Source organism: Trachymyrmex cornetzi, unplaced genomic scaffold (genome assembly GCF_001594075.2).
Source record: "Trachymyrmex cornetzi isolate Tcor2-1 unplaced genomic scaffold, Tcor1.1 scaffold204, whole genome shotgun sequence".
NCBI lineage: Eukaryota > Metazoa > Arthropoda > Insecta > Hymenoptera > Formicidae > Trachymyrmex > Trachymyrmex cornetzi.
In genome coordinates, this window is record NW_017296680.1 from 1 (window position 1) to 129095 (window position 129095).

At 37.9% G+C, this 129095-nt stretch overlaps 7 protein-coding genes across 8 annotated transcripts in view; 3 read left to right on the plus strand and 4 right to left on the minus strand.

Annotated features, from left to right (window-relative positions):
• The first annotated feature begins 11395 nt into the window (after window positions 1-11395).
• On the plus strand, window positions 11396-30876 carry LOC108759715 (protein grainyhead). 2 transcript variants are annotated; one of them, XM_018505280.1, is made up of 12 exons: window positions 11396-11412; window positions 12109-12466; window positions 13050-13442; window positions 18505-18761; window positions 21546-21714; window positions 23345-23456; window positions 23917-24011; window positions 24257-24427; window positions 24566-24751; window positions 25855-26310; window positions 28304-28368; window positions 29819-30876. In XM_018505280.1, the coding sequence occupies exons 2-12, from the start codon at window positions 12116-12118 to the stop codon at window positions 30096-30098; spliced, it is 2535 nt and encodes an 844-aa protein (XP_018360782.1). In that variant the 5' UTR covers window positions 11396-11412; window positions 12109-12115; the 3' UTR covers window positions 30099-30876. The 2 variants fall into 2 exon arrangements, with proteins under 2 accessions (XP_018360782.1, XP_018360783.1); XM_018505281.1 differs by lacking the exon at window positions 11396-11412 and having other exon boundaries at window positions 12347-12466; window positions 26089-26310.
• Window positions 30877-42031: 11155 nt separating this feature from the next.
• Window positions 42032-48190, plus strand: LOC108759742 (proclotting enzyme). The gene is made up of 6 exons (XM_018505332.1): window positions 42032-42332; window positions 44505-44815; window positions 46020-46516; window positions 46840-47114; window positions 47343-47488; window positions 47751-48190. The coding sequence occupies exons 1-6, from the start codon at window positions 42167-42169 to the stop codon at window positions 47901-47903; spliced, it is 1548 nt and encodes a 515-aa protein (XP_018360834.1). The 5' UTR covers window positions 42032-42166; the 3' UTR covers window positions 47904-48190.
• A 127-nt stretch (window positions 48191-48317) lies between these two features.
• On the minus strand, window positions 48318-51836 carry gwl (serine/threonine-protein kinase greatwall). The gene is made up of 4 exons (XM_018505330.1): window positions 51704-51836; window positions 51375-51630; window positions 48827-50795; window positions 48318-48426 (listed from the first exon to the last, which is right to left on the minus strand). Exons 2-4 carry the CDS (start codon window positions 51567-51569, stop codon window positions 48380-48382), a joined length of 2211 nt encoding a protein of 736 aa, XP_018360832.1. The 5' UTR covers window positions 51570-51630; window positions 51704-51836; the 3' UTR covers window positions 48318-48379.
• Window positions 51837-52616: 780 nt separating this feature from the next.
• On the plus strand, window positions 52617-55466 carry LOC108759741 (serine/threonine-protein kinase VRK1). The gene is made up of 9 exons (XM_018505331.1): window positions 52617-52689; window positions 52812-52987; window positions 53270-53322; window positions 53402-53471; window positions 53610-53806; window positions 53890-54103; window positions 54219-54883; window positions 54998-55102; window positions 55232-55466. Exons 2-9 carry the CDS (start codon window positions 52831-52833, stop codon window positions 55364-55366), a joined length of 1596 nt encoding a protein of 531 aa, XP_018360833.1. The 5' UTR covers window positions 52617-52689; window positions 52812-52830; the 3' UTR covers window positions 55367-55466.
• Window positions 55467-56035: 569 nt separating this feature from the next.
• Window positions 56036-60179, minus strand: Clbn (Nuclear export mediator factor NEMF homolog Clbn). The gene is given in 9 exon segments (XM_018505329.1): window positions 56036-56359; window positions 56439-56707; window positions 56802-57117; window positions 57202-57732; window positions 57857-58037; window positions 58104-59182; window positions 59256-59458; window positions 59546-59717; window positions 59993-60179. Coding segments are annotated over 9 exon segments (3006 nt in total). The 5' UTR covers window positions 60049-60179; the 3' UTR covers window positions 56036-56160.
• A 713-nt stretch (window positions 60180-60892) lies between these two features.
• RpS16 (ribosomal protein S16) lies at window positions 60893-61968 on the minus strand. The gene is made up of 5 exons (XM_018505292.1): window positions 61881-61968; window positions 61752-61796; window positions 61541-61672; window positions 61181-61295; window positions 60893-61097 (listed from the first exon to the last, which is right to left on the minus strand). The coding sequence occupies exons 1-5, from the start codon at window positions 61887-61889 to the stop codon at window positions 60952-60954; spliced, it is 447 nt and encodes a 148-aa protein (XP_018360794.1). The 5' UTR covers window positions 61890-61968; the 3' UTR covers window positions 60893-60951.
• Window positions 61969-79533: 17565 nt separating this feature from the next.
• LOC108759758 (uncharacterized) overlaps window positions 79534-129095 on the minus strand; it is a 328570-nt gene continuing 279008 nt past the window's right edge. The window contains exons 9-19 of the mRNA XM_018505367.1: window positions 117581-117767; window positions 98147-98398; window positions 92076-92190; window positions 86021-86292; window positions 85580-85852; window positions 83562-85089; window positions 83386-83489; window positions 82873-83253; window positions 82673-82756; window positions 81893-82059; window positions 79534-80757 (exon numbers count right to left, since the gene is read on the minus strand). Of these exons, the coding sequence (XP_018360869.1) occupies window positions 80472-80757; window positions 81893-82059; window positions 82673-82756; window positions 82873-83253; window positions 83386-83489; window positions 83562-85089; window positions 85580-85852; window positions 86021-86292; window positions 92076-92190; window positions 98147-98398; window positions 117581-117767 (3649 nt within the window). The 3' untranslated portion in view covers window positions 79534-80471. The remainder of the gene's footprint in view (window positions 80758-81892; window positions 82060-82672; window positions 82757-82872; window positions 83254-83385; window positions 83490-83561; window positions 85090-85579; window positions 85853-86020; window positions 86293-92075; window positions 92191-98146; window positions 98399-117580; window positions 117768-129095) is intronic.

Sequence of the window (129095 nt, forward strand, 5' to 3'; positions counted from 1 at the left end):
TCTCGTAAAAGAACACGCCATGATAATCTCGCGTTTGGACAATGATATAGCTGGATAAGAAACGTGCCAGGAAAGTGGTCTGAAGAAAGGAACGAGTAACATTTCTACATTAATAAATCAAAACGGATTTCATTGACTTTATAGTAGATGCGACCCTGCTTCTATGAATTGAACGTTTAAAAACCCGCGGACACCTAATGGTATCCTTATGCGGTTACAACAATACGGTTAATTGAACAGAACAGAATATTCTTGGTGCTTAGCTTCGCAGCAGGTCCATTATTCGAATTACGACATGGCCGTCTCTCGGCGTGATCGCGCCGAGTTCCGCATATTTTTCTGAACCTTATGTTGAGCACGACAACGTTATAATTTAGTTATTTAGTACACTCGAAGGATCCCACATTGCCGCTCGTGTCGAAAAAGTTAAATGTTATATTCTAGGGTTAATATCATAAATTCAGTATTTTTAGAGAATTAAACTCGGCTTGAAAGCAAGATACGTGCATATTCGTAATTAAATTAGAAATTAAAAAACTATGAGAAAGAAACTTTCAGGAATAAGATAACTTTAGAAACTCCGTGTGGAGTTTCTAAAGTTATCTTATTCCTGAAAGTTTCTTTCTCATAGTTTTTTAATTTCTAATTTAATTACGAATATGCACGCTTTCAAGCGAGTTTGATTCTCTAAAAATACTGAATTTATGATATTAACCCTAGAATATAACATTTAACTTTTTCGACACGAGCGGCAATGTGGGATCCTTCGAGTGTACTAAATAACTAAATTATAACGTTGTCGTGCTCAACATAAGGTTCAGAAAAATATGCGGAACTCGGCGCGATCACGCCGAGAGACGGCCATGTCGTAATTCGAATAATGGACCTGCTGCGAAGCTAAGCACCAAGAATATTCTGTTCTGTTCAATTAACCGTATTGTTGTAACCGCATAAGGATACCATTAGGTGTCCGCGGGTTTTTAAACGTTCAATTCATAGAAGCAGGGCCGTATCTACTATAAAGTAAATGAAATCCGTTTTGATTTATTAATGTAGAAATGTTACTCGTTCCTTTCTTCAGATCACTTTCCTGGCATGTTTCTTATCCAGCTATATCATTGTCCAAACGCGAGATTATCATGGCGTGTTCTTTTACGAGAACTTGTCACAACTTTCATGAGGCTCAATTCTTAAGAGTGTCAGATCCCGAAGTATACAGAGCCGAGTCTGCAGAGGAGGCGGATTGCTCGCCAAGACTCTTACGGAGTCTGAAGAACTTAAGGTTCGCCACGGGGTTGTAGAATGATGGCGCAAAGCCATCGAGAATCGGCGTACGGTTTCACAGCAAGCCGCCGCCGTAAAAGACGGTCTCCCGGTACTCCGCGAGATCGCCGCCTTAATCTTAACGTCCGCGGGCATAAGCGACATAACCGCGATATCCGCCTTCCAAACGCGGAGAACGGTCGCGGTGCGAAGCCTCGGGAAAAGAGCGAGAAATAAGGGGATACTCGCCGTATACAGGTCTCGCGTCTGATAACACTGATTCAATTAGCGGATGAAGACGCCTCTCGGACGTAAATGACGATGGCAATCAAAATGTGAAAAAAATATCTAATGAGAGACGTAGACACCGCCGAAGGGAAGCGCGAACGGTTGCACTTGTACTCTTTATCTAAATTCATTGGAATCATAAAGACTTGAGCTCTAGATAAGCGTTAATTTAATTTAAACTTGCACAGCGATAACAGCTCTTTTACAGGGTTATTGCAAATCTCTCATCCTAAAATACTATAACTTTTCTCTGATTTCCAGATAAAATTTCATGATTTTTCCTGATGCTTTAAATAATATTTGGAATTTTTTTGTACTTTTTCGTTCTAATTTGGAAACAAAGATTTTGTTGATTGAGCAATTTAATAAAACTATATAAATTATTATTAATGTTGGTGACACTACTTGCATTTAATTGTTAAATCGATAGTATATTCCAAAACTGCGTAGGTGTGATGTTCGCACACTTTTTTCAAGATAAGAATTTTAATTTTTTAAAGAATGTAAAATTCCCTAACTTTAGAGATTGTAAAATTCCCTAACTTTTCCATGATTTTCCTGATTTCCTTGATTTACAGTTTTGTGATAATCCTGTTTTAATAAGTATTAACCCTTATCGTACCATCTACAATTTGGTGCCTCATCCACACTTCAAATCTCTTCGTTTTTCCACCTCTTCAAAATAATTTAAAAAATCTCTAAAAATTCACCAACATACTTTCAAATTTCTAGAATAAATATTGACTCTTATGGAAACTAATAAAATGTAGTATAATTTATAATTACCGAAAGACTCAAAGAAACTTGCACGAACAGGAATCGCTCAGTCACTAGTTACCCATATTAGTACGGTAAGGGTTAATAATATAAATTTCAATGTAAAAATATATAAATGTAAAGATAAAAATAGGAACATTATTATTTATTGTTTCATTTTCGCCAATGACGCTCGACAATACACGACACAAAAAAAAAACAACTTGATTGCGTGCGCTGTAACTTAGCAGGAAGTATCCTTTCAAAATCATAGTAATTGTCACAACGATCGAGTATCCTTTTCGTTCAATTGCGGTCGATTGCTTCATCGCTGGTCATGCGATGTACCAAGAAAAGCGACCGCATTTCGCAATAAACGCACACACGCGAATTCTCACATCCGAGATGTTAATGACAACTGTTGCACGTGAATCCCTTCGATCGTATTATCGAGAATTCTTCGAAACTTTGCGACTGTTGCAACCAAATATGTATCGCTCGTACTGAATGTATACGCAGCGATATATTACTATCTTCAATCCATTTCTTTTTTGCAATTCCATTGGATAACTCGGGAAATGTTTTTGTCCGTTCTTTCCTCCCGACGTGCAACAGCATGTCATTACATCAGAGACCTTGTGGCACAACATATTAAGCAATGAAATTCAAGCGCCAACCCGTCGCAGATTCCATCTCGGTGATGCACATTTTCCGCAGGCGGCGGCGATCACGTTCCGAGTTTGAAAGTGAAACTCCCTCCCGGAGATAACAAATTTCTAATTAATTCATATTAAATTCAGACCCAAGGCCGCGCATGAATAACGTCAATATGATAAATGCTTATCCCGCGGCGAGCAACGCGTGAATGTTTCAGAGCGTCTAAGGGTAAGAGAGCGGCTTCTTAATTGCCGAGATAAGCACAGGTTGTAATTATTTAAAGGTGTGTGTCTGCGTGAGAGATCGTACATTGTGCAAAACGGAGAATAACATGTTACGATCGATACGAAACTGTCTTCGTGAAGTGAAATGAATTTTCGTTCAATCGGAGAAAAGATTGATGTCTGAGGAAGACGAGAGACACGGGGTCGAGTAAATATGGTGTTAGCCACGCTTCCGTATCATATACGCCGTATTACACATAATACGAGCGGTGGTCGTAATACTCGTGCCTCGGACCTTTCTTTACGACCATCTTTTCGTACGTGCGACGGAATGGCGCGGAACATAATGAAGTCTTGCTCACAGAGGCCGGTCTTTAAGGGGCTCAAGAATGAACTCGGCAATGAGCGCCGGCACGCTGCAACTTCTTATTACGTTTCCTGGTTATCGTCACGCCAAGATCTACTTAGGGACGAGGCGGCAGTGGCCTTTACGCTCGTCCGAGAAGGTGCATGCTCGGCCAACCGACTTGTCTCTGGGATTAGACAGATAGCCAACGCGAATACGTTCCGCGAAGATTGTCGTTCTTCGTCGTCTTTTTGTCGTCTTCTCATTAACTTAAGAAACAACGTTATAGAGTCAAGTGTATGAATCAACCGTGTTTTCAAATCAAACTCTGAATTTTTTTTACAGTAAACTGGAAAAATTTCAAAGGTACAACAATTTTTAATGGCTTAAATAAAGTATACCGCAGGAAAGAGATTTCGTGACATCGTAAAAACGTTAAAAGATCCTAATTAACTGCTCGCGAAACAATCTGGACGGCGCAAAACGGCGGAGTTGTGAATTCCTAATTGCGGCAATTAGGAACTAATTAGCTGTTTACCGTCGACATACCGTTCGAAGACCAGTCCGTTCTTTCCTCTCGTCGCACCGTTTTCCATGGCGTATACATGCGTGCACAGATATAATGGAACCTTCCGTTTCCGAGATCGCGGACCTTTACGGTGGTCGGCAATCAGCCGGACGACGAATACGAGCGGGTTGTCGCTACTTCTTATTACACGTTTCGTTTCTCCCGGTTATCGTTACGCGGCGATCTGCTTAAGAGCATAGAGTTGCCACTACGACGAATCCTGGCCACTAGCGCGGTGGCCTCTGACCCACCTGACAAGTCAAGGGGGAGAGGGGCCCGGGTGTCACGTCGTAAAATGAAACGGGTCGACCAGTAGTAGGCCGGAACCAGAAACCAGAACCGCAGGACAGCCTGCACGAGTGCCATGCCCCGTTTTCGCTGCCACGCTGCTTTATGCTCGACACGTACCTTCGCGCGAGCGTGTTCTCGTTTGTTTGAATTTACGATTATAGAAAAACATAATGGCTCCTCGACGGACCGCGATACGCGAATGGCAACGCCCTCGTTTCGCGCTTGCCGCGTGGGATCGCATCTCTACGTTCTCCGGTAGCGCCGCATCTTTCCGCGATCGCGAAAATCGCACGCGAGCGAGTCGCGTGCTGAGATCCGAGGCATGATGAACTGTAAGATTGAAATGAAAAGATCATATACCGGAGCAGAGCATACCAAAGTCATTGGGCACGTTCGTGTATTCGCAGCTGTTACACGGAAAAAAAATGTTGCTGGCTACAGCTAATTCTGATTAGTTGAAATTGCATTAGTTATTATAGCTATGAAATTTGCTAATATTGTACATACAAAGGATTTGTTGCTGTAGCTAATATAAGGACGTGATAGCAAAGTATGCATGTCTGTTGCAGATCAATTTATTTAGCAGCATGAAATTAGTTGTCATAGTTATCGGATATGTCAGTGTAAAAGAAAATTGTCTGGTATACAGAAAACGTTTGCTGCAATGATAAATAGATCGACGTAATAGCAAAATGCTTGTCTGTTACAATGATAATATTTAGGACTCACAGCTAATATACCTCACAGATACGACGTTAGGTATCCATATTACGACTGGAATTTAACTATCATACACGCAAATTTTTGCTGCTGCAACTAATCTTTTTTATCCGTGTAACAAGCTAAAAAATATATGAATTATTGATAGAATCTAGAAAATAAAACTATTTAAAAAATTTAAAAACTACATCAAAGTGAATCTAATAGTTTGTAGATGAACAAAAACTTGCTTTCCAATCAATCTTAATTTTTTACACTGAAATTGAAGGCTTTATTTTTAGGAATTAATTGTTAAGAATTTATAATTGACAGTTTGTGAGAAATTTTTGCTGCCATGAAGTTGATTTCAGATTTTTCATAAAATTACATCGGTTGGACTTTTCAGTTAGCAATTAAATTACGTACTATATATATATATATATATATTCAGCTTGTATACTACACCTTCTTTCTCACGAAATATGATCTCGATAAACGGAAAAGGGAAGCGAATAGTCCGCCAATTACGTGCGCCGCGATGTTACAGTGTCGACAACGCTGCGGTACTATGAAGTCTCGATTACCAGGCAAGAACTGGATCGGTCGATTGAGGTAGCCAGCTTGCGGCGATATTATCTCGTTAACTCGAATTTACGATTAGAAAACGCCGTAGCGCGCCGTCTGTTTTGTATCACCTTACTGGTTTCTGCTTAGAATCATTGGTTCGATGACCGAGGAAATGCTTGTCGCGTTCTCATGGAGAACAGCGCGAAATCCTGGACTTGGCGGGGTCACGAGAAACACTTAAAATCTGACCGTCACTCCGGCTGTCAACGATCTCGATCGTCGTAACGAAAAGTCAAGGAGTCATTAAACGGACGTGTTTCTCGCAGAGGGTTGATTCACTGACTCGAACGAACCAGATCCGAAAACCGGATCACGTAGTGTCTCATTAGCAAAACAGGAAGGCGCGTATGACTTCGAGGACACGCAAAGGTCTGAGAACCGGGGCGAATTCGTAGCCTGTTCCGTAATATCGACGATCGCGGTAAACCAGACGAAAGTCGAGGAGTCGACCTCGGGAAGTAACAAGCCGGTGTCGAGTTTCGCGGGTATGCGATTATTCGGCGACATTTCGCGGTTTACGATGCACGAGCAACCTCGACATCGAATCCCGCAAATCGTTACGCAAGAGCGAAAATTACCACGACTCCGGCGTAAGATTACCATCAACATTTGATAGGATACTCATTGGTACCCTTCGGCACGAAGGCACGAAGGAGCATTCAAGATATTTGCGATAATTCGAACCTGAAGAAACTATCGGGTCGTTGATTTTAAGAGAGACATGAGTCTCCTGCGGAACTCAATGTAGCGCATCGTTTTACATTAGCTTCTGATTAAAATTCCCGACTACATATAACTGTTTTCATAAAATAAATTTTAAAATAAGTATAATTCTATTACACCATTAGACGACGTTGAGATGTTTTATACATTTGAATCTGTTTTCTACGAGATGAGAATTGTAATCTTTCTTAACAATTCCTATTAAAAATATTTAACAAAATTTCGAAAGACAGTATGAAATACGTATTCTCTAAATTCTTTGGAGTGGAACCTCATTCTAAAGAGTGAAAATTAAACCAGTCTTGAAAAAGAATGGTTCAATTTTCAATCTTTAAAAGTGAGATTTCGCTCTTCAAAGTGATAATTCATTCTAAAAGTTTAGAGAGTATTATAAACGGGAATACTTCTACAAAAACACATAGATGAACTCGTGCGATATTAAGATGAGGATCAAAGGACGTTCCATAATTCCTGAAAGCTACCGACAGTAACGTGTTCCAGGAAACGCGCGATAATCCTAGGAAGTAAAGCACTAGGAAAGCCACGCGGCGGTCATCGTGAATAGTGGCAGACCATCATCGTTGGCCACGCCGCACGCATCTAAATTTCCTCTCCACCGTCCATCGCGTACATACATATATGTACATTGACATTGCCGCGACACGGCGGCACGTGCTATAAGCACAGGTGCCGACGTGCGTGCATGCGTGAGCTCGTAAAGGCAGAAAAAGTCGTAGACGCGCGCGAGCGAGCGAGCGGCAGACGCGAGATGGAAAAAAAAGCAAACCGGCAATAATAATCAAAGGAGTGACCCGAGCGAGCAGCCGGTAGAGCGCCACTTTGTCGGACCTGTCTTTCGAGTTTCGTCTCGTGCTACATACGCAGACAGGTCCGTCGCTTATGACGTACGCACACGCGTTCGCAGCGATACTCCCGATTTCCGGTTTAAAAAAATGCCTGATTCCGGTTCCGAAGCTGGGTTTACCGCGAGCCTGATATCCGCAGCCTCGCGGTACCGCAAGCTGCGTCCCGACGCCGTAGATCGCTCGACGAAGACTGCGTATTCGCGTACTTACGTACAAATGGCCATGCATGTCGCGACCCTGCGGTAACCTCGGCGACCTGCGGGTTCACATGTCGGGCCGCCGTTGCTGCCGCCGGGGTGAAAGCCTTGTCGTCGATAGTACTGCACCGTAAGCACATAATTGCCTCTTGCACTCGTACTTGCGCACGGTACGCGCGCGGGTTGCGCGGTCACCGCGTACGATGGACAGCGGAGACGCGAAGTAGTAAAAAAAAAACACGATGGAATGCAGTAGACTGTATAACGCGACGTGCGGTGATAATTTACTCGTTTGCAGCGCGAACAAGTCACAAGAAGCACAAATTTGTGTGTGACGCGTATTCATTCTTCAGAAGGAGACTCTAGAGGTTTGTTCGCGTCACATGCTCCAGCATGCTCCAATGTGCTCCTGTTCTAGCTTTTACTCACTTCAACGAGTACATTAGAGTGAGTAAATGATATAGTAGGAGCATTTTAGAGCATGTGTGTCAGAACATGCGACGCGAACAAACCTTAGATGTATCAGAGTAGCACAAAGTCCTTCATGTTTGCCCTAGTATCACTATATCAAATTCAAGAATTAACTAAGTGCTTACAGGACGATAGATCCAATACTAGACTATCAGATAAAAGATAGCGGTCGAAGTAGATAATAAGAAAATTGTCGGCATTCGGCTCAGATGAAAGGTTTGCGTTACTCTGGTAGATTTAAAGTTCTAAGGAAGTGGGAGACAACACGCTGCAGATACCGGTGTAATTAACAAGATTTTCCCCACACGCATGGAAAAAGAATGCAGTTCTCTGATCTTCTTTGGTCTCCTCTGCTGGTCGCCGAAGACTGGCGTTTCCTGGGAGGTGCAGAGGTGAAACGATAAAAAACGGTATCTTACGCACGTCAACATCGTCGGAATTTTATAAATGCGTTTCTCTCCCTTTTGTCGTGTTTATATTTCACTCAGGATTCTTACAAATATCTCACGTGATTGGTCGATGTCGGTTACTGCGATTTATTCTTTTGCAACAATTATGAGGCAAAAAGCGACGAATCGCTATTATCAAAATTCTTCAAAGTTTCATGTCGATATTTGTAGATTTTTTTTGCTCGTGCCATATTTCTATTTTCCAATTGCCGCACGCAAAAAAAGGACTTACAGTAATATCAGTTCCTGGTTCAAACTTTGCTGTTATTGCTAAAAGTTGGCTATTAAAGATAAAATACATTTGCTGCCGACATCCAACTTCATTAGTTGAGATTAAAAGCGTATTTAATACGAGTAGCCAAGTAAGTGGCAGCTATTATATTCCTCACTATCTTAGTCACGTAACCGAGCATTCCATTCGCAATTATTTCTGGGACGCTGTCAGTTATCATTTTACTCCAGCAGAGAATATTTTTCGCTGCAGCACCTACATTTTAGCAGCTAATAAATTGAGCTTTGACAGTAACATTAGCAACAACATAGCTGTCCCTATTATAAGGACGCATTTTAGCTGCCGCAGCTATATTTTAGCTCCGTTGACTAATATTTTCTCTGCGTGCAGAAAAAAAGAATACTTTGAAATTAAAAAGATAGTCGCTTGGTAGTTCTCTAACTACATCTACATATATTGTATGTAAAACCGCAAGTCATTACACAGCGATATAACAACGCCAATAACAATAACAATAATGGGGAAAAAAAACTTGACGAGGATATATTCTCATAAGTCATAAATTACAAATTGCACAGGTGCACATCAAAGTTAACAATTTTCTGGTTAGAAGTTTTTATAGCCATGATAACATATCTCCAGTTGTTTACCGAGACGTTGTCTTATCAAAAAGTTGTAACACATTGATTTATCACGCTTCTGACCTAATATATGTACTTCGACTTACGAATATCTACTTGAGTATTATATTTTGAACAATGTATCTATCGACATTGTCGATCTTTTCCGCATGAATTAGACGCATGGATAAAAATAAAACTGGTGGCATACGCATAACTCTACGAAATAAATGATCTAAAACAAATATCGAACTTTTTCTTCTTCGTTTTACGTTAAACTTCTCTTGCTTTTTTTCGTATGTTTTTTTCTCGTTTAATCACTAACATTCAGTACTTATTTATTCGACAGCTATGAAGAAACGAAAAAAATACTCCGTTTCGTACATCGTTTAATGTTACTACACGAAAGATAGTGGCAAGGTTTACTCCGAAAAAACTGCGGATTACGGATTCAATACATATTTAATATTTATTCTTGATATGAAATCGGATCAAGAGTGTAAAGAGATCTCAGAAGAATGTCTTCCAAATTTTTCACAAGGTAAGAAAACGTTTTAAATTATGACGATATTTTTTAAATTCAAATACATATAATTGCCTTAAGAGCCAGACACAAGATATTGATGTGTTTAATATTAATTTATTTGATTATTTGACAATAATTAGACAAATGTTTCGATCCATGCTTGGGATCCTTTTCAATGCAATGTAATACAGTCTAATGGGTTGATAACATATGATCCGTTAATCCAGAACGCGAAGTTAATATATGATATTAATGTACGGTATCAGAGCCGAGTACGCAATGTTCCAACAAGAATCATTAAGCTTCCAGATTTAATGATGATCATTGTTGAGCACATTATTAGAGATGATAATCGTTTGCATGTCATCTGATACTTTTTTTTAATTAACAAAAACTTCCGTAAAATCCAAGATATCTGATGATGATGTGTTGATGACAGTTGCACAAAACTACTTACGTTCCCGAGAGCTTAAAACGCCAGGCAGACTCGGTCTGCAATCTGATACCTCGCACCTAGCGATCCCACATTTTCAGGGGTGCCTATCGGGTTCCCAAGGTGTGCGCACGCGAATCCCGTTTCGCATCGCGCGACCTCGGATTAGCATCGCATTATCGGGAAACGCTCTCGCGAGAGGCGTCGCGAATGGAGAGCGCGCGAACGGATCCATTTCACGTAAGCCGAATTCATGAGGCCCAGATTTTGCCGCTATGGCCCCGGGTGATGGCGGCGCATTCTTTTTGCTTGCCAAAAGAACGTGCCCGATCTCGCCACGGCCGGGGTTTACCCGCCGTCTTTTCCCCGGTCTCGGCCACGATCTTCGGGGCCTATCCGCACCTCTTCAGGCACAAGTGTGCCGAGGGCGACCCGAGACGCACCACGCGGGATAGTCGTCGAGAGACTTCTCATCCTCTCGCCGTCACCCTTCGTATTGCGAGACAGACGAGAAAAGGCAGGATAGAGAAACAGGAGAGAAAGTAGACGAGAGATCAGGTATCAAGTGCAAAAAAAGATCATTGTACGGAAGCATCTGACCGTAGGGTAGGAACTACGGTGATGGTGCGAAAGGATGGAGTGAGATGGAAAGAGGAATGTGTACTTTTTTTAGAGGGAAAAGGGTTAAGAGGAGACAGAGAGAGAGAGAGAGAGAGAGAGAGAGAGAGAGAGAGAGAGAGAGAGAGAGAGAAAAAAGGAAAAGGGTTACGAGGAGACAGAGAGAGAGAGAGAGAGAGAGAGAGAGAGAGAGAGAGAAGGAACGTGAGGAAACGATCCTTCGTGATGGAAAAGACGAAGAGACGATAGGAAGAGGGTTAAAGGGTGGAAGGGGGAATGCACCAAAAGCGTTGGCAGTTTATAAGGGTCCCCGGTATTGTGGATACGTATTATCATGCTAAATATAACATGTTAACTACTTCGCATAATACCGCGATCCTCTCGATTCTTCTCCCGTACGGTCGATCGACGAATCGCGCTTCTTCGCGCGCGCGTCGCGCATCGAAAATTTTATTGCCGAATTCGGCAGATGCAGCGTGCGACGCGCAGCGGAAGTGTAGCGCCGGTTTTCCTCGCTGATTTTATCCGTCGACAGGGCACGGAGAAAGGAGAAAGAAAGTACGACCCGTCTCTTGTGTTTCTTTGAAGATGCCAATTCAATTATCATTTCAATGAATACGTAGGATTTAAATAACGTTAGTTGTTCCTAATTATAAAGATAAAAACTACTACAATACTCATATTATATTAATAAAGCGATATCTATTAATAAAATTGATTAATATATTATTAATTTTTTACATTTTTATTGACTGTTTAAGGATCTTATCTTTTTAAGTTAAGTCTCACTGTAAATTCGGTGCATACATACATTAATTTTTTAATAAGATTAAAAAATAATGAAAACATGTATCTCTCTATTTATGTATTGTGACTAGTTTTATATTTAATATTTGAGACTTTGTAGAAGAATGTTTGTCATCATTGAAATTTTGAACAAGTTTCCATTCCGTTAGATATATGTATAAAAAAAATGTAATCTTTCTTCACTCGTCGTAGTATTTGTGAATGCGAAAAATTCAATCTTTTTCATTGAGCGGCCGATGTCAGTCCAAAATGCTCAGATGGTCCAGATGGCGGACCCCATAAAAAAAGCAAACGGAAGCAACGCGAATGGGCCTGTATTGTATCGATCTCGATATACATAGCGCGAATTCGTCACACGTTCTTAGGGCGCGATGCGGATCGATGCCGATGTCGGTGATCGGTAAAAGGAGCTATAACTTAAGGTCAATTTTTCACGGACTGTTGAAGGGGTGTGATGGGCCAGAAGTTGCTGGTGCAAGAGGCGCCTGGCTCCGGTTCCGCCTCGACGAATCGCATGGAAGGCGGCGAAGGTGCCGGAGGAGGGGAGCTACACCACTTCCTCCAGTACAACCAGCAATCTCACAGTCCTAGCCAGAGCCTGCAGGGTGGGCTTCCGCTTCCGCTCAGCCCACAACCCCTGCGACACGACGGTGCCTCGAGCGCCGGCATCGTCGGGGTTAAGAGGGAACCGGAAGATCTCAGCTCGTCACGCGGAGGCCAACAACCCAGCAAACGACACAAACAGACGCAACCCGACAGTCCCACACCACCGGGAATGTACCATCATCATCCGCATCAGTTGCAGGTAAATTGCAGACGATCATTGCCAAGTGCAATCACGAGTTCTCCCTCGCGAGAGTTCGCGATTATTTACGTTTATTCGATTTACTCCGACCTTTCGAAAGTTCGACGCTTTTCATACAACATGTGTTATGTTTGAATATTAATTTAATGATCCATTCCTACAAGAATTCTCAATTCTTCGCGTTACAAAGTTATTCCCATAATCACATGCGGTGAGAATAGAATTTGTAATCAATTCTCAAATAACTTCAAACGTTATGTGATGTATTTGGCGTAAAATTGCTAAAGATTTGCAACTTCTATACGATCCGAAACGTCGTGTCACGTATAGCCTAATACGCAACATTTGCACATCGCAAGATAATATTTGAGAAAATAACATCGCTTCCCGCGCATTTCGAAAATTGCACAATTGCAGCGTATCTCGCGAGTTCCACATCATCGCGCGGTCTTCTTTCCCCATAAAAAAATGTGTAAATGCGACGGTGAAAACGTGGGGAACCGCGATCTCCTCGAGGTGCGCCAATCGCGGCGAATCGTACGAACGTGGAGGAGAGTCAACCGAGCAATTGACGGGTGTACAGGTGCAGCAGTACGGCAGCCCTTACGACCCCTACACGTCGTGCAGTCCGAGGTTGCAGTCGACCGCCTATACGTCTACGTCAGCGACCGGGACGGGAAACGCAACGGCGAATCCGGGTGGCGGCCTCCATCAGGAGGCGACGACAGTCTACGTCGCCGGCGACGCACTGCCGCCGCTCGCCTCGTCGAGCTCCACTTCCTCGCTGTCCACCACGACTGCTTCGTACACGAGGTACGAGGTCGTGCCGAGCTCATATGCTACGACACACGCGATACGCTCGTCGTCGAGTAGCAGCAAAGTCCTGACCGTTGATCTTCCCAGCCCTGACTCTGGCATAGGCGCCGACGCGGTGACGCCCAGACAGGACCATCATCCAACCACAGCTCTTCATCAGGTGAGTCTACGAGCGAGATTAATTTCATTCCTTTTGTCATTCGGTACACTCCTAACCCACGTAGTGCATCCAGCTTTAATTTCTAGAGAGTCTATTTTTAAAATCTTACAGCTTTCCCTCGAGTAAGATTTTTTTTAATTTGTTATTTTATTGTATTGCTTCAAAATATTGATATTGTTTCAACACTATACTATAATGGCTGTGTAAATGCGTTCTATAGAGATTAAAAGCGAGATTCTCTTATACGTCGTTAGCGTGTATTTTCGAGCACAGGTAGGCGTGGATGCATTTACGAGCTATGTCGTTAACGATCGAATCGAATAAAGATCTCTCGTTTTTCTGACGCGATAAAGTCACTAAAGTCGGATGACAGTATAAGTCCAGGGTGAAAATTACCATGATCAAACAAGTATGAGTTGGACAAGAAATTCCACGGAGGAAATTTGTTGACGTCTCATAACATAAGCAGCTGACGTAAAGTTCGGAACACTGAGAATGTAAAGAGCTGAAAAGCTTTCGAAATGGAATAAAACGATCCTCGCGTGTAACATATTGCTCTGCCACGTAATATATTAACACTGCCCAGGCGTAAGATGATGACACGGAGTTAGCCGACAGGGACGATCGTAAATGGCTCACGTCTATATAAATTGCAATCAGCAGGCGACGTAACCAAGAGCAAGCCATGATCGGAGCAGGATCCCGCGGCTGTCTCGTCAGCGAGGATCGAAGTTAACGGGTTGCAGGGGGGATACGTGAAGAAATATTTACTACTCGGAGGTGCTCGCTACTGAATTACGCGGATGGCGTGCCGGCAGCGTCATTAATTGTCCGGGAAAAATGCCCCAGAACGTTTGGCCGAGAGAGAATCGCTGTGCCCCGAGACGCGGAATGACCGTAACTCAATCGAGAGCTGCCGTACGGAGGCAGCGATGGGAAAAGATGGCATCATCTGCTGCAGCCGCTCTCGCGCTATCGTTTTCAATTCGATCAACCACGGTACAAATGACTTCGCCCACGGCGCCATAAGCGATCGCGATGCAATTAATCTCGCGGCGCGATACCGTAAATATCGTTCGTTAACGCTCGGCCGGCTCGTCCCCCGGCTTCAAAAGACACCTTCGGTACATTAATATATGCGGGTATTAACCGTTATCCTATTGCGAGCATATTCGCACGCGGATATCACGGATGTGCGTATCGGTATTGCTGCGTTATGGTATCGTTTTCAATGCGATTTGTCAAGTAAGTGGGCTTTCGCCCACGACGACGCCTCACCCGCGAAAGAGAGCCGTACTCTCTTACGCGATTAATTCCCCGTGTCTCCCGCAATGCAAATCGGGCACGGTATTATACGCGTAAAGCGCTCTAAATACTGACAGATCGAATGCGTATGCACGATCGCCGTTCTCGAAGCGATTTGTCAGGCAAGTTTTTCCATCTTAACGTCGCGTACAGTTATTTACGCCGGCGCGATAAATTCGGAGACGCTAATTCTATACGCTAATATTATATCGCGTATAATATACTAAAGGAGTAATTATAGTATCTTAGATTACGGTAAATCGCAAAACTCAGCCGTATCGAAAAAGCGAACCTGTTCCTCCGGTTCTTAAAACTGAATATCTGCAAAGATTTTTCGTAATAGACATGTTTTGCTAAAGCGACCCTCTTATCAGACCCTCATTTAAAGATCAATAAATAACATCGTAATAGTCGCAAAGTCCATTACGGTAAGATGTGTATTTAATACTAGAACTTTATTACATAATCAGACGGCACATACACACACAGATTTTTCTCAAGGAAATAACATTAATTTCAATAAACTGTAATCGTATCGCGTTTTCACGAAAAAAAGAGGCTTTAGAAGTCTCTCTCTGAACTTATCAGTTTTATGTCAGGCGTATTCGATTCTTTCTATACGAATCTCGTTCAATTAAACGGTAATATAGTTACTTGTATCATTTCGTTTATATCGGCAGTTCTTGACACAGGCAATTCGTCATTCTCATGTACTGTTGCATATCTCGTCCACTTCCGGAAGCATTAATCGTGTCGCGCGCGTTACACGCGAGAGTAAGTCATTAGCATTGCAGTCGACATTACGAATTAGAAAGCACGCGTTCGTTCTGCTCCGCTTGTGACGGCAGACGTTGAAATAAAACCCGAAGCCCCGGGTCGGGCGGATTAGGTATCGGATGTAAGTGCTACTGAAAACCGATCCGCTCGCCTGATCGGCACACGCTTGTGTTATGCACGCAATTAAAACTGTTGATATTCAAAGTGGGTAACGCATTAAATTTTCCCGTCTGCGCGCGCTCGCTTTATCTCGCGACTAATACGCCTTCCACCGACAATTTTCTTAATATTTGAGAAGCGTTGCCGCTCTGAATCGCACCGAGATAACGTAACACGGCCAATTATGACCACACGACGCGAATGATACGTCTATCTAATGAATTCGATGTCTTGCCAGCAAAAAAGGATCTCGTTTAATTAATCGTAAATTTCCGGTACATGCAGAGTGACATCTTGTTTTAGTATGGTCTCAATATCATGCAAATTGCATGTATTATATTTTAACCGGAGCCACGGATTTTTAGCTGGTTGGTACTTGACTTATAAGATTAAGCCTGTTTAGATATTAAATATCTATGCGCACTTTCTCATCCGGGACAGTCTTCGCACTTGCATCAGTCATACACTGCGACTTAGACTTTGCATGAAACGTTGATTTAATTACTGCCGTCTCAATTAAAACAGTTGTGTTTATCTCAACGATGAAACATTATGGCCAGTATTTATAGTTCTTATATTCAAGACCGTCTTAAGTTCTGTCTTGAGGTATCACGAACCAATCAGACGGCCGTATTAGTGTATTAAGATATTACTTAAGACGATCTTGAAATAAAAACCAACTATGAATACCGGCCTATAAGTAGATAAATCATTGGTAAATTGCGCATGTCGTGCATGAAATTTGCTTAATCACACGATATGATAAAATTGTAAAAATGACGATCTATTAAATTCTTGTATGCATGTGTATTATAATAAATTAATTAATTTAACACAGGAAAAATAATTTTATTGAAAGATTTAAAAATTTGCCGAATACAGAAAATAATTTTAGAAAATTTATTTAAGGTTTTCAGCACATTGTCAATTTAATTTAACTTGTGACATTATTGCAGTAGTTTAATTGCGTTAGATAAAGTCCGGAAAAATTTCGGCGCGCAGTTTGAATAACTACAAAAATATGGTATATATGCATGTACATATATAGGATATAAATAATTTACTGGGAATTATTTAGGCAAAAAAGATCTAGCTTTAACCGTCATAGGCCTGAATACGCTTATACTTAGTGTTTAGTTCTTGTCGGTCCGAATAAAAAAATCTTATTACAGAAAATAATGTTGTTGGACCATTAAAATAATTATGTTAAAAAATAAAGAGCAATATTGCAAAAAGTTTTGATATTCTAGCAATCAATTTGAGTTTCTAACAAAATTGTTTTAGTAGTCTAATAAAATTATTTTCTGATGTTTCCAGAAAAATTTTAGATCTGTCAACAAAAAATCGTTTTTTCCGTGAAAAATTCAAATTTTTGTCGCACAATAAAAAATCTAAAGATTTCAACATGTTATATTTTAAGTGTTAATCACGAAAACGTTGAACGTTAATTGAAATTTTCAACTTGAAAAATATATGACATGCGATAAAATTTTTGTTAACGAAACGTCGCGTCTCGAAACTATGCTGGAAGAAAATATGCGACTTTCATGCTTATTGCATCTCATGCATTTAATGCATAAAACATTTGAAAAATTCTAAAACGACGAATAGCTTTGTGTCGATGTGCGGTAGATTCAGTGGTTAGAGAATTTAGCAAGAGAAAGAAGCTGCCGTGATTTTTTTTCGGGATGACAGAGAGTTGAGGTAACGAGCTGCGGTAACCGCGTTGCATTGAAAAATAACTGCAGGCGACGCGCAATCGCATGAAGACGTATGAGGGAATAGGTCGTTTGGCAAGCCGCTTATTAACAGCTACGGTTGGAAGCGGGTGTGCGGATTGTGCGGTTGATTTTACGAGACCACAAAGCTCCTCTATTCTTTCTTCGTTCGTGCTGCCTTCGGCAACGATATACGCGCAGTGCGCAACGGAATGCACAATCGAAAATGCATGAAAAAGCGCATATTAATGATAAATGGGAAAAAACCACTGTTTTTTCGCTGCAATCCATTTGCGTTTTATATATCGAAATTTGTTTACGGCGTTATGTGTAACCAACGACAAAAAAGGGAGACCCAAGATGGACGCATCGGGACAGTCACGTGAAATCGCGTGTTTATGAGCGGTTAATCGTTTATCGGTCCAGCGATCCCTTTAATCGGCGCAGTTTGAAATTTATCGAGGGATACTTGTGAGAGATACGGAAAAATCTAATGAAATGCATTGATATGCAAAATAAGACGCGAACGTGTATAGATATTGAATCGCGATAATGCCGATATACGAAACGAATGACGTCGATAAATAATTACGTTCTTATTAGATTTTTAAATACTAATTACACCGTAATCAGGGAGCATTTAAATTGAATGAGATTTAGTATACTCGTGCATGCGAACGCGTTTTATCTATGCCTACCAGAACATGATCGGAAAAAATTACAACTACCATTATTTTTACACGCTGTATCTCTTCTACATATATCAATGTTACTATACTATATCATTATATCCCATCTGTTTTTTTTTCTTTCACAAGAAATGAAAAATAAATTATTAGTTTTTGTCACGAGAAGGACGATAAAGCATTTGTTATCATTTATTGCTTAAATCATGACTTCAATGTAATTATATTTTTCAATATTTTTATATACATATATATAATTTACGGCAGGATTTTCGAATTAAATAAGATCAAAAAAGAATTAAAAAATTCAGAGTGCTTAAATGGAAGTTACCAATTTAAATTGATTAAATGGATTTCTATGCCTTATATGTTGTCCAATATGGTTCTTATTTTTTATAAATTACATTTTTTTTCTAGTCCTCATTCGACTACACAGAATTATGCCCTGGGGGAACAACAGCCGGAACAGCGGTAGTTCTCGAAAGTGGAGCGGTGATACACCAACCCCTGCAATTACAGCTGCAGCAGAGCCACGCACAAGCGCAGGTGCAACGCAGCAACTTAGTGTCCGCTGGTGCGACAAATCCGAATCCAAATCCAAATCCGCAGAGATCGCGGCCTTGGCATGATTTCGGCAGACAGAACGACGCCGATAAGATCCAGATACCGAAAATGTAAGTAGGCTCTGAAAGCTACAATTTATGAAAAAATCGATGATCGCAATATATACATGTAATTAGCAGTGGTCTTTTCTAGTAATCTATTTAAAAATATTTAATACGATATTTAGCACAAGCATTGATCTCTGGATTATATGAGAAGCATCTTATTTTAATAGCTTCGTTTTGATTAAAACTAGCTGTGCTTATTAGATTAAGAGCAAAGAAAACTTAATAGAATTACTTCTTGACATGATTTGTCCGATTAGGGATTGCACGGTAGTATGGGAAATTATAATAAATATGCGTTATAATAATGACGTGCAAAGGCGAATGCTCAATTTGCTCGATCGAATGGATAGATAAATAAGTAGACGGATATTGAGATTGATATATAGATATTTATCTATCAATTTATCTTATTACATGGAGGGTACGGAAGAGCACCGATAAAAGTTAATAACTTGCGCCGCTCAGGACAAGCAATTGCGAATCCACACGGAAAGATTTTATTGAAGTACTCGTATCTAAAAGTTTAGGTAGATATAGATACTGCAAATAATTTTATTTGACCATCAAAATAATTATAACGTAGGAAACTCGATGATGGGCAGTGCTATAAAAAGTTTTGACATTCTAGTAACCAGTTAAGCATCTTACATAATTTTCAGATCTATATCTAGCTAAACTTTTAAACATTTCAGCAAAACCGTTCTTTCCGTGCACGCAACAAAGAAAGTATCTCGTGATTGCAGATGAACGAACATTTCATTCTTAATACAAATGTTTGCAAGAAAATATTAATAGTCCCAAGAATCAATTAATATATACAAATGAAATATTATATTATATGGCGTTAAAATTAATGATTTAATTAATAAAACTTCTTCTCACGTTATATTATACGCATAATCGGTTCAACTGACAAAGATGGAGTTTGAAATACTTGCATAGTTGTGTAATATTTTCGCTTATACGCTGAGGCTTAATTTAACACGCTTTATTTCCTTTATAACTGAGAATTAATGGCGCCTCTCTAAAAACAGAGTCATAAATGTCATTTCTGTTTCACGGGAAACTAATATCTCCACTAACCGCCCGCCAGAAGAACTTCCTGCGCCTCTCACTCTTTGCGCACCCTTCATTTCCTTCGCGGTTCATCATATCCGCTTGCCAACTCATTTGATCTTCTTCTCCCATATCCATCCTTCCTAGCGATCTTACTACTTCCCGTTTCGCTCCATCCGTCTTTTGTAATTTGTTGCCTTCCATTGTTAAAGCCGACCGCGTACGATCAGCGCTGCTGAATATTTCTTGCTCCGTCTCTCTGAATATACTCACCGACGCGGGATGAACAATGATGTTAAAGTTATTAAGTCGCAGCCAGCTCCGAAGTCGACTCTGAAAGAGTCGGACAAGCGCCTCGGGGTCGCGCCCGGTCCGGGTCTGAAAAATCGCAGAGTTCGCCGACCACTCGCAGCGTGAAATCGAAATGTCAAGAGGGGTAGCCTCTCTCTTTTCGACCGGGTTCTTTTTCGCGAGACAGAAGCGAGAAAGTCAGACGGACAGGAGAGAGAGAGAGAGAGAAAGAGAGACTCTGTCATGCGTAACCCACACAGGGAGTTGTAACAAGGTATACACATCGGGTAGGCGGCTGTGCAACGGTAGCGAGCAGCAAAAGCGCAGAGGAGGGCGTTCACCCGCCACGGTCAGTTATCGCCTCGCTCGCTACGCACGCTGCCCCCTGTCCGTCCCCTCGGTTCCACAATGAAAAAAGAAAGAGAGAAGACCGGAAAGACAAAAGGAAAAAAAAAAAGAGGACGGAAGGACCGCGCCACGAATACGAATGTGTGCGCTTCAAAGACAATAAGGCACTCTCTCGCGGAGGGATACGATATAATATATTCAGAAAGTTCGCCGAGGCAGCGATGGTAGAACCGATGGAGACCGGTATCGATAAATCGAGTTCGAGAAGTGGCAGCTTAACGATTACAGATTTTCCTCGATCGCGGCGGCCGGATCGTTTTGCTCTCGTTTTTCCATCTAGCGTCCACCTTCCTTCAATCGTGCGCGTCGTTTTGTCGTCTCACGTTTTACATCGCGGTCTCTACCCTCAATCTCTCGGGTTATGGGCGTTCATTTTTCATAAGTTATCGGTCGCCCGCCTACCTGCGTGCCTTAGTCGCGGTCGGCGTGGAGATAAGCTCGATTAGAAGTCGCGATTTTCTCTCCCCACCCCTCCGGCAAGGTTGATGCGTGTCTGTCGATGTCGTTCTTTTTCCAATTCGCGCGAACTCTGCGTTACCAGCTTCCCAGGCTCCCGAGGCCCTTCATTATCGTTCTGCCGCTATTAACGATTGGAATATTCATACTCGATTGCGATCGCTTTTTTTTTTGCGCGCGCGATGACGAACGTTCTAATTAGCAAAGATTTTGCGCGGTCTTGTTTGCCTCGCGCACGCATCGGTTGTTTTCCACGCGAAACGGCTTTAGGTATGTTTGTCTTGATGGCGAAGTAGGAATACGTTGGCGGAGAATTAGCCGATAATGACACGATAATCACTCATATTGCATCGCGCATTAATCAGCTAATTGAGCATTCGTTTGCAAGCTCGTAACCGTCTATTAAGTAAACGCGATTCAATCTTGACCGAGTGTGAAACAGCCAGCTGCATAATGACACAGACACTACGGAGATTGCTTCTTAAATGTGTGCTTTTCTTTTTACGTGCGCACATATGTCGGGGAGCTGTGTGTATCCACGCTTCATTTGGGGAATCTTATTTGTCTGCTCTTTAGTTTCTCGAATTACGGATTCAAGTACCACTTGGAGTCACCGATCAGTACGTCCCAGCGCCGCGAGGACGATAGAATAACGTATATCAATAAGGGCCAATTCTACGGAATCACGTTGGAATATGTGTCCGATCCGGACAAGCCGCTCCTCAAGGCAGGGCAGACAGTCAAGGTAAGAGCAAAAAGGATAATTGCACTGTTTGAATAATGACATTTGTATGATGATATATGTAGGTAGATACATAGTTTCGAAGATAGAGATGAATACACTGTTAAATTATACTCAATTTGAATTATTTTTAATCATTTTTACACTGAAATAAAAATGTATTAAATTTTAATAAATATACATATATTATATTTAATACATATATTATATTTGATACATAACATTAAATAAACTTAATTTATTTAATAAAAAAGTGATTGTTAAATTAAATTAATAGTTCTTGTACCAAATAAATTTATCTTTATATTCGATAAATATTTAGTCGGGGCTTAAATAAATGGTTTATTAAAATTTAATACAGCTTTTCAGTGTCGCTACTGCCGCTACTCAATATGTATTAACTTCATTAAAATAATGGAGTTAAACAATTTACTTAAGAAAATAACAGTCTAACTCGGAAAATAAATAATAAAGGACTCTTGTGAGATTTAAAACAATGACAATTAAGGGGCAATGCAATTAAAATTAGAGTAAATGAAAATAAATATATTCAACTCGAGAAAATGTATTAAATTTGATTCAAATTTGGTTTATTATTTACTAAGTTTATACATTAATATGGGTGTTGTTTATCTTGAAACTAATCACAGAAAGGAATTGATTTACATTTTGACACACATAAAGGTTAAAAATATGAAAATGTTACTTTTTAACTCAAGGGATCGGCTTATCGTTGCTCCTTTTATATTTAACAGTGTAGCTACGGTACACTTATCAATGTCAAACGGCAACAATAAGCATTTGCACGGTATCGTTCCGTTCGCGTGACTGGAGCGTTAAAATTCGCGGAGACGATCGGCGCGCGCGGCGCGGCGCGGCGTGTCGAAAGAAGAAGTCAGACGGGATCGTTTGTTCTCGCGACTCTAATTGGCAGCCACGGTGCGCACGCACCGTTAGCAATTTCCATTCCGATAAAGGTGGCGGATTCTTTTTCCGTCGTGTGCGCCGGCGACGAGTTACGGCTTCCTCGTTAATTGCTAATCGAGCGTCGAGAGCGAGGCGTGTGGCGATTCGAACGGTATATCCGCGTCTCTCGCGGCGCGAGCCTCAAGGGAGATCGGTTAAGTAAGTGTAACCGCGTAACGCGAACCTCTTATTCACGGGCCTCTCCTTTCCGATCGTGCGCGCCCATATTTCCTCCGGTACGTCGGAGAGCGCAGTTCTTCGCCCATTCACCCGAATCACGAAAAATCCTTCCTCCAGCTCCGTCTCGGCGCTCTCTCGCCGCTCGCGGCGAAAACGCTCACGCCCGCGTGTGCCCGCTCGAGCGTGCGTCTGTCGCGGTCGATGTACGTCCCCGCGTATATCGCGCCGATCCGGCTGAAATCCGAAAGCCAACTTTGTAGACACACAAGATATTTATTTATACCACTTCACACATATATCAGGTTTATTATAAAATATAGGGATCTTGAAACACACATCGTGAAAAATATTTTACATGCGCGCATGTAAAATTTCTCTCACGATGTGTTATTCCCTTGTCTTATCTTGCCGTTAGGAATAATGTACGTAACTCTCGATTTGTGCTCGATCTGTCATGTGATAATAATTATTTACATGTGCTGCATAGAGCGTAGTAATGTTGATGTTCCGAGAGGAGAAGAGTCCGGAGGATGAAATCAAATCCTGGCAGTTTTGGCACGGGAGGCAACACTCTGTCAAACAACGGATTCTTGACGCTGGTACTTGAAAAACTTGGAAAATACTTTAAATAAAATAATATAGATATCTGTAAATAAATAAATAAGTAGAAGTGATATAAAGTATTGAATAACAGTGATAGTTTTTTTCATAAATTAAAAAACGCAGACGTACCCCAGCCAGAAATGATAATGGAATCGACATCGGATCGACGTCGATTCGATGCTTTCGACGTCGAATCGACGTCGATTCGATGTCGATTCCATCATCATTTCTGACTGGGTACTTTTTTAAGAAATTCTTGATCGATTAAATCTCTAATTATAAATCTCTTGTACTTTACGCAAGCTACATAATCTATAACGGACAACCGGTAAGATTTTATCGCGGACGTATGCCCCGTTATTTTAATATTCTATCTAAAAGTCCCAAGAATAGCACTAGCTATTTCATATTCCCCTGCATGATCCGCGAGTTTCAGAGTCACGTCCGTTGTTACAGACACAAAGAATAGCGTTGGCTTGGTGGGCTGCATAGAGGAAGTCGCGCACAATGCGATTGCCGTTTACTGGAACCCACTCGAATCGTCGGCAAAGGTAAGGAACGCCGGAAATGTCGATTCACGTTACCTTCTTAACGACATGTACATGTCTCTCCGTCCCTCTTTCCCATATATATATATATATATATCGTTTATCGCGATGCAATCTTGCGCTATGCGCAAATATCGTGTCGCTCGCGCATTCGATTGCATGGCCATTTAGCGGAAACGTTAATAAAGCAATTCCCGTGTCGCCGCCGCGCCGCCGCCGCTGCTACCTGTCCGATTTCTGATCTACAGATAAACGTGGCGGTGCAATGTCTCAGTACCGATTTCTCGAGTCAGAAAGGCGTGAAGGGTTTGCCACTGCATATCCAGGTCGACACGTACGAGGAACCACCGCCCCACACGCACACGTATACGCCGCCTTCCCATCGCGGCTACTGTCAAATTAAGGTCTTCTGCGATAAGGTAACTGCTCTTCTGCATTTCCATACGTTTATCTCCCCCTCTTTCCCTCTTCATTTGCGATGTAAATAACGCGCGATCGCTTCCTGGTCGCAATGTGATAGCTGAAATTAAGTTGAAAGATGATGTTGCTTATCGTAGGGAGCTGAGAGAAAGACCCGGGACGAAGAGAGACGCGCGGCTAAGAGGAAGATGACAGCGACTGGCAGAAAAAAGCTCGACGAGCTTTATCACCCCGTTACGGAGCGCAGCGAGTTTTATTCTATGGTCGATCTGCACAAACCGCCTGTGCTGTTCTCTCCACCGGCTGAACACGCCATCGATAAGGTAGTCACATCGTTTTCTTATATGTTACTCAAACATGTAATAGTGTATCATCAATAAGAACTTGCTGTGTTCTCACAGAAACATTGATTGCGAACATGTTTAATTACAATATTAATCCTCCATCGGCAATGTAAAATTTTCACTCTTCGCATTCGCAACCTGTTCTTCGAACTTCAATACAAATTTTTATATCATGTATCAGGTTGTATTAAAATACGACAAATTCTTATATATTTGTGAAAGCTTTAACAACAAGTTTTTATCATAAGAAGTCGAATTGTATTTTACTTATATTTTATTACAGATTTAAATTTGTCTACTAGAATCACAACTAAAAAATCGAATATGTCTTTAAAATCCTACATTGCCGGCGGAGAGTTAATAATTCTATAAAAGAGATTGTCTCTGTTTACAAAAATATAATAAATTATAAATAAGAATAAACTTTTTTAATACGCTACATTAATATGCATAAAACTTGATATAAGACATCTGCGTTATTAATTTGTTTTTTATCAAATATGAGTGTGCTACGTTATCGTAGTATATCAAATACGAGTGTGCTATGCCATCATAGCATGTATCTAAATTAATTAATTGGCGCAAAAATGAACTTAGAAAAATCGTGTGGCATCCACAATCCTCTGCTCTCACCCCCGCCGAAACCCTGCACTAACCGCAACTCTTGCATCGCAAAGTAGTGACGTGGACTTTCTCGAGACAGCCTTTCGAATGTCAATTCAGTTTAACGAACCAGAGTAATAGCCTTTCAATATATACTTTTATGTTTTTAGTTTTATTACAATGAATATATGAGTTGTGTCGTAATTAGTTACTACATTATGACTAACAGCATTGCGTAGCATTATTATTTTTATTATCAAAACAGATGAGTTGTCATATTTATCCTTTGCCGCCATTGACTTTCAATTTGTTCGCAAGTCGTCAATCTCTCTTTAATATTATACATTAAGAAAAGGAATTAACGTCGCTTCAAAGTTACTCCTCGTTTTCTAATGTGAAATTTAAACGGGTCGTCTCGTGAGGAAAAGAAAAAGACGCCGAGTAAAAAATAAACCTTGTTCTTCTCTCTTCCACGACAGTTCTCGACGATGGAGTTGTCGGGCTTCTACGGTGGTGGCGGCGGCGGGGGAGGGGGTGACACCGACACCTCGTCCCTCAGTAATGGTGAAGGTGGAGGATTGAAGGCGGGGGGTAGCAGCCCCTATCCACCGCCATGCGCCCGGCCGAGTCTGCCGGCCCTCAAGTTCCACAACCATTTTCCGCCCGACAATCTCAGTAACCTGCACGACAAGAAGGACTCGTTGCTGATGCAGGTGCAGGAGCTGCAGGGCTCGATGCTGCAAGGGGTGCAGACCGGCCTGGCGGGCACGGTGGTGTCCAGTGTCGGTAATCGGCTGCACCTACAACAGCAGCCGCCGCATCTACGCCCAGCGGACGCCGAGGAACGCGTCATGCTCTACGTACGTCAGGAATCGGAAGACGTCTATACGCCACTGCACGTCACACCACCGACAGCCCAGGGGCTCCTCAATGCTGTAAGAAATATCCTAAAGCTCTTTTCTTTTATATCGCCTACACACATCGACATCTCACAACAAACATTCCCACGCAAATGTTCGCTCGTAGAGAGGAATCTCAGAGACCTTTGCACCCAGAGAAAAGATTGCTTCGATTTAAAGAAATTTCGGTTAAATGAAAAAATTTCCTTGATTTAAACATTATTTTTTTTAATCAAATAAAATTTATTTGGTTTGAAAAAATTATGTTCAAATCAAATAAATTTTATTTGATTTAAAAAAATGTTTAAATTAAAGAAATTTTTTTATTTAACCGAAATTTCTTTAATTCGAAGCAACCTTTTCTCTGGGTGTGCAGACCTGTGACGATTCGCACGATCCGCTTGGGAACGAACTGCATCGTTCTCAGAGATACTTTCGAAAGAAATATAGCGGAAGTTATAGAGAGCAGATACATTAAGACACCCGTTCTGCGTTGTGAACTATTAACGTCCGCAGTATAGAGAAAATTATTGGTCTTTACTATGAATCGTACGATACAGGCGTAACGTCAATCTTAGACAGAGCAGGGGATAAATGTCAGTAATATTTAAAGTGAATACGCATAATCGTGGGGAAATATGCCTTTGCAAATTCTGTATCAACTGAATGTTGATTGTCATTCGGTAGTAAAGTAGGTAAAATAACAAGCCCGCTCGTAGAAATGGAAATGGGAAATGGAAATTCTCACCATTTCCATACCGCGACCGATAAGCATACGGTAGCAGTGATGTGTTTTATGCAAAACATATTGCGCACCGTCGAATATGCGCGACCGTGGGTGTTAATTCATGATTACGCTGTCGTTCATCGGCGAGGCCTGCTCTGGAAACAGAACGAGAAGCGAGACAATAATAATGCAATGTGCTATCGCTACCATCGATCGAGATACGCTTCCCCGATAAACACTTCCAGGCTTAATAAAGTTGCACAGCCGGAATATAACTAATGTCTGTTTCGATTTCAATCGATACCAGTTTAGTTTTGCTAATCCAATTTGCGATTTGATGAGCGCGGAAATTGTACACGCATACATATATACAGTAGCGTGCAAAAGTTTTCGACCAGTGACATTTTGTATTCTAATTTATAAAAAAAGCCTGATAAAATTTTAACCATTATCGCGTATCAGTACAAGATGTGGATAATGAAATCTTGTACCAACATATGATAATGATTAAAATTTTCTCGGGCTTTTTTAAAATAAATTAGAGTATACAAAATGTCACTGGCCGGGAACTTTTGCACGCCACTGTATATGCACATATATTTTACGTGCACATATACAAGCCCCACGAGAGAGTATGTATTACTCATGCATGTAAAAGCATACTGCGCCATTATTAATACTCGTTCGCACTGGTCCATTCGCTAATTAATATTAATGCGCATGCATCACTGTCCACTGTGTGATCCAAGATCCTCATTAATACATTATCGATAATGCAAGACATACGATCATATTTACCCCCTCCTCCTCCGCGGATGTGCGAGACTGTCGGCGGCTTTTAACGATCTACCAGATATGGACGTAAGAGACGCGTTATACCGATCAGAAATAACGGAAGAAAAAAGCGGAAGAAAAAAAAACATCCTTTCTTTCTCTCTTGTTTCAAACGATTTCTCTTCTCTCGTCGCGTTTCTACGCGCCCCGCGAAAGAATGATCTAATTGATCCACGCGTGATCTCCTATCTCGGATACCGCGCTCTGAACCGATTCTAAACTGCCTCCGCGTTCTTGTGACGCGCGATATATATCTCTTCATCATTATGTCTTCCCGTTTCGATCTGTCTTGTCTACTTTTATCTCGCTCTATCCTTCTGTCTTTCTCTCTTGCTGTCATTCTCGCGGTAATATTGCGTCTACCTACGCGCGTCTCGCGACCACTTTCTCGAGTGCGTGCGCGAAACGAAACGACGGTCCGCAAGCCACTATCGAAATTCTAATGTTCTACTTTTTTCTATTTTGCAGATTGAGTCAAAGTACAAAATTGCATCCTCGAGTATTAATAACCTCTATCGCAAAAACACAAAGGGGTAAGTTTAGTAGAGTGTCATCTTTACTTGCATGCACGCCTACGCGATGCATGCCATAACGGTGACATTGCCTGACTCTCTCCGCCTGGTTTGGTAGTCTTTTTCTTTCTCTAATTTCTCTATCTCATTCTCTGTCTCTTTCTCTCTCTTTCTCTCTCTCTCTTTCGCTCTCTCTCTCGCTCTTCCTCTCGCCTATTGATCGTGCCTCTTTCAAATGTCGGATACACGTTTCTCTGCGACATATGTATTTAAATGTATACGCCATTCTCGTGTGTACTCTCTCGTTAAAAATGTCCTCTCTTTGTCGAACACCTTAACGCGAATGTAGTTGCACGCTGACTACATCTCGCTACCGCTACGCACACTCACGCCTGATTAATCCACTAATCCTTTACGCTTCTCGTCTTCTGCCTTCCGTCACAAGCGCACTCATGCACGCCTTGCCTGCCTCGCCTAATGTCGTCATGCGTCTCGTTCAACTGATTATTTTATTCTGCCGGTACTCTTTCCAACATACGTTGGTTACGCACTGCGTATTCCTGCAGGAACTTGTTCCCTCGAACAGATATTCTTCGTTACTCGACGTGTACATCTCACGTCATTCAAGCAAATCCTATCTTACGCTCTCTCTTTCTTTCTCTCAAGCTACGCATAATGCGGTGCGAACTCCACTTTTTTCATCACGAGATCTTGAAGAAGATCCATCGCGAGACAGCATAGACATTTTGCCGTTATGATACTGTGATGATTCGATAACGATGCCATAAATCGTGAACTATATGCAATAATTTCATTTTAATATCGTAAAATTATATTAAACGAAAAAAATTATTATAAAAATATATTAAATAGGCTACGTTTAGCAAAGAAAACTAATCAGTTAGACTCAATTCCACCACTGACAATTAACTTATAATTGAGGTTCAACTTATTATTCACATTGTCTCTTTCCAATTTTAGAATTGAAAAAAGATGAGAAGCAAGTTGAACTTTAAAGAGTTAAGAGTTAACCATGAGTTGTGAAACTGGGCCTTAGTGATTCTTTAATATGATTAGTTCTTGCCTTTAGATCTTTGTTGGATCTAAGTGTAGGAAACAATCATATTAAAGAATTACTAAGCGCCAACTGATTAGTTTTCTCTGCTGAACGTAGCCATAGAAGAAGTAATATTCATCGCAATACGAGAACTTCTCTTATAAAACTTATTGTTGCCAAAAATTTTTTAAGCCATAAAATTTTAACACTTATTAAGAGATTTTGTTAATCATACGCAATGGAAATTGTATGAAACACAATTCGTTCATCAAGTGTCACAATATTGTAGTGGCCGAAGTTACCACGTTGCATGCAAACTCGAACGATTACGTTCTCAGGAACGAGATTCGCCGCTTTCATTCGCGAGTTGCGCCGAAAAGATTTAACTGAGAATTTCACCGTATCCTGTTGCAGAATTACAGCGAAAATTGACGACGACATGGTCCGATATTACGTCGACGAGGACCTGTTTCTGCTGGAGGTGAGCCACTCGCGGATCAATTCTGACCCGGGCAGCGAACGCAACCCGAATAATCCGGGCTCGCCTGGTGACCCTGGCGATCCGAGTGATTCTTCCGCCGGATATGACGTCACTCTCATCGAACTACCTTCATCGCCTCCACATCTACCACACTCACCCCTCGCCAATTCCACACATGCACATGTGCATGTTCACGACAATAGTAACACGTGAACCTGAACGAACAAGAAACGTTTATGTAAATACGCTACGCAAGCTTGACGAGAACTGATCGCTTGGATGAATGAAGGATCAGCAATATCTTGCGTTGAATAATAACAATTATTAAATAATTGTTATTAAATAACAATTATTAAATAAATAGCGAATTTTTTTCGCACCACGTTGAAGATTCTTGTATAGTTTACTTGATGATGTGTCTTTCAAAAATGGCCATCGAGAAAGATCCAAGTAGCAACGTGTTAATTATTTTCCAGCAAGAACAATCAAGAAGAATCAAGAGAGAATACATTTCTGAAGATCACCGAATTTTCAACGTGATAGTTCAAAGAAGAATCGATGCCACGTTATTTTAATCGTATAGTGTAACAGAGATTTAATTGCACATTTCGGGCTGATTTCGTTGTCGATGTTTTAGGGTTATAAAAAATTTTAACAATATAAACTGTAAGCAGTAAGGACATTAACATGTTGAATTTGTTATTGCTTACGTTTTATTGTTTAAGTTTTTATGTGCCATGGTTCTTACTGTTCTCCTCTTGCCGCTCGTATTTAAACAATGAGTTAATGGATACTTAATGAAGATGTCGACAATGAAATCAGCCGAAGATATGCAATTAAAGCTCAACTCTGTAGTATAATATCACAGTCGAAGCCTATATTTAAACGGATACATGTTTTGAACAATTATCGATACAATAATTATTATCGAAACATTTACCAAAAAACTAATAAGCATACGCTAAATATTTTTATGACACTTCAACCCTTTCACATCCAGTAGGGGATATATGTTTTAAAACGTTTAAAAAATCATGCCTCTGGTAGATATTCAATCATTAACATCAAATAAAGCTCATATTAAAAAAGATTGCTTAAACTTTAATTAAAAATATTATAATGAATATTTTATCATATAATTCTTATGATTACTTTATAATGTAAATATAAATGAAATAAGAACTCCGAAAATTGATTCTCGAAACGAGTCACTTTGACTGCGTTCCATTTAACGCTCACAACGCTCGTGAATTATTTAATCCTTGTTATTCATCAAATGTTAAACAAGGACAAATAATGCTCGCGAGTGTTGCGTGGAACGCTCTTTATATTCTTTTATTTATAACTTTTGATTCTCTAATCAATTTTTTATAAAACCGAATAGTGAGAATTTCGCGATTGAACTTAGAATATAAAAATATGGAAAGTTATTTGTGTGTATATACACAGATCTGAAAGTTTTCGGTGACTAATTATGAAAGGTATGTTGCGTTACATTTCGTAAGGATTATTTATTTTAGAAAAAATTAAGTTTAAAGAAATGTACAAAATTTCTTATGTATAATTATATACAAAATTATGCATAATAAATTGTGTATGAGCAATTTTTTTCATATTTCTTCAAATTTGTTTTTTCTAAAACAATCACTGCGAAAATTATTCCTTTAATTATTTTTAATTTTGCACATTACTATTATTATTTCTATTACATTAAAAAGTAATTTTACAAAAGAAAGGAGGATGAACATATTGTACATGTTTATGATTATTTATGTATGTTATACATATTTATACGTATTCAGGTATGAAACATTTTTTTACCAGATAGGAGTAACATTGGAACATTTTAAGTTAAAGTTTTTTTTATTTCAATGATAGAAGAATATATAATGGTGTTATTGGTTATAGCGATATAGAGAGAGAGAGAGAGAGTAGACCGAAAACTTTTGGACCTTATTCTTATCAATATATATTTTGTTGTTTTTTATATTATTTTATAAACTGAATCCATATTTTGCGGCCACGAAAACGATAATACAAATATTGTCAGTACAAATTTTTATTAAATTTGTATATATTTTATCTTTTACGTTTATGTTTGTTATTGAATCCGCCATTTTAGACTGTTACATTATTATACCTTTATTGTATTTAGCAACTTCAACAAAAGTAGCTGAACTAAAAAAATTACTAAACTAAACCTTTTCCTCTTAAAGAAAATTAGATGTGAAAGGGTTAAATATAAATCTTTATCGCTCACAGATGTATGGGCTTCGATTCGACTGGAGCAAGCCGAATGTGCAAGAATGTCGTACGTCGCGGGTACGAAAAGCGTACGTTATACTTTGTTTTGCGTCCCATGAACATTTTATATTGACGATTGTTAGTTTAGAATACCGAAGCGTCACGTTGAACACGCGAACGCCATGTAAATCAATCAAAATTGATTTAAGGATCCCGGTATATGATAAGCATACGTATATTGTAGATGCATATGAGACGCCCACTTGTCTCTGTTAATTTGTATTGTAATTCGCACGCTGACGTTTAGACTCCTAATTTGCCCACACGTTTAAGAAATGCATCGCATTGCGTTGGTCTTAAAGTGAATTATTATTTTCGAAAAACCCGACGAATTCGTATAGATCGTAACGCACGTGCCGTCATTTCTAATTAAACGAATGATTTCGAATGTTTGTGTTAGTCAATGTCAGAAGCGATTGCTTCTTTTTCTACCTTCGTATTTCGATTTCGGTTACATCGATAATCGGAAAATGGACACACAATTTGAAATGCTGTTTATTATAAAATTAGAAAATTTATGTTAAATTTAATATATATCACATATCAATAAGCACACTACGAAATGTACTGTCAATAGGATATTGCTCTCTTTTGTATCGTTTTAAATAATATCGAATCTCTCTGCGCAAGACGTTATAAAACGTACGCGAAACGTAAAAACAAAAAAATTGATCTCTCATCTCACCTCAACGGCATAAAACGCCATAAAAAGCTAATCAACACTTTCTTCTCATCTGGCCCGCTGTCTCGCTAATGAGACTTTTATAGCTTCACATTTACGAGCACCGACGTATTTATGCGCATGCATGAAGACGTCGCGTGATTTCGTAATATCGCTGTCACAAACCGATCATCGCGCGCGAAGAAACATCGGCTTGAAGCGGAAATCTTACCGTGTATATGAAAAAAAAAGTTTAAAAAGAAATCCGGATTGCCTCCTTGTGCCGCATACTCTGCCACGTCATGCTCGAGATAGCATCGAGAAGCCACGACTTTTTCTAAGTCTTAAGACTAATAAGAGTAATATAATCACGCTATATCTGTATCCGTAATGTAATCTCTTTACATGCACGTAAGCATATAAGAACTGAGTCCAGACGTTGGAGGATAAGATGACGATTCAATATCTCGAAACTAAAGTAGTTAGTGTATTGTTTAAGAAAAAAATTAAGTATCATACGTGTTTATATTCTTTTATCTCCGAGGCATAAAATGACAAACTGTCTTTCTAGTAGTCTTGTTTCGAATTTTATCAGCAGAAAAGCTACGGATTTAATAGGATCTGGCACATATAGGGTAGATCGGGGATATTTCTTGCGATAATGTTTACATTTCTGAACTGCACATGTTGATTATTTAAAGTTGTGCTTGTGCTCTCAAGGAGCAATTATGATTGTATAATGTAATTATAAGCACGTCACTGTAAAGAGATATTATTTGCTATCGTAAATTTTCGTATTACTTTAAAGCCCCGATCTACCCTATATATGTTGTCGGTAGAAAATATTAAAATTTATCAATAATATAGATATAACACACTGAATTGAGCTCTCGAGATATTTAATAATAATAGTAAACAATAAATTGATGGGCGATTGAGAGTTAAAAGTAAATGCAGTTATTAAATGCGTATAAACAACAAAAATATATTCTACGAAAGATCTTACATTAATATCGCAAGAAATTTCGCATAAATCAATATTGGACGTTTCGGCTTCATTCGAGCCATCATCAGAGCGATATCAAACAATGGATGTGGACATTATTCGCATCTAAATTAAAATTTGTATCAACAAAATACGATGATAAATTAATGGCAAAAATCAAGCACACTTTAACTTACTTGCTGCACAGTTTGACGTAGATTAGCAACAAAAATAAAACATAATTTGGTTTCTCCTTGATTTTTCCCTATCTGTTGTCAAATCATATCAACAAGTACTGCCGATGATATACTCTATAAAACACAATATTCTTAGAATGTTGTACAAATATTAAAAAGGGTATAAATAATTCATATTAATATTAATATAATTCATATTAATATAATTCATATTAATATAATTAATATTAAAAAGGGTAAATAATTCATATTACATTCTAAGAATATTGTATATTTATAAAGTATGAACTTAATGCGGACATGGCTGATGTTAATTGGCTAGCAATTTTTTATTTGTTGTCAATCAGCATACTGCGGACAGTTTGTTTACTGAGATTGTTATATTATTTTTATCTGGAGACACTGGTAGTGTAAAACTAAGGTATGCGCAGTGACACTGCCATGCCTCCTTTACGCGAACCGGCGAATTGTGTCAGATCGAAGTTATCGGATCTCAATAAGAGCTGAACCGATCAAGTTCTAAATATGCTTAATCGATTGCGACCGCTCAGAATATATAATGAAAGTGTTTTTATTTTTTCTCTACGTGCCCTACAAGTGGAGATATCGCGACACAAAGTTTCGTATTATTTTCATGAAAGTATTTTAAGTTCTCTCACTCGAGATATTGATTCGTAATCTGTGCGAGATAAGAACTCGTGCCAATTATGACGAAGATGATTACGTTTTATTCGAATTGTCATGAGGTCCATGACATCACCGAAACCGGTACCAATAATCCGTGGTTATGTAGTTCGTAAGGTTAATTTGAAGTAACTTTAATGTGCCACCGGTGAAAGCGAAGCCGCTTGCCAACTTATGTCGCGCATTTGATGGCGCGCATATGTCTACATGTGTGATGAGACAATACGAATACCCATTCATTCGCATACACGTACATATACAGAAATAAAACACATATACACGTATCTGTTGTCAATTATATTAGAGCCGTTAGATTAGAGTAGGACAATCACGATCACGACATTTTGCTCGTTTGATGTTAATCATATTATGTACGTCGATACATTCCGATATCAAAGCAAGGATCAAAATACGCTTGTAAAACGCCTTATTATTATTGAGTACTATTTTTTGTTACATTTATTGCAAATAGCATATAGATGGATATTATTAATTTTATGGATTCTATTCAATTACGCGTAAGACACATATATTATTATAATTATATATATTATATTATTATATATTATTATGAAATCTTATTATTATTTTTATACGAACATGAGTGTTTGTACTCACGAGTGAGAATGCAAATGATACAGAAAGAAAGGCAGAAAGCGAGAGAAAGAGCGTGCATGAATGGATAGCTCAGAGTGTCTGCGTAACGGAAACGTCAGAAAATGTAAGAGAGAAAGAGAGATAGATAGAATTTACGAAATCAATCTTTACAAGATAAATGTACGAAACCAAGATCGTTATAGTTAGCTTTAGTCCATGACATTTTTTCGCGTAATTATAACATCCCTTGCCCATCATCCCCGTGTCCTTTGACCGCTGCCGTTGCATCTCGAAATGACGTCAGAAAATATACGACTCGTTACGTGAACAAACGGCTTTCTCATCAAGCCATTTTATTATAATAGTATTATCCCTTTATTATCCTTACGATTATTAATATTATTATCTACGTTATAAAAATCGGGCGGACCAGCGACGTCGCGAGGGAACATCATGCCTGTCGGTGGCAATTGGAAATCGCGTCTCTCTGTCTGTCTTTGCTTCCGCTTTTTTGGAGGCTGTAAACTTATGTACGTGGATTCTTTCGGGATCCCCTTGCGATTTTTTGGACTGTCCCGATATCGTACTTAAACAACGTAAGTGGCGACGTGGAACAAGCCCGCGGGTTTTAGATTTATTGTTAGAAATATATATATATATATATATATACATATATATACATATATATATGTGTGTATATATATATATATATAGAAGAATACATAAAAAAAGAAACCGTTGCGGGTTGACAGAACGGTAAGACCGCCGTAATGAAGTCGAAGTATATGTTGAAGTATAGGATCCGAGAATGCCCAGAGTACGATTGTTTTACTACCGTCGCGTTGTCTTGCCATCGTGAGATTGTGCCAGAGGTGATATTATATTATTACGATGTTTATTGCAACAATAAATATTATATTAGTACGTTTTATAAAAAATTCGTACGCCTCCTTCACTGCCAGATAAATTGTTGTTACCTTTATCGCCGTGCTCATAACCATAATCCTTCATATTATTAAGAGTGCCAATTTAAAAAATCACATTATTATAAATCCAAAATATTTTTACAAAAGTAGAGTATATTAAAATATATAAAAATCGTCGAATCGACAAATGTGTGCCAACATATTTTTTTTAATTCTTATTTTTTACGTATATTGAATAAGATAATTAATTCTTAGTATACACGAAGAGTCATTCCTGCGCATTTCTTTTTTTTCAATACTAGAAGCATCTGGCTAAATAATGGTTTTTATCCTTTTTTTAAATATATAACTTTGCATAAATACTGTTTAAAGTTGTTAAAGTAATCATTTAATAATTTTTGTATATTTGTAAAAGTGATGAAAACTAATCTGAGAAACACGAACGACAACGTCTGTAGTAAAGCATTGGAAAATCATTGTGTGTATTAGAAATTAAGAAAATTAAATAAACGATAATAAGAATGTTGAGATACAGAAACAAAGGAGATACAAAGTTCTTCGAAATGAAGAAATAGTTGAAATATTTATTTTTTATCTTCAAATGACCAAATTAATATTGTTCGTTCTCGCTTTTCGAGGTATTGATATTACATTATCATGTTTCGCTACATACATATTTTTGCATATATATCTTCCACTCCGCGATCAATCATCTCTGTATTTGATGATGTATGATGGTAATTCGTTTCTCCGAACTCCTCATTAGCATAAGTATGATTCAATGCCTCATTTAATTTCATGAAGTTTTGTGATATCTGCGCGAGATAAAAAATCACGACATTAGCATAATAAATCACATACACATATTCTGTATTCATGCGAGCATAAAACGTCTTAAACTTTTGTAAAAAAGAATTATTAAAAAAAAAATTACATATCAAGATATAATCGTATATAAATGAACAAGTGTTTCTAACAGATTAATGAATGTAATACAATCACAGAAAATGATACTAGAGCTATCATTGTTGTGGTCATTGCCGCTATAAAAGTCACAGGTTCTCGCTTTATTTCGTTTCACACAGCGCCGAGGAGATTGCGATGCAGCGCCCGAAGGAAACCTGTTGGCGAGGAATTCAAAAGGAAAAAAAGGGAATTCCGAGCGTGGAAACCCATAAGGAGAGATAAAGAAGATTCCACGTCTTAGAGAAAGAACGAAGGGAGTGCACCATAAAATCAGCGACGCTACGGAGAACGTCAGGTCGCTTTCAGAAAGGTCCGCATGCATTTCACGGCTGACGTACCTTAACGAGCCGTCCTTCCAGTAGACACTTCGATGGAATCGCTTATCCGAAAAAGCCTGACATGACACATCCAGTATGATTAGCACGGAACAAGCATACGACGTTATCCCGCGCCAAATCGACTAACGGAACGTGATCTGAATGATGTGTATTCGACTTCGATGACAGGGGGGATTACATTTAATTTCGATCAATCATGAATCCGATACAATTATGTATGTAAGACTATCATCAAGAAGAAGAAAGCTGATTAATTCCAATAAATACAGACTTGCTCTAGAAATTAAATAATTTCTTAATAATGTGAATTTAATAGATAAATTTTCCGTAATATAAAATATAAAGAATTTAATTTTGTAATTTTTATAATGAGTCTTATATAGAAAAAAATACTATCGTAATTGAATATCTCATTTCTTATAGAAATAGATCCACTAGAACTTATAAAACTAGATCCATTTCTTATAGAAATAGAGCTGCACGGAAAGAATAATTTTACTAAAGTACCTAAAAATTTAGCTATATTATTAATTAATAATTTAAAATCTGAAGCATACAATAATAAGCAATGCTAAAAAAAGTTTTAATATTCTAGTAACCAGCTGAAGGTTCATAATTATTTTGATGGCCCAACAAATTTATTTTTAGATTTGTATCTATCTAAATTTTTAGATACTTCAACAAAATTGTCCTTTCCGTATATTAAAAATAATTGACACGTGTACATTATAAAAATTCATAATTTTCGAAAAGAATTTTAAAACTTTTTTTTCAATTTGTCCATCTTTTGTGAAAATTCTGACAGTTTATTTCTCAAAAGAGAGCAGCTTCAAAGTACTCGTTAAAGTAAGAACCTCTTCATATTTCTCCGAGATATAGAAGCCTGATCGGTTTGCAAATAAAAACTACAGAGGAGAATTAATTGGCGCCTTGATTACGGGATGCAGCTTGCGTATTTCCTCGGACACAAGAAGGATGGAGAGCGTAAGTGGTTACAGCGCGACTTAGTCAGGCGGCTATCATCGTCGGCTAGAAGTCAGCTGGTGTGTATGCAAGCATCTTGGCAATCGTGCAAGAATCCAAGACCTTGTAAGGTCACTGGCCTTGACGTGAATTATAGTTCTTAGACGTAGGATTTGTGTTGTTCTCAGTTTTGCCCGCGTGATAGGAACACATATCGATTGGCTGCCCCAACAGAACAACAAGTCATGATAACGTCAAAATGACATTAAAATAACTCGAAAATGACCTTTAATGATCATTTTAGAGTCATTTTGACATTATTATGATATCATAACAACTTGTTGTTCTATTTGGGTATGTACAGAGTATATATTTTGCGAAATCAATTTATGAATATGCGCGACAAAGAATTTCTAGTACAGTTTTGAAGAGCGCTTCTGCTTCTTCTCTTTTACTAGAAGAATCTTCAGAAAAATAGGATAAAATTTAAATTTCTTATTTTTAAAGTATTTTTTTTTTCCTCGTAGAGTCCACATCTCGGGCATATTATTTCTCGAGACATTTATTTCCCACAGAAAACGATTAATAAAATTCGCTCATCAGCGAATGATATTTCTCAATTCCTTAATACACATGGCACACATACGCTGACATATATTTAGATCTACTCCTTAAATTAACAGGTTTTGCTTGCTATATCAACGTGAATGTCATCGCATAAACACGGTAAATCAATAAACGCAATAAAAAGAATTGAGGCTCCAGAGCGGTATAATGAAATTGAATTGACATACCGTTAATACTTTAAAATGCTATCAAACATTTTGTATAATTTTTACACATTCTATCGGTTTAACCTACAACTGCTAGTTCCGTTCTACATATTCACAATTTTTCTAACAAAAAATATATATAGTTTATATAATTATATCGTCATTATCTAATAGCAACCAACTATAATTTCTAAGTAATAAAAGTAAATTACAATTTCTAATTGTAAGTAATAGGATTCTATGATTCATATATTCTCGTAAGCAATCATGCGTACAACTTTTATGACGTTATGAAAGTAAAACCGTTTTATTGTCTGTTCCGTTATATTACGTCATAACAGAACATACAGAAGAAAATGAAATTTCCTTTTATTATAATATTATCATCCATGACCGGTTCACGAAAGGAAGTATGTCTGTGTGTTTACACATTATATAAATGATGTTTTACATATTAAAACATTTTATTAGATATACTCATTTTAAGGATATTTCTAAATAAAGAAAAATTTAACAAATTCTTGTTACACTTTAAACTATATTTATAATTTCATTTTATTTATCTATCGACATGTCGCACACATATATCTTTTTTTTCTTTTCATAGATATATATCCTTTCTTTCGAATGACGTCGTTAGAACAAACGACTTCGATATCTCTCAGTTAATTACGAGTAACCCCGACCCAACCGGTTTGCACATTTCGGAGGAAGGATTTCACGAACAAGGTCCAGTAATACAGTGGCGTCAGTAAGAAATCTTGAACTCAATTTTATGTACACATGTTAAATATCCGGTATATACATCGCATGACGTTCTCATAATAATAGGTCAACGACTTGAACAAGAACATTGAACTTCAGTAGCAAAAGACTTCTTGTCAGTTTCTCTAGAATCACGTTCTGAGAATTCTATGCCGATAATATCTATACAGTATACAATATTTCAGCAATATTGTAGCAACATTTGCAACGTTCCAGTAATATTGCAGTAACATTGCAACGTTACAGCAATGTTGTTGCGCAAGCAACTTATGTGCTGTATGGGTAAATATAAACGTTACGGAATTTGATAGATACGATTATACAAACGTGTGATAGACACAAAGTGGAGTTATGAGATTCGCGATTCGTCACCCACGATCGCTATTCATCGCTGGACCTAATAATATGCGTATATATTTTCGGCAAGGTCCGGTTTGGCGAGTTAGACACTAACCCGCTGTCTTTATCGATTACCAAGCCCTGTTTCGCGAGCGACAACAAAAAAAGGGGTTTATCTCTTCGAGATGTCGACAGTAAATGGTTATTAACCGTTCAAAGAATGCACGGTCAAAGAACGCACGAACTTAAAATCTCTCTTCCTCCCTCCACCCTTTGGGATGGGGTTCGTCGACCTAGGTATCGCGATTCTGACGTATACTTCAAGGTCCTCCGTTCTTCGCTCTCGTGCGGAAGGTACTGTTTATACCTCTCCGCAAAAGATCTCGTTCCAATGAATCTAGCGAAACAGGCTTGCCTACGATGTACAGATACGATAAAATACTTTGTGCGTTTCATTCGTTTCAGAGATCGTAAGATATTTCATATAAACGGACCAACATCCGTTATTTTCTTCGATTATATTAATCTAATGAATACCTTTTTATTACTTCTTTTATTACTTCACTATGTTAATATGGAATAGACAAGAGTCAAGAATTAAAATAGCTTCAGAATAAAAAAAAGATTATAAAAATCACATAAAGGAGAAAATGATTCTATTCCGCCGTCAGCGGAAGGAAATGTATAAATACGTAGCGTCAGGATAGATCAGAAGGTTCTCAATCAAGCAAGTTCACGGCCGTCTCTTGTATGCAACCTTCTCTTGATAATCTTCAAGGCCAAGATGCAAAGGATCGTGCTCTCTATGCAAATACCATTGCGCGATATTTGAGAACACGAACCAATCAAAAACCAATCGAGCATGATCCGGTCCCATCATACAGCTTATATAATCGAGATAACTTAAATTGTCCCATTCACAGCATGAGCATTATCGTCACCGCGCTTTGTCAGAATCATTCACGAATATTTTCCGAACAACTTTGCTTCGAGCCAAATTGGATAGAAATTAAAATTATATAGTAAAAAATTAATTTGATATAAAGATATATTATAATATAATAGAAAGATTTCCTTTTTTTATGTCATTTAACAAGTATTGCATATTTATAATATTTATTAATTATATAAACATATATAAGTCAAATACTGTAAATGTGTAATATTTATGTGGTATAAAAAGATGGAAATCTTTCAATTTTAAGAGAAAAGAGAAAGACATTTTAAGACAAGAGAAGATTTAGAAATAAAAGAAAAACATGCAAATAACAAAATACAATAGAATTTACTTTTCACATTTCATAATTTCTATTTTAAAATTTTCTCATTATTGTACAGAAGTATAATTAAAATGAAGGGCAGATATAAGTTAAGCATCCCAGTTTCTCTAAATAAATCCTCTGTTCATAATAGAATTAATCCACTTTGCGCACATCGAAGCATAAATACTAAAATGATTATTTTCGCATTACCATAGGGAGACTGCGACAGATTTCTACCGTCTATTCTCTACCCTGCAACCATCAAGATAAAAGAGCAAGAGAAGAAAGATGCGCAGGAACAACACCTCGTGCGTCTTGTATCGAGGAGGAGGGCGAGCCCGTTATAAGCTCGAGCAGCGGCTATTCAGCAGCTTAGGCGGCTTCGTGAAGTACCTGGCAGGTTCGCCGCCGGTGATTCGCGCACGTGGACCTGGAAGTCCCGTGTTCCGCGCACCGTTCGTTGTTTCTTTTCGCGGTGCTTTGAGTTCCTCGCACGAAATACAATTCTGACAGCTCGAAATATGAATAAACGGTCACGTAGACCGTTGCCGTTCGCGATGCTGGTGCTGGTGCTCGTGCAGGTGATCACGACGATCGTACCCGCGGCGACTATCGGACCATTGTCCAGATCACTGAACTTCGACGACGTTCGCCCGGAAGAGGACGACAACGCCGTCGTCGTCGAAGGTCAGTATCTATTACAATTTCAAGAACAATTTTAAACGCACTTCCTGTTTAAATGCCGAGAAACTTTTGGCTCTCATGCTTGTCAGCATCTGTTTGAAATATTTATTACAATGTTTCGACAATTTTAGTTAAGAACTATGTCAAGAATCCCACGGTCATCTTTTAGAAAATAAAATTAAAATTAAGATTAATTTTAAATATTAATATACGATAAGTATTTAACTATCATTGGTTAGTGACAAAGAAGACACCCAGAAAATATTGTTCTCCATTGTTCTCCAATGTTCTATCTAGTTCCCAATAAATTTAATTAAAACTTGTTTTAATGATACGTACAGCAAGCTATATATTTAAATAAAAATTTTAATTGAAGAATTTTCTAGATCTCGATCTCTCTTTTCTTGAAAATTAAAACAACTCGTCTTTTACACAAAGATGTTTCATAATAACGACGCTTCTCTCTCTTTATTTCTGACTTCAAGAGAATTCATTTTGCCTAAATAAACTCATTAAACTATTTCATTTTAGTTGATTTCTAAATTGCGATGATAGTCGGTTGATAGAGAAGATTCTAAAATATTGAATGTAGTAATTTATTGCAATGCACAAATATTTTTAAATATAACATTCAGATAAAAATGCCTTTTTCCTCTAAAACTTATTCCTCTATAAATTATATCATTGATTATTTTGATTAGTCATTAGCCAAGAGAACAACGGCCGTACTGTGTGACTTTTTATTTATTAGTCAATGCCTTAATTTTAATGTTACTGATTTTTGTTTTCATCTTTCGATGATCGAAAAATCTAACAGATACAGTGTATACCGAAAATCAAATAATCATTCGCACATCCCATACACGGCAACCGGAAGTTCTCCCGGCGCAACCTCACCTTCGATGTACATATGTGCGCACCTGTGTGCCTCACGTAGGTCAGCGAACTCGTTGCTAGGTATCCTGATGGAATTCTATTATGATGTTTCGATTAGTCACTCCGCAAAATAAATTTCATGCAGCCGGCAATATTAAAAACATTACTTTTCGCTTTCATACGTAATTTCTATTGATGCAACAAAGAGCAATAATATAAGAAAAGCAAAGTTTTTTAAACAGCATCCGTTTTCTTCTATTTTTATATACAATTTAATCATGCGATCGATCAATAGTCGTATATGATAAGCATATACCGAGTTCTTCTCGAAAATACTCAATAACACAAATAATATATTTCAACATAACAGAATAAGCAAATAGATTCTAAAAATTCTCCTACACTTTTACATTCATTTATATACGGAATTTATATTCGTAACTCAGACAGCACAAAATATTTTTATAAATATTTATTAATATTTATTTTTTTTAAATGTTATATAGATATTTCATGCATATTTTATATACAGTTTTATTCGAAATATTATTAAAATATAGACTAAATATTTTATGTAATATTTATGGTAAATATAAATAAATTTTTGTAATAAGTTTTTTACTTGGATTATAATGTCTTAAGTATTTTCATAACATTTACTATATATTTACAATAAATGTTTATAATCTGTGCAATCTGAGAAAATATTTATACAAAACATTTAAAATAAATCTTAGAAATATTCATAAATATTCTATAAATATTTTATAAATATTGTGTGCTGTCTGAGAATGTAAGTGTTAGTGTAATAAGTTCCAAGCTTTTGCAAAAGACATATCAAAGACTGACGTTTCGATAATTTTAGCAGTTTTTTTCTAGTTCTGCTTAACATCAGAAAAATACATACACGTCATGTATATTAATGTAGCCGGACATTAATGTTTCTACACGCTAAAGCACATTCTTGAGTACGTGCTGAGGTAAACATGCTTGATGCATCCTGATTCTGCGATGGCAAACACGATACTATACAAGCATTTTAACGGATTAAGATAGTGAAGAAACATACTTGAATAAATCTCACTAAAATTTTAAAGATAAACATATGAATAGCGTGAAAGAAGATCATAAATGGACGGTAATGACAGAACATGATAAACAATTGAAAGTAAAAAAGAAATAACTGTACGTTAATTAAAATATTTGAAATATCCCCGAAAAGAAATATACCTTTTTTTCTACCTTACAAAAATATAAACGAGTTATAGATGATTAATTAAGTAAAAATTTGATTTACAGCTGCAATCGATCCAGATCAATTCGAATCAAGGGAGAGTCGGGGTATTCTTTGGAACGGAGCTGCGGCTCGCGAGACTTGCTTAACTTCAAAAGGCGAAGTCGGTCGATGCACGACCTTCAAGGAATGCTATCCGTACTTCAAAATACCCGACCTCGGTGCTTTGGACGGTTGGGTCCTTGGCGTTTATGATACATGCAGCTATATCCGCGAAGATGGAAACCCGAGCTTCGGGATCTGTTGCTCGAATTTGCATCCCTTCGTTACGCCTGATCCCGATAACTGCGACAATCCTACTGCAGACAATCCGCAAGTAAGGCATGGCCAAACGCGTGTCAGCTATTTAAACCATTTGACCCAATTCTGTCTTTAATATTCGCACAGGCATCCCCGTTTTGTTCGTGATAATCACTTTCACTACCGGAAACTCGTAAAAATTATACGTGATCCGAATTAAACCCATTAGATCCCATTAGAAAGTTATATCTTTGCAGCGTCGATTCGGTAATACGATTTCACAAAAGATCGTTTTATGGCCTGCGTTTTATTACTCGGTGTTCACGCATTTCTTCCTTCTGTTGAATGTAATACCATAGTCATTCCTTTCATCTGTCACTGTGGATCTTTCTTTAAAAGATAAACTATATCGTAATTGATGTTATTTATTAATTAAGGAGTCTTCTTCATTAGGAAGACAAAAAATCAATTTTTTAAATTGCATTTTTTAAATCCTACATGTGTATAAAATTAACTCAGTAATTTTTTTTTTGAAAAAAAAAACAAGTTTTTAAAATAATGAACATCTTCTCAGACGTTGCGCAAGACGAAAATTAAACAGCTAACGGAGGGCCGAGTGTACCGTGCTCATTTTCAGAGACCGGTTTCTAATCTATTATACCTATTAGGATTTTTAGCATAAGTGAGGGAAATCGAAATGAAGTAAATTTTGACTCCACGTGAACAATACTTGTTATAAACGCTTGGATTAAAAAATCAATTAAAAATTTTAAAACCGTTTTTTTCCAAAATCATGTTTACAAAATCGCGGGAAAATTCTCCTGAAAAAAACGGCTTAACCGATTGACTCGAAAATTATTACTGATACTTTTTGCGGTTCGTGAACTACTGTTTTTTTTTTTATATCTATCAATTATTTAATCTTCTTTTTTACAAAGTGCTGGAAAAAATACTGAAAATCAAAACATGATTTTCGTTTTCTTGCCATTTATTAAATTTCAATATTTTAAAATGTTGGTTTAGTAATTTCGTGTACAATGTAGAGTACTAATAAAAAATAACAATTGACATATTTTAATTACTAAGATTGCTAGAAATTTCCCGTAATTTTTATATTATTCTTGACGCGAAGAAACTTATAAGACAAATTTAAAACTTCCTATTAAAACAAATAAAAAGTTTCATCTTAAACGGTGTATTCCACTTTTTAAAAACAGTCAATTTTTAGGCCTCTAAATGAGGAAGATCTTTAAACAAAATTAAATTATAAATTATTTTAGGTGGAGGACAATAAGAAGAAAAAAGAAAGCGCGGAAATAGCACGACCTCAAGCTGCGCCTACTTGGCCACCTCAGGTTCCCACACATCCGCCCGATCACACGATACCGCCGCTTCCAACTCATCCACCTTCACCTGGTCTACCGACGTATTCAACTACGCATTCAACTACATATTCAACTACGTTGAAACCAAGTAGCACAAGCTCTAAGAGACCCAGCGTCGCTACTACGTGGCCGACGAAGAGGCCAGAATGGTGGATCACGTCGTCGACGTCCCCGTCGACAACCAAGTCTCCGACCAACGGCGACACTCTTTCGCAACAATCTTGCGGTGCCAAGAATGGCAACCAAGATCAAGAGCGTATTGTTGGAGGGAAAAATGCAGACCCGGGCGAATGGCCGTGGATGGTCGCGCTCCTTAACGCTGGACGACAATTCTGCGGTGGATCGCTCATTGATAACATCCATGTGTTGACGGCGGCGCACTGCGTTGCAAAGTGAGTCCAATTTAGTTATCAATTTATTATATTCCTTAATCAAAACTGAAATGATATATGTCTAATGTCTACAACTATTTCTTTACTGCCTATATTATATATGCAATATATATGCTTTCCTATTTTCTAAATTCTATGGAGTAGGATCTCATTCTAAAGAGCAAAAATTGAATCAGAAACTCCTGAAAAAGAATTGCTCCATTTTCATTTTTTTAAGAATAAGATTCACTCTAAAAGTTTGAGAGAGTACGACTAGTTATAAATAATTAGAAATATGATGAGTTTTGAAATATCTAATAAAAGAAAATATTATATGATTCCAGTATGAACTCTTGGGACGTTGCGAGGTTGATAGCGCGCCTAGGTGACCACAATATTAAAACGAATAACGAGATTCGTCACATCGAGAGACGCGTGAAGAAAGTCGTGAGGCACAGAGGCTTCAACTCCCGTACACTCTACAACGACGTGGCACTTCTTACGCTAAGCGAGCCTGTGGAATTCACCGAACAAATACGACCTATCTGTCTTCCTAGCGGATCGCAATTGTATTCCGGCAAGACGGCGACCGTTATTGGATGGGGTTCTCTGAGAGAGAGTAAGAATATTTTTACACTAAAATGGACTTTGACTCATGCGAGTAGTCGCATCAAAGAAAACATTTTTACTTGACTTCAAATGAAAAAGTGTGTAATTATGTATAATATTCATATACTCTTCCAAATATTCTCGTTTGAGGAATCAATTTAAATAATCATTCGCGAACATCTAAGAACATTTCTTAAGATATATACTGACACATAAGTAATTTATTATATTTAATTAGGTGGGCCGCAACCAGCGATTTTGCAAGAAGTTTCAGTACCAGTATGGCCGAACAGCGAGTGTAAATTGAAATACGGTTCAGCAGCACCAGGTGGTATAGTTGACAGTTTCCTATGCGCTGGTCGAGCCACTAAGGATTCATGTTCGGTTCGTATTTATATATTCATTAATTTTACTTCGTCTTACGTCAAACTTATCCATCAGCCTAAATACGATCAGTTATTCATTAACTAATTAATAATAAAAATTGATTCATTATTTAGGTAAGAAATTGTTTAATTATAAGAAAATTGGAAGTTCAGACAGATCCATTTTTTTCCGGCAAATAAAATATAAATATACATTTATAATATAATCAAATTTTATTAACATATAGTTAAGAACTAATAACATTGCACTTATATTATAGGGCGACAGCGGAGGACCTTTAATGGTGAACGATGGTCGCTGGACGCAAGTCGGTATTGTATCATGGGGTATAGGATGTGGTAAAGGACAATATCCAGGCGTGTACACAAGAGTGACACACTTTTTGCAGTGGATTCATAAAAATTTAAAATAGAAGACATGCATGTATCTACCGCCACGTCCCTTTCGCACCGTCGCTGTTTCTTCGACAAGGATTGTTGAAGAAACGCGGAATCGATCATACTCGCTTCGAAAAATGTGATAAAAACCGTCGAGCCCTAAAGAGCTTCATAGCGATATTTAAAAAATTTTTTTATAGTTAAAAGCAAAAACATATCGCTTCTCTAAGAAAATTTGATACTACGTTAATTTTTTTTTAATTACGCGACATTCCTTTTAAGTTTCACGTCATCGCGCGCTCTATGTACGTTCTCTCATCATTAAATGAAATCATTATCATTCATTTACTGTAGAAGTCAATAAACTCGATGATTACGAGTAGTAACAAAATATGTTATATTTTATATTGCTATACATATACACAAGTATATAAAAAATAAAGTTATACAGTAACGACTTGGACATTATAGGCTTCTGTTTTTGCCACGTCTGCTTGCGATACGCTGAAGACTATGTATCGCAATTACTTACATTTAATTGTTGCATAGTATTCCGTGCTAGAAAATAAAGAAAAAAATTTTTTCTGTTATAACTGCCAATATTAACACGGTGTAATGTCGTTTAAAAAATAATACCGCACACGCGCGCGAGTAACATTGAAAATATAAATTTAATATATATTTTTCTCTTCAATAAAAAACTATAAATGTAATGGCGATGCTACTTTTTCTCATTTTAGCAACAACATGTTGATAAAACTATTTAGACATCTCCAATTTGAATTGTAATAATAGAAGAATGTTTTATGGCACTCTCTCTCTCTCTTCTCTCTCTTGAAATTTTATAAGTCCTATTATTGACAGAAGCGCATGTTTTACATCACTTGAAATTTTACCTCATATATTACACGGTATTATTTTTCAAACGACAATGATATAATATACTGGGGCGACATACTCTGAAAATAGCACGTATCATACTTATCGTCCGGTTGCGGAATGAACGGGGGCACCGCTTTCGACGGTTCGTCCCAAGGAAAGTCGCGGAACAGAGTCATGGTACGCACCTCCTTCGCCATGGGACGAGAAGCTTGGTCCAAGGTGAGCAACGCATCGATAGCACTGGTTGCCGCCGACGACAGAGCTTCCTCATCTTCAGGCCATGGAACGTCGCGCGCAAGAATGTTTGTGAATACCGCTTGCGGCGTTTCGTCGTTAAATGGTGGCAAGCCCGTACAAAACTCGTACAAACAAACACCTAGTGCCCACCAGTCCACGGCTGGTCCATGACCTTGTTTAAGTAATAATTCTGGGGCGAGATAATCGGGTGTGCCGAGTATGCGGTCGTCCGATCTATTGGCACCACCCTGACCGCCCCTTCTAACGGATTTGGGTGTTCTATAAGGTGTGTAACAGTTGCCAGAAGTTGCGGGTGTCTTAATGGGTGAAATACCCTGGGGCGACCGATGACCCTCGGATGTGTTATCCGAATCCGTGTGCGAATCATGAACGGAATGTGGAGGTGGTAAGCGAAATCTCGTCTTGATTAAATTCTTCGCGTCATCCTCTTCCTCATATTTTTGCTGTTTCTCATTTTTGTGATCTCTTTGCCTAGTGGAGGATACTGGCGTACTGAAAGCTACCCTACCCGCCGAGCCAGTATTCTGCTCAGTGTCCTGATTCGGTGTCCTGTTTCCATCGTTTTCCACTAAATCAACAGTAATATCCGCAGCTTTTGTGGAGATAACATTGATTGTTGGACTTGTATAAGGAAATATACAGTCACGATTGTTTCTCTTGGGTGTTTTGACGACATCCAAGTCTATTGCGTCGATTTCGCATGTTAAACCCGTTGAACTTGCGCCGTCTCGCTTCCTTTTTTTTGATCCTCGAATCACGAATGAATTTGTGCAAGTGCTTACAGGACTAGTATGTACAAGAGATCGATGATGCGATTTCTCGGCCTCGATCGTAGATTCGTCCTTCTCTCCCTCTTCCTCCTCTATAGTCTGATCGATATAATTATTTGTTTGTGTAGAGGATGCCTCGCAGGTATGGTAACTGCTAGAGCTATCCACACCATTATCGCGCTTTTCAATGGTTGTTTCGTCCTCTTCTATACTTTGTTCTTCGTGACTTTGCTCGAAGTGCAGATCCTCCGCCGAATGAAAAGGTGTGACGCCAGATATTCGGGAATAATCTCCAGATGCGACAGAGGATATGACCGAAGTCGGTGACATATGCTCTGCGGATTTAAGATTGCAATTCCTTTGTAGAGCGGAGAGTAAATTCATGGCTGGTGTACTTCTGTCACTGAAATTTGATTCGTTGGTAGATTTTTGGCCAGAACCGAAGGACAAGTGGGACGTCAGTGAGAGCAGCTGGCCAGGTGTCCTGGTGCACAAGCTCGGAGTCATGGGGTTCACTAGATCTGATATTTCGAGATCCCTGTGCAAGGATGATATTTTACTGAGCCCAAAGTCCGTAAGCTTGACGTGTCCTTCGCGTGAGAGAAGCATGTTGTCTGGTTTGAGATCTCTGTGCACAATACCGTGCGAGTGAAGATATTCAAGTGCTAGACAAACTTCTGCTGTGTAAAATGCCGCCATAGATTCCTCCATAAAACCGTAAACGCCAAGCAGACTCTTGAGATCACCACCCACCATGTACTCCATGACTAGATACACACTGCTGATGGACTGCAGCGAATAAAAGAGTTGTACACAATACGGACTACGAGTCAGAGCTAATGCATTTCGCTCAATTACCACTTGCGACGCCATATTTTTATTTATCATCTCGTTCTTCTTCATTACTTTAACTGCATATACTTGCTCGGAATTGGTCTTCTTGTACCCTAAAAATACTTTACCAAATGCTCCTCTGCTTATCGGCTTTACTATCTTAAAATCCTGTATATCTGGCACCTAGCAAAAAAAAATTAATATTAAATATTCATTAAAACATGTATTTTTTAATGAAAAAACTTATATAAATAGATGAGTTATATGTTATAATATAAAGTACACTATTTATATTATATCAGAGCAATTTAATCAATTTATCTTATTTTAATAGTCCTTAATCAACATATGGAAATACTTTAATAACAGGACTTAACATTTATTTATTCAATTTCTTTGAAAACAATTTAGTTTTCTCACTAGTATTATTTCTTAAGATTTATATCTAAATGATGTAATATACTATAATAAATTAAAAAAGGACTACACATACTGAGCATAAAATTGTATTTAAAAAGATGTATTTAAAAAAATGACTTTTAGATCTATCAAGAATTATCCAAAATAATTTTACTCTGGAGCATTTTTTATGTTAAAAAATTATATATTCTATTCATTTATATATATATTATATATTATAAAAATATCAGAACGGAGCATCAACTTTTAACGAATCAAACTTCCCGAATAGAGTTTTAAAGCCTTAAAAAATTGTCTAGTTAAAAACATCCGAGCTTCTGCTTTTAAAAAGAAAAAGTTTACCTTTGTAGTGGGGTTAACGATCTTGGAAATGGTATTGAAAATAGAATTGTTGATACATTTCTCAGACTGTTGCGGCGTGCACTCTCCATGACGTTCCTTGTCATTTTCACTGTAGACCGCATCGACGTTTGACTCATTAATACAATTGTTTTCCCCTGATTGTGATTTCGGTGAATCGGGCACAGTTTCTTCCATTTAAGGGAAAAAAGAGAAAAAAAGAGAGGAATCCGAACGACCAAGGAGATAACCTATGTAACTAGGCGCACAAACTTTTGTGTTTTTAATGAACTACTAGCTCATATATCGACTCATAAGAATTGTTTGCATACCACAAGTTGATCAACCATGATCATAGTTTCTCTTTCGCGATATTTCGCATTGAAATCGAGCTTCGAGAACCGGTTAACATATTCCGGAGACTCCGGAGTAAACACCGTTTCACACGTTCACACTTCACACGTCACAAACCCCATAAACACGAAACCTGAGAAATCTGAGAATTGAGAGGGACTATTCTACGTTTTTCGTGAGTTCGTCAAAGGCTGCTTTCCATTTGATGACACGAGTCGACACAAGCGTCGTTCTATCCTTGTTGACATTCAGAGAGTGACAAAGATAGAACGGTAGAACGAATTGTGTCATCAAGTGGAAAGCACCCAAAATCGCCCGTATACTAGCGCCAGTACATCTATTTTCGATTTGGAAACTATTTGTGTCAATAATAGCAAATTTATATATCAATTGTCGATAATGTCAGCGTTCTTCAATTATCTCAGGGCCCTTGGGGCCCTTTTTATGTCTGTTCTACAATAGAGTCGCAAGTCGTAAGCCGTAAGAAATTGGCCAATAATCACAGTCGAATGTGAGAAGAATAATCGACTATGATTGGTCAATTTCTTACTCTTACTTCTTACTCCGTGTATTGTAGACGGGCCTGTAGAACAAGCGGGGTGATCCCGATTGATCACGGCTCGATTGGACACCACCAATCACAGCAACCGGTGCTTAGGAACTTTGTAGTCTCAAGCAGCTGTGAGTTGCTCGTGTCCAATTAAGCCGTGTCCAACTGGGTGCCACCCTCGCGCTGATTGGATTATACTTTTAGATTTAAAAGAATAGTCCTATCTCAGCGAAGAATCACAAAACGGTTGCAAAACTATTAATCTGCTGAATGCTGCCAACGTCTCTTGACTGATTGTAGACCAGGCCTAAGGGCTATACTCCACCTGCCTTCCTTTAATTCAACCATGCCGTTGCCTGTCATCACACGTTTCATAACGGTGTATAACGGCTGCTAGTATTGGCGCGTAATTCCGTAATCGTTTCTCATATTCATTACCTACATCTACTGTTGATTATTTTTGATGATCTATGGACTGTTGATCGATCGTTACTTGACACGTCCAGTTCAACACACAGATTTTGGTTTCTTTAAAGATTTGCGTTTAACGACGTAATGGCAGCGAAAGCAGCGAAGAGAGTACCGAAGAAGAAAGGAGGTTATCAAATGCCTGAACCGATACCGGCTGGAGAGATTCTCAGGGACTTATCAAAAGGACAATGGATCCTTGGCAAGTCAATTGGTGTCGGCGGTTTCGGAGAAGTTTACTCTGGTACGCGAAATTAATCCTGTTATTTTATTGTGTTACATCGCCGTTACATATTATTCTCATTTTGTAAACACAACAGCGAAGTACTAGTTATACAAAAACATGAATGTCCTTTTTTCTTTAAGTCTTATATATACAGTTATAAAAAATATGTAAAGACTTGTGATTTTGTTTTACATAATTAGATCTAAATGTATTTTATTTCTTTTATAAGATACATGTTTTTTTTAATACATTCTTAAGTATTTTATTATTGTACTAATTGATTATATTGATTATTTACAGCCGCACCATATTCTGGAAAGACTCCTAAAGATTATCCTAATGTCATAAAAATTGTGAGATTATTCTCCTTATTTTTACTATTTATTTCCTAGCTTTTATTCTGACTTCACATACTCTGTAAATTCGTTTTAGGAACCGCATGGAAATGGTCCATTATTTGTAGAAATGCACTTTTATATGAGGAACTGTAAGTCAGATGAAAGTAAGTTTAAAAGTAAAATTTATTTTTAATATATTCCATGTGACGAATTACTTTTAAAATTGCAGTTTATATAACAATGGATAATGTTATCTGATTGTACAATATTCGTGAGATAAATATATCATAGTATTTGTTTAGTTGATAGCTGGCTGAAAAAAAAGAAACTTGCAACGCTCGGAATACCTAGATATGTTGCTTCTGGAAGTCATGAATATAAGAATACAAAATATCGATTTTTAGTAATAGATCGATATGGAAAAGACTTGTGGAAAATATTTGAAGAAAATAACAAACAATTTCCAGAACACATAGTATATAAGTTATCTTTGCAAATAGTAAGACAAAATGAATATTAAGTAATTATTAATAACAAGTACCTGTTTTAATATAATTTGTTATATTCTAATAAATTTCCTAGATAGATATATTAGAGTACATTCATCAGAAAAACTATGTACATGCTGATATCAAAGGCGAAAATTTGCTACTGGACTTGAATTCCTACGATCAGGTTTATTTAGTTGACTTTGGTTTAGCCTCTCGTTGTACATCAAGTACTGAATTGAAAGTCGATCCAAAGAAGGCACATAATGGCACTTTACAATACACCAGCAGAGACGCTCATATGGGAGGTAAATATTAGAAAATTGCAGGTTTGATACTTAATGCAATTTATCAGTCTTTGAATATAAATTATAAAAATAATTGTTATACTTTAAATGTTTTATTTTATTTTTTTTTTTTTAGTACCAACGCGTCGTGGTGATATTGAAATTTTGAGTTACAATATGATCCTGTGGTTATGTGGTTCATTACCATGGGAAAAGTTACTCGATCCAGCTACCGTTCAGAAAGAGAAAGAAAAAGCTTTCAACAATATAGACAGTTTCCTAAATAAGTGTTTTCATGGGTCTGTTCCACAGGCTGTTCACAAATTTATAACTTTGCTAGCTAGTATAAAATTTAATGAAATACCATCTTATGAAAAACTGAAAGAAACATTAATAGGTGGTTTAAAGAAATTGAGTCATAAACCAGATGGGAAATTAAAATTGGACAGCATTGGCATGTTAATTCAACAAAATACTTCTAAACGTACTCCACAAAATTTAAAGAAATCTACAAATGGAATTTCCGTTAGAAAGAGTCCCCGTATGAAACAACTGGATAGTTCAAGAAAAAGTACTATAGGTGTCGTAATTGACAAGAAGCGTTGTAATGTAAAGGATATTGCGAAAGCATTAGATGATATGGATTCTGACGGTGAATATGATATTCAAATTCTTAAAAAAGCGAAAAAATCAGAATCAGTTGAAAAAGTAAATACAATAGTGAAAAATAAAGCTTCGTCTCGTAGAAAGAAAGTTTCAATTGAGTCAATCGATGATTCTGAAGAGGATTCTAATATAAAGGTAATTACAAAACTGTCTGAAAAAAGGAGTACTCATTTTTAAAATTTTATTTAAATTTAGAGGCTTCAGATTTATTTTTGTCATTAGAATACTTATTTCTATCATTTTGTGTAGCTGTTACCAAAACCAAGTAATAAACGAGAGAAAAAGCCAGTCACAAGTAAAACAAGACGAAAGGTCAAGTTTTTGAATGATTCAGAAACAGCTTCTGAAACTGAGGTAATAAAATTTAAATATTTAACTCGTATTTTTTTTTCTTCAATTTGTATAAATAAAAATTAGATAAATATTACATAAATGATGAAAATACTATATAAATACATAAGTATATTTTCAATACATCTCCAGATTGTATCAAAAGGAACAAAAGCAAGACCTGTTGCGACTGCTAGGAGTAAAGCAAGTACTAGGTTGCAATCCAATAAAATAATACCTACAACTTATGCTGAAACCGAATCAGACGAAGATATGTTTGATACGTAGTGTTACGAAAAATAAAAGGATAGTAAAGGAAGTACAGTTATGTGTGATATTTGTACTACAAAAAAATATTATGTAACTTGCATTTATACATTATGCACTTTTGTACATGACTCTTACATATTTCATTATTACTAATGCAACATTATTTACTACAACATTATGTTTACTTGTGATTAAAGCAATTCTAATGATAATATTTTTCATCATTATTTCTATTTTTGTATATATGTGAATAGAGTTACCAAAAATGAAAAGTTTCGAATTATAAAACTATTATGATATTGTAAAAATTACTTCATACTTTTTGATGAAGTAAAATGTTAAATGCATTTAATTTAGTAATATTTTTATGTGTTGAAAGTAATAGAATCTTCAGTTCTCTTAATTATATTATTATAAATAATCACAACAATAATGATTTAAAAAATCAATTTGATTTATTGGGCATGTTTTCAAATAATGAAAGAAAAGTTTCAAAATGAATTAATTAAAGAATCATAAAATTAATCTGCCTAAAAAAAATTTTACACATGTATTTACATATATTATACATGTATATTTACTATATCTAAACTTAAGTATTTGGATTTGAATACTTACGGTAATTGTAAATAATAAATTTTATACTTTTCTGTTTTAAAAAATATATAGCTAATGTTTTGTGTTTTAATAATCATTAAATATTGTAATTTAAAAAAAATGTCATTCCTTCACAAATAAGTTTTACACGGTGCAAGTAATTAAAAAAGTAATTCAGGTTATCAATTATATGGATAAAAATCGGCATTTTTTAACTATTTTTTTAATTTTTGAATCTGAGGAGCACTTATTTTTACTTTTCCAGGTATATTCCTGGCTATTGTCTCATCTTTAATTGCCTTTAATAGGTCTTTTTCACGTGAAGAAATTTCTTTGTCTCTGAGAAATACAGCTATAGCTGTTTTAGCAGCTTTGCCCCTCTTACCAATACCAGGTATCAATTTCACTTTGAACCTGGTAAAAATAAATATTGAAATTTATTATAAATGAGAGAGAAAGAGGTAAATTATTGAGCGTTTTAGGAGCTACTTACTTGTAATTTTGTAAGGTATTGTAAGGTGCTACAACAGGAACAGCAAATAATAATTCATCTTCTGAAACAGGCTTTCCTGTTAACTGATCGAGCATATCAACTTCAGGAATTGGACCTGTATCTTCATCGTCAATGTTATCTATTATCGTGTGCATAGATTGTGGTGGAATGTTAGGTTTCGGATTTGTCTTTTTCTTTCCTTGTTGCTTTGGACCTGACGGATCTTTAGACCTATTTTTTCTTTTGTCTTCTTTGGCTGCACCTGCCGACTAAGAAATAATTGGAAAAAATAAAGATATTAAATTAAATAAATAAGTTTAGAGAGCAAATACTTAGTATAAAATTTAAGGCAAAAAATAAAACCTGCAAAACGAGCATTGAAAGCCTTCTATCTTCCTCATCCTGATCTTTATACTTTTCTTTCATTTTTTTAAGCTTTCCTTTTTGTCCTCGTTTTAACGCAGGTTGCTCTCCTTTTTTGTTATCATTTTCATTTTTATCATCTTTTTCAACCTTTTTTGTTGATTCTTTTGGATGTGTTTTTTGTTTTGCTTTTGCATGTTTCTCCATAGTTGGAATTATTATAATAGGCATATCATCTCCTAAATAAACCACATTTTCTTTCGTGTCTTTCTGAGATTGCATTAAAGGCTGATTATTATCAACATGTATTTTTACCCTGTTTGATATAAAATTACGTCATATATATATACATATATTTTATTTGATTTCATTTACAATCAAAAATTTTGTATTAACTCACTTTGGGCCTGATAGATCAATTTTAATTTGTGTATCAGGAAATTGATATTTTGCATCTTCGTATGTATCTTTTTCATCTTCTCCATAAGTATCTTTCTTAACACTATAATCTGTTGTATGAGATTCTGATTTCTCTTGATCCTCCTCTTGAATTGGATGTAATGTATCTTTGTTCTCTAGATTTTGTTCTTGTTTCTCTAGATTTTCATCTAGCATTAAAAATTATTAGCTTTTGAAAATATATATTAACAATTAAAGAATAATTTAATTAAATATTAGATGATTTATTACATAGCTTTCCTCATCTATTGTTTTCACTCTCCTTTCATCTTTATGTCGTTCTATGGAACTGTCCTCCAGACGAAACATAATACCCAATCCCATAATTAATTGACTGTGCGTCAGATAATTTTTTTTTCCACGTATCATGAAGGATCCGGTAGTAAGATATTCACCAGTAGGCGCACTCTTGGATACTTGATCATGATGCACCCACCATGCATTAACTATTACTTTCGAATCCCACGCTATACTATAGTTGTAATATTAAGCATAATTATATACATAATTATAATAATATAATAATAGTTTAAAACAATATATATGTAAATTTAGCAAGTACTATTGTAAAAATAAAAATCAATATAATTATGTACCTGTATGCAACAGCCATTGTACCTGCCTCTGCTAATGATTTTGGCGGTACAGGATTGCCACTGGGATTTTTTATTACGACAGAACTAGCACCAGTTAAATCTGCATGAACGTATAAATCTCCCGCCTTCAGATATCTTTTAACTATGAACTCATTCTGCTGTTGATCTCTTCCTCCGATCACTATGTATGTATTTACGTTAAAATTAATAATTTCGACATATACAAATTATTAAAAGAAAAACATACCTAAGTAATTTTCGGATGTAATAAACCAATAGAATTTTTCAAACCAATATGTCTTCCTTAATTTATTAATGGTATGTATGGTTTGTACTTCTTTCAGTGTTTGCTTTGTCTTCTTTTCGGCCGATTTCAAAGCTTTTCCCTGGGATTCTATCGTTTTTTGCTGCTTCTTTGCAGCTGATTTTTTTTGACTGTAATACTTCTTGGCATTACTGAATGCTGTATGCGCCAAATCTATATCAATCATCATAGGTTTGAGCTTAGATTCCTCATCACTGTCTTCATAAGGATCATGCAACAATAGGGCAACATGATTCGTTTCTAGTTTTAATTGTTTTATAGCAGAAGCAACAGGATCACCTCTGACTTGAGCTTCTTTCAATAAAACTTGAATGTCCGGCCAAGACATTTGATTTGCTAAGGCGCTTTGTATAGCTAGTATAGCGTTGTCCACTAAAACCTGATTTCTTGAAATTAATTCTGCTTTTTGTTTATCTAATTCTTGTGTCTTTTCTAACGTAATCAATCGCTGACTGTGATCTTTTCTTACTCTATCTAATTTTTGCAAAGCTTCTCTTTCCTGTTGCAGAGCTTTCAAATCTATCTTTTGTCCTTCCATCATAGAGAAATATTCATCCACTGCAGCATCAAAAGAATCAAACTCCTTGTAAGGTTGATTATTATATTGCTCAAACAAAAAAGGATGAAATTCAATATTAGCAAATATAAAATCTTCCTTGCCATCTTGAGTCAGTTTCGATTCCTTTTTCTGTATAATATAGCCTTTGGAGACATTTTTCTTTGCGTAATCCATCATGTTATTAGCATCCTCGAGCGCTAAAATTAATTTTGGCATATCTTCAGTGATATGAAAATCTTTACCGATTTTGCAACCAAGGTTAAATCCAGCTTTCAGTAAAACATGATCAATCACAGCTGAACCAAATTCTAACAATGGATTTAATACTTTTTTAAGATTATCGCCCTCGTTAGCCTTTTGAATATGCTCATGAATTACATCCATAGATGGCATAGTTGTGGAATGAGCTCTGTCTAAGGGATATTTCTCTTTCACTGCAAATCTAAATATCATTTGATTTTGTTAGTTTACATGCCAACATATATTTTACATTATAGATACATTTTGTTTGTTACCTAATTTTATCTCCTTCTGTATGAGGTCTTAACACATATAAAATTACCATTTCGTGATCAGTCAAAATTATATTACCACGATCATACACCTCCAAAATTACATGGTAGGCAGCTTCACCACTTCCAAATTGTAACTTTATTATTCGATCAGTACCGACTTGCATAAGACTCTCTAATCTTTTGTTCTTAAGATGTTTACGCATCTGTAAAATTATATAGATTCCAAGGTATTTATTACTATACAATAGCTATTTTATAATTTAATATTATTTTTTAGCAGAGATATTTACCTTCATAGAGAAACCTGAGGGAGCTACATTCTTAGGCCATTCAAAAGCTGTAATATGGATTCTGTTACCAGATTCAAGCAAAAGAACGCATTTTTCCTCACTACGTTGAAGGCGTATAAGATATGTGCGATGATCTATATCGTATATCTGATTGACACGCATGCCAATAAGCCTAAAAGTTTTTACATGATTATAAGATAGCTTGTGAGCATAACAACTTGTGTTAACCTGTTGCATTATGACATTGTATAATTATTTATGTATCAACAATTACTTATCAGTAAAGACTAGCTGCAATTAATTTATGTATTTTTTTTTTTAAATAAAATTATATTACGGCTGTACACTTGTAAAGATAAACTGCATATTTTGAGGAAAATGAAATTTTTGTTATAACCTCAAGATCTTATTATAAAATCAGAAATACGTTTTATCTTTTTCTCTTACCTTTGTAATTCAGTGACTGAACATACAAGATCATAAGTATTAAACCGCGTCTTCATTTTTAGATAGGTTTTATTTTCTCTTTGAAAAATTTATCGAAAAACACAGTGACAATTCGACATACTCTACAGTCAACTCTACAGTTTAGTTTACCCTGTTTCACTGACTGACTGACTAGCTTGCACGGACTTGCACAATATGAAATTGGATACGTTCCTTCCGTTTCTCGCATGATGCGCATAATACATCGTTTATCCTTGTTGCTCACCAAATGTTAAACAAGGACAATGGATGCATCATGCGCGATACGCACCCATATATACGCTATTTGGAAACTTAGGAAGAAAATCTAGGAACACGTATAGAATATGAACAAAAAGTTACATCACATCCGCAAATACAGACATTTATCGAAATTTTTTTGCAAAATTAATCTTATCTATAAATCGTATCCTTATCTATTAAATTTTATTTCAGACATTTCTAAACTGGGTATATACATATATATATAGTGTTATTCATTGAAATTTTTTATAAAAAATCTCATTAAAGATTGAAAATGGAATCGTTCTTTTTGAAAATTGGCTTAATTTTTATTTTTTAAAGTGAGACCCTGCTTTAAATGATTTAAAAAAGAAATAATTATTAAATAAGCTTGAACAAACAAAATACAAGCCAGAAATTAATTTGTTATAAAAACTTGCTACAAAAATTTATTTTTGATTGTTATCCTCAAAAATCCAGCTAATCACATCAAATTTCTACTTATATGTCGAAACTTTGAAAAAAGAAATATTAATTAAAAGCTATTTATTTAATAATAATCCTGCACATAAAATGAAAAAGTATAAAAAGAATTATAGTATAAATATTAAGGAAATGGAAACAAAGAAAGATAAGACATATAGATTTTAAATGTTTTTTTTATATTCAATATGAGTAAGATGTAAACATTGCGAATATTAACGATAAGATTTCTGGTATCGTGCTCTGGCGCCTGGACCACCAAACTTCTTTGGCTCGCACCTCCTTGGATCGGCAACAAGGAGAGTACGGTCGTATTGAATAAGAATATCCTTTACTTCCTTCTTACTGGCTTCATCGACATCTAAGATAACAATTACATTATTAATTATTATAAATTATCTAATAAATCATCAACAATCACATCCATTATTAATTTACACTTACATTTTTGATAGTAGGCAACGAGAGCCTTAGAAATTGCCTGTCGAATAGCATAGATCTGTGCAACGTGACCACCACCACTCACCCTCACCCTGATATCGACTCCGGAGAACTTCTCCTAAAACACAAATGGAAACATTTTTGTTTGATGAAAAACCGTATTCCGCTTGCACTAGTGAGAGCTCAAAGGAAAGACTATTTTCAGAATCTACTGCTAATCATGAACCATCATGTTCGGAATAAGTAGACATCACGGAACGATTTATGAATAGACACGACAAATTCGCATGTCAATTTGCTCCAATGTCTTCTCCATCGGCTTTAGGAATTAGGAGTCAACTATTAATTCCCCACGTTACTCACCTTGCCTAGCAGCAGGATGGGCTCCTGCAATTTGTACTGCAACACGCGGGGTTCCACCAGCTCCAGCGGCCGGCCGTTAACACGGAGGTTTCCACGTCCACGCTTACAATAGGCGACCGCGGTCGCACTTTTCTGCAATGAGAAGATCCGTGTTAAACACGTCGTGCGTCAACCACGCGTAGACCTAACCTCACAATACTCTCTAGCTCACCTTGCGTCCGAAGACCTGCACGGAATGGATCGGCTCTTTTTGTTTCTGAAAAAAAGAGCGCGATTCAATTAATATTTACTTTCGTTCGTGTCCGTCTAATACTGATCATGGAGACGGCATAAAACTCACCTTCTGCATTTTGACGACCGAACAGCACGTCGTAAAACCTGTAGAAAAGGAGAGAAAGGAAGTTACTTTACTCGTGGCGCTCGCAGCACTCGCTTCCGCAAAACAGAAGGACGCCATTGCTGTTATTGGATAGCCAATAGGATTCTATAGCCAATAAGATTCAGGGCGCGAGACTACATTTAAAAAATATTTTTCAAACAATAATTGAGGGGATGGGCGGAATAAAGGCCTAATTATGAAACTTTGATATTAATAAAAATTAAAATAACTTGCTACTTTTTTATTATACACAAATGGGTACACAATATCAAATGAATTTATGTAATGTTTTTAAGAAATTATATGTTACAATACTTTTCTATTACGATCGATATTACATAAAAAAGCTAATTGCCGAAAAAAGGGCCTAATAGTTTGAGTTTGAATAGTTTGAGCATCTTTTCGGGGAGTGTTAGTTTGTGGAAATTATTAAATTAATCAGCTTTGAATGCCTAAAAGGGTCGGACGGAGTGTACAAATTAAAAGGATAAAATTTCTAATCAAATGAAATTTGTTCTTAAACATTGATCCTTTCTCGCTTTACCAAAAACTTCATCAATTCCAAAATCCAACTGAGATCCATCCAAATATTTCCTAAAATGACTTTATTAATAACAAAAATAATAAAACTGCTTGCAATAAAGATAAACTTATCCTAAATTATAGGTTAATTAAAATAGATTACCAAATAAATTACCCCAATTTTAAAGTAATTAAAAAAAATGATCCTCGATATGTTAAATATAAAATTCGTTATTTATATTTTGGCTAAATCGCGCAATCTTGTCCAATCCCTGGGTACTTAAATGTATTGACCTAAAAACGGACACTAATTCTTTAATATTAAAGGAACAGTTCGTAACAATAAAAAGGATATTGAATATTACATTCCTTTTAATAAAAAACGGATACGAAATAAATGCAGTTAGCCAAGTATTTCATAACGCAAGACACATAAAATAGATTAACAGTGACTAAAATGGTCACGGAAATTATTTGCGAATTAATAAAAAAATTGTTACATACATATTCTGCAGATATATGATGATACACAATACATGAAAACAACAATTCAACAAAGAAGAGATGTTAATGATTGCTTACTAATCTTTCCAAAGTAAAACGCATTTTTCTTCTAAGAAATCTTGAAACGAGTCCGACAATTTTCTTTCTATCAACTGCGGGAAAGAAACAATAAAGAAAAAAGCTATAAAAGATTATTGATTCACTTAATTCGTGCGAACATCAAACGGAAAAAATCTCACCGAGAAAGGGAAAATGGTAAAGGATTATAGTTGGATAACGCGAAATAATCGTAGTCGAATACAATGAATCATGATTTTATTTGTTATATAATAATATCTACAATAAAAATACCATATCGTTTGAAAAACAATTTTCGTTACAATTATACAGTAATTTTATATAATAATATAATATATTTAGGTTTTCGTTCCAAATAAGACGTAGCGATGAACATACACCTCGCGCAGTGGGAGTGAGAAAATACATTATTTTTTTGTCGCAAATTCCGCGTTGTGGTTTCGTCACTCAGCGTGTGTTTGTGTGTGTGTGTGTGTATCTCTTGTATTTGTTCTTTTTCTTTCTTTATTTTCCCGAGTGTCGATTTTCCGCGCGAACATCCGAGACGAGCGTGACCCGCGCGTGATCGCACATTTCGCGATTTATTTCTCTTTCTCTTTCTTTTCTCCATTTTAGTCTCACGCTTTTCGATCGTTCGCATTTTCGAAAAAAAGGAGACCTCGCTGTTGGAGTCAATCGCGAGGGCCGCCGTCTCGAGTGTCCCGCTTCCTTTGTGCCTCGCACGCAATTCCTTCTTTCCATCTTTTTGTTTCTCTTTTTCTTTTCCTTCCTTAGCATGTGCGGAGAGTGTGTTGTAAAAAGCGTTGGACTCCTCAGAGAGCGATCCAACTTTTCATCGCGCGCGACCGCGCGGACAGTATCCCCGCTTTAGTCTCTAAATTAGCTACACTTAATAGTTAATAGTACCGTAATGTCATCTCAATACATATATACATATATATATATATATGTTTATATATATGTATATATATCATTGTATTAGTTTATCATAATATAGACAAAATACATATAACAATTATTTAAATGACTCACAATCAATCATCTTGCCATAGCGCGCGTATACGACGAGCATGCGCGCTCGTGCGCGTATACGCGCCCATGTGCACGTACGCGTGTACATATATATTTATGTATATAATAAATATATATATACATATATTTATCGGTGTGTTAATTACATGATATTTTTTACACTCGTCGTACAGAGGGAGGAAAAGGATGGCGCGGAGGCTCGGAGGGAGTGGACCAGGAAGGGGACGGGAAGGGAACAGATCTTTCATACATTTACATTGTCTCTCTGTCGTACTGCTAATTTACAGGGAAATTCTCATCGGTACCTAGTCGATATCTTACAAACGTTTTTTTTTTGTCTATCTTGTACTGTAGTACGTATCCTTGCATCTAGCGAACACGTCTCGTCGTCCTGTGTCCAAGCAGGCATTTTCGCCTTGCCGCTCGTAGCGTTTGCCTTCGATTTTTCTCTTTCCTCTTTAGTTATTTTTTTTACGTATTGCGGTGTGTTTGCGTCTTTTTAAAACGTGACATTTGAAAACCTATACTCGCATGTACGCAGGTCTCTACGCAGTGATATCAAATATCTGAAGAGAAAGAGAGAGATTAATTTTATCATTTTTTTTATAATAGGATCTTGACGAGTTTTGTACAATATGATGGCTGATGAATTGGATTAAAACTGAGCAAATGATGCTCTAGTAAAGATAGTTACTGAACGTGAGAGTAGCTGCTATATAATTTAATAGCAACTGTACTTTTACGTTCAATAATATCTTTATATATATGTATATAAATATCTTTATATATATATATATATTCTGGGAATACATACAGCTAATAATAGGATAAATTGAAACAAAATAGATGAGATTTTATTTGAAATCCTTCGCTTTTCAATCCTATTCATCTGCCGTAAATCATCTTGCTATGTATTTTTAATTTTGATTCAAGGAACTTCTTTTAATTCTTATATTTTGATTGTTACGATACAAAACAAATAGTAAGAGGTTTCCTTCCTCTCTCTTTCCTTGTGTGTGTTCTTAATGCCGTTTTGTAAAAGGCATCACGAATGTGGTCGTATATAATATAAATCGAGAAACGCTCGAAAATGCTGGAATATTCGCGCCTATTTGCCGATGCCTTCATAACTTTTGTGATGCCTTTTTATTCAGTAACGATTGAATTCAGAGTCGCCTTTGTATTTATGTTGGATGATTATCGTTACGCATGTGCATTACATCGTCTATCGTTTGATAAAATTCAGACACTTAAATAACTTTTCGTTTGAAAACTTTTACATCCTTTTGCGATGGTATAGCATATATCTTTGTATAATAAGATACTTTAACAAGTAATATAATGCAGCTTTCAACCGCAACGTCTAAAATTTCGCAATATTAATAAGGAATGTATAGATTTCCTTATTTTTGATTTTCGCTTTGATTATCATTTTCATAATTGGCGACTCTGAAAAAACATTGCTTCTCATGAATGTGATGATTATACCCTCAGAAGAGAAACCAAACTTCTCAAATTGTGCATTTGGTTTTCGATCGAAACTGCAGATTGTCAATAATCTTACGTATCTATCTCGTAATAGTGTGATCTTTAACGAGATTTTAAAAAATCTCCGAAGGATTCGATCGACAACGAAATTCACGAAAAGTCTCTCTCGCGTGCCAGCTCTTTTTCCAATCATAAGCATCAAATTAAACATATCTAAATTCGTCTAAGTTCCTAATTGAGGATACAAAATCCTAAGTCCTGCCGACCAAGGCGATTCGGAAGATTTTTCTTCTCTCTTTCTCTTTTTTCTCCTTTTTAAAATTTTCTATTATTGAGCGGAGAGGTATTGCTATGTGTTTCTCAAGAAGAATCATTTTGATATGTCAGACGTCCGTATCTCGCCCCCCTGATGGAAAAATTTCGCTGAAATCACGTTTTGGAACACTTTTCAGCAAAATTTTAGTTTAATTTTAGCGATTTTTAGTTGAAAAATTTATTTTCAGTAAAATTTTAGAGAAACTTCAGTAAAAATTTCAGAGAAATTTCAGCAAGATTTCAGAGAAATTTAGTTCAGTTTCAGTGAAATTTCAGAACATTTCACTGACATGTTCCGAAACGTAGAATAATTTCAGCGAAATTTTTTCACCAGAACCTCCTTCATTTCCTTCCGTGCTCGTTTCGTTACTCTTTCGTTTTCTCTCGCTCTGCCTTTTTTCACCCGCTCTCGCATTCTCTCGCGCAACACAATTATTAAGCCCTTTTCAGCGTTCTCCACTTGTATCGCTCTTTTCATTTCAAAGGACGACGTGCGTGAAGAGACGCGTAGGAAGGAAAGCAAACGATACAATAATTAAGCGATACTTTAAAAAGTTCTCCTCTCGTTCTGCTGTAGGGCTGGACGTATGCGTTCATAGTTAATAGAGAAAAGGACAAGGAAGTCTTTTACAGTTTTATATACAAAAATTGAAGGATACCGAGCATGATAGCGACACATCGACCTGTACAGACTGCGAGACTTCATTTTTGATATACGTAAAAATATGCGCGGACACCTTTGACAATTATAAATATATACATTCACATTATATGCATATCTTATACGACAGAAGAGTGACAATCAGAAAGTCAAGGGAAAATGACGTCTTTAAGTAAATACCCGTCCAGCCCATCGACAGGATACAATTAATAAATCTCTTCAGATTCAGATCTCGTCCACAAATTTCGAGCGCAAGGAATATATTACAGCTAGCTTTACTATCAATTAATTTTAATCGGCCGATAACACCTCTTTTTAATTCTGGAAAGCGACACAAAGCACATTAAACAGAGATTAATCGTTCTTTCGGTAAAACCAGCTCATAATCCTCTCGAAGTTACTGACGTTTTAACAACGCTAGTTACTTTTCAATATCTCAATCACGTCGAGTCCTGCGATCGCCTCGTTTTTCACGACTAATGGCACGTATTCTCTTATGTATCTTGTATCGTTATTGCGCTTTTTTTGGCGCTAAATGCACGTATTCTCTCTCACACGGTCGCGGTTTTCGTACAGAAATAAGACTCGTAGCCGGGTAGCTACTTCTGGCATTAAATGCGCCGTTAAATAAGCGTGAAAACGCGGACCTTGGCTTTCACCGTTGCTGATGATTCTTAATACTGCTTCCACTTAATGAGCTACTTAAAGATACACGAAGAATCGCGAGACATCGCCGTCGCGGACACACGCGAGCGGGACGTTAATTCTCTAGATGGATCCGTTCTTTATTTTTCGAAGCTTCAACCGTGATTCTTGCATTTCAATACGATACATGTTGATTATTCACCCGTTGATTAATTATCGTTAACAGCACTTGACAGGCGGAAGCGCGCGGATGGAAAATATTCGACACGCTTCCGCCTTGTGAATTCACCTCGAGAGTCTGTCGCTGAATGCAACAATTGTAATTTAATTTTGTTTAGAACAAAAAAATTATATCGTAATAAATAAATGATAATCATATTGAATATTAATAAACAATATTTTATATGAAATGCATTCATTAGATTTAAGATGCAGTTTGAATACGATGCAATATGCATTTTTAATAGGATATTGTTCTGAACAAATTCACGATATATCGTCGTGAAGGAATCGATTTTCCAAACGTTAGTCCTTTGATTTTTCAAATGTTATCCTTTTGATCGTCAAGAATGTTTTCAACGGATTATGAGAGAAACTCTCGAGGGTAATTCTGCGCCATGTGCATGACGAGTATTAGCTCGCAACACAGTCGTTCAATTGATCATTATTAGAAGTGAGAAGGATCGGGGATGTGAGGGTGCTTTTTTTCCCATGTACGAGTACGACACATATAAAATCCATGCTCTTTATACATGTTATTATTGCATACTACACGTTCGCCGCTGCGGGCCACGAAGCGCCTCTCTCTCCTCTCTTCTCGCTTAAAAAGTATTTAAATCTTAAAAAGGGTCGGTGGCTGAGGAGCGAGAAAGTCCGCGAAAGGGCTCTCGGTGAGCCGGGTAAAACGAACGGTGTGTCGAGCAAGCGATGCGAGTAAGTATGAACGAGCCATCTTTCCCTCTTCTATCGCACATTTCAACCCGAGCTTGAAAAATACGTCGTTGCACAATTTGCTATGCAAAGGTGCGAAAAAATTTTGTGATCTAAAAATTCGGGAGCGAACATTTTTCATTTTGCTTTGGAAAATAAGATCGACTCTTTCTTGTCACTCGAATCGCTTGATTCGTGAATGCAGTTTGATTTTCGCCGTCTCTGTATATCTCTCTTTTTTTTCCGCTGTATCTACGATTTTTAACCCGGTTCTCGCTGCCTCTGAGATTTTTGATTAAGTGATTTGATTACTTGATGAATTTGGCACAGTGATTATTGTTGAGCGTCTTCCTCGCCTTCGTCGAGAACGCTCGTGCAGAGAACGATCTTATCGATACGATCGAGGGAGGTAGATCTTCTTCACGATTCATCAATCTAGCCGTGATACTTTAACGTGAGAGCATGATTGTTGAAGCGATATCGACTCGTTCGTGATGTGTGACTCGATACAGTTTGATTTCCCGAAAACACGTCGTTCGATTGTTGAGTAAAAGATCGATGTTTCAAGAAGTAGTAAGAAAGTAGTAAGACGTTGAGTTCTCGTGAGAAAGCGTATCCCTTGATCGTAATTTTTACTTTGGCTTCTTAAGCGCATCGTTATTTATCGCCGAATCATCGCGAGATACGAGGGGAGGTGGATATAAGTACGCAAATTTAAGCATCGAAACCGTGAAAATCATCGTCACAGCTTTGGTCACAGTGGTACGTTGAGACATGTCGCCATATGTCTGGAAGCCACCGCAATAATAACGATAACAATAATTATGGGATGTTACACATTTAACATACAATAAAATTAGATTCGCTGTATTCGCGCTCGCAATTAATTAGCGACAAAGTTATCGAAAGTACTGACGTCGCTTTGTGTTTGAACTTTTGCGATAGATTGGCTCACACCGCTGTAAATCGCCGTCTCACCTCGTCGAATGACGTCGAAAATGCCTCTTTAATAGTGATTTATCAATGTAATCGCGCAAGTTATACATATAAAGCGCATCTTCGTGAATATCAATCAACGCTCGTACAACTGAATCTTCATATTACAGCACCGATTGCACAGGAGATCATTTAGGAAGAAGGTATAGTAATCGTTAACAATACAAGAGCAACACAAACGAGCTAACGTGGATACCAGCGCCGATTTATTAGTTAGGAAAAATTATACAGTATATATAGAAATCTTATACGATTCCACATATCTCCGCAATGCTCATGAAAGAGAGGAGTAACCGCATTGTATATAGAAATTCAAAGCGTAATCACATCTCGAATTGTTTACTGAGAAATTGTGAGACTACATTTGATTTTGGTTTCGCGGCGCATTGCATAATGCACGAAATGCATTACGTGAAATGTATCTACGCTCGTATCCACTGTCGCCCGTGAGACAAAGGTTCACATTATACTCTATCTAGACGAAAAAACATCATTATGACGGAATCTAACGTTCAGGGCCTTCTCTATATATCTGCACCTTATAAATTAATACTTTCCGTAAAGCATTCACACCCGCGATCAGTGGCACAACTCGCCATTTAAAGGACTAACTAACGGAGGATTGTCTGCTTAGGGTCTTTTCCATCCACGTCAATGCATCCATGAGGCGAAATGCTGCACGGCGTTAATCGAAAATTTCAACAGTGCTCGTCGATTACAAATTATTAATTTGCAAATTACCTATAGGAGACGATATTAGCACCTTCAACCGAGCTTTTGGCACGAATTTCTATACGCATTAATTATTATCTCGTTGTCTCTCTGACGGGAACCCAATTACTTGTAAAAATATCTCAGACAACTATCTTTGGACTGAGAGAAATTCTTTTTTTTATCTTATAATTTTTTTTTTTTTTTCTTTAAATTTGAGACTTATATATCGTTTCTCTGTGAACAACGCGATTATCGGAATCTGCAACAATAATCGTACGCCACTGGAGGAACTTAAACACGCGGTTATGCGGCCACTTGTGAATTAGTTCATTATCAATCTATAAACAAGATTGCGAGGTGGTTTCCTCGTGCGTCATGGATGCAAAGCTCCCTCGGCCACGACACTTTTGCTATCTACCGAAACCTACTATTTACATCAATTCCTTGTAGACATAGCTAGCGTTTTACAGTTGAGAGATATACATTAAGTGTAGAATCGCTGGAAAGAAACGCACACGCACTCGATTATCTCGCTCGGCTGTCCCATTCGCACGTAACACTCGCGACTATATCTTTTTTTTCTTTTTGTTGTTGCTCTACCACTTTGCCCCTTATCACAACACCAAACAGTGCCTACTTCGAATGAAAGAGACCCCGTATGGGGGCTGCGCTACGGCAGAAGTATCTCTACTAACAACCGTTGTTAGGATAATAGGTAGTCCTTACTTGTCCCGCTGTCGAATTCGCACACGCATATTATATCCCGGTGACACACCGCCAAATATTCTCACCTTGCTTACATTATTTCCGTGATTAAATTTTCAATGGAAGGATAATGTGCGATCATGTCTTCGACATTGATTTATTTTAAGGCCATTTTCTCTTACACTGTTCAAAGATTTTATAGTTTATTTAAAAATTATTTATATATTCTCCATATAAGAATTAATATATTCTCCAATATTTTCGGTTTTTAATAATTTTCATCAAATTGTTAGTAAAAATTTGTAGTACTTATTTGTACTTACAATGGTTTTATGGATAATATGTTTACTAATTACTATTATTGAGTGTCGCGTTATTAACATCACGGAAATTATCAAAGCTAAATGAGATTGCAGGTGCACCTCCTAGATTGTATGGATTCAGATATTCTTTTTCTTACGATTTTGTAACGAAAATAAGATGGGATAAAAAATCGATTTTTCTGGAATTATTGCCTGGGTTTCTTGTGGAAGATGTGTGTATGGAAGTGGAATTTCAATAACTTTAATATCTCGCCGGTACGTTGCAAAATCATCGGAACAATTTCGTTAACAATCGAGAAATCGTGTTATACAAGATCTGACGGATCTAGGCAGTGGGGAAGGCGAAAAAATCAGTTAGTAAAATCGATCATGTGATTGAAAATTGGATTTGCGGAACCAGGTACGCGTATTGGCTATCGTCAGTTTCTTTTGGCACAATATTAGCATGTTGCTTGGGCTTGATGATAGTTAACAATGAGACTTTGGTAATTATTTGGATTAAGAGACTTTTCACAAATACATTACAAATTACTTACAACTAAGAAATTACGTCTGTTTTTCAAATAATTAGCGACTCGAAAAGAACGTGATAATAATGAGATTAAAACGATATCGTGTTACATATTTAAATTTCGTAAATTGATTAATTAAATTAAAACGCAATCGATATATTTTTACGGAACATTGTAAAATAAATGTACTTCGTAACGAAAACAGTTTGTTTAATTCTATTAGATTCGCTGAATTTGCAACGCACAGAGTACTTCACGGGAATCGAATGGATGGGATTTTGGTATCGCTTGTTTTTTCCTTTTCCATTTTTTCAGTTAAAAATAATCCCTCCCTCTCGTCTCCCATCGAAAAAACACGCTTACACTTACGTAAGCTGATATTGACAAGTTCTCTTCATCCCTCGCCTTTTCTTTCTCGCTCTCGTTTTCACTTCCCCTAATATCGTAGTTAAAAGTCAACGATTAGTTACCAGAACACAAGGCACTTGGCTTACACATCATACATGTCTTTTTTGTTATTAATTTGCTTTTTGGTATAGCTCGGTGTTGAGATAGCTGGCGCAAGACGCGCCGCGGGGGACAACATAGATATTCAAGATATTGAAGAGCAATAATCTCGCGATAGTGTAACGTATTCGCCAAATCGATTCAAACTTTTGAAAGCTGTATGAGAGACAGCAATGAAATCTTTCAAGGACGTATATTATAGTTGAATAAAGCACAGCGTTACGTAGTGCATCTACGAAAAACTGCCTTCCTGCACACTTTCTTATTAAAATATTAATTAAAATACTCTTAAACATTCGTTTATACTACATCAGATAAATGATTTGCTCTCACGAGAAAGAAGCCGGAAAGATTCCAATCTAGAATCTCAGATGGATCGTGTTGTATCTCGCGTTTCGTTATGGATCCGCGGTGCGTCTTCCGACGTACAATGAAAATAGCACTCATCTCACATACGCAATATTCATAGAAGAAAATAGTCATATATATATGTATGTGTGTCGTCGTACATATAATATATATACTATCTATGCAATGCAGTAATAATATATATAATATATATTTACTTTATATATATTCAGTATTTGTCTTAATATATATTCATTTATAAACGACGGTTAGATTATTCAATTACACATCTCAGTATTAAAATCCCTGTCCCTTTCGCTCTTTCTCTCACACACATACACGCGCACATACGGACCAACTCGTGCACGCGCACATTTTCGCTTTCCTATCCCATCAGTAGTAGTAGAGTTTAATGGTACACTTAATGCTCATGCTGTCGTGAGGCAGGATTTTCGGTATTTTTCCTCTTGCACCTTATTTTCTCTTTTTTTCTAACACGGATCGCTGGACAGGCCGATCTGTAACGATCCAATCGGCCGAAAGCTTATATGCGTCTATATACGTTAACATGTATCGTCGATTTACGCACGTTTTTTTTTTTATAGCATTCCTTTTGATTCTCGTTTTTCGTTTCCTCTTTGATTACGTTGTCCATCGACAACAACTATGGCGTAAATCGGTTAGTGGTGCTTCTCGATGCATTTCGCGTGATAATTTCTCGATTTCGTTTTTTTTCCCATTCGCGCGTACTCTTGAAAACTGGATCGCGAGTTATTAAACCGCCATTTCTCTTCTCTCGTTTCTGTTTCTTTTTTGTGACTGTGTATTCGGCTGTGCTCTCTCTCTCTCTCTCTCTCTCTCTCTCTCTGTCTCTCTGTCTTTCCATAATCGTCGCTAATTTGTGTACCGAAGTCCCGCCACTCACGATTCAGAAGAAACCATGGGTTCCCATATTTTTTCTCTTTTTTTTTTAACGAACAACATCGACATTTAACGCAGCAAGTACGGGCCGCTCGGCCTCTCTGACTCTCTGTACACCACACATACTCAGTTTTGTATATATATATAAATATATATTGAGCGTACGTATATGTATGTACGCAGCGATACATACATGCACGTACGCTACCATCTGAGTCAATATGCATGTATGTGTATAATAGTAATATCGCCTCTTCTCCATATATTCAATATATATATATATATATATGTATATATTAAATAAAATGGTATGTATATATGTATGCGCAATGTAATCACTATAGTTTAATGTATATAAGTATCGCTTCAACATAATACTGATGCGCAGACACTCGTTGACCTGGCTAAGCCGTTCGATTTACAGTTAGCTCCTACAATCGGACTTAATTCCGATAATTCGAGTCCGTTTCTCACTTATCTCGCACCTCTTTTTTAACGCTTCGCCAGATTACTCGCGAACGCGGCTTCTATCAGGATAAAGAGGAATCGAAAATTCTACGTCGCGCAATCATTTCAGAATTAATTAGTACCCTTAAATAACTCGCTCTCTTTCGAAAGTGATTTCTTATGTTTCAAATACACTGTTGTTCGTCGATGAAATTAACATTTATCGAAAATCTAACTCACATAAGAGGATTACAAATCGGTAAATCAGATTATTCAGATTAACGAATTGATAGAGAAGTAATCGATTGTACAGATACAGATTCGTGACAATGAAAGTTATTGGGCGGAGAGACATCTTAATATAAATTCTTTGTGCGATTTCATTAAAATTTTGTGCGCTTCTTTATAGGATTACGCAAGAATGAATTTTCGAATTCCTCGCATTCGCAGATAATTTGCCGCGTTGCTTGTACCGTTTCTTCGTCGACGAAGACTAATGTGACGGAGTTGCTTCGTGGGGGTTCTAGAGGCCTCCTTTGAGATTTCCTCTCCTCTTCGTCAACGAATCTATCTATCTATATATCTCGCTTCGTTAAGTGGTATCACTTTTTGATAGGCTCCAGATTAAATTAGGCAACTCGATACCACACCGCACTTGAAATTGACTGAACTGTGCTTAATTATGTAAACAACGCATTGCAGTTTTCCGCCAAGAGCCAATTGCGAGAGCACCTACGGTAGAAAAACTCTTTCAAGTCATGAAAGTTTTGACAAGACGATATTTTACAAACCGCAATATAATTTATTGCAGAAATCAGTTATATCTAACTGTAAGTTAAAAATAACATAAAAAATAACTCTATTGTACGTAGACAATATCAGAATATTATACAAATGCGATTTCATGAAAAAGCATCGCTGATTGAAAGGGAATAATATTGAGAACTCTCGCAACCATCCGCAGAAGACAACCGCAAGACGTCTTGTTATCGAGCTTTTTGAAAGCAGAACTTAGCCGGCCAGCTGTAGTTAGTCCACGCGTAACTATAACACATTTAATAATATATTGTCCATATTGCTTATGGCACCAACTTTTGAGCGATTTTATTACACAGTCCGGATACGAGAGATAATTGTGTGTTGCTTCGTCCGAGCCCGCGTCTTTTTGAGCAAGACAAGAATCTGATTAAGTGATTAGGTTTCCAAGTAGCTAAGATAATGTGGATTCTAAATATATAGATATATTTATAGATAATATCTAGTTGAGCAGAGAGAGATAAGAAAACAACGACAGTATAAACGCGCCGCTTGACTATATTGCTATCGAGCACGTGCTTCTCTTCCATTCTATTAAAATTATTGCGATAATTTATACGAGCAAAGGGAAGTGTGTTGCGTGTACGTGAATATTTTTTATTCTCTGATGACTTTTACTCGTCCCGTATTTTAATTCGCATATAAACTAAGCTATAACAATCTGACCATTAAATTATATATTTGAGTATAATAATAGAAATGAGCCTTAGATATATTTTAGAGGATTTACATGGAGAGTAACATTTACGTATTAATATGATACGGAAAATAGAAAGTCATGAGTTTATGCAATTACGTAATTGTCAGAACTCGTGTTACCTCACGATGTAAATATGCATCCCATTATCTTTTTCAATCGTAATATCTGTTCTCGATATATCAGATCTCGATGTGACACTTGCGTGGCACCTCTACAGCTGACCATGTTCTAGTACATTAAAAACACTATTAACAATACGTTCTGTAGTAAAAGTTAATAGAGAATAGTATAACATCAAATAGAAGAGTATAAAGAATCATGCTGGTGTATAGAGATAGACATTAAAGTAGGTAATAGGTAAGAGGACGATAGATTACGATATTAATAATTATATTAATAATCCGTAATAACTTTTTTCACTTATTAAGAGTAATTTTGCATAAACGTTGATGATCATTTAGTAGACTTTTTTCTCTTTAATACAATATTTTGAGCACATTCCTCAGGTGTATAACCACGCTACACTTTCTTCATCGAGTTGTACCAATATATTCCACAACTTATTAAACTCCACCAGTACTAAATTATTTAACGATTATCAAGAGCTTTGTCAACGTACGAACCATGGCGTGCATTGAACATTCTGTAGGAAATATTGCGCGAAATTTACTTAAAAACAACAGAATAAGTACTACAATAGTCACTATATAATAGTAATTATCTAAATAATTAATAAATTATCGATAATAATGAAATTAACTTAATATATTAAAACATCGCTAACAATTCTGCAACTATATGCTAGGAAACGATGATACGTCTATAAGTATTTGTTGTCGAAAAAAAAGTCTAACTTTCTTTTTGTACATATATATTGCTCGATTATTTAAGTGCTTTTCTTCCCTCCAATTCAATTGTCCCAATTATTTTATGCGTGTATGAATTTGCAATATGATTTACAACTGCGAATGCGGGAATCAGTAAATGTTTTAATCATCAATACAGTATCAAATATTAGTACAGTAATATAATAAAGGGTAGTCGTCTATAATAAAAAATAAGCACGAAATCAATAATCACGATCAATGTCTTTTGTCAGCTTGTTATGGGATTTCGAAAATAAACGTAAATAAATATTTCAACAAATTAAACATGTAATGTCGGCACATATCTAGACATGTTGTGACATCAACTTAAACAGGAGTAATATAATAATAACAGAACGGTAATTTTCGATGTGAATAAACTGCTCATACAATAAAATGTAAAATATGAAACAACAAAACTTTGTTTAATATTTGTCGATGAGTGCAAAATGCTCCATTTGCACAGCCATTAAGTTAAGTGTTAGTTGGTAACTTCAAGTTAATCGTCTAATCACATACACGTACGAGAGCACAAAAAACAAAAATGATATCGTATAGATTTGTCGATGATTAGTTCAGATCCATTCACTCGATGTCATCGCTATTCGATTTATGGCAGTACAATATCGGTACAACTCACTAGTTGATGGCACGGGTCCGCCTATGTACAAATATGTAATACCATATACCACATATCATTTAAATACATCACATAGTTATCATTTTGTTATATATATATTCTTCATATAGATATATCATTTTTTCTGTGACGTGGAGGGACTCGTTTGTACAATTCATGCATTTCTTCGTTACTGTTTCATTGCTTCGTTTCATGCCTTTCCCACATTCTGAGTAAGTAGCCTCCAGTACTGTGTTTTGTATTGCTACTGTTCTAAATCCAGAATATTGTTTGTTTTAACATAAAAAAAATTAGTCGAACTTGTTTTAACATAAAAAAAAATCTGTCAAACTTGTAAAACTCTTAAGTTCTTATTTATAAAATTTATAGTGTACAGACTTGTGAATTCACTTTAGAATTTTGACAAAACAAATTATTTAGTCTGTAAAAAAAACTTATTGCTGCAATTGTTAGATATCTTCTGGATTTGGTCAGCCAATACATATTACCTCTTTGTTTTATTACTACCTATGATCTTTCTCTTGAAGCTCTAAGTCTGATTAAGAGTTAGATTACGTACAATAATAATTATATTAGTAGAAACTTAGTTTCTGTAACAAGTGTATTGTCTTAAATGATATGTCTGCTAATTTTGTTGTATTCGACCTATGCACCGAGCCTACGGTCGGAATTTATAACAATTTTATTCCTTAAATAAACTAACTTTAAGATTCGAAATTCTAGAATCTTATAGTATAGTATATCGATCTCTAATACTACACTTTTGTTCTTGTACTGGAAGCCATTACTCAGCCGTTACAGAATCATTTAGTTTGGATTACAAAGGAGTATTTCCATGGGCTTAAAAATTATTATACAAGCATTTGCAAATATAATATCATGAATATATCGGAAGAATTAAAATGCATATAAAATTTTTTTAATTATTACGAAAATATTTAATAAAATTGTCTTCTCATATTGTACATAATTATTATAGGCCGATAAATTTAGCAAAGATGACAATTTTAAATCTCGAATAATATTATGTGAACATTAAATTAGTGCCCTTGGTGATACCCCCTTATATTAATCTCTTGTCTGTAAATAAATAGATAATGTAGATGTTGTGGCCGGAATATTTGATGTTTAGTTTGCATTACATTTTTGTAAATCGGGGAGGAGATTAATGAGACACACACGTAAAGATAGAATAAACACTAAAGTACAGAGTTTTGAATATCTAATGTCTTAATAGGAAAGATATTTCCCATTTCCGACAATTAGACTTTCATTTACAATCATAGTTTTTGAAATAAATGGAAGATTTAGAGCCGTTTTTATTTATAAAGACTTGGCAGACTTTTTTTAAAGTGTTCTCAGTCACTTGCGTTTACTTGAGAAAAGTTTCAAAAGTTAAAGTATACATTGTGTGTGTGTGCGCGATCATTCAATGGTAAAAGTTAATAAGAAGAAGAATGTTAACAATAACAATGTCCTCAAGATAGAATCAGAGCATCTACGATTGGCAATTCTCTTGAATAACAATTTAGAGTTTCAATATAAATGAAACTTGATATATAAATATATTTTAATCTTTATAAAATTTAGTACACATTTTTATTATATTTATCGTAATAAAATGCACGCTATTTTTGTTCTAAATGTACTGAATGATTATGTGAGGGATGTTCCTATATATATATAAATACATGAACACAACTAAAGATAAACTGTCTGAAATAAAATAGCTAAGCGTGCCTGAAAATCGGAAGACGTAAATTGTGAAATCTTTGTCAGAGTATATTATATTTTTCATAAAGAACAGATAAAAATTGATATCGGCTTTTCAAAGTTTATACGTATTATTTTTATTTCTTTGTTCTTAATTTTATGTTGGTTTAATAAAAAAAATAACATTAATCGGGGGAATTTTAATTCAATGCGTTTAATGCAATGCATCACATCGAGGTATATCAGAGAAAAGTAAACCTTTTTGATTGCTTAAGGCACCTTACATATAGGAACATCATTATAACAACTTTTGAACGGGAAATAAAAATTTATAAAGATTGTGGAAACATGCGACCAGTCATTGTTTTTACAAGAGCCTCGCCACGTAGCCTCTAGTAGGTAGAAAATGAAGCCAAGTATATATATTTTTCTTTATATATATATATATGTATATAGATCCCTCCTAAAACAACCTAAAACCTAGCCTACTTATTTTGCATAGAGTTCATTTTAATTGTACATACAGACACTGATGTTATATATGTACAAACATATACACATCTTATGTACATATAGCTATTTTAATGATCATTGAAGTCGAATATTATTTAATAAACGTACTCTATTCTCTCTGTATTTGTGTGTTAGGTGTGCGTATGTATAATATGTATGTATGAGCGTATGTATAATCATTATTTTACATTCAGTATCGGCGACGCAGGGAACGCCTCTGAAGTGAAACTTGAACAACGTCCTTCCTAGAGAATTATTTGCCTAAGTTAAAACGAGTTCTTTTCAATTACATAAATTTGTGTTTATACATATTTATATTTATATATATTTATATTCATATATCGTATATATTAAAATTTTTATTCAATTGTATACTATTAATCTACTAAGTAACAGAGGTAAAGAAATTAAGGAGTTTCAACAAATCTACGTACGCGTGATATAAGACCCACTTATTTTCATCAAATTTTAATTTAGATATGCTAATGATATTTAAACTAAATGTAACTAGAGTGAACGTGCAACAAGTTGTTACATTACAATCCAGGATCTGTTTACCAACGAAAAAGCAATTTATCTCATTATTTTATCGGTATTTATTCAAATTAAATATATTAATGTTGAATGCATAATTTTTATTCAAATAAAATATTAATGATGTTCCATTATTTCAAGTGATTATAAAATTTGTAAATTAAAGCAAACGAAAGACTTCTTAACGAAATTCTAAATAATACCATCACATGTAAACTGATCCCGGTTGTAATGGGGAAAGAGAAAACAACCTAAAATATTTTTTTTTAAATTGCGGAAGGGCAACAGGTAACAGTAATGTCTTGTGGCACAATCTGGGAACATTTCACGTGCATAATAAATAGGTACACTGAAATCGCATTTAATCGTTAGAGCGCTTATTGTAGGTGCACGTCAATCCTTTTCAGTTTTGTTGATTTAGCACTCATTGTTGCGAACATACGTTTTCGTACATCTACTTATCAAGTTGTGTTTGATTTTTTTAGGCAATGTTAAACGATCGCGTTTACCTTTTTTTTTTTCAACAAAATGCAAAGTCTGTAAATTTGCTTCATCTTTCAATGACACTGACCGTTTTTTTCTTACACTGATGCCGACATCTCGTCTTCCACGCTAAGGAAGATGTTTACGATCGGTACCCTGTCTCCTTGTTGAACAGAGCTCGAATTATGATTGCATAATTAAATACCTTCTATCGCTGCGCCATTAAACCCTACGAGTTCTACAACTCCTCGTACTTAGTTGCCATTTACAATAGGTGTTGTCTTTTTCTTTTTACCTGAACGGCCGATTACGATACATATTCCATATGAGTCTCATAAAACCATTTAGTTCATCTGACTGGATAAACTTACCAGTCACGCTCTCTTGCATAGTTTCGCATATATAGCGGAAGATATTTGCGTTTTTTTTCGAAACTATCTATCTTGGAAGTTTACTCACGCAACCTGCCCCATTGTAAGCAAAGGTCTCGTAAAAAGATATTCCCACAACGTAATGATTGTGCGACGATCGCGATCGTTTAGAGCCTGGTTTATATACCATGCGCGATCATATTACTTTCCTACAGTACCGTTACAGCCTTCGTTAAGGTAGCTTAAGTTTAATTACTTGAATCCTGTCCTATGGGGGCCTCGTAGGATTATGACATAAATGTGCTGTATTTTTGGCGCTGTTGTCGCTGATACTCGCGGGCAGTTGTTGTTGATGATCTTGAGCTTGCGGTGTAGCATTGTCAGGCTGTTGCTGCTGTTGTTGGCTTTGCTGCGATGGCATTGGCTGCTGCAGCTGTTGCGCTTTCGACGGTTGTTGCGTGGATCGCTTAGATTCCTGACCCGTTGAATCGGGTAAGGGTATTGGCCTGTGGGATTTCATGTGTGCGCTTCTGCTTTTTACTTTGTTGAAAACTCTGAAAGAAAAATAATTGGGACATCAAACAAGCTGCCGCTTATATATATATTAGGGAGATTGAACGAAACGTGGACGAAATCTAACATTGCGAAGTCTACACGCATAAACACACTCCCGGTTGTAAGATTGTTATGAGATTCGCGTGTTAATAATTCATAAGAAATAATGCAAATATACGTAGAAATGATTAAAATTTAAGTACACATTCAGAAACATTTCTGCAAGCATTGGATTATGTTTTAATTCAGACACTCATAGTGTACAGTTTAGTAAGTTTACAAATATTTAACACACAACGTAAGAAGTCGGAAATATCGACATAGCAACAGCAGTCTAACAAATCATGCTTGCGTTATGCATTTGATTTTAATTATATATAACATATAGCCGATTTATACATATATTTTATTGGAAAGTGAGACATTGAGAAATACAATTGGGAGAATATAGGCAGCAAATTAAAATATTGATAGAATATAAGAATGTGTGCCAGGCATATTTAACAAAAAATTAAATGATTAATCAAAATCGCCAATGGCAAAAAACGGATTAAAAATGTTCTTAAATATCTTAATTGAATTCAGCAGTAAATCAAACAAAATTAATAACGGAGTATATTATACAATAAATATCGTTGTCATATTTATTTATTAAAAATATTAAGTTTTTTAGTAAATCGTGATGTATATCGTGAATGGCGTTTGTGTATATAGTTTCTAAAAATGTATCAATATGTAGTTTATCATCAAGAAAAAAAATCAGTTTTATCACATAAGTTATATACAGGGTTGATTCTAGTTTTCAAAGTATTCAAAGATGCTGTTTAATTATATTTCTGTTTTCGAAATATGTATTTTGCTGTTGCATTAACTTGCTTAAAATAGTTTTTATTTGTATTGTTACGAATCATTTGACGAAGTATATACACTGTGGTATATGTATGAAATTTTGAAACTATATAACTAGCATCGGTTCACTATATTCATTTTTAGATTATATGCATTCTGTCCCTCTACAAGCAAGGATCTCTATGTGAAATGCGCCAATACTTGCCGCTTACATTGCCGTTAGAGCACGAGCTCCGCCGTCAATTATTGGAAATGGATAATTTAGATTAGAGATTGGAGACTTACTTCCCGCAAATCTTGCAGGGGTAGTGAAGTGGGGTAGGCACGGGTAGTTGTTGCTCAGAACTAGTGTGAGTTTGTGAGTTGGTGTTGACTGTGGCGTGGCTGGTATTGCCGATTTGGGCGGTTTGGGTGCTTCCGGCCATCGTTACTGTTACACTTCCGCTAAAGCTCTGACAACACAAAGAAAACACAAAGCCAAAATAAACAACACAAACAAACGACACGGCGACGACAGATAAGTAACGCAACGGTCACACAACGCACAACATCCTCGATTCTCATAAAATGAAGCGTGAGAAAACGACGGATCAGCAATCAATCTCATGCGACACTTAGGTATCTTCACACGTATCTACGCGTGTAAGATATTTGACACCGAGTACGAAATTGTTAAATAAAGTTGATATCAAATAATATTTTACAAAGATAAAAATTATTCTTTTATATTAAAAAGTATAATAAAAAGAATAATATGTAACAGATATTAAAAAAAATTTTTCGTACTCGGCATATGTGAAGAAATAGGATATGCGGTGAGCAGCAGACATAAAAATAACTTATGTGAATGTATATTTTTCTCTGAATTATTTGTTTTATAATATGCTATTAAAATATGTCACAGCAATGTGTATTGCCTAATTGAGATTTAAATTTATTCTTAAGTTAACTTTAGTTTAACTTTGAATAATTATTATCAGGAGTTAGACATGTGGTTCTCGTGTAATTAATTGTACGAACAATTGTACATGAGATGTTCGTATAATAAGAAGTATTATTACTTACATCTGTACAGTCGTATGCGAATAACCTCAGCTCTCCTTCGCTAGTGGTCAGAGTCGCCGAATTTTCTCTTCCGCTTGATTGTAGCTAAATATACAAAAAAATAAAGAATATGTTTTCATATTCACATTTACGCGTTTATTTAATTTAGTATTAGTATTGCATTGTTAAACTCAAAAGCGACTAAATATATTTAAGCTTACCAGTGTACGATGAAGGATCGATTTGTCTTCACTAAAGTCCATTTCCGACACGGACGCGATGGCGTCGCGTAGCTCTTTGGTATCTTTGCTATCTTTAATTTCGTTCTTGATCTTCGCTTTTCCGTGACAAATACGCAGACTCTTGTACTCGTCAGGACAGAGCCTCTTCCAAAGGTAGTAGAACTGCACGCATTGTTTCGCAGTCTTGGCACCGACGTCCCGCGAAATCGCGGAGAAGTCCTTGTTGTACTTGAGCAGTCCCTGATAGAACGCGTCCATTTCATGTGACGTCCATCTATCGGATTCGTGGCACTCGTAACTGAGCAGAGGATGCTCCATTGGTAGTGTAGGCGTTGGTCGCATCAATTTCACCATCGCTTCCTGAAACATACACGCGTTGAACGTAAATAAGTATCACTATATCAACAACGGCAATTTCGTTCAAAAATAACAAGGATCAAAAAGGTTCAGGCAATTTCGATGTTTATAAAATCTATTCCAAAAATATCTTACATGAATATTCCCTTTGCACATATGCAACAGATGAAGCGCATATTCCTTGTTTCTACCACCACCCGGCACCGCGGCGCAACACGCGAACTGCAGGTACATCTCCACTGCAAGTAATCGGTGCTTGTTATATATTTCGCAATACACTTTTTTAAGATATTCGCGAAAGAAAAACTTACGTTCAGTGTTCGTGAGTACATTGTTTATGCCGGGATCCCATAGAAGATGATCGGCTTCGGGCCCGTCGTTTCCCCTGTCTCCGTCATACTCCACCGGAGGTATCATGGCTTGATATCTCGTGCCGATGTTGATTCTTGGCGGTGGACCGTCGTTTCCTTGAGAATCGTCTGAGCTAAAGTCCGAGTCTCTCTCGTGTTGATGCAATCTCGCGTACAGCCCCGGACCGGGACGAGATGGGTCTAGGATCGGTGGCGGTGTGTAGCTGCTGTCCCAGTGGCGGTCGCAAGCTTTTCGCAAACGCGATGGATAAGAATGTGAACTACTGGTGTACTGGCCGCTATCCATGCGTGGCCTCTTCCGATAGTGTCGCACAGGGCTGCTGGCGGGGAAACTGCCAGGACTGAGAAACACGTCCTCATCTAACATCTCCTGTTTGATCTGATCGATAGGTATCGGTAAATTTCCGGTGACCGTTTTATGTCTCAAGATATTGTTTTTCGTCGTGTGATTATTTTGAATGAAAAATTTGGCCGGGTTAACAATTTGCTGTTGATTAAACTGTCCCACGTTGCACTGCTGCTGATTTGTCGTTTGAACGTTCAGGCCGAGATTCACGGTTACGGGTTCGATTTTTGGTGTCGCTAGGCGGATCTCCTTCTTGAATGTCAGCGCAGGACTGAGAGAACCCGCTTGCACGTACACATTCGCCTTCTGCAGACCCGCTGTCTGTATCAGTTTGACGTCGCCGTTGTTGTCGACGACGATACCAGCTACGCTGCCGTTTCCAAGACCGAAGTCCATCAAATTTTGGCTCGTAATTACTTTGTACGATTGGAACTCGAATCGTCTACGACCGGAGGCGGCAAAGTCCTTCGAGGTCGAGGAAAGTAAAGGATCCTCCGAGTTCGGCATCATCTGATTTTGAAGCGCATTATGCGGCGACACGGGAAAGTTAGTGCCCGTAAAGGCAACCGGTCCCGGCGACGAGACAGAGGACGGTGGCAGCGGCGACGGCGCCGATGTCGCTGACAACGGGCTTGGCAGTGGCGAGTGTGGATTTGGCGAACCGGACCCGTAGAGGTCCGCATCTGCATCGGATTCACCCGGTAACACTTCGTTCAACGCCTCCTCCACGGCTGCAGCGGACGACATCGTGGTGGTGTAAAATGCCGCCGAGAGCGGCGATGACACGTGTCTCACGTTCTCCGGATCTTCCTGAGGACTTAGCAACGGCAGGCTTCCGGTGAGCAAGCCTTCCTGGCTGGCCGGTGGCGTCGGATACGTAAAGCTCGGGCTATCGTGTCGCGTTAAAGGCGACGGTAGGGGCGATTGAGTTGGTAACGTATGAGGACTTTCCGTGTATTGCGCGGCGTAAGTACTAAATTCGGCCAGAGAATCAGGTAACGGCGAGTTCACCAACGCTTGAAGATCTGGATTGACTGTGTGCTGCGAGGAGTATCTGTCTTCCAGTGTGATATCTTGCAGCTGTTCGGCAGATTGTTCTTGCAACAGATTGGCCGTCTGAAACTGTGGCACGAATATGTACGTTGAAAATAGAAATGTTGCACTCTACACTGAAAAAAACATACTAAATTTTAATAAATATTTGTTTAAATAGTACTAACTTAATGTTTACTTTCGATAATTGAATATTTATAAAATAAAAAAATAATATTGAGATACTGTATTTGCAAAAATTTGCATTTAGTATTAAGCACTAAGATCCACTTTGACCGAAAAGAATTTCTATTAAAAATAGTAATTAAATTAAATTAAATTAATATTTTTTGTACCAAAAAATATATGTTTACATTTAGTAAATATTCCGATAGAATTATTCAAACAAATATTTATTAAAATGAGTACATTTTTCTCAGTGTACTTTTCACTACGGATGGAACGAAAACATGAATTTTCATAAATGATTTAAAAATGTAATACGTTAGTACAACTCTTACACGATTTTTATATTAGCACTCATGATATGCAAATAATTTAAAAAAACAGACTTGTTTACCTGAATCGAATCCAAGTGGGTAGCGTGTAGGAGCACGCTATCAGGAACCGTTGTAACCTGTTGAAATACTTCGTCCTGCAGACTTGGGCTGAAGTAACCACCGTCCTCGGCGTATCCTGTCATCGTAAAGCTTTCCGTTACCGCAGGTTGTGCTTGTGGCTGCTGATTATTCGGTTGTTGGTTGGTCGTCGCTGATTGTACAGGTTGCTGATAAGTTAAGTGTAATCTTTGTCCTGGATCAGAGATTGTTCTCTTCACAGCCACCTTCGTACCCTACGAATTATTAACGACACGTTATGCATATTTTTCTAAATAGTTGTAATTATTAACGATATGTTACATCGTTAATTTACGAAAAGTATATATAATTATTCATATATTATATAATTATTTGAATCCCACTAGAATCAAACATATGAAAAAAAATTTATGACGTTATACCTTCAGGATCATGTCGGCAAGCGCTTGTGCTTGAGCTTGAGTTTTTGATGTTTCCTGCAAGTGTTTCTGTACAGTTGTGTGGCCCACGGTGACATTGGGCTGCCGGAAGTGTTCACCATCGGAAAACCGACGCACCTTTTCCCCCGCCGCCAAAGGCGGCGGAGCCGGAACCGCAAAATTCGTCTTGACGACGGTTTGCGAAACGGCATCGGCTTGCGTGGTGAAAGCGGTAGTATTCGTACGAGGTTGTTGATTGCCATTCGCGTCCACTGCTAAAAACGTACATATATATTTGCTATTGATCTAATTTTGGCTTTTAACTGCAAATATCTCTTATCTTGGAAAATTTGACTGATTTGATGAAAATATCAAATAACATTAAATAGGCATATGGAAAGGATAGTTTTGCTGAAGTATCTAAACATTTACCTAAGTAGATATAGGTCTGAAAATAATTTTGTTAAACCATCAGAATAATTATGTAGGGCCTCCAAATTGATTGCTAGAATGTCAAAATTTTTTACAGCGTTGTTCTGCATGCTTGAGATTTTTGAGTGTCTTGTAATTGTTGAGGTCAGTAAATATGACGGTCTTATCGATACACGGACAATTAGGCGCGTATTGAGAGCACTCTCTGTCATACGTACCATGGTGGAATTATACAAGGTGTGTCGTTGCGCATAATGGCGGCAAAGAGTGGGGGGACATATTTTGTCAACCAATCACGTAAGGCCCATTCTACACGCGTGAAATTCAAACGTTCACAGCAGATGATTAATAAAAACAGTATTAGAAGTTAAAATAACAATAAAATCTTTATTTTAACCTATTAAAATATAAAATATTACAAACTGTAACAATATTACCGATTAGAAATACGACTGCACATTTTTTTAGTTTTCTTTGTTTTCTTATTACACTATTTATTTTTATTTGCATATTTACATTGCGCAACCTAATATACGATCTGGTTCGCACCAAACATGCGATTACCTCCGTCGGAAATTTGTACTCAAGTTTCAGACCTACTTTCGCGGTTAATGTATCAAAAATATTGTTTATTACTTACAGTTTTACACGATAATTGATCACACGGTCGATCTGTCATAATAACACGCAGTGCCCCGAAATAAACACAGCCATATTGAATTTTAATCGAATGGGCCCCTCATGATTGGTTGTCCACTCCCCACTACTTTTAGGCTACTGCGCATCCACGGGAACGACACACCTTGTATAATTCCACCATGATACGTACGTTCGTCTAGTTGACGTTCCTGTTCCGCGTTCTTTTTCGTCCGAGCACACACCACATACGCGCGTACTCAACGATCGCAATAAACGAACTTTGTTAAGCCGTGATCGTGTGTTCTCCATTTTCAATCCCTGTCTGCTCTATAAACGCCACGACAGTAATTATTTTGATGGTATAATATAAAATTATTTTCAGATCTGTTTCTGGGAAAGGTTTTAGATATTTTAATAAAATCATTCTTTCCATGCAATTAATATAGATTATACAATTATTAAGCATTTTTACAGTTAAGCTGCTTATTCGACGGTCATTATACCTTTGCATAAACAGTGAAAAATATTTCGCGCTTGACGGATGAAAATATGCTTTCATTGCGATCACATTTTATCTATTATTAGTTCTTGAAAGGCAGAAGCGCTTTTCTCTACAACGGCTGGCGGTAAACACACGGTATATAGTTTGCTCTCGTGTTTCAGGTCGAGAATAAACATCAGGCGTGAGAGGTGTCTCTGAAGACTTGGTGTTTGCGATCGCGGAAGATGGATTGGTCGGTAAGATATTTTTCCTTTTTACTGAGAACGGCATAGTGCGTACGCGACGCCTCGTGTTTCCGAGCGGAATAAACAGAAAGACGGCGCAGACGACCATGAAACGGAAAGCGGAAAAAGCGGAGGAGAGCTTTCCCGTATGCGTAAACGAGAGTGTATAGCGTGCTCGAAATAAAAGGAATTTTTGTCGCTCTTTTTTTCCTCTATTCGCCCTTCACCCGACAATGGCGGTCGCGAATTGGTGCTCTCTTTCAGCCCGCGATGCACGCCCTGTTCCGCACGTCGAGGATTTTTGTTTTCCCTTTGGTTTTACGTATATATAATTGAAGAGAGGGGAAAAAGAAATAAAGCGTAGAGAGGATTGGCTGAAGCAACAACATACGTCGTACGGCGCACCCCTACGGTCCGTGCAATAAAAATTTTTCGGTACGTTGTATCTCTAAAAATAACAATATTTAAATTTCAAAAAAGCGTGCGTGCTGGTACGTCATGGCATATCCTGAGAACGGTGGGTTTGCTGGAATAACTACATTTAAATTTCAAAAAGCGCTCATGCCGTTCCAGTTATAATATATTCCGTAGTCTGACGGACTGACTCAATTTTTACGAAAGCGCACGGATGACAGAGTATTATAACTGAGCAGACATGAAATACATTCAGCCGACATGCCGCGCCGAAAATTGTGGGGGAAAAATATTAGTGAGCTTTTCGATCATAATCACTGATCAGGAATATCTGGCGACATGTAAAAGCTCGTGTCCCTTTTCCGCGCGAATTTCAAAGAACGCGAATATGATATATATTTTTTAATTAATCAAAAGTATTATGCGAAATTCATATCTTTCTATGGATTTATTTTCCGATTTCGCAATGATAGAAAATTCAATAATTTCTAATAATTTCCGATAAATGATGGAGAAAGCAAATGTTATATTTTACTCTCGTAAAATAATCAGGCATTTTATTTAATTTACTTAAGATTGCGAAAAGTTAATAGAATATTTTTGCCTTATTTAAATCGAAGTAGAAGAATCGTAATTCTTCTCTTCGCACTTGGCTCCACCGTGCACCGCAATAAATATTCCACCACCGCTGAAATCGCAGTATAGTGAAAAATATATTCTATAGCGTGTACAATCGTTCATGGTAGCCGTACAACTCGACGGAAATAAATGCGTGCATATCCTGGTCGCCGCGGGGGGGAAAAAAAGGAGGAAATGGGATTCGCCGAGTGTACAGCTGTATCACGACGAAACTTTTCCACGACGATTTCATGAATATCTGCTCTTCGTTCTGGCTTCGAGCCGGCTCTTTTAATATTACTTTCCTTTTTTTACCATTATACCGTGCATCAGTCCATAATATCCTATAGTTTCATCACACGTAGCGTATATAATTAGCTGCCTCGAGTGAATTTTTGTAAGAGTATTATATGAATTTTTACACGGCCAATGCTGCCATAAATATTTTTCATAAATACATAAAAACATATTACTTCTAACTTTGTCTCACCGCGAATCTTGATAAAATTAGAAATTTAAAAAAAGATAAATTTGCTCATTTATGAAACAAAGAATATCTATTCCTCAGCTCGTAAAAAGCGCAACGAGGCTCGTCCGGTTTTATTGATCATCGCGTGAAAGGCATTCGAGACTTATACATTTGCATAAACCGCAAATTCCGTGACGTATGTGTGACAGCGTATCGGCACACATTGACGCGAGACCGTGTGATATTTTTACAAATTGCCAATCATCGATCGCGGCGAGGCAAATTGCTTCCAACGAGGCAGTCACGCGGGCCTGTCTCCGGTCTGTCCTATCCGCACTTTGAATGGAAATTGTTGTGGTCGATGCAACAGTACCAGCAGCCACTGCGAAAAAGCCGATAGGACAAAGCAAAGATTCGTTTGCGTTGATAATCCGCAAATCTATATAATTTTTAATATGGGCATACATATAAAATATATATACATATTTAGAAATAACACGCACATTTTTTAAAATAAATCTTTCATCAAACCGAAATTAAATTCTTCCCCGACAAAAAATTGATTAAATCCAATAACTTTTTGTTTTTTTTTAATCTTGAATTACTTTGATGGATTCGGAAAATTTTTAAATTGTATTTTGCTTATTTTAAATGTAATAAATAATCTTTAATAAGAAAACATATAATTACCGAAAAATTGTCGAACGGATTATAATTGAATAATTACATTGTTGAACATATATCTACGAAGAACGAAATAGAACTATCGAAAAACAATCGTCGTGGAATGTCACAGGTCTAATTATTTGTTTGATTTATCGCATGATTGTTATCAGACGCGCGTTCTTTAGTGCACGGGAAACATCTGATAGATAATATTTTACTGAGCGACTAGTGTGAGTGCGTTCCCATCAATGTTTCATTCTCTCTCGTCCTCCCACCCCCCCCCTCCCCCGCGCCAACCCTTTGTCAAAAATGTACGCCAGCGCCGTTGCACCACCGACAACCAAACAACGCACGGTGCAACGCGCATTCCCGATGCATCGCGACTAGCACGCTCCCGCCAGCAAATTATTTATCGATCGATCTTGTTGTGCGGCCACTTTCGAGGCTTTCAAAAAATAATGGCTGAGCCAACCAACGGCCAGGCTAAATGACTGTCAACAATTCCCGGCGTGCCGATGGAAACGACGTTGTGTGTAGATAGCAGTTCCTATTGTATGCTGATTAATAACCACACGTGATCGAATATTCATAGAATTTCCGAGTCCATCATATGGTAGAATTCGAAAAGGAGCTTGCCTGTTTACCGTACAGTCATATAATGTTGCGTGTCCAATGATTCGATCTATACTATCGCTTGAAATAGCGCCGTTTTCTCTACCTTTTGCTTACTTTTTCGCGCGTGAACGAACAATTGCACCTCCAGTTAAACATTACGCGTTCTAGAAATTGCTGGTCAAGAGAAAATCATTTCGTTAAAAGTCAAATCTAGATTTACACGAAAAATGTTGTGTTGCATTAATTTCACTTCTCTCTCGAATAAATTATACAAAATACATGGAAAGTATATACTACTCGAATCACGTTATTCATTGTTACAAGTAACGACGTGCGTTTTGCGTAACTTCTTCACTACTCACGCATATTTCGATGCAGAATTGAAAAATTGTTTCAAGCTAAATATAGATATAGTTAATTTTCAGTATGAAATCTTTATATATATATATACTGAAAAGGAAACAAGAGCAATGACTTATTTTTTCATAACTATAAATACAAAAATACATTGAAGAATTTCCTAGACAAACCTAAAGCTGAAACAAATCTTTCCGAAAAACAAACTACACGTATTTTTTTCTAAACTCCAAGAAGCAAAAATTTTGATTACGTTATTCTGTTAGTAAACATAAATAAATATAGACTTTGATGTTGATCTTTTTCTAAAAATTATTTTAGACTTTACAGTTAACGATCAGTAATTATCTATAATATACAGGTTTACGAGGATCCGAACGCACGATCGATGATTTTGAGCTTATTTTGGGTTTATAGGCACCGAAAAGAGCAACGTAGAAGACGCTGGGCCGAGTAGCGGATTATCCCTTGCCGTTCTTGGCAGATGCCGAGGCGAAATCGCGCATAAATTGCTAACGACGCGCACTTTGTTACAAAAGCATGAGCCTGGTGCCCGCCGGGTCCGTTCTGCTACTGCCGTCGGCTTGATTTATCGTACCAACGTGGACAATGCGAGAAATATTCTGGCGTGTTCGCTTCGTAAATCACGGTTCTTCGGCAGTCCATACACTGTACCCCCATAGAGAGGAGGTACCCTCTCCCCCTCGCGAAATATCACGGGGTGGCAAATGTATATGCACGCGTGTGAGGGAGAAATGGATAAACGGGAGGACGACGAAACGGGAGATACACAGTCGATTCGGGATACGCATCCGTAAATCACGCCAGAATCGCATTCGTGGATTCTGTGTTCTCAGCATCGCCCGCCGGAATACTGTATTAATTCTTTTTTTCCCGCGGTTATGACACGTGTATACCTTCGGGATTCTAAACGGAACAATGACGTTGTCGCGGTCACTGCGCCTCTTTTGACCATATTGCCTTGAACAATACATCGCCAACGTGAAACTTTGTTATCGGCGCCACGATCGATGTGTCATGTCACTGGAGCATTAACGAAAAATGCAATAACTTGTAATTGACAAAATTATCGATTGTCCTCTCATCTTGAATTATCCTTACCTGTCGTTCTCTTCTGTATGATCTTCTCCTCGATGAGCGCTCTCACGCTGACGGACGCCGTTTGCAGAGGTGGCCCAACGACCTCTTTCTTCTCGCTCTTCTTGTTCTCCGCGTCCTGTAACACGTGATAAAAAGAAATGCGTCGTTAAATTAAACGAACAGGTTGTTAGTCCGCGTGATAAAAACTGAATACTATCAAGTGTTCTAAATACATAGATTTTCCGCGTAATTGCTTTCAAATTCTTTGTTAAAAATGGATTGGTCATTAATGGGAGGAAAAATTATATACGCGAAATATTGATGTATTGGATATTTTGTCAACTGATTGTAGTCTAATATAACAAAGCTGGGTCTCATTGGTCGTGCGTGGCAATAGGATTTTACCTGGACTCATCTAGAACTCGTAGTTTAGCCAAAATCCTCGTTGAACCCCCGGCTACGAAGGACTCGTGACGGGAGAACCTGGATTAGAAGCTCAAATCACGGGCAAATTGACGCGCAGGATACTAAGGGAGACGTAGGGAGACTACAATGGTGAATAGGAGAAGCAGGAGGCCGGGAGGGGCCGGAGATGCGCACGCTAATCACTGAGCAAGGCTAATTGAGGCGCCCGTTGGATTATATCGTAATGGAATCTCCGGCGTGCGCGATTCAACATCCTATAATACACCCGGCGCTAAGGAAAGCGCCTAATTTCTTGATGCTCGCGAAGAATCAAATCAAGTGTCTAAACTTCCGAATCGCGAAATCTCAATATACCGTAGTGATAAAATTTATGTATTTTTCATTCTTTATATAGCTTAATATTTGTGTGTGTTGAAGAAATTATCATTTAACAAAGATACAAACCACAAAAATTTGAGAAAAATTACATTGAAAAAAATTTATTAAATTTTAATAAATATTTGTTTGAATATTAACTATAATAAATATATATATACCAAATGTAAATATATATTTATTTGGAACAAGAATCAATTTGATTTAAGTATATCACTTTTTCATCGAGTAAAATATTTATGAAAATTTGGTAAATTTTTTTTTCAGTGTACGAAAAATATTTTTTACTTTATTTAAAATTTTTTCTAATCTTGAAATTCTTTTTATCTTTATCTCGTATATACGATTATTAATATTTTCTGATACTTATACTTCGATGCCTTCTATTCTGTCTATTATCTAAAATTATATTTCCTTTTTCAATGCTTTTATAAAAGCTCTCAATTGCTCAATGCTGCTACATAGCATTTCCAAGACGACATAATAAATTTTTTTATCCATCTACCTAGCAATATCGATCGACCAATTGAAAGAACGATAAAAAAAAAAACGCAATACACTGACGATACAATAGCATCTCACGGACTTATCATCATCGTATCGATTTATTATTATCCTCAAAGTAGTATCTTCGCAAGAACCTACCCTTTCCACATCCCGCAAGATAAGTCGTTCTTGCTCGCGAACTTACTGTCGCCGCGAGCTACGGAGGTCCTACTTCCTAACTCACTAAGCACGGGAATTCCTTAAAGTCCGTGTAATTTTTTCCCTAAGGCGTCCCGCGCGTAAAAGTTATATTACTTAAAGTTTCCGCGAGTTATACGCACATCGTGCAAAGTGGACCTCGCGACTGGTCCCCACGATATGCAAGCTAGAGAGGTCGCTGCCGCTCGCAAAGCATTTAGCAGCCGGTGAGTTTCAGGATACGTTTATAATTAGCATACTAATACTCGAGGGTGTTTCACGCGCATACATCTTCCGCCGCCATTGCCCTTACGTTAGTAAATGGCGTCGATAATATATCTCTCCGGATACATACGTCATCATCGTCATCTTCGTCGATCCTTAATGGGACGGAGCGGGCGGCCGGTCGACCTCTCGCGACCCCCTCAATTTCCTATCTCCTACTTCGATACGTGTGTAACGCGGCGCACTTACGCACCCGCGGCCGCGTATATATCACGCCTCCCACGAAATTGAACTCTGTCTTTGACGGGGCGTACATCGTTCCGCTCGCTTCATGAATATTGATCGGCGGCCGTTAATACGCGGAATTGATTGCGGAACGTCCGCCACGCCGCGCCGCGCCGATCCCGGACTCATCAATTCGATCTGTGTCGATTACAGCTACCGGAATTATCTCCAGCGACCATCATTATCCGTGATTATACTCTTGTGAGTTTTCTTCGGTAACGTTTCTTTGTACGAATTATTTTTATACTCCGCGAAAAGTGTGTGCAATTTGCCGAACAAAGATTTATCTAGTTCATCAGCACTTTCTCTTGATACATCGATTTAATTTAATTTCGAATTATTTTTACGCTTCTGTAAAAATATCTCGCGTATACCGTGGAAAAAGACGTATCTATCGACTTGGTGTTTTTATCTTGGTTGGTCGATATATCTATCAGTATTCTATTTTACGCCAGCGTGTAATACAATTCAGAAGAAGCGCATAGGCTATGTCTTATGGAGTATGATTACAAAGGGGGCGATTAATGAATGACGCTGCCGACGGTCCTACGCGGCTATTTCCGATATTTCTTGTTCTTATCTCAACCACGCGAGGCATTGATCAATCGACAATCCATAGCGCGCTTACGTTTTCCAACAATTCCTACCTCCAGACGATCAATCGTGCTGCACGTCAACTACTTACAGAAAATAAATCTGAAACGCGTCGGCGCAGATTTATTGCTGACGATTTATCGCTCCGAAAAATCATTCGTCACGCGACCGTACAATGTAATGAAAAACGGCCATCGGCTCGTGGGGGTGGTAAACGTGCCGCGTGCGGCATATGCGGGCGATTTCTCCGAAAATACAACGAATTAGGGCTATAATTCGGCCCTAAAGCCCGCCACTACATGGCTGTCCTGGAACCTGCTGGAACCTCCTGGAAAGAGAAGCGCATCCACACGGAGATTAACAGCAGATGCCACTTAATGAACCTGAACGTGGCCACTAACTCCTCTCACCACAAACACGCGTCCTGAACAACAACTAACGCGGTTACACGATGAACGAGACTCTGTCTATACAACTCAATGAGTTTTCCTGTTTCATTCCTCTCACCTCTCCTACCTCTTTCTCTCCCCCGTTCCCGTGCATTAATCTGGGCTATATATCCACGAATCCAAAGGGCCATCGAAACTTTTCAATAATTCCGTGCGACCGGGCAAAAAGCTTGGCCATGGGAAGTTGGGTTGCTGGTTGCCGGCAACCGGATAGAGCTTTCGCAATAGTGCGGCGCCCGTTGGTCTCTCACGTTGGTCGAACATGGACGAGCGAATACTCACAGAAAGGAGAAGAGAAACGAGGGGGTGTTCGAGAGGGTGGACGTAGGGCAAAAGGGAGGAGGCGTATCGCGGTGAAAACTCGGGTGCTCGAAACGAGAGCAGCGCCGTTGAAAACCTCGACCGTAACCAGTCAGATTCAATCTGCATAATGGAGAAAGCTCGAGACAATGTTTGCACGGGGCTCTCCGCGCGTGCAATGTTTCCTCCCACCCCTCTCTCTCTCTCACTCTCTCTCTCTTTTTCTCCCTCTCTTTCCCTTGAACCGTTAAATCGTATCTCTCTTGCTCTTCCTCTCTTTTCCACCCCCGAGACCAGCGGACTCGCTGCGGATTGGTTCGGGGTTTGGGTGGAACCAAAGAGCTTGTTAATGGGTTCATTTGGATTCGATCATCGTCTTACCTTTCCCATCCACCGGTGGTAACGTCTCTCTCGCTCGTCTGCGTTTTATCTCGTCTTCGCTGATTTACTCGTCCTCGTACCCGCCTCGTTCCAATCTTTACTCTATCGAGTCGTTACTGAGCGGTCTTCTCATCCGCCATCGCTTACGTAAAGGTGAATGGAATAAGGAGGAAAGAAGGACCGGGTTACCAGTAAGCGACGGCGGAAGGTTAGATGGTCGTTAAAAATGTTAATTGGAAAATTAATTTGACGTACTTATTTGTCAAGATTACACAAGAGCGTGAAAGATATAAAGGGAAAGTAGCGCCAGAATTCATAAGGACGAATATGAAGACGAATTAAAAATAAATATTTAAGGAGGTTGTAAGGGCATAATACACATATATTACTATTTACGCTTTAAACAAACTACATACGTATGAAAGTTGTGTTAATAACATTCTGCTTTTATTGAGCAACACATTTTTATAGATTATTTATTTTAAACATGACTTATGCAAAGTTTCATTGAGGTTCACCATTAGTTTATAACAAATAAATTTTATTTATTTACTGAACAACTAATGTCTACATCTCAAGGTAACTTTACATAAATATTGTTGAATTCATAAAGTATTTATATAAAAAAATTGAGATTTTTATCATTATTTTATAATACATTTTCATATATTTATATTAGAGTACAAATTAAAAAAATATTATTATTTATTTAAATAACTTTTGATCCAGATGGTCAACTGTCTCTATTTTTTTTGTATTATTATTAAATGCAATTTAGAATAGTCTGTAATTTTTTCAAATAATTCTTAACATATTGCATTTGCCGTACAACCTCTTTAAAAATAATACATTCTTTTTGCATTCTTAAAGGTATTTAAATTTTCAAACGCAATTCACGTTTATCTTTATTATATTCACATAAAATATTCGATGTACATATTTGTATATGTCAAGTTCTTTTTCTTATAAAACACTTCTCAAACTTTCATATTTTCACAATCACGCGATAAAGTCTTATAGGTTGGAAAAAAGTCTCGATTTATGTGTGGCGATTCAATATGTCGATTATTATTCTTCTCGCCTTTTAATGCCATCCGTCAGATCAGTTTATTCCCACTCGTTCCGTAGTGCCGATTACGTCATCGTCTTTCAATTGCAGAATAAAGAACATCTCCAGTCCGCCATTCATTTTTTCCCTGCCTACCATCCACAATCGAGTGAAAAACGGAAAACTTTTGTCCGACGAGTTTTTCAGCACTTTTCTAAACGACGTGGCCTTCGTTAAGACATTTTTAATCAGCGGAAGAAGAGCTTCGAAAAGACGGAAGCGGTGAGGGGAGAAAGGATTTTCGCGGAATCGCTGATCTTTCTATTTCAACGGCTGCAACAACGCCTTACCTCCTGACCTTATTAAGAAAACCGCTGTTCGCATCCTCCTCCGTCTAGGAACAGAAGAGATGGGAAAAGGTAGACGCAAGGAGGGAAAGGTGTGCTCAAGTCGCACGGATCTCGGAGGGCGATTTCCGCGATTTCTCTTATATCACTTTTTACGTCTTTTTTGCACCCTCAACGCGGCGATTATCACCTTGAGGGTGCATCCTCGAGTATCGCGTTCCTCGAGGCCCCTGAGATGACGGCGGCAGCTTGATGAGATTTTCATAGAAACGCCGGTTGATTATTCGGATGCAAGATGCGCTCGCGCGAATTCGCGCGATTGCGAATTCATATGGTGATGCAACCGTCGGCGCGGTATAACTTTGGAATCGCGCGCGGAGATTTTCTCGAATATTAAAGTTTTCGCGCCGAAAATGAAGTTTGGACGGCGCGGTCGGGCGGATGCAAATGAAATCAGCTGCCGCGAGATGAGTTCCTTTATCCTGAAGAAATGGCTGCGACCGAAAGAAAGTGTCAAGCTACAACGTATGATCTTACATTGTCACATTACACTTCGCGATGTAGACGACATTTGAAAACAATATTTTTTATATAATTGTAATAAAATATTCGATAGTTTTCCTCTGAAAAGAAGATTTAAGCTTTCTTGAATAAAATAAGATGGAAAAATTTATAATATAATGAGGGCACATCATATAAAGTTTAGTTTTTATTTAATAATCGGATATATCGGATATTAATTACGCATTCACTTAATTTTAATTATTTTGTTCAGCCTGGGATTTGAAATGCATTATATATATGGTTTGATTCCGCTTCATAATCGCTATGCTAAAAATGTATATAGCAAAATTACAAGATAAAACGTTATTAGAATATTTTAGAGCGTTAAGCTCATTTCTTATTAAGCTCTTAGCTTTATTCGCATAAATACGTAAACAAAAGCTTCTTTAAGCGTTGTCCTTATCAAATATTTACCTTTTTGAAGTAACCGCCGTGGAGTCGCATATGGCCATTAAGGGCGGGTATGTTTTTAAATTTTCGATGGCACAGATTGCACTCCACCGGTTTCGGTTCCGTTTGGGTCTTGTTGGAAGTAGTGACCGTTCCGGGGGAAGACGAATTACCGGAAGATGGACTGCCCTTCCCTACATTTCCGCTTCCCGGCGAGCCGACCTGCTGTTGTTGCTGTTGCTGTTGCGCCTGCTGTTGCGCTTGCTGCTGTTGTTGCTGTAAGCGAGAAATAAATCCCCTCTTAATATATAAAGAAAGATTTAAGAAAATATTGGAACATTTACAACTACAGAGTATCTCAAATATTTCGAAATTTGTCCGCGTCAAATGTTTAAAAAAAAATCTATATTATTTTAACCTTTAATTACCGTCTCACAGAGTTAGACTCGACGACAATGCTAGTATATGACAAAGGAGCCGCGACGGTAGTTAAAAGGTTAAATCATAATTACTATTACTTAATATTAAATAATAAATGATTTAAAGGGATGCAACAGATGTCGCATATAATTGCTGATGTACTCAATCCTGTATTTCTACAGAAGGAGAGAGAATAGCGTTTATAAAATATTCGCAACGTAACGACCTCATTATTTCCGACGGTGGCACATAACGAGTAAAGACTAGAATAAGCGTAAGACCGAGAATAATTGAACAAAGGGAGAATTTCCTTTATGGTAGCTTCTTCCTTTATGGCGCGCCCTACATCTGGCTTAATGCTGCTCTTCTCTCTCGCAGAAGTCGCAGAAGATTTTTAATGGCAACGCACGAAGCTTTTCGCTTTCCGGTGTTTCTCCATTTCGCTCTCGTCAAGGACCGTTTCGCTTTTCGAGGGGGACGGGGCGAAATTCCATCTTAAGGGGGGGAGGGGAGCGATAGTGTAGCACGCGTAACACTAATACGACTATGTAGCACGCGAAAGTTGCTGCTCTCTGCCCGCCGGTTAAGCCCTCTCGAGAGCCGAGAACCGTTCCTCTTCCACCTCCTTCGAAGCCTTGTATAAACTCCACAACTTCGTAAGCGCGTAAGAGGGAATAGAGATGGGAGAATTGCTAACTACAGATCGGAGAACGTTGTACGCCCGCTGCACAATTTGCATCGCTTCCAGGCGATACGACGATCGTCCGGGGACGCGAGATACGCCGCGCGCGAAGCCTCGACTTCTGTATTATAACATATTATAACTTCGCTTTTGTATTTTAGAGCTAGATCTTAACACTCTCCTCTAAGCGTTGTGCATGATGCTCTAGATTTTGCACCAGTAAGAACGTGTTGATTTCTAGCAACAATAGGATGCTTTTCTCAATAGTCTTGCTTTCAAATGTATTGATTATAAATAGCTTTTTTTAGCTACTTATAATTAATTTTTGGTTTTCACACCAAAATACTGTCTTTGTAAATGGAGAGTTTAAATTCTTTTTATAATTACTATTTAAGTTTCATCTTAAAAGCATAGAAACATTTAGAATAAAATTCACATATTGAGACGCAAGAGTGGATTCATATATTCGGCATATAAGCTCATTCCTGATTTTCTAAAAATACAATATTATATATTGCTATTATAGCTCTCGCTAATAATAAGAGAAAAAATTGTTTAAAAAACTAAAAATTCTCGATGCAGATTTATGAAGATCAACTTGAGATCAGTTTATAATATATTTGTCGCAAATATTAAATTAATTTCCAGGAACCTGCCATTAAACCATATATCTTAAAACTAGTTTTTAAGTCCCTCGGCAGAAATGCAACTATAAATATATATACCGGTCTTAGAGGCTCGGGATTGCATTGCGTGAGCATATTCTCTCTCTTTCTCGTTTTCGTATCGCTCTAGGATAGCATGCGCTCCCTTCACGTGAGTTTACTTCTACTACGCCTCCTTTTGCGGCGTGCAAAACTCCTGTCGTATAAGTTCGAGAATTGCTGCGAGAAGAGCGAAGTTGCTTCCTCTTCCATCAAGCTTCCCGGAAGGGTCGGGAATTCTAAGCTTAGTCGTAAGTACATATTCGATGCTGCCGCGAGGCATGTCTGGATAAGAGCTTTGGAAATTTAATAACTGCGTAAGTAGAGATCCAATACTCGATATCCTGCGGAAGGAACTTAAAAGGTCGCGCGTTTAAAGCGCAGAAGTAATACAGCTAATATTTAGAACGCTTTGCATAATATGGATAATATTGTGATACTTGCCCGCTTTATATCTGACATTAAAATCACATTTGCCGATATACATTGATTAGCCAATCTACCATTTTCAAGACGTTCGTCCGCGTCCGCAAATCGTTTATCTCCTCTTGATCTGCAAATGAAGCTACACGTATCTATCACACACGTGTATGTGAAAGGCATTTGGCAGGGCGAAAGAACAAGAAGCTATATATATATATACGTGTGCGCGACTAGTCTTCATATCTGACCCTTCTCCATTTCTCACCCTTCTTTGCTCAATAATAACGGTCTTAACTACCTACATACCTCTTCTTGCTCTAGGAAGCAAAAGCGATTTGCCGTCGCATTTGCTTCCTAGAGGAAGTCTTCTAACTTGAATCTACTGGCGCCATTAAAAATTCAGAGATGGGTTTTACCAACTTACACTATTGAATTATAGTTTTAGAACTCGGCGCGATCGATATGCTATTTTTTCTAGAGATATTGTCTTTATACAGATATTCTTATGCGGAATTTGTTATAAAAGGAAAAAAAAGTGTAAGTTTTCACATAAAATTATAAAATACTTTATAAAGAGAAGCTTTTTATATCTTTTATAAATCTTTATAGCAAATATCGCGGGCTTAATATATATCGCTCAATAGTCTTTTATCATTTAGAGAAAAAGGAACGTATTTCCAGCCAATGAACAAATTTATTTTGTGAAAGAAAGAATGACAAAAGGTGGAGAGGAGCGTGAAAGAATAGCAGCTGGGTGTCTTCATAAAGGCAGATCACCCATAGCACGAACCGCGTAATTACATGAAAAAGAAAATACAAAGCGAGATGGTAATCAAAGAACGCTCTGTGGTCGTTTTCATTGGGCGCGCTTTTTGCGTGATATTGTTGATGTACGCGTGCATTCCGTTATCCAGCCGAGGAAAAACATCGAATTGTGAAAAAGCTTTTGACACGCGTAAATGGGTATATAGCTTTGCGGATGAGAGCACCGGATGATCGACGTTGCAATACGATCGCCATGGGGGAAATACGATCAATCCGTATATTAGTTATTTAACAACTTTGACAGATTCTATACATGTTGTTTGTATCTGAGAAATTTTACGAAAATAAATTTCGCTGCGTTACTAAAGTCTACGTTTCATTTATTAGCAGCATAATAGAAATGCTGAAGCGTAATTCTTAAAGCATAATAATATATCGCCATTGAACTGGATTTAAAGCATTAAGGATTAATACTTAATCCTCAACACTGACAGACTTAGCGCATTAAGCTTCAAATAGCAAGCTTTAGCCTCGGTGAGCTTAAAGTACTAAAGAAATACGAACGCGTAATCATTGACGTTTACCAGCACTTCGCTTGGTTTCGATTATTTATCTTCCTTTCGTTTATCGCGTTAAAATACGTAATTCATTAGGATTCGACGGTAATCACGGCTCGTTCGAGGCGCCGATGTGTAGCCTCCGCGAACGAGTTTAACTTAAAAGTAGAGGCTCTTCGATGGTCCGAGCAGCTCCGAGAAAATTGGTTTAATTCGCATGTCGACGAGTGCGATTATATTCTTCTCCAGTCGGTATTTTGCGCTCGTCATCGTTCGAAGCATGCCGTTGATAGATCACGAGATAGCTATCGATCCTCTGTCGCCAGCAACCTATCATGATCATCTTTCACGACATCGAAGTACTCGATCGCGGTAGATATCTCATCAATTTCTGCAAACAATCTTCGATCCTAACAAGAGCCTGAATTTCGTTTAAAGCGAGAAAAACTTTCGCGCTTTTCGCGTTAAGGCAATGCGTCCATTTGCCGAGATCATTTTCCGATCGCAAACAAAATTTGTATACAATTTCCACGATAGAAACGAGAATTTACAGATAAAAATTGTAAAATACTTTTTTTTTATATATAGAATTAGAGATTTGTTTTGAAATAACATCGATCAATATTAAACTCATCGTATTTTTCACTTGTCTCGATAGAATGGACATTGATTAGATTCCACATTTATAATTACATTCGGATCTCTTTTATCCTCTTTTTACATTCGCAGCACGAATTCAAATACATAACGATAAATGACGTGTAAAAATATCTGCGGTTTCGCTTCTTCTTGATTTTCCGCATTTTCATCGAATAGCGTGACTCAATTACTTCGGGATTAATGCGGAATACGTGATGAAAATTCAAAAGACGCTTTACGTGGCAAATCCGCGATTACGACGTGTTCCTTTTGCATCCGCCATTAGCGTTGCTTCGATAGTTTAGCCGACGGAGACGCAATTGTCCTAAGAAGTGCGAGGAGCGTCATTCCTCCTCCTTCCGCTTCGAGAGAGATCGTAACGCCGTTTCCCTCGGCAACGACTTAACCCGTTCAAGTACGGCCGGAGTAAAATTACGGCCCGTTTCCGGGCCGGTGGTCCGCGTAGCAAGCGGAAATTCGGTGATTCCATCGTTTTCGAGAGCCAGTTTAAATGTGACGTTTGGGACTTGACGCGAGGAAGATATCGTGATAAAGAATTTATTATCGGTTGATTACGTACCGCAGTTGAATTATACAAAAATATATGAAGCAAATAATGAGTAAAATTAAACGTCGAATTAAAGATATAGTGGTATAAAAAAATTAATAATATTGTAAGAACACACAGCGATATTATAATCAAAAATATTAACTGAGTGTATAAATAGAACGTTAAGTTATGTCGATAATATAAATCAATTAGAATATAATTTTTGCAATTACATGAGAGAACAGTTTATACTTTAAGTAAAGAATGATATACTTATGTATTGAAGAAAATCGAGAACAAGGACGAGAGAGAATAGGGGTGATCTAAGTGCCGCTGAATTGCACGGATGGATCGTTACTAGCGGCTTGCTTCTTGAGCCGGTATCTTGGCTGGTCCTGGCATGTATGATTAAATTAGAACAATGCCGGCATAACTCGCCTAGCATGCTCATCCCCTTCCGTCGCAGTCGGTTGCTGCAGCCTGCGCCAGGTTTACCATTTACTAGTAGATGTTAGTAGTTTAGAAACTCTCTCTCTCTCTCCCTCTCGTCACAACTTCTCCCCACTTTATCCTCTTCGTCTTTCTCGTTCTCGGTTTCTTCCTGCATTTGTCGTCACCGATTCGATCTCTCCCCGCGGTTGTAATCTCGTGGCAATCCGTAATTTTACGGCGTGCGTGAGTGCTTGTCAGGATGACAATGCGACTTCAGTCACCTCGACTTAATCACTTCCGCACGGTCCGCTTCTCAAGGAGATTGCGCTAACGCGTTAACCCTTTCGCGCCTAATGGATTATATGCGGTAGTCCCACGTGAGTGTTTAGTACGAAATTCGACGGCTTTCACATTGTTACGAAGTCGTGAAAGTCTTAGATTATTATGTAACATGCAAAATAATATTTTTTAAGACATTTTTATTCTTTAAAAAAACTCTCAGACTCTTTTCGAATAAATAGCTTTAAGAAAATCTATGAACATTGTACAAAATCTCAGGAAATTATAAATTGCGCGTAGTAGAAAAAAGTATGTGTTTGGAATTAAACTGAAAAGAACCTTATAACTTCAATTAAAATAATAAATTTTGCCTTATATACCAGTCTCAGTATTTCCGCAGTATATTTGAACCACAGTTATCGCGGAATGGAATAACGAAATAGCCTGATAAAATAAAGTACCGCAATCCTTGCAGGAAAAAACTTCATGCTCTAGTTCCGCGACATCTTGTCTAAACATAGCGAATTATAGTGGCCTTAAAATAGCTTTTAATTGAACAAAATTGGAAGTGCTAATGGCATTACGGTGGAGATACAGACGAAAAGGTACAGTAAAGATAAATATTGGGTTTGGAACGAAACGTGAAAGATAGAGCAATCCGAAAATGAAAATGGACATTCATTCATTTGACAAATTCATCTTGTGCCTCATAGTACCAATTACTCTAATGAAAGTGGTAAGACGGATAAAAATTGCTAAATCATGTAAGCAACATGTGCAAATCGTGGAAGTACTGCTGTAATTTTTATACTATTTCCTTTATTCGCTCTCGTCGCGAATAACAAATGTTGTCTGACGGTGATTTCTATAAATTCTTTTGCAATTTCCTATTGCGGGATTTTCCATGTAGCACAACTTTGCCATAAAGGTGTTAAAAACTAAAAGCTTTTTCTGCGTACACAATTATAGATACGTCAGGATAAATATTCTCGCATAAAATTTTCACGTCGACTCGATATATTGTTGTCATTAATTTATATTTCAAACAGTTTAATAAATAAATGCTTCTGAAAGGAACATATTTTAAAAATATCTTGTGCATAAATGAAACTATAAGAATGACTTTTGTACATGTTCATCTTGTTCGATTAAAGAACTCTTTGGATGCATCCAGTTTAGATTGCTCCTGTGACTTTTAGTAAAATTACGGCAAGCATACAAAGCGAAAGAAGTTGCGACGGTGAAAGTATTTCATTTCTCGGATGGAAGTTTGTCTACTTCCTCCCTGCTTTCGACGTGGAAGGGATATTATTCCGGCACGATCTATTAAAATTTTCGCTGAATTTTGTCAACCTCGAAGGTAACTCGAGGGATGAGATAGGAGGGTCGGATCTTAGGCAATATGAAATTTGGCGCAGCTGTCGCGCATCTCCGAGAAAATTCGTATTAATACCTTCAGCTGTTCGACGTATTTTGAAGTCGATGAAACCACACGTAGCGAACTAAGAAGAACAGCAATTTTTAGAATTATAATTATTGAATATCAATAATATATATATATATTTTCGAGTTTTACATGCAATTTAGTTAATTAAAGAATTTTTTGAATTAAATTTTAGAAATATTTTATGAACATATAAACAACGTTTTAGAAAAATGTTGGCAAATAATTTGTAAGTAATTCGCAATACTGCCAATTCACACAATTGCATTGCATGAAATTATAAGTGGACAATATACCGCGGGCAAAATTATCTCGGTGCTCGTGTTTTCTTTTGCGCTTGAAAAAATATGTTACGAAGCTAAAAGCTTATTACGCTCGCTATATTATTAACCTATTCCCTTTGAATTTCACCGCGGCAAGAAGTATGAGCGGGATTTTATTTCGACAAAATCGGTGAATAAAGATTGTGAGAAAGAGAAAGCACATGAAAAGCGTGCCGCTATATGCTGCTGCTCGCGAGCAAATACGCAGCTACCAGTCCTTATATAATCATCGCGCAAGGTAGAAAACGTGGGAGGCTTTGAGCTTTCGTCGACATCTATAAAACATAAAACTCGGCAAAAAATACCAGAAAACTCATTTCCATTGATCCTACCTATTTAATATTCGCCGGACTAATATTTACCATGCCAGAAGCAAGTTACAGATGCAGACATAATTACGGATAACATTGTGCGAAGAGGAGATACGGGAAGCCCAGTAATTTTTTTTCTGGATTTTAAAGGGTCATTGCTATTAATAAAATTACTGCATAAATTACAAAGAAACATCTTGTTTCTTTATTTCTAATCGGTTCAAATAGTTTTATTTCCTAAAGGCCTTCTTTTAAACCTTTTTTGCGTTAAATATATTCATAAACAGCCCCGAATCTTAAAACTTGAAAACTAATTTTGAAATTTCCTTGTCCCTAATAAATTTGAGAAAACTGCTCGTAATACTTGACGTGAATACCTCATGTAGCATTGAGTTCAAGTTTCGTAAGATGTCGATGACGTAACCAAGGAAGAAACTTGCCCATTCAAGAATTAAAGCGTGACAAATCATAGCACGCTCTACGATATTACATAAGCGGCGCGAATCTTACGCGACGTGCAGGTAACGCACGGAAAGATGTTAAGAGCGACGAGAGAACCGTACCGCAATTAAAGAGGCTGTCAACTGCAAAATGTATTAGCGAACGGAGGCGCCACGGTGCGCTTTGCGTTTAATCGATTCCCTTTCGGCGGTAATCCGCGCGCCAAAACCGCGCGCTGTCGGAAAGCGGGTTGCGGACGTGCAAGAGGACGTGGCGAAGGAGAAGGTTGTATGTAGGTGGATATACGAGGAGCGTTGAGGTCCTACGTAGGTAAACGGAAGACGCGGGAAAGCGCGTCACGGACGACGTCCCACTGAGGTTCCGCGTTACACGCAGGCGGACGCAAAGCTGTGGGAAGACGCGAAGAGGCGAGGGGAGATTCGACGGGACGGGGGCGGACGGGCGTAATTACGTTTTGTCGCTCGTCGCCCGGATTTCCTTTGTTACATTAGCCGCTCCCCTGTCCTAGGGCGCCTAGAGCCCTGGATACGACGTCGCCAGGAGAGGAGTGCGCCGTTAATCTTTAACGACCTGAACACACCGGGATCGGCACACCGAAAAGGGAGAGAAAGTCCGATCTCCAGCCCAACTATGGAACGGGAGGGTGCGACGAGAGGGCTTTGTAATCGAATCCCATCGCTTCCTCTCCTGTTTTTGGCGGCTGCCGTCGTAGACGATGCTGATCCAGTTTATGCGCGGTCAAAGCCAGCCAGAAAGAATCCTGTTGCACGAGCAATCCCTGAGTAGATTAGACAAGTGATACTTTTACATCTAGGTACTTCATAATGAATATGCAGCTGCACGTGATAACGATTCTTGTAGGCTGTTGCATAATTATAGAGTTTTTGAATGTGTCATTTGAAAATTGCAATAAATGAGCACAAGTAGATGTCAAATTAATAAAACATGTATATTTAATAAATTTCAACTAGCGGAACATTTCAGTTTAATAAATAAGTTATTATCAGCCACAAAAACTGAAACAATAGGGTAACTCCGGTATATACGCCGCACCTATCAAAAACTTAATTTATTAAGTATTATTTACTATGTTTAAAATAAACGAACTATATCAGTAAAAACTTTGTACTGTCTACACTACTATGAAAAAAATATTAGAAATCCGAAATATTTAGTTTTCGTATTAAAAAATAAACTTTTTGAAATCTTGCATTTTTGCAATATATAGATAATGGGTGGGATATATTGCAAAAATGCAAGGGTTTCAACAAACTAAACAAAGAATACGAAAGCAAAGCACTTGTATTTTGCTCTCTCTCTCTCTATACAACATGCTTTACTATTCCTCTATACGTACGTATCACGAAATAACCACTAGGTCTTTTACACGCCTTACAGTAATCATTTTATGTAGATTATAATTTATGACGATGCTACTTGTTACACACACAGTGACAAGTCGATTCAACTCACAATAATTTCATTAATATTAACAGTAAGAAGCTGAAATTATAATTCAATATAACATAAAGGCATGTAACAGAGTAGTTGTGAGAAAATTATGCCTACTCCTTCTATTTTTTCTGACTTCCGCGGCGTATATATCGGAGTTACCCTAAAAGTCGTGGAAACATAACGTGACTCAAAACGTCATAATAAATTAAATAAATGATACACATTAATACGATCTAATAGTGTGTTGAGAATTAAAAAAGCGTATAGATGTCAAAGCGCATAAAATAAATCTATAATTGATTCATCGTTTCTTTTACGAGAATTAATTAAATCCAATACATAATTAAAAATCAGAACCGAGCTGCAATAGATTGTATTCACGAAAAGTGTTTCAATTCTACAATGTCTGATGATCGATACGTTTGATTAGTTTCCTTTCGGGTTGTCATAAATTCCTCATTCTAAAATTTCATAACTTTTTTCTGATTTTCAGACAAAATTTCATGATTTTCCCCGACTTTCAACAATATTTTGAAATTTTTTGTATCTTCTTGATTTGCAAGCCATTAAATATTTTGTTGAGAGATCAATTTAACACAGCAATATAAATTACTATTAATGTTGCTGATAGTTTGCATTTTTAATTTTTAAGTTGGTAGTATTCTAAAACTGCGTAGGTGTGATATATTAAACTTCTTTAAAGCCGAGAATTTTCATTTTCCAGAAAACTTTACAAAATTCTGTGATTTTCCCCTTTTCTAATTTTGTAGCAACCCTATCCTACTTAATTGGTAATGTTTTAAACTACGTCGTTAAAATTTTTTCTTAATTTTAAGATCTTTAATAAGATAAGAAATGTAATGGAAAATATAAAATTATATTATTATTGTGTTCTTTAATGAACTTTAGTATAAAATACACTAAGCCACATCTCTCTCTCTTTCTCTCTACTTTCCGAGCAGTCTTTAACTATTAAAAAAAAATAAGATTGGTGTCCATCGTTATTCAAGCAAAGCTTAGGTTAACGCGAAATGTTGTGCACGAAAGCGGCTTACGCTCAGCTGGATCACTCGACCGAATCGCGGTGATGGATTCAAAGGAGAGTGGCGTTACTCTTGGATACTTCGCTGGTAATCCTCCCGAAGAGCAGGATACCGTGTGATGCAGGAAGGCGCGAAGATTCCGAGTTACGTCGTTCGTTAACGGATCGGTAGGCAAATTCTATAGATTTCGCCGCATTATCCCGCCCCGGGTTGGCGTGTCTGCGGCGTTCAAAGTCTATTAATTTCTCCCGTCGATGCTTTGACGGCATGTGGTGGCATTTATATGTACATATATAAATGAGCATGTATACACGGGGCGTATACAAGTACGAACGCGCCTAGCAGCGTGGAGCGAGTGTAAAGAGAGAGAAAGGATAATTCAGTGGGAGGATGGAAGCGGAGAGAGAGAGAGAGAGAGAGAGAGACAGAGAGAGAGCCCAAGGCTGGCGGGACCAGTAATGGAAACAGAATGGGATAATTCCGCGAGCCGCGGACGGACGCGGTAATTGCGAATAATTGCATTGTCTTCGAGTCGTTCGCCCGAGTCCATCTCTCTCGTTGCGCGCTCGTTCTCGTGCTCCTCTCTTTCATCCAGGGATCCTCCCTTTCTTTCCACCCTGAAGCGCCTCGTCTCGTGCGCGCATTCGCTTCCCGAGCTCAGTGAATTGCTTCGGTACGAATTGAGAGTCGTCTGGTGGAAACTCTCTCATACCGATTAGGAAATCTCGTTCCGTCGTCTTTCTGTCCACCAACGCGCGACGAGTCCGGTTTCCACCGCGGTTTAATGCCACGTGGAAATTACGCTCCGGTTGAAGAAACCGTCCGAGTCTCTACGCTCTAAAAGGGGTTGCCTCGTAATTGATTTCTTCGAATCGATATTATCGGAATGTATAATATTTTCTCTCCCTCCCCCTTCTCTTCCTCTTTTTGTCCTATAATTACAATATTATATCGAATAATAACGATAAGGCTATATTTGTATCTACAGATGTATTAAAATCGATATACATACAAACATAGATTATGTATAAAAGCTTTAAAGTAAAAAATTAATAAAAGAAACATTATATGGGAAAACTTAAACTTATCTGTCTTTTCTTCTTAACCAAAAATTGGTCTATTTATTTGAAAAACTGTAATATTTTTCTTGGTTATACCACCTGTTCCTCCGCCCTCCGCGTTAAATTTGCAACGAATGTTCTCTCAGGGACAAGGCTCGAAGAGAGATGGTGCCCCAACGACAGATTTTGCATTCCTACGTAAAGTGGAGGCACGTGCGAGGCGACACGCCGGGATTTTGGATAATTCCGCGCACGCCTCCGGCGAGAAATAAATTTCCGACCGCGCGATCGAGACTGTCGAGTAAAAAGAAAGGGGAAGTTCCGAGAATATAGCGTTTTCGAGCGGAGGAAACTTGGTAAAGTACCTCTGATACGTTCGAAGTACGGCGGAGTCTCGGCATAGGATATCCTGAAAAGATTCTAGCGCTCGTACATATTTTACATAGAACATCGCCGCATCCCAAGGATTCAAGCAGAGCAATCTGTTGAACAAACCGTTAAAATTCCTTCCACCTATTTGTGCGCTTTTAGTTAACGTTGTAATGCAATGCGTTGAACATGCGTTGTATCCATGTTTATAAATATTCCGCTCACAATTTACATAATTCTATTCGGAAGATCAAAATATGCAGATATATTTTAGTAGCACAGATATTCTTTATTCCTCCAACATAATTCGATAGCTGTTTTCCTTTTACAAAATATTTAACAGTGAAATGTGAAATTTCCGAGTCTCAATATCGAGGGCAAATTAATGCGAGGATGAAAATTCGACAAAGTCATTAATGCGTTAAGTCGTAGTTAAACGCGAATTGTATGATGTCCTCGCGCAATTTTCAATTCTCGTTCGAGCGAATCGTCATTATTACGCTATGAATTCTGCTGCACGGATATCATAAATAACCCCGACGTAAACTATCGCGCAAAACGAATACTGTAACTCATTATGTAAATACATATTCATTAATTCAAACGCGTATCCAATAACTCGTTATCGCATGCATTATACGTCTGTAACATTTTCGCGACTTCCGATTTACCTTACGAATTCAAAACTCACTTTGCGAACGGTTTATATTTTTCATCACGGATATGTAAGTATACGACGAACAAAGCATGTCCTGCTTCAAACCGGTTGCACCAGTCGCCCGTTAATTCACATCGTTACGTTGCTGCCGTTGCCGTCATCGTGTCCCCGACGAAAATTTTGCCCGGTACGACCCGGCAGGTACATTTTGCATGCACTCCGCATGGCAATTATATGACGTGGATGCACCGCGACGCTTTAGTATCCCCAGGCAGCGTCCAGCGGAAAAGGATCGTTCAATTTAGCCCCGGACCTTCATTCCTGCGAATGGACGAGGTCCAGAGAGCGCATTCCCGCCGGCTAGAAGAGGGTGAAAGGACCTTTCTATCCCGACCATCTCCAGTTCGAGAGTTTAACGTCCGCCCGTAAACTGGACGACGTGTCTAATTACCCAACGCAAAAGCCACTCTTTCCAGCGGAATACGACATACGCCGTTCTGATACCCGCTCGCTGAGCGCTTACAAGAGCTTTTTGAATGCGCACCTGCGAATAGAAATTTTATACCGTGCACCGTGACGTAATCGTGCCCGAGGGATAAAATTCTTTCCCGTTGTGACCGAATCAAGCCGAGTCTCGAAAATTTCCCGACGCAAAATACCGGTAGAAAAAAGCGCAAAAATTATTCTGAAATTTCGAACTGTATAAAGTCTACAAAATTAAATAAATTACTGTTGCTATCTCAGGATATTATAAATTAGAATTTCGACGCAACGTGTTGTTATCGTTCAATGTCAAATAATGGAACAATAGTATCATGATATCAGTAAATTATAATTACATAAAAATAAGATACAATATCTAGTATAGAAGAGCTATTATATCTGTTGTGTAATTTGAGATCGATGTTTTTCGCATAATCAAGCAAGGTACGAGATGAAGAGAGACGTTTCAATACAATTTAAATTGTAAGCGGTTATTATGAGAATGCTTTTAGAAAATAACAAATACTAATGGAGGGATTGTTTGCTTCGTCAGCCAATACGTGGATAGGCGGTACAAGCCACGGGGGAACAACAACAACAACAACAACGTGAGCAACAGCACTATGGACGAATGAGCGTGGGCTTGATTGGTGTTCGGTACAGGTTGGCAAGGAATACTGGCAGGAACCGGAATGGCAACTTGCTAATGAGGGATATGTATCACTTTTCCGATAGGCGGGGTGGACGCAGATCGTCGCTACTGAATGGTTCGAACTGCAATCTGGAAATGCTGAATCGCCCCCGCGATCCAATGTACCGTGAATCGGAGGGGCGGTAAATCACAATACAGCCATGACACAGAGGAGACACTTGTCAGGGCGACCGATCCGCAACGAAGATGGATCTCTAATCGAGAGTGCGGCTTCCGAACGTATTGCCGTTTCTTTTTTTTTTTTTTAAAGCGTGTATTTTTAAACTCGTGAATCATGTCGTTAGAGGAAACATGTGTATCGATAAACGATAAACAATAGTAATGAGAAAGTTATGAAAGAAGATTGATAACTTGGGTTGGATGTATTATCAAAGAATGATGGCACTGTTTGCCTTAAATGTCATTGTCTATTGTGTTGCACACGTCTTCGTATGTTAACGCAGTAATGGGTGTGTCTTCTCGCTAATTGTATGATCGACTTTGTAATTACCATAACAATTATCATAATTAGCGAAGCGGACGGACAGAGCACGGTTATCTAGGGCTCTCGCGATTATCCCGCTGGAATTCGGGCTTAGACTCGGTGCTTAAGCTTCCGCCATTAGTTTAATGGCCATTTAAATACCGGGCTTTAAATAATAGCACCTAGTAAGCGCAATAGGAGAAATGTAAACAATGGTTTGGTACGCTTTTGCAAAGTAACTGTAAATGCACTACGCTTCCACAAGATTAAGTGCAATAAATTCTGCCATAAAAGACAAGGCTGCGTTGTTCGTCTCATGATAATTCGTGAATAATAATTCTTGATGGTTACATAGAAATATATCTGTATTTCTCGCCACGTTGGTGGTTTACGGATGTAGTAGAGTGAAAATATTGCACGTAACGTAAAACTGCACGTGATGTAATAATAACAATTAAAGATACCAATAATTAATACGATAATAATAACAAATTTTATCACAGCTTTATTCTTTTCATTTATTACAATTTTGTAACTATTACGAAGCGCGCTCTCATGGATACACGTTTTTCATTATCATTATCATTTCTAATCTAATAGATTCTTTGTCCCGTTTCATATATAGTCTATTTTTAGCGCAACTATGTAGTGTCAACCTTTTTCCTCGGGGTCGGTGGAAACATTCATCTATTTCGACTTTCGATCGCACGAACGAGATACACGCCACGAGAACCGTTGGCCAGTGCCACCCTCCTCTCGTCCGCGCACGAGAACGCTTCCACCCTGAAATTACCCGCACACAAAACCGCGCACACGCGCTTCTCCATCGCGTAATAGAATTTACGATGCCGGCACGTATACGTCGCATCGTACACTCGCGATGCATCAAAAACACCGACGAAGATGTAGTACGCGATAACACGAAGCGGCAATTACTCTTCACTTTCCGCGCGGCTTTCCCCCGCGCGTTTGACGCGCGTCGCCAACCCCCTTTCCTTCATCGCGCGCTCCCTTTCTATGTACTCTGTATATCTAGGTGCGTACGTATGCGTACGTATGCGTACGTGGCTGCGTGCGTGCTCGACAGTCGATCGATCTAAACGGGCCGGGCGTAACAGACGGAAAATCCGGTGAAAAGCGCGCGGGCTTTCACAATAAGCGGCACACGCAAACGCGCGCACACGGACGTGGTGCAGACGTCATTGTTCCAGCAGAGCCTTTTGTCAGTGAACGAATTACTGTTGCTGTTTAGACCCCTCTCTCATTTGTCCCGTTTTCACCCCCGGGCCAGCCAGTCATCTCCGACGCGCTTTCTCCCTCACTGTGCATCACCCGCGACTCTTGATTCTCTCCCTTTCGATCCTGAGCTGGGTGCCTCGTTGGCACTTTGCTATTTTCATGTTGGCAATCGCGGCGAATCTTTCCAGGATAGTCCATTTCGACGTTAATAATAATATGAATTTGTAGGCCTAATTAATGATTCCGCATACCAAATTATTTCCGAAGATCTTAAACTGACCATGTCTTCGCCAAAATGACTGCGTTTTTATCCTGATACATATGTTGAGATTGCTGTTTTATTGATTTTTTCTTCCTCAGGAAGACATCTTTATCTATTCACTTAATCCTCAAAACCTGACATAAAACTTGTAATGGTTACACTAACATTGTGCCTGTGAGACTCATTATATTGACTAAAAGATATTAATTAATTTCAAGAAATTTAAATGACGTAATTTCTATAAAGAAAAATAAAATTGAATTAAATTTAATACTTTATATTTTAATAAGAATAATTTAAATTTGCCGATGTAAAATATATAATTGAGTAGATCCAATATAAACTAGATATTTTTCATACTTTGAAATTTTTTTCATACTTTGGAAATTTTTAAGTGTAAAAAGTGATTTCAATATATGTATGTGTTATTCGGTTTTCCGTGTAAAAAAATGACCAGACGTTTAAATGTGTAAATCCATATTTGCAGTACAGTATGTTATATTTACACGGGAAACTAATCACGTACATATATTGAAGTCACTTTTTACACACTTGGATTTGGAGTGCAATGTCAGCTTCGAAAGGTTAAACGTCGATAAACTGGCGTGTTTGCAACGCGTGCGTATGAATGAGCGCAATCCGTCTTATCGGGTTACGAGATTCTCGAGATATTTTCACAGAGTAGGGAAATTCGGTGGCCGCTCATTCACACGCGCGTAGAATCGTAAATTCGCATAATAACGACGGGCTTGTTCGACGCGAGAACACTACATAAGGGAGTATAATTTCGCGCGTATCTATATGGTGACGGTGACAGAGACGTGTCTCTCCCACGCCCTTTATTATAGAAGTCCTACGCGCGAGCTTTTGTATCCCGAAATCCTTCCGTCCCCGTATCGCGTGTTTTTCGTGGCGGTTATGTCACGGCGATAATTTCCGCAGGCGGAGATAAGTTTTACGCTTCACACTTCCGTGCTTGCAAACGTGACAGTACGTCCCTTTTAGCTGCACTTTTTTATACTTTCTGCATTTTAAATACGTATTCACGATGTAGAGAGGAAGTGGAAAGAACGTAATCATAGAAATATATTCACCACTTTCCCGAATTTTCTCTCTCTCACTTTTTCTTTCTTACATTCATTTATAACTTTATTATAATCCAATGAATTCAATTTAATTTTTTTTTCGATCTAATTTCAAATTATAATTGTTCTCTAAGAGGACCAATAATCGAAATTTCCTCTCTCTCTCTCTCTCTTGCAGTGAAATCTTATTAAATATTTCACTTTCTTTCAAAAGGTGGTTGTATTTTCACTCTCTTGGAGCGAGATTTCACTGCAAGAGATTCAGAGTGAACACTTTTAGAGGAGGAATCTCGGATAATAGCTCGATTTCTAATAAATGTTGGACAACATTTAAAGATTAACATTCTGCTACGCAGATCGTAACCTCATGTACACACTCTCGCGCGAGATGGAAGCCGGAAGGGCGGGAAGATAATTTGGCGTAGGTAGGTAACGCATAACTCTGGCCGGTATCTACCTGTCAGATAAGGCACGCCTCGTCGTATTCGGGTCGACGGTGGACGCAGAATTCGCTCGGTTCGTGGAGATGGGATTCTGTATCTGCCCCTCTATCGTCGTCTCCGTTTCTGTGTCCTCGTTTCTCTTCTCTGTCTGCTCTGTTGCCTGTCTCAGCCCACTCTCGCAACCCCTACACGCTCATCGATATGCGGTTGTTCATGTCGCCGGCATACAAAACGACCCCCCCCCCCCGCGTTATAAAATCGTACGTAGGTATATACGCGTCGAATCGGCGCGCGTTGGATATGATTAATTCGCGCACGGAATTAACTCTTGTCGATAAGCATCGGAATTGAGCCCGGACTCGTGATTGCCTCGCCTGTCCGTTATGAAAAAATCGACGTCATAAGCGAAAGCGTTTTCTTTTTGTCGGAGATGGCATTTTCCTCCATCTTCCCGATATACGTTGTGTGCGTGCGACACAAGTTTCGTGCGTGTATTCAGGGAAAGGCCGCTGCTGCCACCGCTCTTTTTACCATCCCCGATATACCACGTAATATTTTACAAACGTCGTTGGACGCACATGCGACCGATTCGCGTCCGAGCGCAGATCATAAAAATCGCAGATTGCGTCTGCATCGTTGTCTTTTTTTTTTTTTACCTTCGTAGTCGATGTTATTCCTTCCATTCTCTGCTCCAATTGCTCTTGCGGAGAAAATTCTACGCGTGTAAATTTCTTGGAGAGACTCGAGGGGGATGTTGGGACGCGCTTTTTTTTTATTTCGCAATAAATTTTATTCCAGGCGCAAACGTCACGCGATATCGAGGTTTCTGCAAATATTATCGCGCGCGCTCGTTGTAAGCGAGGAAATATTGATTGCAACGTGATGTGGACGTGAGTAAGCGAAAGGGTTGATTTCCGGGTGAAAAATTACCGGCCTCATATGACTACCGCCGCATATTTCTCGCGTTGTAAAAAGCAGAGCAGAGCGGAGATATACGCGCGAAAATGTTACACGGTAAAATCGTTGTTGTTTGGAGGTATAATATATATTCCATGCATTCATGTTGTTCATAATAACCGTGTGTGCACCATCTATGCCCCATATCGATATCGGAATTGATTACTGACTGATAAATATGCAGAGCGTCGTTTCTTGGATTAATGTAATCTTCGTATGTGCAAACGGAAAAGTATTAAATCCTCATTTGATATTGTCAAACTCGAGATTTTGCGAGGTGGAAAACAATATTATGCGTTTGTTCGACGATTATAGTACGGCATCATAGCGTGCAGCGGTAGTTGCGATCCGCTCCGCTTAATAAGAATTGCATCGCGAATTTCACACAGGACATTATCAAAATAATGGTAATTTATAATGGGATTTTGAAACCTCGTTCATAAGTATTACTGCAAAATAATTAAATTACAATTAGCGCGTTCATTTGACGACGAATATAATGGTTTTCATGTGGGCAGCGAGCGAGAGAGAGAGAGAGAGAGAGAGAGAGAGAGAGAGAAACATGAAGCTCCCCTTTAATTCCTCTCCCCCTCTTTCGCGTCTGTCATTTTCTCTATATTAGCTATCGGTGTTATCAACGCGTCGAGCGAGCCACGTGCAAAATTGCATTCGCGTGCCTAATCGAGGAATAACTGGATATAATTAATTTCAGCTCGTAGAGTTAATTTTTTTTTATTTTTATATGGCATGAAACAGTTAAAAATATACCGCACGTGTCACCAAAAGTAGCCATTAAATTGTTGTAATAGCCTATAATTTAAAATGTTTCATCGCTTTTAATATCTACAGTTTTGATATTATTTTTGTTTTAGTATGATATTGTTGTTGAAATATATTTTTCCACACTGATTTCAAATACATTCTACAAAAAGATATCGGTATATTTTGTTAATAATGAAAAGTAATATTATAAAGCGTCGATTTTTTATCGATACAATAATATGATATTAATTTATTAACTGTACGCACGCTCTTCTCTCTGGGTGTTATTTAAATCTATGGTTCTATGATAAGCGTTACAGTATTGTTCAAATCACCCGTCTTCCCGAACAATTCGTAATGAAAATCAGAGTATAATACTGCTTTTGATTTTTTTCCATGCCCTACACGGAATATTCCATTTATTCGTAAAGATAAAACAAGCCGTGCTGTTTTGTTCGATGATACCGCGGATTACCTGAAGGGAAAATCGATAGAGATAATCCGGTGAGTACTGCTGCGAGTACTGATGATGTTGGCTCTGGTACTGATGGTGATGCCCGTAGTACGGCTGTTGTTGTTGCTGTTGGTATGGATGTTGCTGGTGTTGCTGTTGCTGTTGCTGCTGCTGCTGTAGGTGTTGATGATGATCATGGTGATGTTGATGATGATGGTACCAGCCATTATTGTATCCATCCATGTCATGTACCGGAGTCACGCTTTACCGGCTCGAATGCGTGCGCGATTCGACGCAAAAAAAGAAACGGCACATACACATACAGACGGCAAACATATCAATCATCTATTGGTAGGGCGCGACCGTTCGTGCCTGGGGAGCGTTATCGGATGGTATCCGCGGCATTTCTGCGCGGAATCCGCGGGATCTTTCGGTATTATAGCAATAAAGCACGCGAGTGGTGACTCTAATGGCGACTGGGTGGGCGTAGATTCGCGAAATTGATCAGATCTTTCGACTGTTGGACGTTGTTCCGGAAAATATTAGGTGTCATTAATCATCCCGATGTCTTAGGCAGCGAATCGGGACGGTCAATTCGCTCGAACTTTAACGGAAGTGAAATCTCATTAACGATTATCGAATCTTGAAACTTTACTTCGATTGGCGGCGCGTACAAAATTAAGATCCCGGAATCGGGATCGCAGAATCAAACGCTGATGGTACTTTGCACTTCCGGCGCAACTAGATTCGCAATTGCACTCTAGCTGATGACGACAGGCCAACTAACTCGCGATGAGAATTCACGAAATTGCGACGAGCTGCTGGTGGTCTTCCTCCCCACTCCTTCATCTTCAACGTGGCATTTTATTATTCCTTCTTTACGTGCCCTCGTGTCCAGTCCTCGTTACTTCTCACTCGCGCCGAACCGGTCGGTCCCGCGAGTTTTTGTTCTCGCAGGGGGTCGTTGGGAAAAGCCAGGGCGCATCAGGAAGAAAAGGGGTTACCGACACGCTCTCGACGAGGTCGGGGAATTCCTTTCGCGCCCGAAAACCTGCTGGTACTTCCTTTTCCTGATGTATATATGGCGCGGCTCATCCTCCCCGCTCGCGGAATTATGCATGCCGAATTGAATCCTTGAGGAATGGGAGACGTAGCCTCGGGGATGAATTGGGTTGCCAGTAACTTTTAAATCGCCAGGGCAACGACCAGCCGCCGGCTCCCAAGAATTTTATAAGACTATATGAATATATGCGGAAACAGAATCAAGTGTTCCTAAATGAGATTTCGAAGTTACCAAATAACTTTCATAATTTTAATTTTGAAAAGAACGAAACATGTTTATCTAAATATAACTTTGAATAGCTTTAACTTGAAAATACTTTATTATTGGAAAGAATATATATTAGAAAATCGATTGAGTTTTCTGCTACGTCAGACAAAAATATTTTCAATAGAAATCATGGATAGGACAATTTTCGAAATGTTAAGTTTCTGGAAGATGGAAGTACATCACGCGTATAAAAGGAAAAGAACGTAGAATGAGTTCTATAACCAGAACCGGAACACAATGAGAAAGAAAAATCGACATTGTTATTTGTCTTTCTAGACGACATCTACCGAACGTTACGCATGCAACAATGTCTCCTGCTATTGACGTTTTTAGTTTCTTTCCGTCCTACCCTACGTTCTCTCTGGTTCATGTGTAAACAGGTTATTCGAGGATAGTAATCGGGGTCTGATGTCTCATGGGGGTCGCTATTGGAAAGAGTTGAAAGGAGGGTAGTACAGGGGCGTATTCCGGACTAGTGGATCTCTTAGTCAAGCTCAAAGAGATAAATCCAATAACACCTAAAAATATTTGTAATCAAGAAAACAAGCAGACTTACCGAATTCTAAAAAAAAAAAGATGCAACGTCAGGAAAAAGTGTAATCGATCGCTGATTTAGTTATTATTTTCGAAAAGAAAAGTTTATTACGTAATGTTAATATATTAAATATCTGCGTGTATAATCAATAATTATTTAAAGCAAAACAGATAGCAGGTAATCACATTATTGATCATATTAAAATGTGTCCATGCTAAAAGATACTATGATGTGATATAAAATATACATATACATATACATGATTCATGAAGAAATTACATCAGTAATTTATTCAACAAATAATCCAACATAAGAAACGTTAATTAATCGTTGCAAATAATTGGGAACTTTTTAGATGATGTTACTAATTAGCTAAAAACTGGCTAAAACGCGTGGAACTTTGAACAGCATTTTGGACCTTGTATTAATTGTCATGCGGTGATCACCATTGGAGATTTACTCGCGAACGAATAGCTCTACCAAAAACATCCCTACGCGTGTATAAAGATATCCATGCGCTACGAGCTAATAAAAAACATCCTAATCGAAAAATGTGGTAATCGAACGATATTCAAGAAGCTGACGTCAGCGTTCTCGACCTAGTTTCTTTCGATCGGCTGATTTCCGTGCAGCGTGGAAGACGTATCGGGAAAACGCGATTGCGAGTAACAGGGGTAGCAGTTGTATGGGCCTCGCTGCTCGAGGGGATGGAAGCCACATATGTGCGAGCGCTCAAGATGGAACGAAAAATTCAAAGCTCTCTCGCTAGAGGAAAATCGCGAACGGCCGAGTGAATGAACGTACGAGCGTCAGACTTGGAGAAATTGAAAATCGTCAAGTACGACATGCTCTCACGCCTCCCCATCGTTGCTTATCCCGAAGAGCATTCGTCGTGGCAAAAAACAGCTGAAATGGACGAAGCGCAATGAAACGAACTGCGCGATTATCATTGTGCGCGCGCGTGTTTTATGTGTGAAACTGTCACAACAAAATGCGCGATCGAAATATATTGCACGGGAAGAATGATTTTGCTGAAGTATTTAAAAATTTAGTTGGATGTAGATCTAAAAATAATTTTTTGTTAGACTATCAAAATAATTATGTAAAGCGTTCAAGCTGGTTGCTAAAAATGTCGAAACTTTGCAACACTGCTTGAGATTCCTTCTTTTCGTGTGTTTGTAATGTCACAGTAAAGATAACAATAGGCTTAAAAGATTATTTAAACTAGTATTTTATACACGATATAGGTTCATCCATAAAAAAGTAACTTTCTTGTTTTCTTCTGACTGCATAATTAAGTTACATACAAATTGCAACAGTTTAGATTTTTTATTTTAATAGTCATTCTTAATTGCCTAAAATTTGAGAAAGCAAAAAATATAATCAAAAGATGTAAAAGAGTTAATGATATAATTATAAGCCAGCGACAGTACAATTATTCTCAAGATGTATCCTTTAACTTCTACACCCAGAGAAGAGGTTGCTTCGATTTAAAGAAATTTCGGTTAAAGAAGAAAATTTCTTTAACTTGTGAAAAAATTTCTTTGATTAAAACACATTACTTTTTAAAATCAAATAAAATTTATTTGATTTAAAAAAATTATGTTTAAATCCAAGAAATTTTTTTCTTTAACCAACATTTCTTTAAATCAAAGCAACTTTTTATCTGGGTGTACGATTAATTTTTTTTTTCGAAATATAGATACATTGTAATCGATGGAGGCTGTAATCGTGAATCAAATTGCTGTTATGTCTATTTTTATCTGACGCCATAGGCCAATTAAACGTTCCGCACGCTCGCCGAATAATGTCATTCGCCGTCACGTAAACGGAGAAATGCCCCGGCCACCTGCAATCGTAATTTCTCGGCGCTCTTTGTGCGACGTGACGTCATTAGCCGTCGGGGGTCATTGCGGCCTTTCGTTCTCTCTCCCTCGTCCTCTCGCACGTTTACTTTTTTTCCCCTATAAACGCCACCACCATTAGATTGGCGCACAATTTTCCTCACTTTTCCGTCAGCTAATTAAGGCCGCGTAGACGCCTCCTGTTTGCTGCGGTTTCGATCTCGCGTGGGCTTTCACGAACGCCACAAGTCAATTTCTCCCCGCTGCCGGGGCTCTTCGCTCAATCGCGGACGCTGAGACGGAAGTTAACGATACGCAAACTATCAGGACAGCTCTCGATCGAGGGTGACTGTTATTGGCAACCCGCCAGAAGAAATCGCAAATATCAGATCAACCTGGATATTGACGTATCGCATTTCGATGAAAGACAAAATAAAATCTTGTATGAATATCAAGGTACAGCGAAACCGCAAATTTATTTTTGATACAATCATTTAATATCAAACCACCTGCTTTTATAAACATATATCTACGAATTTCTAATTCTCTGTGTACGCTCCATAAATGTACTCGATTCCATTCTGAGAATATATTAATGTCATTTTGCAGGACATATTAGAATTCTTTTTATATTACAATATGAGTACTTATTTCATTTGTTTCATTAAATGTCTTTTTCATTTGCGATTTCACTCTGAATGTCTAACGTTGAGTAATTGTACAATCGTGGCTGCTATTAACGTTTTCAATGCTCGTTGCAGCTGCGATTGACATTAAATCAACGCCTTTCAGAGTGCAAATTCATATCGTTGTTACGACGTCAAACGTTGCGATAGACCGTGCATTTCTCTGTTCTTGCTGGCGGTCTTAATAAAATTTTCATCGCGAATTAACGAGACTCGCCAAGTTCGTGGTCGATCGCGACGTCAAAAAGGGATTTTTTTTTTTAAAAGAGTGAATAATTGTATTTAACGTGTAACGAGGGCAACACGGTTTGTGGTGCCGGTGATTTGAACGAAATTGAAAAATCGCTCGGGCGTTTGGTGAAGAAATGAGCCCGCTTTTGTCACGCCAAACGTGACGTGTTAAAAACCTACCAAAATTAAATCGACCAAACGCGAACTCGCGGCGCGACCTTAATACGCGCGTAATCCAAGGGCGTTGTTCCGCTTCGCGACACGCGCCGATAACGTGTAGGAAGTGGCCGTGTAGATTAAAAGGACTTTCATGCGAGCGCGGCATGATGTTACGTACACGAATAACGCGCGTACGTGTGCGTGCGCGTCTATATGAATTCGGAATGGAGATAATTACGTGCGTGAGTTTGTAACGAGTCCATAAAGCGTCGAGCCGTAGAATTGGTCGAACTTATTGATCGGGAGTGCGCGCGCTCGCTTTTTATCCCTCTCTCCCCTCAGCCTCCTCGTCCGGCTCGTTCGTCGTTAATTCCACTTTGAATAAATATGAATTCGCGCGGGGGCTCGCGCGCGCTAACCCCGGGTATTCCCCCTTTTTATTTCTGCGCCGTCTCCTCGCACGCGCAAGAGAACGCAATTAACCACTGACAATTCCGCGAGATCGCTCCCTTATGTAAAGAGCGCGAACTCGTCTCGCGGATGCGATCCGCATAATCGGGATATCGAGTACCTTCGAGAAGGTGACACTGGTTTTGTATTACTAATTTATTTTCGCGCTTGCGTGATTTTTTTAATTCAATTTTTTATCCCCGTACAATTTTTATGAAAATTACTTGGGGGAGAGAGAAAGAGAGAGAGAGAGAGAGAGATGCAAATGCGCATCGTTTGCGCGTTTCGGTAAATCGAATGTCACAGAATTGTTTGCATAAATAATTATGTCTACTTGTTAATGTAAATATTGAAGTAACCGATTAATATGAACGGACATCCCTTTATTTTCAACGCATTTCTATCTTCATCCATCTGGCGCATTGTTTTAATAAACACGCGGATCGCACGGGTTCCAAATAAAATGCAATTGTGCACTTCCGCGTGTTGATCTGTTTACTGAAAAAATTAAGAGAGTAAATTTGGTTGAAGTTGCAAAGCGTACTGTCGGTATTGAGTAGTTGTTTTAGACAGCATACATGAAAGGCTTGTGTACTTTCTGATTCGCGAAACGGGAACGTTTAAGAAAAAAAAATCATTTTCACGTCTCACACAAATTGCAAGTTATTATCACTAATGAATAATATTCAAAAGAAAGGGAGAGAGAAAAAGAGAGGGAGAGAGACCTGAGACCTTGCCAAAAATTTATGGAGATAGTATACTCTCGCGAGGTACTTTGAAAGTCTTTGAAAGCGCACCTGAAAGCTTTCCCTCGCTTGCTGTAAATGTCTTCTCTAGTCTAACCCACTAATTAGCATCTCAACACGCTACTACTCTTCAGTCATGGGCAATGGTAGCTTTGGCGCTACTTTGCAATTATAATGATTGTCGGAGCGTATTATATCTTAAGGCATCGCCATGAAAGAGGGTATTAGAATTGTGTATTTCATAGTGTAACGCGCTTTTATGTCAGACTTCTCGATAAGCTTCGAATGAATCGTTCAAGTTAATTTTCACGACTTATGCCTGTGCTATTAGTGACGTAAAGCTGTAATGAACAGAAAGTATAGTAGACATCGCGAAATATTTATTGCGACCCATTACTAAAGTTATAATATTTTTTATGTGTGTTTATAAACGAATTTTTTAATACATTAATAATCTAACAAATAAAACCGTATTTTGTTCTTTTTAAAATTTAACTACTGTTAATTGTATGGAAAAGAAAATTTGATTAGCCCAAGTCTTCTAAGCTTGAAGCATTCGTGCAATCTATTCTATAATAAATTGAAAAACAACTAGGAAAAAAATGATATATAAGCTCATGTTTCTGAATTTTAATATCTGGACTGCAATCTCAATTTCCAATATTTGTTCGCAAACCGATTATTTCTTCTATATAACTGTTACAACAAATTATCTTTTTTTTTTAAATTTTTAATATATTTGCGAGACATATCATTCTCCATCGAGGAACAACTGAGGCGTGCTCTATGTTTTTCATTTCTTCAAAGACCCTTTTCACCACCTCCCGACTTCCCTCGTCGCGCATTCGCGCCACTGAAAGCAACCTGCCAATTAATTCCTACCTCTCCCGCCCGTTATACGCACTTTGAACAACTGGAGACACGGTAGGTAACTGCAATTGGATACTAGTATTCACTTTCAAGAGTATTCTCGCCGCGCTTTGTAGCCACCCTCACGTTCAACTCTCCGTTTATGCATCAAGTCCTACCCTCTCGGCTCCCCTTATCTGTCCCAGACCTTTCTCCTTCTCGTTCTCTGTCTCAGTATAATGTAACAACATCAGGAAATGGATACGTTGTTTCGATTCGCAACGAATCTCAAGACCCCCGAAGCGATTCAATTCTTACTAAAGTTTGTAATTCAGATGCCTAATTAGTGAAAACCAATAAGCAGCTTATATCGAGAGGGGGGGAAAATATGTGCATAAAGTACGCCGTATCGTGGAAAATGGTTGTGATAATGTCCAATGCGCCTGTGCAGTGAGCCAAATGGGTGCGAACCAAATTATTGACGTGTGCAAGTCTGATGAATTATTATCGTTGCATGACTGTACATCCTGGGCGACGGGAAATTTTCTTTGGTAGTTGTATCACTTTGAAAGCGATACAACGACAAAAAAATCGTAGATATTAAATATTTCGTCAGAGTCAGCTCTTGCTTTATCATAATTTAATTATAATTGAAAGGTACAACACAATAGAAGAATTTTTTTTAATTTAGTATAAAATTTAACAAAAAATTTAATAGAAAATTTAATAGAAATTTAGCTCTCAAATATTAATTCTTTAAATTAAACAGTAGATTAAATCGTTGTTGTATGGAACCTTTCAGGTGAACGCCAGAAAAATCAGAACTTTATTAATGCGCTTTTCATTATTACTTAAAACTTAAAGATAATTAATATTCTTTCATCATAATTTTATATGTGATACTGTTTCCATTCTATGCAAATTACCTCCGATAGTCTGATTACAGACTATTGTATTTTTCTCTTAGGAGGAGGTATATACACTTTTCTATTGTACGCTTCCTTCGCGTCCGTGATAAGCGACGATGAAATTTCACAAAGATCCGGACATCGATCCTCTCTCGAGTGCCGACGTAAAAGCGCGTAGCAACATCGTCGGAGCAGACCGGGGCGGAATAAAGTTTATATACCGTGCCGCGGGATTATAGCGCCGATAGAAGCAGGATTCTTGCGATAACTCGGTTCGTCGCGTATCGCGAGCAAACACGGCGGTGAATTGAACGGAGGCGCGCCAAGTATTTTCCAATTACATCTTCCATTAACGATCCTGCCGCGTGTACGCGGCGTCCGCTGGGGGGGAGGGTCGATCGAAGAATTCTGCACACCGTGGAAAATTCACCCGGCACCGTATATACATTATTAATTAATTTAGATAGGAATGTCTCGTGCGCGCCGTTGTAATATCGCCACTTCGAACTCGGAAGCAATATTGTATGGTGCAGGAGACTTAAAAAGAAAATATCGTAGGAACGACGACAACGGTGCATCCTGATGGGAAAACTAATTTAACGAAAATGTGAAGATCGGCTATCTTGAATTATGATGTCGGCAGAAGTTCAGGATAAACGAAAAAATTTATCGTGTCGTAGGAAACAGATGTTAACTAATGAAGCTGTTGTACAATAAATTAAGTCAAATTGTGGATATAAATCATTAAAAAAGATACAAAGATATGATGCGTAAATTTTGACGCGGTTCATCCGAATCTGTTAGAGAAATAATCATTCCTGTCTGACAAGATGCGCATGTGTCATCTAAAGCCAAGATGAACAGCAACGGTTTTTCTTGACCCGAAGACAGGAAAAGGAACGAGGTCGCCGCAGTGTTGGACGCATTAGCATTTTCGGTATGGTTTAAAATTTAAATCCCCGTGTCGGCGAATCGCGGAAGGAACAACGGAAGGAACAACGCGAGTCAGGAAGTGCCGCTCGTGTCCCTTTAAAAAGCCCTTACGCAATGTTTCACGACCCCGTATCGTGACCATAGCCACACGCGTGTACGGCCAAACAGACAAGACGTACGAGGAAGCCATGAGGAAGAGAGGCGAGTGCGGCGAGGAAAGAAAACCGAAAGAATAGAAAGAAAGAAAAGAGGCGACGCGCGAAAAAGGCGCGAAACGTGGCCAACAGGCAGCTGTTCGTCCCGATTGACCGGGTTTGCACACATAAAACCAAACAATAAAATTTGGAACACGGGAAGGAGGCCGCACGTGCCTCTGATTTTTCAAGGCCGTCAAGAAGATGTTCCAACGTACGAAAAGACACAAGGAAGATCGCGACGTGACGGCGATTGGTCCGAAAAGTGAAAATTTTCGAATCACTCGATCCCCATTGGTGAACGTGACAGTCGTGGGGGGTCAAGAGATGCGCCGGGATACACGTTGGGGGTCCCCCTTGTAGATTCGCTGGGGGTCTCTTTAGAGGCGGAAGGGTCGCTGAAAATTCTTTCGTGTAACGGGGTGGACGTGACACCGGTCGAGCGGGTTCAACGGTGGGAAGATACGTTGTGGAAAGCGCGTCTAGCCCGTCCATGATCGCACCCCTGAGGATTTTCGGGACCTGCTTCTCTACCATCCCCTCTCTCGTTTTCCCGCTTCGCCTTTACGAAAGGGGGCGAAGGGAAAGAAGAGGGAATATATGTACCGACCCCTGCGAAGCGACCGGACGGAAGACGCCGTTGATGATGGGTTATTTAAACGGGGCATTGAATTTTTACTTCCGCCGTGAACGTCACTTTCCCTCCCTCTCTTGTCCTTTCTGCCAAGAAAGAACGAAGCAACGCACCTTGTCTCGGACCTTGTCTTGGGCCCCCGTTGCAACATCGCGCGGGATTTATTAAAGCAGTCATATTTTATGAAAAGCGCTCGGTAGCGTTCTCTCTCTCTCTCTCTCTCTCTCTCTCTCTCTCTCTCTCTCTCTCTCTCTCTCTCTCTGTATTATGGCAGCAAAGACTGTGCGGCGCTGCTCGGTTTTGTGTTACGCCGCGCTAAAATTTATCTCCGCGACTCTCCTGCGTTTATTAATGGAAACGGCGGTGGTGCGCGAGCGCTACGGGCGGCCGTGTAATATTTGACGAGGGTACCAACATCTCCGCGGACGCGCACCAGCAGCAACTCGCTAGATAAATATTTCTCGTGAATTCTTCGCTTGAATATAACGCCACGTGCGATGCCATTTCAGGAATTTTCGTACATTCTCCGCGACGTTTCACTTGAGTTTAGGACACACGAATGTACAATTGTAGATGATGGGAGCCAACCACAAATTTAGTTCTTCCGTTTTAACGCTCGAATGAAAAAAAAAATATAATTCAAACATACAAATTTTTATAAATAGTCTTTCAGCGCTAATTTCAATGCTTTTTGTATATTATTTTAAATCCTTCAGTAAAATAAATATATCAGTTAATGGCAATGACCCAATTATTGAACAAAATGACAAAAATTTTTAATATTAAGCTTTTAATAATATGGACGACTCTCTAAGTAAATTTTTATTGACAATAAATTTATTTAGAGTACATATCATGAGAAACTTAATATTAAAAAATTTTTGTCATTTTGTGCAATAATTAAGTCATGACCACTAATCGAGTACATTTACCTTATATTTTTCTCAACTTCTAACAATCGTATTAACTCTCCGTTGGCAATATAAAGTTTTTTCTTCGTCCGCAACCTAGAAGTTCTTCGAACTTTAGTGCATATTTTTATATTGTTTCGGATTGTATAAAAATCTGAAAAAAATGTTTACAATTTTGTGAAAACTTTAACAAGTTTTTACTATTATAAAAGTTGGATTGTATTTTACTCATTTAAATTTATCTACCAGAATTCACAATAAAAAATCGATTGTGCCTTTAAAGTCCAACATTGCTAGCGAAAGGTTCAATTACACTGTTAGAAATGTTCTTAAATTTCATTAACTTTTAAGTTACATAATTGAATTTAATTTGAATTTAATTTCATGACATTACATTAAATTTAATGTATTTGTAACTAAAAAGTATATTTATGTACATGTACATAAAATTTAATGTATTTTTCATGAAAATTTATGAAATTTAATATACTTTTCATCAAATTTTATTAAAAGTACATTAAATTTCATAAATTTAAGTTACACGTTCATTACATTTAAGTAACTACTGTAACTTAATTTTCAGTTAAATCATTCATTACTTTTAATTTCGTTCATAACCATCAGCTTCATTTACATGTAAGGGAAGCTCGTGGTTACATTTCTAACAATGTAGAACATGCATGCTGTTTGCTATCGAATCTCTTTCTTTGCTATTGAATCTCTTTCTTTGCCATCAAACTGTCCAAATGAACTCCTTCGAGAGCTCACATCTAATCAACAACAACATTGTCAGATACGAGCTTAGCAGCAAACTGCCGCGGCGCCTCTTCGTAACGGTCGATTAAAGCTCGGGTAATTCGTTTCGTTTAATCACGGCGATAAGCCGCGGTTGTAGCGCGCGCGATCGCGGGAGAAAAGGGCCACACCGCGCCGGGTGGTAAAAGAGAAACGTCGGGGTTGAGCGAATTGAGAGCGCAACTTGAGTTTACCGGCGGGAAATGGGCCGCTGTATGCTTGCACGGTAATGGGAAAGGCGACAGATGCGAACGGTGGCAGTTTCGCGATGAAACTATCGTGTCGTATAAAGGGGTGAACCGTTGTTGTTGCCGTCGTCCGGGGGTGGAAC

Bases quoted from the DNA above. Each gene is read 5' to 3' on its own strand.
- gwl (XM_018505330.1), bottom strand. From the start codon at position 51,569: ATGGAAGAAACTGTGCCCGATTCACCGAAATCACAATCAGGGGAAAAC. The intron at 50,796-51,374 runs GTAAACTTTTTC...TTTTTTTGCTAG, and splicing joins TCGTTAACCCCACTACAAAG to GTGCCAGATATACAGGATTT. The intron at 48,427-48,826 runs GTATGTCGCCCC...TTTATTTTCTAG, and splicing joins TGATACGTGCTATTTTCAGA to CACGGAATACTATGCAACAA.
- LOC108759742 (XM_018505332.1), top strand. From the start codon at position 42,167: ATGAATAAACGGTCACGTAGACCGTTGCCGTTCGCGATGCTGGTGCTG. The intron at 46,517-46,839 runs GTGAGTCCAATT...ATATGATTCCAG, and splicing joins GCGGCGCACTGCGTTGCAAA to TATGAACTCTTGGGACGTTG. The intron at 47,489-47,750 runs GTTCGTATTTAT...CTTATATTATAG, and splicing joins CCACTAAGGATTCATGTTCG to GGCGACAGCGGAGGACCTTT.
- RpS16 (XM_018505292.1), bottom strand. The intron at 61,673-61,751 runs GTGAGCTAGAGA...TTCTCATTGCAG, and splicing joins TGCAGGTCTTCGGACGCAAG to AAAAGTGCGACCGCGGTCGC. The intron at 61,098-61,180 runs GTAAGTGTAAAT...TTGTTATCTTAG, and splicing joins CGTTGCCTACTATCAAAAAT to ATGTCGATGAAGCCAGTAAG.
- LOC108759715 (XM_018505280.1), top strand. From the start codon at position 12,116: ATGGGCCAGAAGTTGCTGGTGCAAGAGGCGCCTGGCTCCGGTTCCGCC. The intron at 23,457-23,916 runs GTACTTGAAAAA...CCGTTGTTACAG, and splicing joins ACAACGGATTCTTGACGCTG to ACACAAAGAATAGCGTTGGC. The intron at 26,311-28,303 runs GTAAGAAATATC...TCTATTTTGCAG, and splicing joins CCCAGGGGCTCCTCAATGCT to ATTGAGTCAAAGTACAAAAT.
- LOC108759741 (XM_018505331.1), top strand. From the start codon at position 52,831: ATGGCAGCGAAAGCAGCGAAGAGAGTACCGAAGAAGAAAGGAGGTTAT. The intron at 53,472-53,609 runs GTAAGTTTAAAA...GTATTTGTTTAG, and splicing joins GAACTGTAAGTCAGATGAAA to TTGATAGCTGGCTGAAAAAA. The intron at 53,807-53,889 runs GTAAGACAAAAT...TAAATTTCCTAG, and splicing joins ATAAGTTATCTTTGCAAATA to ATAGATATATTAGAGTACAT.